The sequence below is a fragment of the Furipterus horrens genome, unplaced genomic scaffold (genome assembly GCF_987537825.1).
Source record: "Furipterus horrens unplaced genomic scaffold, mFurHor1.1.pri manual_scaffold_10, whole genome shotgun sequence".
In the NCBI taxonomy this organism is placed as follows: domain Eukaryota; kingdom Metazoa; phylum Chordata; class Mammalia; order Chiroptera; family Furipteridae; genus Furipterus; species Furipterus horrens.
The window spans coordinates 87,917,676-88,030,515 of record NW_028327180.1 but is presented as its reverse complement, the minus strand read 5'-3'; the positions used below and the strand labels follow the sequence as shown (position 1 = coordinate 88,030,515).

The following is a 112,840-nucleotide window of genomic DNA, read 5'->3' as shown; positions in this document are numbered from 1 at the left end:
AAACTGAGAGCCAGGGAGGCAAAGAATCTGCCCAAAGTTACACAGTGAATCAGTGTATTTGTAGGAAGTGAATGAGGGCTCAGAATTCTCAGAAATGTTCAGTAAAAAATGGGTCACTGCTTACGTACTTACTGGGCTGTGTTTGTTCTCCCTTTCTGTTTTCAAGATTAATCAAACTTCTTAAAAATTTTTTTTTTTCTTACATAAAAGCAATAGAAATACAAATGAATGAAACAAAAAAACCCACCTAAAAGCACTACCCATACATGAAACCATTGTGTTAAGGCAAGGTCTATAAACTATATTTAGATATCTATCTATCTATCTATATATATATATATATATATAGATACAGATATATAGACACACAGCTATTATATGTCTGTATTTTTATAATGGAGTAGTCAAGCTTGCTTTTCAGAGTTCCTGGTTACAAGAAGTTCTTAACAGAAACACTGCTTCAGGTCATACCCTCAAAATGGACCCATATTGTACATATTGCTTTGTGACGTGCTTTGTGTAAATGTTCATCAATTGTAATGTCTACATATGCATTTGACTTCTGTTGTTAGACATTTAGACGGTCACCAACTTTCTGCTACTCTAAGTATATCCTGGCTAACGCTTGGCTTACACGCCTCATTGTTTTCCTAAGGGCAAACACATTTTAAAGGCTTTTGACACACATTGACAAATTGCTCTCCAATCAGTCTCGAAGCAGGGGCCCAGCAGTGTCTGAAAACTAATGTTCGTGTTTTTTTTAGCAATTTTGCCAACACAAGATCTCCTCATTCATTACTGTTGTTCTTTTATTTTCCCGTCTGTATGCTTTATGTGTCACGATAGAGCATAGAATTCCCAAAGGCGAAACCAGACTTCTGTAGCCCCCACGGCGAGCACAAACTACCAATGAACTGACATTCACGGAAAGTTTACCAAGTGCCAGACATCAGGCATCAGTTCACAGGGCTCACAGTAACTATTTTGTAGGGGAAGCTCCGAAGGGCTGAGCAACTTGCCTGATGCTACACAAGGACCACACTCGGGGAAGCCTGACTACAGCCTGTGTGCCAACCCCTTTGCCATGCTTCCTTCACATAGTCCCAACAAATAAATATTTGTACGTAGGTTATTGATTGGTTCTTTTCCTCTGGTAAGATAGACCAGAGCAACTCAGAAGGGAGCAGCCGTACCAATGGGCTAAAAATGCGGTCTTAGTTTTCCCAGTCAGCCCTGACTCGACTAGCCCCGAAGGATTTCAGTAATGCTCTGCTGGGTTTGAGGGTATGACCTGAGGCAGTATTTTTATGAAGTATTTCTTATGACTGGGAACTCTACGAAGGAAGCTTGAATTATCCCATACAAAAATACAGCCATCTAAGATTATCAGTGGCATTTCCTTTTTATAGTGTTTGGTGCTAAAAATAGCCCCAAACTCCTCAACCCAACTTTTCAGCTTTTTAAAAGAACAGTAGTTATGAGAATGGGCTTTATTCCATCCTGTTTCCTGTGGCTTCCCTGAAGGAGAAGGCAGAAGGCTTGGGAGTCAGTAGCACAGTCTTTGTGCTGCCCAGGGACCTGATGAGGGGCCCCCGGTAGCTGAGCAGGAGCCAGAAAGAGAGACATTCTCCCAAGGAAGCGAGGAGCCACGTGAGGCAGGAGGAGGAGAGAGGCCATGAGGGAATTTATGAAGAACTCAGAACTAAGTCAGGTTACCTGTCCTAGATTCCAGGGAGCTGAATGGAAAAAACGGGCGCCTTTTTCCAGGTACTTGTCCTTTGGTCAATCCTGCTGCTGCTGGGCCAGCACGCTGTGCCTGACAGGGGACCCGAGCAGGGACTGCCACCTCTAAGAACGTGAAAGGAGTTGGCGAAGCAGAGAGTGATTTTATAAACTAATGTGCTTCCTGAAGGTTTCCTGCCCATGCCTCCTCCCCTGTTTTTCCCACTGCGTGTCTCCCTGCTGCTGGGCCTGGGGACAATTCACCATGTTTCACGACGTTTTTTTTTTTTTTAATCATTTTTTGGAGGCACAACACTCTGTACCCATTTTAAGTGTGCATACAAATGCACTGACAAGTGTGAGCACCATACGACCACCACAACAGTCCAGATCAAGTATACTTCCACCATTGTAAGAAATTCTTACCTGCCCCCTCCGGCCAATCCTCTTTCCCGCCCCTAGCCCAGGCCCCCACCCATCTACTCTCTGTCACTGCAGCTTAGTTTTGCGTTTTCCAGAGTGTCATAGAAATTGAATCATAACGTACGCAGTGTTTTGTTTTGGACCTCCTTTCCTCAGCAAAGATAGTTTTGAGATTCATCCATGTTGAACACATAAGAGTTCCTTTTTACTGCCGAGTAACATATCTTTGTATGGATGTGCCACAACCTCTCTAGCCCTTTGTGTTTGCCAGTCTTTGATTGTTATGAATGAAGCTGCTGCGCACATTCTTGTAAAAAATAATTTTGTGGGCAAACGCGTTCATTTCTCTTGAGCAAATGCCTAGGTGTGGAATTGTTGAGTCACAGGGTGAGGGCATGTTTAACTTAATAAGAAACTGCCAAAGTACCAAAGTGGACAATCTGAAAGTTCTCGTTCTTTCCCACCCTTACGGATACCTGATATTGTCAGTTACACTGAGTCATTCTTCGTGGTGTAAAGTGGTATCTCACAGTGGTTTTAATTTGTCTTTCCCCGATAACTAATCATGTTGAACATCTTTTCATGAGCTGGTTGATCATTTATATATACTGTATCTTTTTTGAAGGGTCTGTTCAAATCTTATGTCCATTTTTTAAAATTACCTTCTTTTTATAGAATTTTCAAAGTTCTGTATATATTCTGGTTACAAGTCCTTTATTGAATATTTGCATTGCAAATATTCTCCTCCAGATTGTGGTTTGCTATTTCAGTTTCTTAATAGTGTCTTTTAAAGTGCAGGAAAAAAAATTTTTGTTGTTATTTTGATGAAATCTAACTTACCGGTTTTTCTCTGTGGTTTATACTTTTATGTCATGTTTATGAAACCTTTGCCTACCTCAAGGTTGTGAATATTTTCTCCTATGGTTTCTTCTAGAAGTTTGTAGTTTTAGCTTTTACTTTTAGCTCCCTGATTTATTTCCAGGTAATTTTTTTATATGGATATCAGTTATTGAAAAGACTATCCTTTTTTCCATTGAATTACATTAGCACTTCTGTCAAAAATCTGCTAAACATAAATGTGGATTTATTTCTGGTTCTACTACTCACTAGCTTCATGACCTGAAACAAAGACATTGCCTCTCTAAGGCTCCATTTCTTTATCTGTAAAATGGGATAATAGTACCTGCTTCTAGGGTGCTCTTTCCCTTCAGGGAATAAATGTGTACAAAAGATTTGTCACTGTGCTTGGCAGAGTAGGTCTTACATAACTTTGGACTGTTATTATCCTTGGTCTGAACACTAATGTCAATTAAATTTACAAAGCTACTTTCCATTTACAAAGTACTTTTGAATATATTATTTGGTGTGATCTCAGGCTTTAAGATCCCTGGCAGAAGCAGCTGAGAGATAGTCATCCTTGCACTTAATCTATACTCACTAAGTATTATAATTTCCTAAAAGGAAAGAGGCTGTGCTTTCCCCTTCTTTGCATTCTCTCCCAGCACCTAAATAGTGTCCAGCCACACACACACACTGGGTGCTCAATGGGAGTGTGATTTCACATAGTGGGACAATAATTTATCTAAGTTTTTTGTGAGATTAGTCATGTTTGCAGCCTTTTCTCTTTCCTTCTGCAGAGATCTCATGGGTTCTGAACCAGTGTGGACAATCAGCCTTTGAATCTGACTCCGACTCCCACATTTCACCCTGTCTGGCTCATTTCCATCCTCCTTTGTGTTTCTAACACCTTCACACTCATGTTTAAAACCACATTCATGGGAGGTGTCCGAATGAAAGCTCTTTAGGTTTGTGAGAAGCAGAAACTCACTCCAATGAGCTCAGGTAGAAAGCAGTGTTTCTTGAAGCAGGGGGACTCTCACACAAATGGAGGGTGGGGACACAGGGGAGCTTGCAGGAGAGCTTGCTAGACTTGAGTGACCAAGGAGAGCCTCATAGAATAGCAGCACTTGGAATGAAGTTGGGCTGTATTTGAAAAGGCGAACATGGTGTAAAACGCCGTTCCCAGTAGATGGAACACCTTGGATAAAGGCAAGGAGATAGAAACGTGCTAGTCATTCTCAAACACTGCTTGGCACTGTGTTTGTTTGGGAATCTAACTTGTCTTCCCAACTGGATTCTGAGTATGAACCTGATCTTATATTTCTTCATATTGCTTTAGAACAAAATAATAACAAATATTATCACCACCACCACCACCAGCACCACCACATGTGAAATCCAGTTGAATCGTGTTGTAAAAAGATATCATGATCAAAAACGTGAAAACCCCCTGTGGAGGCAATTGTGAAAGATTCCTCAAACTATCCTCCTCACAGTCACAGTAAATATTACTACTACTCCTGCTTGTAATAGTATTCATCAGGTATTGTACCTTGCAAGGGAAGCAAAGGTGATTGAGCTCATCAATCTTTGCCTTTGAACCCTTTGGGGCTCCCCATTACCCTGAGGATGTAGGTTCAACACCTGAGCCTGATACAGAAGCCACTTGTGGATGGTCTGGTCTCTATCTCTTGGTCTCCCTCACTGCTGTTCATACCACTTCCTTCCTCCTCCTCAGATGCCTTTCTCACCTCACATCATAAAAAAAATCAACCCAGATAGTGTGTAGATCTAAATGTAAAATGAAAACAGTAAAGCTTTTGGAGAAACACATAGAACATTTTTCTGATCCTGGGGTAGGACACAATTTCTTGAATAGAACTCAAAAAGTAATAACCATTGGAAAACTGATAAATTGACTATATTAATGCGAAGAATTGCTTCTCAGCAAAGTCAGTGAAAAGGCACCTCATAAAGTGGAAGAAGATATTTGCATATGTATGTCTGACCAAGGACCTGTAGAACTCCTACAAACCAATAAGAACAAAATAGACCAATCAGTTAAAAAAATGGGAAAGAGACTTGAACAGACTACTTTGAAAAGAGGGTATCCAATGCCCAATAATCATTTGAAGAAGTTTGCAATGTCATTAATTATTAAGGAAATGAAAACTCAATTAGATATCAACATAGCCACCAGATGTCTGAAATTTTTTAAAAGGGAAAGGTACCCTGGCAAGGTGCTCAGTTAGTTAGTGTCATCTTGATATGCCAAGGTTGTGGGTTTGATCCCTCCAGTCACAGCACATATAAGAATCAACCAATGAATGTATAAATAAATGGAACAACCTTTCTCTCCCCCCCTTACCTTCTCTCTAAAATCAATATAAATAAATAAATAAAAATGGAAAATATCAAGTGAACACAGAACTCTCTTATAAAGCTGGTGGGGGTGTAATTTGGTGGAATCATTTTGTTACACCGTTTAGTCATATCTGCTAAAGTGGATAGAATACTATGACCCAGCATTCTGTGACCCAGCAATGTCACTCCTAGGTGTACACTCCTAAGAAATGCAGACATATGCTAACCAAAAGAATGTTTACACCAGCACTATTTATAACAGTCTCAGTCTGGAAACTACCCAAAGGTCTGTAATCAACAGAATAGAAAAATAACTTGTGGTACATGCCACTAATAGAACACCCTACAGAATAAGCAATCTATAACGACATAAACAATATAGTGGATTCTCACAAACATAACAGTGAGCAAAAGAAGCCAGGACATCCCAACTCCCTCAGCCCCACCCCCATGAATCATATACTATGTGATTTCATTTATACAAAATACAAAAAGAGGCAAAATTAATCTATACTGTTAGAAGCCAGGCTAACAGTCGCCCTTAGTGCGAGTGAGACTTATGACCAGAAGGGGGCAAAAGGGGATGGGTGGATTGCTGGTCATGTTCTCTTTCTTGATCTGGGTATCAATCATACGGGTGTGTTCAGGGTGTGAAAATGGTTGCGCTGTTTACTTATGATATGTGCACTCAATATATGTTGCATTTCAATACAAAGGTAAAAATATAAATAATGCTGCAGTGAACATCCTCGTAGCTATGTCTTTGTGGACATCCCTCTTTGTTTTTCTTTTGCCTAAATTCCTAAAAGTGGAATTGCCGAGTCAGATGCTGTGAATATTTTATGACTTTTGGTACATCTTGCCAAGTAGTCAGGACTGCTTTTATCTTTGTCTCCCTGTGCCTAGCACCACGCCACCACCTAATAGATGTTTGGTGCATAGATGAATGGATGAATAAATGAAGGGCTTCTTTCAGTTCCTTGAATGAATCAGGCCCTTTCAAGCCTAAGAGCAGTTCCTGTTTGCTCTGCCAGGAACTCTCTTCTCTCATTCTTTATACCACTGACTCTCAGCTTAAAAGACATTCAATGGAGAGCCTTTCCCCACCATACTGTCTAAAGTAGTCCTCCTCTCTGACTCCCTTTCTTAGATCCTCTTGTTTACAAATTCCAATGTGTAATTATTTTATTTTATTTGCATAGTTAGTTGCTTCCTTATTGCCATCCTCCCACTAGACTCTTAAGTGCCACGAATATAGGAGTGACATATGTCTTGTCTACTATTGTAATCCTTGCCCTGGCTGGTTTAGCTCAGTGGATTGAGCGTCGGCCTGCGAGCTAAGTGTCGCTGGTTCGATCTTCCAGTCAGGGTACATCAGAGAAGGAAAACTCTGACTCCAAAAAACCTCCGCTGCCTTGCGGCATACCTCTTCAGGGGAAAGGCTAAGGGAGTAAACCCCGACAGAAAATCCGGAGCCGGAGTCCCTAAGGCGGTTTGACGTTGTAGTCAACACCGGCAACTCCTGCGGCGCACCTGAACCCAAGCTGTATCGACTCCGTCTTTCCCTTGGACCCTTCAGCTGCGAAGAGAGGGGGGGTCTGCTGCATGGGCAACAGCAGACCCTCCATATTACCCTGCCCAGGCTCTGTAGCTTCAGCGTCATCGCAAGATGTCGATTCAACACGGGAGGAGACAGATACCATGTCACTCCCGAGTCGGACTGCACAGCCATTCTTGGCGGTGCAGATAGACTCTGAAGAAGCTACACCATCGTCTCTCGAGACGGACGGCTGCCGACGACTATTGTAATCCTAGCACCTAACACAGTGCCTAGGATGGAGAAGCCCTTTATATTAGTGAGGAATTTTCAGCAACAAGTTTCAATGAAAAAAAAAATGGGGGCTCATGTAAATGATAAGTTAAAGGGGTTGATTTACTTCAGACATGGCTAGATCGACAGGTTCAGATAACATCATTAGACCCCTGTCTCTCACTTTCTGTCTCTTGCCACAATTTGACTTCATTTTCAGACAGGCTCTGTCCTGCAATGGTACCAAAGGACAACTCACAGCCCCACATTAACACTGTTCACCATCTCGGCAGAAAAGGAAGCAACTTTTTGATAGGGCTGTCAGTCTTGGGGAAGATGTTCATTGGTCTATTTTAGGGCCACATACCTTTCACTGAGCCAAGCACAGTAGGTGTGGGGACGGAGTTCCATGCCCAGACCTAGGTTCCTTGACTATCTTTAAGAGGGTGGATGGGTGGGAGAGGAAGCTCCACCCCACCCAAACCACAAGCCCAGATGTGAACAGGTGCAAGGCCACCTGGAGTTGACTTATTTGTCTAGCTTCTAGTCCAATTTACCACTCAACCAGCTGCAGGGACTCCGCTCTCTCTCTGGGTGTATGCAGCCATTAGCCTAAAACCAGCAAGCAAGACCTAGGAGTAATTGAGCCATTTTCCAGCTAAGTGGGGCCAGCTGAAATTAAGTGCTTCCTTGAACCTTGATTACCATTTTTAAATCAGGCAGTATATTGGCATTCCCTGAATACCTTTGCCTTTTGCAATTTATTTGGGGTTTAGGTGGAGGTATGCCTTTAGATACAAACACAGGTGTGGATTTCATATATGACATTTTCCTCCTTCACAACCTTTATCCTAAACTGGGCCTTTTATACAGTTCTTTTTGACCTATTTAAAGGTCACCCTACCCTTCTGTTTTATTTATGTCCTTCTGCTTTAATCAGATCAACCAAAGTTTACTGAGCTAAGTGACAAATAGGAATTTTCTCATTGGTATGCTGAGGTACATCAGATATATAAATTCACCAACAGCCTTAGTATTCGCTGCCTTGCAGGCTCATCACTTTAGCCTTCCAATTTGGCTCCTTTTTCAGAATTTGGCCATGACCTTGAGGAAGTCAATTCTCTCTTTCTGGACCGTGGTAGCTCTAGCTGTAAAATGAAAGAATTACCTTGTTTGCTGAACAAGATGGTTTCTGAAGCACCCTCCAGATCCCTGATCCTGTTATTATCTTCCCCCTCCCCACCCCACCCTAGCAACTGGTGATGAGAAGGTTACCATTAAGTGTGGGGTGCCTGCAGGACCAGCCACATGATTTTGGGGTTTCTATACAAAAGGAGAATGTGGTTCTCTTGTTCAAAAATTATTAAGAATTTAAAGAAAGCAAGAACAAAGCACTGAGCTAAGTATGGGGTCTTTCTGAGAGTGGGGTCCTATGCAGCTGCCCAGGTTACACTTTTCTGAAGCCACCCTGGTGCCTGAATGAATCGGATGGGATAACCAGCTATGCTCATGCCCCTCCTCAAAATTCTGCATCATGTCTCCACACCTTTTGCAGGGACAACAAAGTCAAATGCCTAGAAAATAAATGAGCCCTGACCGGTGTGGCTCGGTTGGCTGGGCATTGTTCTGCAAACTGAAAAGCCACTGGTTAGATTCCCAGTCAGGGCACATGTCTGGGTTGCAGGTTTGGTCCCTGGTCAGGGCGCGTACAAGAGGCAACCAATTGCTGTTTCTCTCTCATATTGATGTTTCTCTTCCTTTCTTTCCCTCTCCCTCCCCCTCACTCTAAAAATAAATGAATAAAATATTTTTTTAAAAAGAAAAATGAATGATGTGGACTGTGAGTGGCTGGTGATTGTGACGAAATGGAGAACAAATGTTCTGCCTAAAAGGAGCAGCTAATACTGATCTCTAGCTAATTGTTATCATGGGAAAATTTAGGCTTACTATTTACTGAACTTCTAATTTTTCCAGAGAAGCCAGGATAAGGATTTCTTTAAAAATAATAAGTTAATAAGTTTCCTAATTTTTAAAAAATGTTGGTAAATGTTGAGAAAATTTTTCCAAGGTATGAATATGAGGCAAAGTATGACTACAATTCCTTTACATGACATCCAAGAACAGTAGTTCTCCAAAAGTGCTTCTTTATCATTAGCATATATGTAAAAGCATGTATATACATCTATGTACACAGATATACACATATGCTTATATGTGTGTACATATATGCTTATATACAAGGGATGGTAGGGAAGAATTAGGATTATTTTGTTATTATAAAGTAATCACACACCTGTGAAGTGGTATAGTGTTATTTAAAAGTGGACTTGAATTAGCTATAAATTTATATTGCAAACTCTAGGGCAACCACTAAAAAAGTCTTTAAAAAGTGCAACTAATATGCTAAGAGAGATAATGGAATTATATAAGATGTTCAAACAAAACCACAAAAGACAGAAAAAGAGTAGAAGACAAAAATAGGAATAAAGAACAAAGACAACAAATGGGAAAAAGTAATAAATATGATAGTTATTAATCCAACTATATCAATAATCACTTTGAATATCAATCATCTAAATATACCAATTAAAAAGAGATTATCAGAGTGGGAAAAAACTAAGATCCAATTATATTTTGTGCACAAGAAATCCACTTTAAATGTAAAGAATATGTAGATTAAAAGTGAAAGATGGAAAAAAATATACCATGCTAACACTATTCAAAAGAAAGCAGGAGCAGCTGTATTAATTTCAGACAGGGCAAACATCAAACCAAGAAAACTTAGCAGGCATAAAGAAGGGCATTACACAATGATAAAGGGGTCAACTTTCCAAAAAGACCTAACAGTCTTAATGTGTCTGCATCTAACAATAGAGCATCAAACGACATGAGGCACAAACTTAGAACTGCAGAGAACAAGATGACTTCACTAACATAGCTGGAGACGTCAACCCCTCTATCACAAATGGACAGATCCAGCAGGCAGAAAATCAGGAAAGACAGTTAAACTCAACAACACTATCATTCAGCTGGGTGTAATTGGTATCTATAGACTACTTCATCAACAACAGCAGAATAACCATTCTTCTCAAAATTACGTGGAACAATCACACTATAGACCACATTCAGGGCCATAAAAACTACTCCTTAACAAATGTAAAAGAATAGGAATCATACAATGTTGGCTCTCAGACCACAGTGGAATTAAATTAGAAATCAATAACAAAAAGATAACTAAAAAATTTCAAAATTCCTGGAGATAAGACAATATACTTCTAAATAACACACGAGACAAAGAATACATCTCAAGAGAAAAAATGTTTTGAAATAAATGAAAATGAAAACACAGCTTATCAAATATGTGAGCTATAGTGAAAGCAATGCTTACAGGGAAATTTATTCTACTAAATGCATATATTAGAAAAGAAGAAAGATCCAAAATCAATACTCTAAGCTTCCACCTTAGGAAACTAGGAAAAGAAGAGCTAATTAAAGCCAAAATAAGCATGGGGAAATAATTAGTAAAAATTAGAGCAGAAATCAATAAAATTTAAAACAAGAAATTAAAGAAAATCAATTAAACCAGAAGCTGTTTCTTTATTGAAAAGATCAATAAAAGGAATAAGTCTCTAGCTAGGCTAACTAAGAAAAGAAGAGAGAAAACACAAATTACTAATATCAGAACTGAAAGAGAGAACATTACTACAGGTAACACGAACACTAAAAGGATAATAAAGGAATACTATGAACAACTCTATGCCCACAGAATTGATAACCTAGATGAAATAGACTAATTGCTTTGAAAGACCCAATTTGCCTAAGTGACACAAGGAGAAATAGACAAACAGATGAGGCCTATATCCATAAAAGAAACTGAATAAATAATTAATAACCTTCCAAAACCAAAAACACCAGACCCAGATGGGTCCACTGGTGAATTCATTTAAGGAAGAAATTATGCCAAGTCTCTACAATCTGTTCCAGAGGATAGAAGCAGAAGAAATACTTCCTAACTCATTATATGAGGCCAGCATTACCCTGATACCAAACCAGCAAGGACATTACAAGAAAACTACAGACCAAAATCTCTCATGAATATAGATGTAAAATGTCTCAACAAAATGTTAGCAAGTATAACCCAACAATGTATAAAAAGAATTATGTACCATGACCAAGTGGGATTTGTCCCGGTATGCAAGACTGACTCAAAATTCAAAAACCAATTACAGTTACGCAATCTTCCACATTAAATAAGCTAAGAAAGAAAATCACTCATTAAGAAACTTGATCACCCTCTGTAATTGGCCATTTAATTCTCTTGTCAGTTCCTACCCCTGTCTCTCTTTTCTCTCACCTCCCCTTACCCTAATTGTTATACTGGTTGCCTTGTCTTAGTTATCTATGTATTTGTAGATTCTAGAAAATGCCAAGCACATAATATGTGCTCAATAAATGTTATTAGATGAATGATTTCAAGGGCTTTATGGGTTGTCCAGGGGTTGGGGGGAGGGATTTGCTTTTTCTCTGGATTTTTTATTTTATTTTTTTCCCTAGGGAAGAAACAGAACTAAAGACTAAAATCTTGACCATAATCAGGAGACTTAAGTAAAAGACCCTCTTTAGGCTCTAATTCCTTCTATCAAAATGAACTTGGTAATTTTAACCTGGCTCCTTCATGGAATATTTGAAGAGCAAGAGAGTTTCTGGGAAACTACACATCTTTTAGAATGACTAAAATCAAAAGAATCAACAATACCAAGTCTGGGCGAGGAGGCAGAGCAACTGGGACCCTCGTATATTGCTGGTGGGAATGCAAACCCATACAGCCACTTTGGAAAATACTGTTTACAGTTTCTTACAAAGTTACATATATATTTAACCATAAGATATAGCAAGTCCCGCTTTTAGGTTTTATCCTAGAAAAATGAAAACTTATATTCATATACAACCTGAGTATTTACAAGTATTGAGACTTTATTCGTAATCATCAAAAACTGGAAACACCCAAATATTCTTCAACTGGTGAATGGAAAAACGAACTCTTGTACGTCCACACAATAAAATAGTACTGAACAACAAAAAGGAACTATTGATACCTAGGCTACATACATTATGCTGAATAAAAGAAGCCAGACTCCAAAGGCTCCGTTTTGTATGGTTCCATATATATGACCTTTTGTTAAAGGCAATACTGGAAGAACATACAGCAGATCAGTGATTGCCAGGGTTGGGGAGTGGCAGGAGACAGGAGAAAAGTTTTGGGCGTGATGTTGATTGTGGAAGTGGTTATTTGATCATATGCATTTGCCAAAACTCAGTTGTGTATACTACAGAAAAATGGGGAATGTTAATGTATGTAAATTATACCTGAATAAACTGAACTTTAAAAAAAGTGCTAGTTGCCGGGAAGAGGTTGGCAACATGATTTTCATAGCAAAGGCCAATGACGACAACTCTCCCATGAGCAACTTGGAAGTTTGTGCAGAGCCAGAATGAGATAACTATTATTAATCATTTAATTAATAATGTATTATTTAATTAAACATTTACTGTGCTTTCCACATGCTGGGAGGATGAGACAAGAACAAGGTCCAGATCCTATTCAAAAGGGGCAACAATGTAGTGGGGAGGGGGTAAGAAAAAGATAATTATGATATAACATGATCATCATCTTTTATAATAATGAAAGAATCAGTATATAATTAGACTCTTTGCACATTATACAACTAAAAGCACAAGCTAAGCATTATAAATATGCTCCCCTTCCCCATACTTATTAGCATAGAATGAAGATAATAAAAGCTAGCATTCAATTGCTTACTATGTCAGAGGTACGATGCCAAGCACCTGCTGAAGCCTCACAAAGACTTTATGAGCTATGTTGCACAAATTCAAAGAGTCTGGAGGTTTTTCTAGAAGTAAATGATAAGGATTTATTCAAGGGTCTTGGAGTTTGCAAACTGGAACACAGGCAAAACCCCAGAAGCGTTCCAAAGAAGAAAGAAAAGTCAAAAGTTATTACAGTAAAAAGTACGTTCTTGAGAATTCTCAGCCCTGCCTGCTCGGCTCTAGGATTGCTCCAGCACCGTTAAGAGTCAGATGTCAGGCAGACAGGATGATGGGAGCCAGGAGCTCTGATCAGTCAGGGGTGTCTGGATAATGGATGTTAAAGGGATGTATCCGCTGAGTCATTCAGGGGGTAATCAGATGGCCTGGATGTGTAAGTCCTTCAGGGGGTAATCAGAGGGTTACTTGAAGTCAGATGTATATCCAGGCATTGACTCAGGACTGGAAAGTTTAAAAAATTTAAGTTCCTGGCACTAGTTAGAACAAGAATGGACTCTTCCCTTATACCTCAACCTTCATAATGTTAATAATTTTAGCAGCTTGATTAAAGTGACTTCATTTTATGTATTCCCTATCACCAATCACTCTTTCCTCAGCTAGAAACTACTATTATCGGCATCCTTTATAGATGAGGCAACCAAGTCACAGAGGTTTTTTTTTGGCTCCTGGTCCCACAGCTAGTTAAGGACAGCAAAGGGACTTAACCCCTGGCTGGATGGCCACTTCCGAACCATGATGTTGTACTGAAGAGGGGAACAGTGACCTGGGTCACCTGGACTCCGAAGTCTGGAACTAGTTACTGTAATTCTGCCTCAGTTTCCCTAACATCAGAGGAGAGAGGCCAAGTATGCAAAACTTTCTAGGACACCAGGATAAACCATTATTCCTTCTGAGTTCTTTTCCTGTGTTTAACTATTTAACCATCCACCCCATTACTAAAGTCATACCTAAGCATCGTAGAAAATGAAGGAGACAAAGCATAAATAAAAATAGAATAAAATAAAAAGACACCCCCCCCAAAAAAAACCCAACCAAACCAAACCAAAAAATTTTATTCATTCATAGTCTCATCACCCAGAAATAACCACTGCAAATATTTTGGCATATTTCCTTGTAGTCTTTTTTAAAATGTCTTTTATTTACATAGCTGAGGTCATACCTAAATGTAATTTTGGACCTTGCTTTTTTTTCATTTAACATCAGAGCATAAACATTTTTTAATGTTATTTTAAATGACTGCATAATAATCCATCATGTGGATATTTTGTAATTTATTAACTGTTCCTTCACAATTCGATATATAAGTTGTTTCCAGTATTTTCACTATTATAAATAACACCACTATGAACATTCTAGTTCATAAATCTTTGCATGCATTGCAGATTATTTTTTTAGGATAGTTTCCCAGAAATGTAATTAGCGGGTTAAATGTCATGAATATTTTAAAGATTGTGTAGAGAAATATAGTATTTTTTATAAACAAAAAACACATTCTTTACAAAGAAATGGGAAGGCTTCCAGGGGTCAGAAGTTGTATATACATTTGTGCCGGTGTATAAGTGTGAGAGGGACGGATGAGAAACGGAACAGGAAGTTTCTCACTCCGTGGTCAGAGTTCCATAACCACTGGGCTTTTTGTCTTGTGAGCTACTTCCCAATTTGGGGGGGAGGGTGCATGCTGATTAAATATTGATCAGCTGAGTGCCAGCAAATGGAAGCAAATTTCAAGTATGGAGTTTGTATGCCTTTTGCAAGGAGATGCTCCATAGAATCGGTTAGACTTGGCACTTCAGCATTTTTCACCAGGCATAGCACTTTCACCACTATTATGTCAACAGCTTCTCACAGCTCCTGGGTGAGACGGATTGGAGCAGCCATTGCCATTCCCAGGTTATTGGTCAGACACTCAGGCCCATAGAGCTGATTAGAGAGAGCTGAGACTAGAATCCTAGTCTCTTGGCTCTAGGGGTAAAATCCCCTGTCATGGATTGAATTATGTCCCCTACCCCCATCAATCTGGTGAAGCCTTAACTCCAAGTGTGACTGCACTTAGAGACAGAGCCAACAGGACACTAAGGTGTGGCTATAAGGTGACCCATGCAGGTAATCAGCCATTTTAACAGAAACCAGGAATAGAGATGCAATTACACCAGACTGGACCAAAGGAAACAGAATCAGGATGAAATAAAGAAAGCTTTCTAGACTTCTGGGATTCTACAGGACAGAACACAAGAGCTACTGAGTATGCTTTATCCTTCAAGGAAATGGAAGAAGGATCCTGAAGGTGATTCAGAGCTCTTCAGGGCTGCCATTCCCACTATATGCCTGGAACACACAGGTCTAGAGAGCAAGGTGCTTCTTTCTTGGTTTTAGAGAGTGGGTGCCCCTCCAGGTTTCTAAGAGCCAGGCTGCCCCTGCCTAGTGCCTCAGGAGATGGCTGTGACAAAAAGCCACAGGGATGGAGCTGCTGCAGAGCTGAGGGGGCAGGGCGACTGCCTAGGGTCATGGGGATGACATTACTGCCCCAGTGGACCTGGAAGGCAGAGCATCCTGCCAGAGGACTATTCTAGAGCTTTAATATTTAGTGGAATTTGCCTTGGTAGGTTTTGGACTTGCTCTGAACCTGTCGCCCCTTTCTTTCTGATTTCTTCCCTTTGGAATGGGGGTTCTATCCTATAGTCCCCATTTCCGAAGCAAGTCGGTTGGATGATTTCACCAGCCCACAGATGGAGAGGAATTTTGCCTCCGGATGAACCATACCTAGCCTCCCCCATATCTGAGTAGATTTTTAGATGAGACATTGGACTTGGAGTTCATGCTGGAATGGGTTAAGACTTTGGGGGCTATTAGGATGCGGTGAATGTATTTCACATGCAAGAAGAACATGCATTTTGGGGGCCAGAGGATGGACTGAATTGTGTTTCCCAACATTCATATGTTGAAGCCCTAACCCCCAGAATGACCGTATTTGGAGATAGAACCTTTAAATAGGTAATTGACCTTGGGCAAATTAGCCTCTCAAGTCTGGTTTTCTCATCTGTAAAACAGGATGCTATTAGTACCTGCCCTAGGAGATTGTGGGGCTAATTAAAAGCGATGATGTATGCAGAGTTCCTGGCACATAGTAAAGGACAAGAAGAAATAGTTCTTTTCCGAGATTAATTAAGTAAGTAAGTTAATGGATGTAAAGTGCTGAGGACAGTGTCTGGAACTTAGTCAGTGCTATGTCAGTCTCAGTTACCCTTACTTTCTTATTCCAGCACACAGGAAGCCCTCCAAAGCCTGAAATCGTAACCCTCCCAAATTCCGGTTTCCCCCCAATTGAGATCAGAGGCTCCCCGCCCTAGGACGTTTCTCTAGGCCATTTTCTCTGCCTGGGGCTCCAACCCTCCCCCTCCCTAGCTCAGACGTCTTCTTCTTGGGGAACCCTCTCTTCTTCACCCCACCTTCTCCCAGGCAGAAGGAATGGCTCCTTGACTTGCGTCCTGCTAAGGAAACAACTCTATATAGCACTTAGTTCTTTGTGTCTGGTGGTTGGTTCCGTTAACTCTTTCGAAGCCTCCCTCCAGAAGCGGCGGCCTCTGGGGACTGGCGCGGGTCGCTGAGTAGCCTCTGAGTGTCGCCCAAGGTGTCTAGCACAGTACGGGACAGGGGAAACGGGCCGCTGTGCAGACAGGGGTCTTGTTTAACTCCCGCGAGCCCAAACCCAGGACTCTCCCCAGGCCGCGCCCACCTTGAGTGAATCCCCGCGGCTCCGAGAGCCCGGACTCTATCTCCGCCGCTCCGGGTCACCTGAGCCAGCCGGGCTCCCAAGGGGTCCCGCCGGCTCCGCCCCTGGCGGTCCCTCCCACCCCCTGCGGGCGGGCCCTTCCCCTCCTCCACCCCGTGGCGGAGCCCAGCGGCTGAGGGCGGAGCGTCGAGGCCGATGGCTGGGAGCCGGGCTGGGAGGCGCTGGGCGGTCAGTGGGCTCCAGACGCGTCGCCGGCTGGCCGGAGTGCTGGCATGGCCGCGTGCCTGTGAGTGCGGAGCGCGCGACGGGCCGCTGCCACCATGCCCGGGGGTGTGGGCGCCGCCCGGCTGTGCCTGCTGGCGCTCGCCCTGCCGGTGTGGACCAGAAGTAAGTGCCGGGCAAGGGAGGGCTGGGGTGCGGATGGAGGCGGGTGGGCTAGGTGGTCCGGGGACCTCCGAGCTTCCCCCGGCAGCTCCGCGGGGCTGCGTCCCAGAGGTCCCCCAGCCCCGGAGCCCGGCTTTGTTCCCACGTTGTACGCCCCGGGAGGTGGTGGAGGTTCTGAGCTAGAAGAAAACAGCGGGTCCCCTCCCTGGCTTCCTTCCCTCTCTCTTTCCTCTGTTTTCTTTTTTTTCCTTTTCTTTCTTTCTGCTTTTGGCTTCTCTTTCCGCTGCTTTTCTAGCTTCTCCTCGTTTCCCCAGTCTTTGTGTGTGTGTTCTTATAAATATATACTGATAAAATTGGAACCATACCATATCTACCGTTTTGTCTTGCATTTTCTACTTAACATAACGAGCATTTCCCACATCATTAAATTCTCAAAAAACATGATTTTAATGACTATACATTTCATCAAGAAATCGTAGCCAGTACAATCTTCAAAAAGTTAAAAACATGACTCTCACCCAAATATAGGATGAATGGGTGGCAGAGATTTGTTCGGTTCAGTGATGAGGCAGTGAATGAAACGGTAAAGCTGCTTCAAAGCATTAGGGGAACAGAGGAGGTACAGGCATTGGAGGAAGAAGGTGAAATCTTGGGCTGGGGCAGAAGCAAACGTGGTCAGTACCCCATGAGGCCAACCAACCAGAATTCTTAGTTATCCTTCTACTATTCGGAAGTCATTTGCATCTCTACCATCAGAAGTCTGCAGTTGACACATAACTGAGTCTTTTAATGAATAGTAGATTAAAAAAGTTAGACAAAGGTACATTTCCCCTAGATAATTTAGTGTTGTATGGAAGGGCCTCTTAAACAACGCTACGATGTGCCATTGAAAGGGCATCCTGCTTTCTTTTTGCCTTATTTCCAAATTTTGAACAATTTTTCTTAAAATGTACTGTGGCCCTCCATTATGGAGCCTTTAGATTGCTTTCAGTATGTTTTGCATCATAAAGATCATTTCATTTTAAAATATTCCATTAAATATATAATTCCTTTTTTTTTTTTTTTGCAAAGAATCTAGAGAATCAGAGCCACTAGAGCAGGAACGAGGCCTCTCTGGTGCCCCTGTGAATATTAAGCACCTAGCGTGGTGCCCAGCACATAGTTAAGTACTCAGAAAACATATAATGAATAAATGAATGCATTGCTTCTATTTTTTACCAACATGATGGAACTAATGCACGTCTAATGAGATTATTTTTAGGATATGTTTTGATTGAGAATATATTATATCACTAATCTGAAGGGCAAGTTAATCACTCATAATCGCACCACTCTTAACAAAAGAACTGTGTCTATCTTTTCTATCACTACATTTTATGTAAACATTTTATGTTTAGACAGAATAGGTTTTGGAGTCCTCACCCTCACCCCCAGGAGTCCTATGGACTTGGCCTGTTCTTACGGAGACTAGGTCTTGGGAAATGACCACTTTATTAAGATTGTCTGACCCTAACTAGTGTGACTCCATGGGTTGGGCGTCGTCCCACAAACCAAAAAGTTGCTGGTTCAGTTTCCCACCAGGGCACACACCTGGTCAGCACCCCATGGGGCCAGGTTGGTGCTGTGTGAGGGGCAACCGATCCTTCTCTTTCACATTAATATTTCTCTCCCTAAAAATAAATAAGTAAAATCTTACAGAGAAAAGATTGTCTGCAACATGTATTAGAGGTTGCCACTGCCTTGACCAAGTCTTCAAACACGTTTCAATTCACCTTTCTTAAAAAAACAGGAACCCTGCAACCAATGCCCCAGGGTAGTCGTGAAGATGAAGGCGGGCTGGGTGGTGAGATCCATTTGGAAAGTAGGGAGCAATAGCCAAAGGCAGATTTCCCAGTAGGAAGCTCGGGTTCATGCTGTGATGTTTTGTGGATCCAGAAACAGTTTCATGGTGACTCTCCCCAGTAATGCAGGTACCATTGTGTTCATCTTCCAGATGAGAAAACTGAAGCTCAATTGAAATAATACCCATGGGCTTGACCTCCAGAATATGCCCAGAATCCAGCTACTTCATTCCTCTCCACTGATGTCATTCTAGTCTGAGGCACCATCGCCTCTCACCAGGCTGGGCTCCTGCAAGTCAGCCTGGCCTCCTGCTTCTACTCTCACTCTCGCCACCACCCACCCCCGCTTCCATCGCCACCCGGCAGCCCAGCAGGCTGAACAGTCTTTTAAAAACTGAATACAGATCATATTGCTCTGTATTTAAACCCTCCAGTGCCTTCCAAGTCTATTTATAATAAAATTCAGACTCTTTTAATGGCCTCTGTGATATCAGACCCATGGCTGTCTTGCTGACCACATCTCCTAACAGTGTCCCCCCTCATTTACTCAACCAGCCTTTACCTTCTGCTGCTTCCTTGAACAGGCCAAGTCTGCTTCTGCTCACGCAGGGCCACCGTGCCTACTGGCTCCTCCACCTGGGACACTCTTCTTCCAGATCTTTGCATGGCTGCCTTCTTCTGGTCCCTCAGGTCTCCTTTAAATGCCATCTTTGCTGACCATCCTGTCTAAAGTAGGGAACACCTCTTCCGTGTCTCTTTATTCCTATGACCCTGTTGTACCATTTGAGAATATTTGTGTCTTGTCCATCCTCCACCTCCAGAGGATAAACTTTGTGGGGAGTACACTCAAGACCTGGTTACCTGTTTGGCACTGTATTTATTGCCAACACCTAGCAGAGTGCCTGACCCATAGTAAGTGCCAAGAGCCTGGAATCCAACAGGTCTTCTAGTGACCCAATGTGGGGTTCTTCCCAGTTGGCAGTGCCTGCCTGGCTTAGCTAGGGTGCAGAGGTCTGGGATTCCAATGATTGTGCATCTTGTATTGGCAGGAGGGAGTGGGGAAGGCAGCCCCCAGCTACAGCATGAACTAATAATACCTCAGTGGAAGACTGCAGAAAGCCCCACGGGAGAAAAGGTAAGACCAAAAACTCTCGTTTTTGGAGGCAAGAGTTGACAGCCTCATTCTGTGAGGCTTGGGCCACCTCCTCGACTGTCATCCCTCTTAGTTCTATTTCTGACCCACTCTATCCTGTTGGTCATTTCTGGAATCCCAGATGGGACTTTCCTTCATTGTGTGACAAACTTCTAGAACACATTCAAATGCTATTAGTTGAGGAAATGAAAATCCACGTTAATGCCGACACAAACTAAGTGCAAATGTGTGTCACAAAAAATCACCGTCTCTCAGTTGGAATTGATTAAATATTGCCATTGTTATTTTTGCTCTGCATAATACATGCTTTACTTTATTGATGAGGTAATGTACTTGGAGAGAAAATGCTAATCCAAACTATTTTTTTAAATAAGAGGCCAGATAGGGACTTAGTACTGGGAAATATACTATCTTAAAATTCAATGGGCGTCTTGGACCACGGCACCAAGCTTGGGGAGAAGACAGAAAACACTACCCTGTTCTTGCGGAGAGGGCCTGTGCAGCTAGGATGGTCTTTGTGGCTCTGGTTTTTACACGGGAGAGCTACAAAGGAAGATGGGATTGTTTACCTTCCACTTTCTGAACTTCAGTTGTCTCATTTATAAAACAGGGCTTAGAGGGGATGAGAAGGAAGAGGGCTGGGGGAAGAGGGTAGAGAATAAGATCCCTTTGGGTTCAAAGGGTCAGTGATTTATTGGGCAACGTATAAGAGCAAGATTATAGTAGGAGAGAGAGGAGAGAGCTGTGTTGGGAAGGAGCTCAGACTTTGTGGCTTTTGAGTCTAGAAAGGTAAACAGAGAGGGAAAATTGCCTGGAATCCCTGAAGTTATGGTTAGAGTAATACAGACATGCCCCAGAATGCTCCAATTTGGATTGACTAAGAGAACTTACAGCAAAAATTTTAGGACAAATCAAAGCAAATAACATTTTACCCTAAAGACACTAAATGCATTGAGTTCATTTCATCAAAAAGTAGGAAAGACTGAAAATAGCTTCAGGAAAAGTCTAGACAAATTAATGGATGGCCATCCTCACGCAGGTTATTTTTAAAAATTAAGATCTTAGATAGTCCAGCCTATCCATTATTGCTGACGAATGTCTCTGATACTTTTTGTAGAGGCGTCTCTGTTCCGTCCAGATGTGAGATGCTGGGCATCCTCAGGAAGGGTTTCAGAAACAAAGTGGAGCCCCAGATCCTGTCTTTGTTCCCAGCCATTGTCTGCCCAGAATCATTGCGTTTTGTACGAATAGTCATCACAGTGCCTGGCACCATAAGTATTTGTTGAATGAACAAATGAAGGAATGACAGAGAGAGAGAGAGAATAGAAGGTGGGTCTCAACTCAGGCCTCCTATTCTCATTTACATAATTTATTCATCAAACATCAGTTGAACATTCACTGTGTAGTAAATTTAGTACTAGATCTTAACGGGGATGCAATACATAGGACAGATTTCCAATACCCTCTGGAGCTGAAGATCTATTTCATGCAGCCCTAAAGTGAAAGGGATTTTAACCCTTCTTTGGGGTAAGTACAGTAATAGTGGATCAGCTCCCCAGGAGAGGTGAAGTTGTCCATTCCTAGCACAGAGTGGCATTTCATTGCTGTTTCATTGCTTTGGATGAAATGTCCCCTGGAAACAAGGGCCATCATATTTTAAAAATACCAGTGTCTGAGCTTGTTCTCATGTTGCAGTTTGTGTTTCTTTGAGGGAAGAGGTGACGGTGCTTTGAGTTGTGTCAACTTCCCTTTTTTGTGTGGACTGCCCTATGGCCACCTACCTCTTGGATAAGAGAATTGCTCCCGCTCATTTGCCACATGCTTTTTCTCAAAGGACCACTTTGTACCATGTCCCTGAAGCCTAATGCGATTGCGCAGGGCCCTTGTTCCTGGACTCCCTGGAGTAAAGTGGCAAAGGACCAGCAACCAGAATAGGTGTTGGCAGAGCTGAAGCAGAGCATCAGAAAGAGAGAAGTGAATCCCTTAGTGAAAGTTATTGGGCAAACGTCCACCTAACTTCCTCTCCCCATGGTTTTGAAGTTTTGAAATGCTCTTCTTAAAAGAAGTTGATAAGGCAGATGAGCAAATAAGAAGCAAAGGACTGGGTTGCTCAAGCATCCTGGATCAGAAAGTGCAGATCTCATCCGAGCCTGAAAGTACTCAGGGTTGTCCAGGACTCTATGGGAAGTGGGGTGTGAGGCAAATAAGAGGAAGACATGTGCTTGGAAGACACAGGTCCCCAATCAGAGGTGGATGACAAAGCAAGTGACCTGCTTTCTCAGACACACCAAAACTAAGTGTTCAGGTCCACCTTAAAAGGTGCAGAAACTCTACCAAGAGCTTTTGTGGATTGAAAGACACTTCAGAAGTTAGTCAGTTCCTTCATATCAGGTTAGAGGTTAGAGAGCACGTATTTAAAATGCCCTGAAGAATAGATGCTGTTTTAAACAGGCTTAAATATGTAAATCAATCATTTCTTCCTTCCAAAAATAGTTTAACCACTCTAAGTTGAATTGTTGAAGCGTGGAAGTTTACTTTGACTTCGATTTTTAATTTCTTGGAAATTTTCCTCAATAATAAGTTGAAAAGAGATGAAAAGGCCTATTTCTTAAGCAATTATGAAAACAAGGAAAGTTGCACAAAAGAAAATAAAGTTAACCAGTGATCCCACTGCCTTTATGTAACCATGGTAACTTGTTGGTTTAGGATTTTTTCTTCCTCTCTACTTTTTCCTTTTATAAAAGTTTATTTAAATAAAACATAGCGTGTTATGTTTTGAGTTTTTGTGCTCAATAATGATCATTTAGATAATATAGAAATTATTTAAAGTCATTGTTTTTAATGACCATGTAGTGTTTTGTCACGTGAATGGATCATCACTCATTCTCCTGTTTTGGACATTTAGGTTATATTTCATTATTCAGGATTATAAGTAATGAACATCCTTGTATATAATAAACCTTTGTCCATTCTTCCATTTGTTCCTTTGAGATATAAATACTCTTTGCAGACACTTAAAAACTCTTAGTCCATACTGTCAAATTATTTTCCAGTGGGTTAGTGGTATCAATTTAAATTCTCCCTGGTAGGGTATGAGTATGCCCATTTTTCTGTGTGCTCTGTTGCACTGTGATACATTTTTTTTTTTTTAAGGTATCTTTAAAAAAAATTGGAGGGGAAAGTTAGTAGTGATGTTGAGCATGTTTTTCTTGCTTATAGGTCATTTGTATGGTATCCTAAATGATCTGTGCTGCATGTATAGTAACTTTGAGCATCAGCAAATTTTCTCTTGTATATAAAACGTGTCTTCCTTTGGATTTGTAAAAGCTTAGTTGTAAGTACTCCTAGTTGTCTCCTCTGAGATGACTGGGGGTATCCAAGTTGAGAGCCAGAACCAAATAATGTAAAATAAGAACCCACGAGGAAAGGCTTCCCTTGGTATTTTAGATAATAGCCACCATGCATTGGGGCTTCCTGTATACCAGATAAATTTTTAATATTCACTATGTCACTTAATCCTTGCAAGGACCCCACATTATCTTTGTTTGATAAATGAGGAAACTGAGCTGTAGGGGAGATTCAGTAACATGTTCAAGTTCACATCCCCTCAGGGTCAGAGAGTCAGCACTTGAATCCAGATCTGATTCCACACAAAATTTGCTGTAGAAGATGGTGTTTTCCAGCATTTGCCTTTACCAGGCCCGCATGCAAGCACTTACATCACATTTCAGCTTGGAGTTTCTTTCCTTTGTCTTTTAGGAGAAGGCCATTGGGGGGGAGGGGAATTGGTCCTTCTGGGATTGAAGCTATTTTATTTTGGGGCTGGAAATGCAATTGACCCTTTCTCTTTCACTTCCTGTGGATCAATGTCTGAGCACTGTGCTAGATCCTGTGTCTGTCCCTGGGAGCGTGCATCCTGCATTTAGGAACTGACATTCTTTTGTTGTTGCTTTTAGCATCCACTCAAAGCTGAGCTCAGGGTAATGGCCGAGGGGCGAGAGCTGATCCTGGACCTGGAGAAGAATGAGTAAGTGGACCACTCTTTTGTCTAACATGAAGCAATTCGGACGCAGGTGCCGCTGTTTTGTAAGGAAGCAGTTAGTGACGTGATGCAGGCTCTCTCTCTCAATCCTTGGTTTCTTTGTGGGGAGCCTCTTGCAAAGACAGCATTTCCACAACCTCTGGCCTTGCTGTGACATTGCTGGACTGTTTAACAGGCTGTATTTCCGGGGCTTCTTAGAGTTCATGTGTGTGTGTGTGTGAGTGTGTGAGAGTTTTCGCGCAAGCGCAGAGGGAGAGATGGACTGGAGGACTCCAGCTGCTGTCTCACTAGCAGCAGCACAGGGCAGAGCAGGAAGCAAAGATTAGAGGAAAACAGCGGAGAGGAGAGAGGCAAGGCGGGGCGTCCTGGGATTTGCGCCTCCAAGCCAGGCTGCTCCATCTGTTTTGACTTGGCTCAATCTGAGATTCTGCCAATAAGGGCATGGTCAGCAGTCTACCGGCTTCACCGGGCTGGTGCTTCCATCTTTCTACCCTCATTCATCTTGGGTGGCGGCCTGAGCCAGAAGTATTTCTGCATTGATTTGCCATCAAGCGCAGTTATATCTTGATTTATGTTATGGAGCAGGTGAATAGATAATGCATAGCTGTGTCTGTTACCTGTTCTTGGGTTATTCCCAATCTGCTTGGTCCCTGGAGAGCTCTCCTGCCTTGGCCGGGAGACCCTGAAGGCCTTGGTTATTTCCCCACTTTGGTTCTGCCGCACAGACCTTGTAGATAAGGCTGCGTGGCTCGGACAACTGCCCATCTCCTCTTGGCAGCCTCCCTGGAAGCAGATGAGTAATCAAACACATTACTGCCAAGAAAGGATGGCTGGGGACCTTCCCATATCCAGAGGGATGGGAATGGCTGATGAGCTTGGGTGGGAAGCGAGAATATAAATTATTCCAGATTTGGGCTTTTGGACCCTTGCGAAGGAGGGTGAGTGAGTCGAAGGAGGGTGAGTGGAGTTGGCAGTTTGGCAGAAGTATGACTTCAGTGTGTGTGTTAAGAGGGCTCCATTCATGTCTTCCTTCTGCCTCCGGAAAGAGAGGGCATCTCCATCATTTTTGCTACCTTTCTTCTGAGAGCCAAACCAACCCAAGAATGTGTTCTTTTTGCCTCATGTCCCTGGAACAGACCTGGCTGACTCTGGCCCCAGAGGAGTCATGCCTGGGATTTCTCCTCGCCGAGTCATCCTTCTGTTCTGCAGGAAAAGGCCATGCAAGGGTCTGTTCTTGCTAGTCTGTCTCAGGGGTCGCCTTTCGTTTCTCCTGGCCCCTGCCCTCTGGCTCTAATCTCAATGTTCCCTGTTGTCAACTCAATCTAATCCACCCTATTCTGCCCCGCAAGTGCAGTATTGGACCCTTCAGCTTCCTCTGGGCAGTCCAGGTGGTGGATTGCTGTTGTGGGCAAATTCTTAGGCGTTGGACTGGCCAAGTAGGAAGCCCAGCACTCATTCTTCCTGCCTGTTTTGGAGCCTTTGCAAGAAAAGGTCATTGGACGTTATAGAGGGAACACATTTTAAAAACTACTGAGTGCAGTGGTCTTATGTGTAGATGCAGAAACTTCAACTCAGAGGGATAGGCACTTGTCTAAGGCCACAGGGCAGGTGAATGAGAGGGGTGAGACTAGGATCGTTTGTTTGTGCTCTTGGCTTGGTCTCGAGTCAAGGAGAGCACGCCATTCTTTTGTGTGCGGCCCTGAGCAGCTCCCTGGCTGCCCTGTGAGGGCTGGGGGCTGGATGTGGTTCCTGACTTCCTTGAATTGGCAGGAGGCAGGAGATTTGACAAAAATGGAAACAGCACTGTTAAGCACTATGACCTCATCAGGTATCCCTAGGGGACAGCTTCCTGCCATGTTCGTCTAAATTGGGCTTTTTGTTTTTGGACATGTGTTAGCAAGCGGAACTCCAACTGCACACGACTTCCTAGTGTGTTTATTTCCCAAAGCCTCTCATTCATGGTGCGTGCGAGGCCGGATGCAAAACAGCTTAGGGGGCGGGGATGCTGCTTTTCTGATTTTCTAAATCTCTCTGTTAGTTTTTATAATCCTGTGATACTGGAGGAGAAACCAGGCCCTGTGCTGAGTGCCTCCTCAGGCTCTGGTTTCTAATTCCTCGGTTGATTCACTCCTTTGCCCATCTCCTGTGCACCTGTAGCATCCAGGCACCAGCGTCGGCGCCGGGGACATAGTTGTGACTGAAACAGCTCTGCCTTTATGGAGCTTATATTCTACTGGCAGGAACAGCAAACAGACAAACCAGTGGCTGTGCAGTATGGTGACAAGTGCTATGGAGACAAAGGAACGGAAGGGCTCAGAAGAGCAGGGACGGGGAGGGAGGTGCTGTTTAGGAATAGGGGTCAGAGGAGGCCATGGTGGTGAATTGGTATTTGAGTCAAGACCTGAAGGAGGTGAGATAATGAGCCATGGGGATGGCTAGGACATGGCAACTCCAAGGACATGGGACAGTCAAGTTCAAAGGCCCTGATAGATGATGAAGGATTCCGCTCCCCTCCCTAGCCCCCCTGTACGTTTCTCCATACACTGGATTCTCAGGGCCCCCGGGAGCTGTGGGCAAGAGCTTCTGGAACTCTGAGAGGGGAGACAGAGAGGACATTTCTAACTTCTTTTGCAGCATCCAGAGGTATCTGGCCTTCTCCCATCAAGTCAAAGCCCACATGCTAATGCATGGCCCAAAATAGCAGTGAGCACATGAAGAGATTGCTAAGAATGGTGAAGATGGAAGGGCATGGGGGATGGGCCAGGAAAGAGGGGCCATCAGCTCAGGCAGCAGATACCCCCAGGTGCCTTAGTTCAGTAGCATGGCAGCTGGCAGCCTTTTTCTGCTGTGACGCAACTCAGGATAAATGGATGACATTCCCATGGGAGACGTTCTGCTGGGTGTATATGCATCGTAGGGATAATTCGCATATGGCTTTCGTGTCAGAGAGTCCTGGTTTCAAATCCCAGCACCCCCACTTACTAGCTTGATGTCCTCTTTAAGCCTCAGTTTCCCTACCTGGGGCATAATGGTAGTCGCACACTGGGGAGCCATGGGAAGGATGAAATGAGATGGTGTGTGTCAAGGACCCAGCATAGTGCCTGACTTATATTCTATACTTAGTAAATGGCAGCTACTGTTATTTCTTGCTCTTGGTTTGTTTTTAATTGCAAAGGTAATACATGCTCATCGTAAAACATACAGCAATACCAAAGTATGATAAGTGAAAGAATGAAAGTCTCCCGCCCACAAGAAGAATCCAGCGTTAACAGTATGGTGGGCATACCCTGGACCTTTTCTATGTGTGTGAGAATGTGCTCATAGATACACTCAGACACAATCACCCAGAAGCATACACAAAGGCTGCTATTTTTGCTGGGAAGGGAGGTGCAGAAAGGAGATTACTAGACATATTGTTCCACACTTGTTTTCTTAGACTCAACCATATGCCTTGAAGATAGTACACTGCTCTAATAAAGTATACATTACATTTTTTTTAAGAGAGACGTTGATCTCAGTAAAGCTACTTTAAATAAAATAATTATTTTTTTATTTGTTTGTTTATTTATTTTTAGAGAGAGGGGAAAGGAGAAAGAGAGGGAGAGAAACATCACTGTGTGGTTGCCTCTCACTCGCGCCCCCAACTGGGGACCTGACGTGCAACCTAGTCATGTGCCCTGACTGGGAATTGAACCAGTGACACTTGGCTCACAGGCTGATGCTCAATCCACTGAGCAACAGCAGCCAGGGCCTATATTATTTTATATTTATTCACACATATACATATAATTTGCAAACGTTGGTACATAGATATTAGGAGAACCTTACTTTTGGTTAGGGCTGTGTGATACGGTAGAGAGTGTACTGAACTCAGAGACAGACAAGTGGAACCGGTCAAGGAGCCGTTTGACCCTCCTGGGCCTCATCTTTCTCATCTATAAAACGGGGGTTTGGTCCCAGTTGGGCTCAAGAGCTCCTCCAGCACCCCTTATTTAAAGGATACTATGCAAATGGAAGAATGGAAAAGAAGCATGGAGTTTGCTCTCCATTTGTAGAGATATTTCTGGAAATAAGGGGCAGTGGGATAAAGGCAAATAGCCTCTAAAACCATGGGCCTTGAAGTTGAGGATGAGCTGCTAGTTCAGGACCCACTGTTTAGGCAGCATAAACACGAGAAGAGAAATTACAGAGAAGAAATTGCAGTGCTATTTTTACAACCCACAATTTTGAGGCATCCATGCATAATGTTACTCTCCATGTAATTTCCCCCATGATCTGAGGCCTGCCTCATCAATCCAGAGACCATAATTAGACAGAAAACAAACAAACAAACTTGAAAACTTGTTTGCTGAAATGAAATAGAACCTTCCTGAGCTGTAGCATGGGGGGAGATGAGCACCTCCAGGGAGATGGAGGCCTTGACTCTTCCCTTCTCCTTTCTCCACACTGTGCCCTCTGTCCTAAGTGGAGGGCACACTGAACTGTTGAACCGCTTGCAGGGTGCTCATGGAGCTGCATTTACTAATTGGCAGGATCACTGCATGTCAAGGTTACCTTCAAAAGCAAATGAACAGCTCAACTAGTGGGCGCTGTGCCCAGAGGACCTTTGGTCATTTGCTTCTCTCTGCTCATCCCTTAAGCACATTTTGGAACTCTTATCTCTTCATTGAAATACTGCTCTTCCTTGAGTCTGAATGATGGTAAGATTTGGGTTTTGGCTTGGAAAAGGGACAGATGTCCTTTGGTCTGAGCCCATTGGTTGTGCTTCAGCCCTGGCTGAAGACAGATCCTGTTGGCACAAGTCTAGCTAATAAGAATAGATCTTTATTTTTTGTGTGTGTATCGACCTTCAGACTTCATGAGGAACAGCAATTGTCAAAGCAGAACTGGGGCATTTAGAGATTTGCTGATTATAATACTCACCATTACTTTGGACTTTAATCTCTCTTCATATCTCTGACTTTTTATCAGTTCTGTGGAGAGTCCATGGGGAAGGAGACTGCTTTTGTTGGCTTGGAAGTCAGGCTACAACCTGGAAAATTAAGTCATTCGTGCTAATGGAGCCATTTAGCTACCTAATTTTCTCTTCTTTTTTCCCTTCAACCCTATCTGAGTTGTGTAACAGTGGAAGACCTGAGAAGGAGAGAGCTAGCAGGCAGGAAAGGAGTTTCTCAGCACTAGACAGGAGGGATGAGTTATCACCTCTCACTGCTGCACTTCTCTTCCAAGGAAGCCTGGTAGAAGTGTGTAGCTGATCCAGAGCAAAACCCTTCCTACCGCCCAAGCCTGGAGCTCTCGCTCACCCCGCCTCCCTGCTTCCTCTAGCATTAAGAGTATTCACGTTAGCATCTTATCTACGACTAGGACAGAGGACAACTCTCTTAGTCCCTGTCTCGATTTGTTGTTGGCAAAATTCAACGTCCTGGATCTAGGAGAAGCTTAAGAAAGGCTTAAGATGATATCCCAATGCTTTTGGGAAACCATGCTTCAATGAGTTGCATTTAAATGAGTTGCACACATATGGATTACATTTCACTTGAAATACACATGGCTTAAGAAATTAGAGGACATCATTCTTTAACCAAGCACTTGGCAGATCTCAAGTATTCAAAATGTTTTTCCAAATGCGGTGCGCAGCTGGGCTCCCCATTCCCCGCAGCTGAGGTTGTCTAACCCAAGGAAACTGGTGCCGAGGAAACAGTGGGATGGACGGGTGGAGACACCAGGATTTGATGAGAGCTGCCTGTGAGTGTTGGAAATGTTTTCAAACATTTTTTTTTTAAGTATCAGCAACTGAATTAACCCTGCTGCCTTGGCTTTGAGGCAGTGGATGCATGAAGTGAATTTAAATTGGAGGTGCTGTGCTTGGTCGACACCTTGCCCCCGAAAGACCTCGTGGTCCTATTTGAAATTCCATTTCCAATGGTAGCTTTGCAGACAGAGATTGATTTCATTTCCAGTTTTCATGATGTCCAGAATCCCTGGAGACACAGACCAAATGGATTGCTGGCCAGTCTTGTACAAGCCAAATTCTCGACCCTACCCCATTAGGCAGGGTCCCCATTATTTCTAAATCATTTCTGTCATAGGGTCCTTTGCATAGACTCAGTCTCAGTCATTAGGGGTGGTAATCTGAAGGGATGCAGCTATACAGTTGCTGGAGGAGAGAATCAAGGAGCACCTGGAATTGAAATAACCTAGGTGTGTTGATTCTGAAGGCCATGAGCACATAAACCCAAAACACCATAACCCATAGAGCAAAACAGGCTTAGGCTTTGGTGCCAGAGAGACCCAGATTGCATTCTGGGCACTGCCATTTCCTGGTTAGATGGCCTTCAGCAAGTCACTTTCCTTTTGAAGGCAATATTATTGTTACTCACATTTTATAAATGAGGAAACTTAAGTGTGAGAAATTCACGTAATTTATCCTAAATGTCAGGCAGAGCCAAGAGTCCAGCTGAGATCTGCCTGCCGCTTACTGTATTCTACTGTCTGCATAGAAAATAGAAAGTAATACCTTCATTGCAGGGTGGGGAAGGCTAAAAAATGCCTCCCCACCCCACTGTTCCACGATACTGGTATTCTAAGCCCTGGAATGAGAGTCTATGCTGCTTTATATGGCGAAAAAGAGGATTTCTTTGTAAGGTTTTTGAGAAGGGGAGATTGTCCTGGATCATCTGGGTAGCCTCTACATGCAATTGCAAGTATATTTGTGAGAGGAAGGGAGAGGGAGATTTGCTCATAGATAGAAGAGAAGGAGGCAATGTTGACCTCGGAGGACGAGATTGGAGTGATAAAGCTACAAGCCAAGGAATGCAGGGAGTCACCAGACGCTGGAAGAGGCAAGGAATGGGATAGACCACAGGAAGATTTCGGCTCAGTAATACCGATTTCATTCTTCCGGTCTCCAGAACTGAGAGAGAATAACCCACTGTTGTTTTAAACCGCCAAGTGTGTGTTATGTGTTACACAGCAGCCACAGGAAACGAATACATAGGTGTTTGAGGTTTAGAGATAATGTATGGGTATTATGATGTGCTTAATACAATGCCTGGCTCCTAACGAGCAGGTTTTCAATACATGCCAGTGTTCATTAATGCAAAGTCAAGAACAGATGTTTTCTGAAGTGTCTTGGTGATGCAAAGGATTGCATGTAACTGTCTTCAGATATGACAGTGGCAAGCAAAAAAAATATATTGACAAATAAAATAGTATGTGTGGTTATCGTTCATCAGCATTTCCTAAAGTTCCGAGTCAGGAACTCTGATGCTTAGTCTGCCTTTGAATTCTGGCTGAGGAATATGGGTCAATTATGAATAATGATGTCAGCGTAAGAGCTGCCACTACAGCAGGCTCTGTAGTCTCTGTGTGGTTCATCTAACAGGCTTCACCGCAACTCTGTGTTAGCCCCATTTGGCAGATGGGGACCCTGAGGCATGGAGCTGTGTGACTTGCTCAGTGTCACCTGGGTGGGAAGGGCAGAGAGCCAGGCTCTTAGCCCTGGCCTCATAGTGCCTCTCGGATGCCCTGTCCTTGCTCAGTATGCTTTTCTTCCGTGAGCACTAGCATTCCTTCTCCATTATTCTCCCCTCCCTCTTTTCTTTCCCTCTGCCTTTCCTAGGCCCCGGTTAGAGACTTGGATTTCAGTGTTCTGTAGTGGGATAATCCAGGCAGGTTGGGTTCAGAGCCTGGCTCTTTGTGGCCACTGGTGACATATACTTTGGCAAGTCACTTCACCGTTGCGTGTCTGTTTCCTTATCCACCTGATGGCGCTAACAATGGTCGCCACTTTGTCCTATGTCATGTGAATTTGATAACATAATGCTCTTAAAGGACTTATACCATGCCCAGTGCACTGTGGAAGCCCAATAAATAGCCACTATTATTTGCATTGGGGGTTGGAAAAAACATTTAAGAATGAGGTAAGAGGGAATTCCCCTGAGTTGGTTCCCAAATGTAAGGAGACTTGACCTTAAAACCCACTCTCCCCCGGGAGGAAGCTCACTTCTGCTCTTCAGCCAGTGCCCAGTGTGACCTCACTGTATCTCAAGAATACAGCATTGCAAGGTTCTCCGGCCGGCCAAACTGTATCTCTTTTCTGGGTCTGCAGAATCAGTGCCTGGTCCCTCCCTTGGCAGGGCCCTGAACTGTCCGATAAGGAGGTCAGGATCTGTTCACAGGTTCCGGCTCTCTCTCCTTCCAGAGACCTGCAGCCAGCGCTGCCTGTGTAGCCAGGAAGGATGTCCACGGTTTTCTTTTGTCTCCAGCTTATTTCTCCTGGCGGCTCTTCAGCAGGAGCACAGGGTAAAATGAATGGGAGGAAGCTGTCAGCTGCCCTGCTGGCCTTAGATGGACCCTTGTAAGAGGGCAGGGAAGCTGTGCACTTGGAGGAAGTTTGGAGTTGATTCTTGACCATCAGGCGATTTACCTTAATATAATGATAGCTGGCATCCAGTGAGTAGCATTTACCATGCACATACTATTTTACATGAATTTTTTTTTTTACCCTGTGTATATTTACCCAGATAGGATCATACAATACCCTCAGTTTTATAACCTTATTTTTTTTTTTTTTTCACTTGGAAAGAAAGCCTGGGCAATCCCAAATCATTAAAGAACTTTACACAAGAACTTTTAGGAATGTTTGAAAACTTTGATAATAAAAATCTAGAAAAAAAATTATATGAATAATAGAGTTTTAAAATAAATTAGGTCCTCTTTTATATACTGTTCTGTAACTTGCTTCTTCATTACTTGGCTTCAATATCTTTTTTTGTACTATGTTTTTAGGCCTATTTTATTCTTTTTAATGGCAACATGGGATTCCCTTGAATGGATGGACCAGAATTTATTAATTCTCTTTAATGGACAGTTAAGCTTCCAATTTCTGGCTATGACAAGTGCTGCAGTATTAGGCTTATACATAATCTTTGAGCACCTTTGCAAGTATTTCTGTAGGATTGCTATCTAGACGTAGAGTTGCAAGAACCAATGGCATATATGTTTAAAATATGTTTTAAATTTTGACAAATTGTGCCTCCCACTCCACAGATGCCTCCCCAAAGGCTGTACTGTTTTACATACAGCAGATAATAAGAGAAGATTATAGGTGCATTTCCATGTAAATTTATTGGATCATTTTAATGGCTGTATGGTGTTGCATTATAAGTGTACATTTTAAAATTTCTTACAATGAAAAATTGTCAAATGCACATGGAAGCAGAGAGAATAATATAATGAATTCCCATATACCCATCATCCAGATACAGTAATAATCAAGATGCTGTGATTAATTTAATCACCCTGTATTCATGAGCATTCAGGCTGTTCCTTTTTTCCCTCTTCATTTTTACAAAGTGTTGGAGCAAACACGCTTGTGTTCTTTGGAAGGTGATCTAGGCGATCACCTTCTAGATTTAATCCCTGGTCAAAGGGAATTTACATGGAACACAAAGATACATAAAAGCCCATTGCCTTTGACTTCTCTCTAAGTTACATCTTGTCACCCTTGTTTAGATAACTCATTTTCACATTTTCTCATCAGTGGTTGCGGAGTTTGGTCAGCCTCTTTAATCCCAAACTCTCCTGCCTTTTCAACGAACAATTTTATGGAGATATAATCTACATACCATATAGCTCATCCACTTAAAGTGTACAATTCAATATTTTTTAGTATCTTTACAGAGTTGTGCAACTCCACTGCATCCTGCTTTCTGACCATTTCATCACTCCAGAGAGAAGCCTTCAGCAGTGTGGTGGGTCGCCTGTTGAAGTCCTGACCACTAGTACCTCACAGTGACCTTATTTGGAAATAGAGTCATTGTGGATATAATTAGTTAAGATGAGCTCATACTGTAGAAGGGTAGCCCCTAATTCAATATGATTGGTGTTCTTACAAAAAGGGGAATTTAGACATGGATGTGCACACAGCATAGAGTTCTGTCGCCACAAGCCAAGGAGCTACCAGAAGTAGGAGGGCGGCCCAGAACAGGACCTTCCCTAACACCTTTGGAGACAGCATGGCCCTGCCAAAACCCTGATCTCAGACATTATGCCTCCAGAACTGTGAGATAATAAATCTGTTTTTTAAACCACTCAGTTTGTGGTACTTTGTTAAGGCTGCCCCAGCAAACTAATAGAAGCAGCCATTCCTCCCCACCCCGTCAAGGGCTAACCCTAATCTGCTTTCTGTCTCCGTAGATTTGCCTATTCTGGACACTTCATATAAAAGTTGTATACAATATGTGGTCTTTCGTGACTGGCTTCTTTCACTTAGTGTAATGTTTGTGAGTTTTATTCACGTTGAATAGCATGTATCGGTACCTGAGTCCCTTTTTTTGTTGTTCCATTTCATGGATTTACCACGTTTTGCTTATCTGTTCATCCTCTCCTGCCTTTTCAGCCACAGCTAACTTGTCTCCATTGTACAAGGCTGATTTGAGCAAATATTGGCTGAGCACCTCTGGGTAAAGCCCTCTGCTACATGCTGTAGGGAGTAGGAGCAAACACACTTCGTTGCCCTCTGGCAGTGTACTCTCTGAGACCAAAAACATGAACAGCAAAATCCAAGGAAGATTACAGTTTTACATAATAGAGCTGGAAGTGCAGTGCTGAGAAGGAAGGAGAGAAGAGAGAACTTCTGAACTTCTGACTGGGCGACAGTGAACGCTTCCCTGGCGGGTTGCTTGGAGCTCTGTCTTGCACAAGCAAGGAGGGGAGTCTTTGGATGAAGGAGGGAGGGAAGAGAGGGAATGGATGGATGAAAAGGAATTCAGACTGAAAAATTAATATATAAATATTTGGTCTAGGTCAAGGGGAGTCAAAGCTGCAGTACTAATAATCTCCTAGGAATTCAGTATTCCAACCAGCCAAATCATTTTAATTCTGAAGAGCGGTATGTGGGGAATCGGGAAGGGGTTTATTTTTCTTCCACAGCTGGGCTACCCGAGGATTTGAGTGGCTTAGAACTCAATTTTTTATTTTCCTGTTTTTAACTTTGAGTTGGGCTCTCACTTGCCTGAGGTAAAACCATCTTGTGGTCAGGGTAGGTGGGGTACTTCTAGGTAAGATACTTGAGGTGCACTTTGAAGCTGGGTTGTGTTTTCTACGTCTTGAGTGAGAAGAAGCTCTTCCCCTATCCCTCCCCATTGATGGGAAATTTGGGCTGAGCCAAGGGAACAGAGAGGTGTACATGGTGGGTGGAGCAGTGGGTTGCTTGGGCGAAGCACAGGCAGACATGGCTTCTTCACATACACAGACCTTTGGCTGACACCTCAAATACTAAATGAGTAGACTTTTGGTACCCCGGGGCAGATCTTACTCAAACTGAACTCTGAGGCAGTTATTGGGCCAGAGAATCCCTAGCTTTACTGGTGAGAGTCTCTGCTGTACTGGGCTTGAGCTCTAGACCGCTCATTGGCAATTCTTAACTCCCCATCTTTCTTTTGTTCTGTCCTTTCATCCGACAAATATTGTGAGTACCAACCACGTGGCAGGCATTGAGCTAGGTCCTGGGTTTTCCTGGAAGAGCATTGGCAAGCCATCCTGAGGCTTAGAGCCCAATGGAGGAGACAGGACTAGACCATTCCCAAGCAATGTGGGCATGCTGTGATGAATCGAGGGACTGCGGGAGCATGGGGAAGGGGAGCCTACTCTGGTTTGGGGGGTGGTCAGCAAAGGCTTTTAGGAGGAAGTGAAGTTAGTAAAAAGTAGGGCTGTGGTAATGGGGGGTGGTTTATGCAAGGGGAGGTGGATTCAAAGCAGCAAGAACAAAGGCTCAAAGACAAGAGTAACATTTGAAGACGGAAAGAAGTTCTTTACGATTAGAGCAGAGAGCGAGAGGGAGGAAGGAACGGGTGAGAGAAGAGGTTGTTGGTATGGTAGGCAGGGGTGCGTCCTTGAAAGGCCTTATACATTTCTTAAAGGGTTTAGGTATTTATCTTCAGGGCAATGAGAAGCTGATGAATATTTTAAAAGGCAGATAGTGACAGCACCCAAAATGCATTTGAGCAGGACTGTCTCTACTGAAAGTGTAGGAAATGGATTGGAAGTGCAAGACCAGCAATGGTAATAAGACCCATTCAAAAGCTTTATTATAACCTAAGTGAGAAATTATGGTGATGTAATTTTGGGGAGGGATAGCTGATGCCGGGAGAAGGGGATGGATTCCAAAGATATTTATATGATGGAGTCATGGACACTGGTTATGGGTTGACTAAGGGCAGTGGGAGAGGATGGATTCGAGAACTAATGGGAGGTTCCTGTTAAGGAAGTAGTAAGATGGTGGAGCCAATCCCTGGGCTTGTCCTTAGCTCGTGGTGGGACTTCGGACAAGCCACTTCTTCCTCAGATCTTTAGTTTTTTTATTAGGTGAAGGTAGTAATCCCCAGCCACCAACTTTGCAGGATTGTGGTGTAGAGCCAGTGATGAAATCTATGTGAAAAGTAGCTTCTGGTATTCTTTTCATGACCCCCAAAGGAAGGTCAGCCCTAATTCTGGCTCGCTCTGCAATCTGTGCTCTGACATAGTCTTTCCACCTTATCTACAATTCTAAGCACTTGATCTTCTTAGGAAACGGTTAGACCTCTGCCCATTCTAGCAGCTGAGCCTCACTGGGGACCTCTCTGAGGGTTCTTAAACCAGCTGTTGTTGAAAACAATGATATCATTGAATGGGTGGACTGGGCCAGGCTTTCCCCTCAGCCAGTTTAAGGAGAAATAGGGTCTTTATGCCTTCTGTACTCATGGCTCTTTTCCAGTCCCTTCCATAGCTCCCATGTGGCCCACTGCCCCTTTTTCCTCCTTCTTCTCCCCCTGCGGTTACGGGTTTGCAGGAAACTGGCAGCCTCCTCGTTTTCTTCTCTTGCATCAGTCTCCCTGGAGAGAGGTCCAGATGGGCCAAAGGGCTATAATGGCTGCTTTATATCAGGCATGGTTTCTTTTTCCAAGCCCCCCTTTCTGGGGAAGGGGAAGGGCAAGTCACAGAAAGGGATTCCTTTGGGGGGAGCCTGGAGTGCTAGGGAAAGAGGTGATTCTAAGTGTTGGCAACGATGTCAGGATCCTAGTATTCTGGAAGTTCTTTATCTCTTGACTTATTTTTTTAACTTTATTCTTCAATTACAGTTTATATTCATATTATTTTTATTAGTTTCAAGTGTAGAGCATAGTGGTTAGGTAATCATATAATTTAAAAAATGTTCCCCCCAGTATTTTCAGTAGCCACCTAGCACCTTGTGTAGTTATTACAATATTACTGACTGTATTCCCTATGCTGTTCTTGACATCCCCATGACTATTTTGTAACTACTAGTTTGTGCTTCTTAGTCCCTACACTTCTTTCACCCAGCCCCCCAAATGCGTCCCCACTGACAGCCATCCGTCTATTCTCTTTGATCTCTAGACTTGTTGATGTTAGACTTGTGGTTTGGATAAGAAGGTAAAGATTAAACTGGCTTTCAGTTGTGTGGTGAAGGAGATCAGTGATGTTGAGTGAGCATCCTGGGTTCCTGATCTGTAGGCTGCCTTTCTTCTCTGACACACACACACACACACACACACACACACACACACACACACACACACGTGCGCACATGCACACACAGCGCTGTAGCTATGTGGGCAGCTTGTTAGGGCGATTTGGAAGTTGGTAGCAGTACTGGTTTGCAGCAATGCTAGGAAGGAAGGAAGGAAGATGGGACATGAAACAGTGACTTCGCTTCTGAGAACCAGACAGTGAGACTTACCTTCCGGGTGGCCTGTTAGTATTTGCAAAGGACTTTCACAGATGGCCTTGTAGGAGAGGGAAAAAAATCATTTTCCCTTTACCTGTGTAAGTTCTCAGCTGGGAACCCTGTAACAAAAGATAGATTAGCAAGAGAAAAACAAACAGAAGTTAACGAGTTTTCCTGGGAGATACCCAGGGAAAAATGGATAACTCTGTTAGAATTCAGGCTTCTATAGCATCTTCAGCAACGACAGATACCTTTGTAGAGGAATGAAGGGACAAAGGAAAGGACTATTAGGCCTCTAAAGGGGTAAGCTGTAGGTAAATATATGGTAAATAAATGGTAGATAAAGACTATTTAATCAAGTTTGTTGTGCAAATTCTTCTAGTGCGTTCTCCAAGCTGATAGGGTATCAGGTTGTCTCTGGTGGTTAACTTCTGTCTTTCTTGGTAGAGAGGGAAGGAGGGGGGCCTTTGAAAATTTATGTCCTGCTTTCCTTGTAGTATCCACCTTCAGCTCAAAGTAACCCTATGCCAAAGTGGTATATTTGGGGAGGCATATTCTGCTGCCCTTCAGCCTCCTCTAATCCTTGTGATGGGAGATTCAGGTGCCAGGTGGAAGGCAGGAAGACCGTGCATGCTTCACACAGTGCTTAGCATACAACTGGCCTCAATGTGTGTGGACTGAGACAGTGGGCTTGCAGATGCAGACCCCCAGGCTCAGAAGAAGTACAGCAGCTTGGCCAAAGACCCAGGCAAATACGTGATGAATTCAAGCCAGGAGGAACTTGGTCTTCCTGATGCCATGTGCCCCACAGTTTGGACAGCATTATGCTGCTTAATAAGTAATCATTGGTGAACTTGCATGAACATCCTTTCTCTCTGCCCTCTGGGAGTGTCTGGATGGCCTGCCTCTTGGATTATTTATCACTGACATTTAGCTTACTTTAGTTTATTTAGACTGATGGATTTAGAAGCCAAATCTAATTTTGTGATGTTGGATATGTCGCCTTTGCTCATTTTCAAGCCTCCCCCACCCCGCCCCCCCCAAAAAGAAAACTTCAGGGAAAGGATATGGGGAACACATGGATGAGGGAAAAGGGGAAGGACTGACTGGGCTTTTGGAAAGGACAGGGTCTAGAATTTCAGTCTCTTCAGGCGCCACCACTGGGGTGACTCAGCTCCACCCATTTTCACCAGGGGTCACTCATCTTGAAATTCGAGACCTGATTGTCCTGGCTGGTCCTGACTGACTTGGGGTACTCCCAGTCAGCATGTAGCGAAAGGGGAACACTTCTCTAAATACAGATCAGGGCACTGTTATCCCAAGAAAGTGGCAGGGACGCTGGGGGCCCGGACAACAGACGTTCATGATGAAGTAGGAGGGCTTTCCGAGTTCTAACCTTCCTGACTTGTGGTTCAGCTGTGACTTATGCTTTGGGGTGCAAGGCAACACTGGGCAAGATTTATCAGTTACTGGGATATTGAATCAGAGCCTAAAGAAGAACACACGGCCACATGTAGGGCAAGTTGCTTTTTCCATGGGATGGTCCACCTAGTCCCTTTTTCCTTTCTTTTCTTCTTCTTTTTTATTTATTTTTTTTAACCTTTTCATTGATTTTATTACCCAAAAAGCTTCGTTTTTGTATTTGGCTTCCTGATTCTGTGCTTCTGCCTTCAATACTTTCACAACGATTTTCTGCCGCTCACTAAGGAAAGCTCACTGGATCCTGTCGCGGACATAGGCCCTGCTGACATGCTTTCTGGTTTTAGACAACCTCATTAGGACTTCAGGTCTCACAGCACGGACTCCGCCAAGTCGGCCTGGGCACACGGCACATGCAGAGTTTGCTGCTTTCCCAACCTTCTTGGTATAGAGGTAAACAATCCTGTTACCGGGGGTTTGGGACAGCCTCGTTTTGTCAGAGGCCGTATTGCAGGACAGCCTTCTGACCATATGTCAAGCGCAGGACCGTTGTGAATGCCTAAAGACACCGTCCCCAGAAGAGCTCCGTTCTAAGCATTTTCTCAACAGTCCTGTGATCTTAGAGGTTCATTTTCTTCACTTCCTCTGTGTCTTATCCACAAAGTTTATCTCTACAATAGGGCCAGTTATCTCTTACCTGGGCGCTTCCCTTCTGGTTAATCTGATAAACAAGCGCTGTGGTTATTTGTCAAAAACTGTTTGCTAGGAGGCTACTGTCAAGCCATGTTTTTTAAATCTTTTTTATATTTCTCAGAAACAGTATACATAGCACCCCATTTCCCTTAACTGTTCTCATCCATTTCCAATAAATACCCATAATGCGCCGTTCAGGGCCCTGTAAAGCAAATCTGTAAACTCTACTTGGGTGAGCCATTTTTAGGGACCCACAGGTCCCTGCCAATTAAGCTCCCTGATCCCAAGAAGTCGACCCTATTTGCACAGAGAGCTTACTCCTCTTTGTGAAGGCATGAAGAGGATTAAATAAAGACCCTGCTGACCGAAGGAGTAAACAGTGCTTATCCAAACATCCTTTGGTATTTAACATAAAAGCAAAACACAAGACCAGGAGCTGGTCCAAGGGATACCAGGTCTTGTGGGGACTGGGAGAAGATGTAAAGGGAAGTGGTTGGAGAAAAGAAGTGTTGATTTAATGCATTGTTTGGAAACTTCCTTAATAGAAGGTTTAAAAACACACACACACATGCCGACCGTGGCACCATCTTGTTCTCAACGCTGCCTCTGGAACTGGTCCTCTGGCAGTGATGCACTTGTTCACACGAGCCCTTGGGGTAGGAGGGATCCCTGCTCCTTACATTTCCCCCTTCCATGGCCTTTCTGTTCCCTCAAAAAGGAATGTCTTTGCCTGTGGGCCCCTGGACATGTCAATCCCTTATTTGGCTGTAGGGCCGAGCCTTTGGCGTCTTGGTTTATTTCCATTCCTTTGGAGTCAGACATGGAATGAGCACTGGTTGGGAAATCTTAGTTCTGAAACAGCTCAAGCCATCTCTTCTTCCCTTTTCTTCCTTCTTTTTCAAAAACAAAAGAAAACAAAGCAATACTTACTGAATTTGTTATCTGACTGTCCCAAATATGGGCAAGCTTTGTCCATTACATTAGATGCTTGCCTGTGACCCTTCCCAGTGCCTGCCTGCCCTGGGCAGCACCATTTTCCTTTGCCAGGGACACAGGCTGAGTAGCTTGTGACTTGCATAGTGTCACCTCGCTAGTTAAAAAATGTTAATATTAAAATTTCCAAACATACCCAAAAGGAGAGAAACTAGATTATGAGCCCTCAAAAACATATCATCTCTATTTAACAATTACCAAGATTTCATAGTTAGTTCTGGAGAAAATGACACCGATGATGTTTATAAGACACAAAGACTTTATACTATACAAGGAGTTCTTTTACAGTTGTTCATTTTATTTAAACAAATATTCTTAATTCGGCATCTTTTAACATTTTACAACAACCGTATGAAGTCGAGTCTCTCATTTTCTCCATTTTATAGGTGAGAAAACTGAGGCCCAGAAAGATTAACCCATTTACCCAAACTCCCAGAACTAATAAGCGTCAGAGCTGGTATTTGCATGTATTTTCTCATTTGATCCCCTCCAGGAGGCTGGGAGATAGAATTTATTTACCCTGTTCACTTGCAATCTAAGAAACAAGGGACTCAAGTGAAACTCTTCTCATACAGACGCAGCTTTATCCACTGACAAATGGGGAAACCAGCAAGGTGATAAAACTAGTTTAAAAATTGGGAAAAAAAGGAATGATGAGATAGATTGCTAAATTAGATATAAAACTTGTTAATTATTATCCTAGGGGCAGTAAAGCCCTGCATAATTCTTGGCCTTATCTCTTTTACTGGAAGGAAATAATTTGCATCTCTATTCTATCTTATTACGTTTTTACAAATTATATTCTAGTTTTACAAGGTTGTACAAGAGCCACCCTAATTAATTGTAAATAGCCTTTTCCAAAGAAACTTAGACTGGCTTCTCAGGACCTCTGACTTGACAGTGCTCTTGTATGACATTTAAAGAGACCTCAGACCTCTTGGCTCATTTCCAGGGTTTGAAAGGACAGATTTCTAGAAAATAGTTGTGGCTGGTACTCAAAACAAAGCTTTCTGAACGATAGACTTTCCCTCTGTCTTGTGCTGGTATCATTTTTAGGTGTTACAAGAAAGAATTTAAAATGTTAAAATTGATCCAAGAGAGCAGGAGAATTTTCAGAGCCTGAAAGAAGTTATCACCTGGAAGAACTATGAAATATCTGAGTCCTTTTCTAGAGACTATAACTCTCAGTGGGTCTTTAGTAGGGCCTGGGATTTTATATTTTTTCACAGCATTTCCGGATGTCATGCCGTTCCTCAGCTAAGTCCCATAATGATGACATTAAGAGTATGAGCAAGAAATGAAAGAGGCTCACGGCATCCCCAACACAGGCAGGCAGGGCGAACGAAGATCCTCCGGGGACAATAAGAGGGACCAGCCAGGCTGCACCTTCCAGGTATCACCAGTGTCTAAGTGGCCGGATGCTCTTGAAAGGGCAAGATGGACCGAGAGCTGGGGGAAGGAGGTATCAATAAAAACAGCGCCTGGGATGAGCAGAGTAACGTTTGCTTCTGCGGAGCGTGTTTGCACGGGTTTGCTTATCTGAAGCAGCAGGAAGAAGGGTTGATCTGAGATGTTTTGCAGCTTTGCTTTGAGTTGAAGCTTAGAGAGGCGTTTCCGATTTATCGGACAGTAAGTTGTCCTCAAAGGGATGGTACTGGGTTGGAAGCCGCAGAGCCTTAGGGAAAGAAGGTGGGTCAGGGCCAGTGTGCCTTTGGGGTCTGGCCGCCTGTGCAAACAGGATCTAGGCTGTCATGGGGCAATTTGACTGTCCTTTCCTGGAAAGCAGCCTTATGTTTTATATCTGGTATTTGGGGGCTTATTTTCCCAGGTGGGATTTAGAAGATGCAGGTTTTGTTCAAGGACTTCAAATTCTGGCAACCTGGGTTTCGCCCAAGCGGGCATCCCAGTGCTGGCTGCTATGATATTAGCACGGGGTTGGGATACGGACACAGCCTGCCTGTAAGCTTGTGATCCTGGAGGGACAGGCGGAGGCTCTTACGGAGGGCAGGAGGGTACACAGAGACCGCTTTTCCATCAAAGCCAGAAAAAGGAGGGGGTGGGGTGGGAAATCTTGGATAGTCCTTCTCTCTTCCTGGACACACATCACTCACAAGTCGTTCCCTGAAAACCCTAACACACTCCAGTGGTGAGAGACGGCTTCCTGCCGATCTGCTGAGCCAGCTTCTTGTCAGGGAGGAGATGAGAACAAGATGTCAGAGAGGGGCGGGTGGGCCGAGCTGGGCAGCCCTGTGGCCCCTCTGTGAGGGGACAGCAGTGTCTCTGGTCCTGAGAACAATGCCAGGGCACCACATGGACATCGTGGATGGGCCTGGCTTGCAGCAGTGGGGAACATTTGAAAGCAGTGTTTCTCCTGTCAATAAAACAGCACAGATGGGGGTGATGAAACATGACTCTTCCTTTTTTTCAAAAAGGAAGGACCTGCCTGGCCAACATCTGCAACCCCATTTGAGGAAAGGGTTGTCATTTCAAAAAAAAAAACACACACAAAAAAACGAAAAAACAGCCCTGAAGCTCTCATGTGTCCATCCTCTTTTTCTTGCCCCGCACTTTGCTTATTTATACCTATTGCTCTTCTCTGTCCCTAGTCACATCTAAGGGCTGAGTCTTCTTTTGGTGACAGCACATATGTCCTCAAGGCTGCTATCATCACCAACGAATTGCGTTTTGGACTCCTGGTTCCTGGCAGTGCTCTGGGTTTATGCTTCCACTTTCTACGGGAGACACAACAGGGAACTGCTTTAAAAGGATGGTCAGGACCAGCAGCCCTGGTTGTGAAACCCGGCTGTGCTGTGAGAGCTGGGACAATCCCACGTCCGAGTTCCCAGTGTCTTCGGGTCGTCGTCGTCGGCAGCCGTCCGTCTCGAGAGACGATGGTGTAACTTCTTAAGAATCTATCTGCACCGCCGAGAATGGCTGTGCAGTCCAACTCGGGAGTGACACGGTATCTGTCTCCTCCCGTGTTGAATCGACATCTTGCGATGACGCTGGAGTGTCCTCTCCAGTGAAGCTGAAGCTACAGAGCCTGGGCAGGGTGATATGGAGGGTCTGCTGTTGCCCATGCAGCAGACCCCCCCTCTCTTCGCAGCTGAAGGGTCCAAGGGAAAGACGGAGTCAATACAGCTTGGCTTCAGGTGCGCCGCAGGAGTTGCCGGTGTTGACTACAACGTCAAACCGCCTTAGGGACTCCGGCTCCGGATTTTCTGTCGGGGTTTACTCCCTTAGCCTTTCCCCTGAAGAGGTATGCCGCAAGGCAGCGGAGGTTTTTTGGAGTCAGAGTTTTCCTTCTCTGATGTGCCCTGACTGGAAGATCGAACCAGCGACACTTAGCTCGCAGGCCGACGCTCAATCCACTGAGCCAAACCAGCCAGGGAATAGTGTCTTCGGGTACAAAATGGGGAAAGGATTAGTACCGTCCTCAGAGCTGGGTAGTGAAGGCGAACTAACTGAACACTTAAATACATGTGAACGATTCTGATTGCAACTTTTCTGGGTTTCTCAAGCCCAGAATGATCCAGGATGTGGTGGAGGCAGGAAGGTGATGGAGGTGAAACTGGAAAAGCCTGTGTTCATGCTGCCTGTCACCTACCAGACCCAATAAGCAGAGACAGGGATTGAATCTTTATGAGCACTTTATTCAGATGGTCAGCGATCTGAGAAGACAGTGGGTTTGTACCCTAACAGACTATCTTCAATTCCATTACAAACGGGTCCTTTTTATAAGAAGAAGAAAAGTGTAGGTAAGGGATTTGAAATTCAGGGAAGAAGTTAATCAGATAAAAGCTGCAGCATTCTGTCATCTGTGTCCTGGGCGGTGGTCTTTGTGCCCTGGGCGGTGGTCACCCTGCAGTACAATGGCTCAGATACCATCTTGATTGCTTGCAGTCCTCCTGAGGCACAAGGTGGAACTGATTATGGTTTTCTGGAGTCAAGATGGGTCATACCTCCAGTTCCTGTTACACACCTTGATTACTAAGTTGTTACCCGAAACTAAAATTTCCCAACATTTCAGTCCCCCATCAGGGACCTTGATATTTCTGAACTTTGCCTGCCTTAAAGTATGTTCAAATCTCATGGTCTAGGGTGGTGGTTCTGATCAGAATCACTCAGCGTTATCACAGTTGGTGGTTAAGCACCAACCCCAGAGTTTGTATCAGTGAAGCCCGACAATCAGCTAGTTCCTGGGCAATGCTGATGCTGCTGGTCCTGAAAGGACAGCGAGGCAGAAGAAGCAGATTCAGAAGACAGAATGTAGGCAGCGGGTGCTAGTTACAGAGAGGTAGTTTTTGGTTCGATGTAAGAACTTGCTTTAACTACTAGATATGGTCAAGTATGGAGTGACAGGAGTTCCGTGTCACTGGGTATGACCAGGGCTGAATGGCCATGTGGCAAATTTCTATAGAAGGGATAGAAGTTCATTCATTTATTTATTTGTCTAGTTGTTCACCAGATAAACACGTACTGCTGCCTGGTAGGCGCTGGAAGCTGGAGGGAAGCCTTGAACATGGCAGTCATGCCTCTTGCTCTTAGGGAGCCCATAGTCTAGTGAGTTTGGCTATCATTTCCTAAAGTCCCTTTTAATGTGGAGGCTCTAAGAGTCCCATGGTAATGGGGGCAGATTCCCAGAATAAGAAACTGTAGAAAGATGCTTGCCCTTCTGAGGATGAGTGGCTGAGGACTGACCAGAATGTGGACATCTGTGAGGCGCAGTGTGGATGGCTTTCTTTGGAGCGTCTTGATGTCACTGGATGAATAATTTCTCCCTCTGAGACTGAGAAGAGGCTGAGACTGTATTTCTCAGGAGTACATTTTCGGTGTGAAAATTTACATCCCATTGGCACCTGGATGGACCATTAAGCTCTGAACCCCTGCCTAGCTGCGCATTATGCAGCCTGTGAAATCAGACCCAGGAAATGGGGCTGCAGGAATGAGCTAATTGCTTTTCCTCCATTCCCAAGTGATATGCTGGAGAGTTCCTCGCTGGGGAGATTTAGATGGGAATAGGTAAATTCCATCAGTTGTGCTGGGTTCTTCCATCATACTTCCTGTTGAAAGCAATAATGATAATTGCTAACCTTTACAGAGCTCCACTCTGTATCAACTTTGGGTTAAGCCCTTTTCATGTGTTTTTGTCATTTTACTCTTATGAGAGCCCTGTCAAATAAGGGTATTGTCTTTGTTTTTGGAGAAGAGTAAACAAACATCCAGAGGAAAAAAGTAACTCACTCATGACCATAGAAACAGTAGATGTCAGAGCTGGCATTGAAATCTCAGTCTTTTAGGCTCCAGACCATGTTCTAAGCTCCTAGCATGTTGATCAACTCATTCATTTACTTATTCCTTCATTTATCCATTTCTTCATTCAGTAATTAGTTAAGTCATTCTTTCATTGAGTAAATGTTAAACACTGATATATACTGTTGAGCAAAGTAGCTTGGCCTCTGTCCTCATGGGGCCTACAGTGTTTCTCCTCAGACACATGGATGACTCCTTCTCGATCCTTGGCAGCTTAGATGCTCAGGAGAAAGAGTAAGGGCTGGGAGACAGGATCCGAGAAGTTAGCTCCTGACCCAAAGTTTCCATGTAATGAGAGTTTCTCTACACAAGTTGGGTTTTGGACCATGCTTTATTTTTACATTTCCCTGTTGAATTCTTTTCTTCTTGTCCAAGGCTGGATGTTGGAGCGCTTCACATAGTACAAGAGAGAATTCTTGTGTTATTTGCCTTCTGACTGCACTCCAGGGGTGGAGGGGCATCTGAGAGTCAGGAGTCCCAGCTCTTAGAGCTGGAAGTGACTCTTGTGTGACTCTAGAGACTCTTTTCAGTGACTCTGTCTTTCTGGGAAATATCACCTCTTCCAGAATTGGGGTGGTCCCTGCAGATTCCTTTGACTTTCCATGCTGGCCTCCGCCTGTATTTTCTTCTTAAAAGCAGTTTCAAATTAGCTTTTCAGTTTTCAAAATAAATGCGTGATCATTATTTTTAAAAATTAACCAATTTCCAGAAATATGCAACTGACACTGTGAATGTCTTCCTCAGGCCCCTGAGATAATTACTATCAACAATGGGCATTTGCTTCCCCAGTGGTTTTCATTGCATACACTGGGGTGTACTATTATTTTTTTTTTCATTAAAAGGGATTATTCAAATGCATACTTGCCTAAGATTTATTTTTTATCTAACCCAATTTTAGACATTCTTTTCAATTAGTACATATAGATCCACCTAAATCTCTCTCTCTCTCTCTTTTTTTTTTTTTTTTGTTAGACTCCAATTTCTCTTCCATGACAAACCCTTCTGCTCCCTGACCTTGACTTTCTGTAGATGCATTCTGCTTTCAGTGTGGCTGAGCTAGCTGAAGCATCCATTTGGCTCTTTTATTTTTTATTTTTACTTTATGATTTTTTTTAATAAGAGAAAGTTTATTTAGAAAGTCACAGAGGACAAAGTGAGCTGTAGAAGACATGGGCCCAGGAAGCAAGTTACAGAGGCCAAAGAAGGGCCTTTGGAGCTTAGGAGAGAGAACGAGACAAGAAGGCCCGCCTGGCGGGGAGGGGATGGGGAAAGGTGTGGGCGTGCTCACAAGAGAGCGCTGCTTTTTTTTTTTTTACCTTTTAGAGAAATTCTAGGAACCTTGTTTAGTGTTGCCTTTCCTTTGGTGAGGGATTGTCAACCCCAGCTTCAAGGGGTCTGTGGAAAAAGAAAAGCCAATGTCCAATTTTAGAAAAGAAAAGAGTTTACTGGAAGGGTAACACACAGAAGGACCAGGTCTCAGGAAATGTGAACCACTAGGTCTCAGAAAGGACAGGCCACAGCAGCTTCAGGAATCTGTGCTGCAGAAACAAATTGCTCCCATGTGTTCATCTCTTGTGACATTTTTCCATTGGCTTAGCTTGCATCATGGCCCCCCTTGGCCAGGGCCAGGGACGACACCTTGATTGACAATCTCATCCAAATGTACAACCGGGTAGAGATATTCTCTTCAATTAAAATTGGTGTGCTAATACTAAAAGTTGGTGGATTCGATAGTAGAAAAATCAATCCAGGTAAATTTGAATATGCGTTTGCCTGTGTGTGTTCCCAAGACCCAGAAGAATTTAAGGCCACTGCTTTCGTTCTGTTGACTCTCTGGTTGTCTGAACTGAATGATGATCCCACGAATACAAAACTCTAGCAGACTCCCTCCGGGTTTTCTTTTGTTTGTTGGGCCCTGATGGCCGCTCCATTTCTTCTGCACAGAGATGCTGGGGGTGGTTCTGCCTGCTTCAGTTAGAGTGACCGGCCATAGTTCCCAGGAGGGTGGAGTCCATCACCTCGGGTGACAAATGTCTGTTCTTATTCTTCGCAGGCACCTTTTCGCTCCAGCCTACACAGAAACCCAGTATACTCCCGGTGGCAAACCTCAAACCACCGAGTTGAAATCTGAGGTAAGTTCAGGTCAGCAAAGAGTTACAAAGCAGCTGCCCTCCTCAACCCCAGCCCTGGGAAGTCAGGCGATGGCAGGACACGTTTGAGGTGGTTTATCCTCCACAGGGATTCTTTCTGCTAAGTGAAGACCAAGGGAGACAGCAGGAGAGGCCAAGTGTAATTTTGTTGTTTCCTAAGTGTGCCCTCTCCTTTGCTGGGTAGAATGGTCAACCAAAAACTGTTTTTGAATAATTGCATTTGATTAAAATTGGTATAAATCACCATGAAGCATACATTTTGCTTTATGCTAATTACTCACATATTAACGGAAGTTTAAGCAAAAATAGTGGTTTACTGTTAATCCTGTCCTCTCACCCAATCAGATGTCTAATTGTTCCTTCTTCTTGTGTAACTGTAAGGTTTTGTAGTTTGCCTTTTTAATGTGATTTTAGGTTATGAAGATTTTCTTACTTTGCTTCTCTCTCCTTATTGGATACTTTTCCCCCCTCTCAAAATAGTCTTTGAGTACGGATGCTTGCACAGAGAATTGTCATTTAAAAAATGGTCTTTCAGATGGATACATTTTAGTGGGCTTCACCACACCCCACTGGTGGGCATTGAAAGTAGTGAAATATGCACATTTCATGGTTTGCTAGCTTTTCCTACCAGAAGACCCATTAGAATCACAGGCTCAGAGCTTTAGTTTGCAAGCAGGAATGATTTTATTTTAAATCATTCATTTACTTAAACTTTTGTCGATATGCAGGTAACTAACATGAATGAAAGAAAATATGCTTCATGATGATTTATACTAATTTTAATCCAATACAGTTCCCCTCAAGTATTCTATTTGTATGTTTGACCATTTTAACCAGCAAAGGAGGGGACACTTGGTAACGTCCGGAGACAGTTTTGATCATCATGACTGAGTGGTGGATGCTATTGGGGCCCAGAAGGTAGAGGCCAGGGATGCTGCTCACCTATAGTGCACAGGACAGTTACCACACAGAGAATTATCCAGCCCTGAATGTCACTGGTGCCCAAGTTGAGACATTGGATTGCAGTGACCCTTCTTAGATTCTGCGCTGGTGTGACAGGCTGAAGGAGAAGGGGAGCTGGACTCTGGCAAGAGCCTCTGGGGCAGGACTGGATGGACTTGAGTGGTGGGTAGATGTGGGGGTTGTGGTGTGAAGACAGCAGGACAGGCTCCTCTGCCTCAGGACTCCTCCAGTGGCTTCCCAGGAATCCATGTCTCCCCCATGACCTATTCTTTCCAATATCCCTGCCTGAGCCTGACTGCCTAGAAGACAATGACAGCCACTGTCCATCATTACCAACTCAGATTACTTTATCAGATGACCCTTGAAGGCCTTGTGGCCGTAGCAGGCACTTCAGCTGTGTTTTTTCATCTCTGGCAGATTGTCCAGCTGTAGTGTGTACACGCACCTTCTTCAGTGACCTTTGGTCAAAACCTCCTTCTTCCTTGAGATTTCTGTTCTCTGCCTCTGGGAAGGTCTGGAGGGGACAGGCCTGCCCCGAAAGCCTCAGCCATGACAGCCTCGCAAAGCACCCTCCTCTGAGTTTGGCTCCTGCATTGGTATGCCAGCAGCCCAAGAATGGGTCTCAGTGCACAAGTTTGCCATGAGCTCATGCTTCCTGCTGTGAAAGCCCCCTCAGGGTGGCCCCCTCAGCCAAGAAGCTGAGCAGGAATGCGATGACTTCATGACTGTTCATTTACTTGTTCTTTGTGCGCTGAGAATTAGGCAGAGATGTTGTAAAGGCTCTTCAGGAACAGAGGAGTGGGAGAGACCTTCCCCTCACTCCCAGAATGCCCCTCCTTCCTGAAGGTCTTCTTGACCGAAGTATGGTACAGGTCATTGTTTTCTTACATCCCTGCTATTTGACACCAAAGCCCCCATCCAGCCCCATGGAGCTCTTAGTTCTTTCTTCTTCGGGAGCTGAAGACTTAAAGAGAAATGGGAATGGAATAAACTATTGAGCTGCACTTGACCCATGTGTTGAGGACCATGCTCTACTACCAGACTTGGCCTGGGGCAGTGGGAGTTCTGGGAATCTTATCAAACGCATTGGAAGGGACTCTAGGCTACAGCCCTCATCTAGGTCAGATCGCTGGGGGAATGGGTCTGTGAATGTGTTCCAATAGAAAGCATTACAGAGTTTGGGGTCTGAAGCCAGGGTTTTAGACTTGGCTTCAGCTATTTGACCTTAAACAACCCTTTTGACTACACTAGTGTTGAATTTCTTCTTCTGAAAATTGGATATGCTGAGATCTGATTCTCAGGGCTATGGAAGAGTAAGATGAATCACTGATTTTATGGGAATTTATAAACATCTCCTGCAACGCCACATTTTACAGATGAGGAAATTGAGAGAAGAGAAAAACTAACATGGTTAAGTTCAGATAACCAGCAAATGACAAGGCTTAGAGAGTAGAACTCAGGTCTCTATTGGTGCAAGAAGAGAACAGTTTTGACAAATTAACTTGTATGTACTTTGCTGGGTCTGCTTTCCCTGGGAGAGGCTGAGCATGGGGACTGATGGGCTGCTGGGGTTTGTATCTCCACTGGTTAAAACCTCCCCAACCTTTAGTTTTCCCCTTTTTTAAAAATGGGAATAATAATACATTTCTCATAAGGCTTTGGTCAGAATTTTTTAAAAATCTGTGTAAGTTGTTTAGTAGTAAAAGTTGGATGGATGTTAGCACTTATTGTTACTAACACCGAATGGCAGGTATTATTATCCATGTGATGATGTGTGTAAAAGACCTTTGGAAATTTAAGGCATGTTACAAAAGTCCGTTGTGATGCTATTTCAGAGAGCACCCAGGCAGTGAGCACTGTTAGCATCAATCCAAAGATGGGAAAAGGTACAAGGACTTTTCACATCCATCCCTAGCTCTGAATTCTCTTTCTTTGTAGATACCAGGATTTTCAAAACTGACCCGTAATTCTGAACCTCTTGACTCTCTGTCATTCCAGTATCCAAGAGCCCCATTTACCCCATATGGGCCCTGCCCCTTCTTCCACCTATGAGTGATCCTGGGTTGTAGAGCTCATGGTCTTGTGGCTGAATTCTAAGGCTCAGGTTTAGAACATGAGCGCTTGACAATGTGCCTCCGGGTCCCAGAGCCTAGAGTAGGTGGAGAAATCATGCCACAGGCTGGCATTTGAAACAGATGGGATTCTGGTTGGAAGGAGGATTGTGCCCACCTCCTTTCTTTCACAAGTGCTACAGGAATACCTCTGGCACCGTGGCTTTCCTTTGTGCCCCACTAAAGGTCGGGATCTGACTTGTTGTTTCAAGTCCTGGAGAGTTTGATGCAAAAAGAGGGGCTGGTGCCTGTCCCTCCTCCTGACTCCTGAACGTGAATGAGTGGAGGAGCCACCGTGGAGGCAATAGATTATCAGCAGGTGAAAGGGTGCCGGACTGAGGTTGATCTTGAGTTGAGTGCAGCCTGGCCTGAGTGCTGCCATCTGCCTGCAGCCGAGACCAAAGATCCAGCCCTTTGGTGGGCTTCCCGCTCCCACAAGGCCACCTTCTGCGTTTGACAAAGGATCACTAATGTTTATTGCCAGCTGCTCTAGGCCAGGTATGCTGCACCGGTTCCTTGTTGTACAGTGTTCTTACAACCTGCCCCGAGGTAGAAACTGAAGATGCTGGAGGTCAGAGAGGGGTTGTGCAACTGTTTCCATAGCTGGTAGGTATGGAGCTTGCATTTAAACCTGGCCCAGGCATGCCAAAATGCTTACATTTAATTAGGCTGTACTTGGGCCTAGAGCCGGGCAGCAGATGGAACCAGAGAAGATAAACGAATGGGTTAGCTGTCTCCTAGGTCACTGTTGCTGCTTGCCGGGGACCAAGGAACATCTACAAGCAAGTATGGTCCTGCTGATGGGTCACTTGGACTGTTCCGTAGGCAAATGCCTCAGATTTCTGCTTGGTCCTGCTCAGGCTCAGGGTGTTGGGATGCGGTTGGGAGAAGCGTCTTCCGTGTCTGCAGCTACATAGTTTATATCCATCTTAACACCTGCACGGAATTGGGTCTGCCTGGGGGTTTTACCTTCTCTCTGTTCTGACCACCTTCTCTCTCTTAACCATTTGGGAAGGAGCTTGTAGGGATGTGTCCTTTGTATCACCCCTCCCTGTGCCCTGGCTGGTCCTGGTTCTTGTCTGGTGTCACACGTTAGCACTCTCAGCAGCGTCCTCGTTTGCCTCCTTAATGCTCTGGTTACCCTACTTATAAACCACTCTGCTGGCATCTCCAACCTTTATTTCAAGCCGCTCTTCGTGGTTGGTAACTATATCTTTGTATGGCTTTTTAATTAAGATTGGCTTGCACCAGGCCACGAGTCCCACGAAGGCTGGAGCTGTGTCTGTTTGTCCATTGTTGTGTCTCTGGGGCCTAGCCCAGGGGCTGGCACCCAGCGGTGCTCCACAGCTGTTTATAGTCATGGAGGAATCCAGCTGGGCTGGGGAGACCAGATGGCTCTGAGACACAGTGACTGGAGAGCAGCTTCAGACCTCTGGGCATCCATGGATGCATATAGGTGCCAAACTCAGTCTGATCCAGGCACACAGTGATTCAGGGCAGCTACAGAAAAGCTGGGATCTATCTGTTTCCTAGGGTTGCTGTAACAAAGTACCAGGAACTCGGAGGTTTAACACAACAGAAATGTATTCTCTCATAGTTCTGGAAGCTAGAGTTCAAAGTCAAGGTGTCAGCAGGGCCAAGCTCCCTCTGTAGTCTAGGAAAGAATTCTTCTTTGTCTCTTTTGAGCCTCTGATGGCCTCTGGCCATCCTTGGCCCTCCTTGTCCCTCCTTGGCTTGTAGCTTCAGCACGCTAATCTCTGCCTCTATTATCACATGGCCTTCTCTGTGTATGTGTGCCTGTCTGTGTCCTCTCCTCTTCTTAAAAGAACAGCAGTCCAGTATGACTTCATCTTAACTTAATTATATCTGCAAAGATCATACCCTAAATAAGATACCATTCTGAGGTTCTGGGTAGACATGAATTTTGTGGGGGGACACTATTCATAGGTGACTAGTGGGGAGGCAGGCTCTTCGGAAGCCAGTATTCCCTCTGGCCAACATCCTTTCATGGAAAGAGCTCTGAACTAGCTCTGAAATCCTGGGTCTCCAACTAGTGGAAGGGAGCTTCGGCAAACCTCTGCTCCTCTGAGCCTCAGCTTCTTCATCTGTTCAATGGCGATGAAGACACCTGCCTGTCCCACCTCCCAGGACTGTTATGAGGCTCAAATAAAGCGGAGGCTTGGAAGGCTCTTAGCCGGTTCTAAGGTTAGGCTAAGTGTACAGTCATCCATGACCTTCACGAGACATTAATGCTGCTGTGCTTCTCAGTGTTCTTCGGCCTGACCACCCCTTTCTCCTTACTTAGGATCATTGCTTTTACCATGGGACGGTGAGGAAGGCAGATCGGTCCAGTGTCACGCTCAGCACCTGCCATGGAATGAGGTAAGAGATCCTGACAGTGCTGGGGACACCTGGCACTCTCCCCACGCGTGGGATTTTCAGGACGAGCAGGGCTGGCCTTGGGCAGGGACCCCGAGAAGCTGTCCATTGAGAGTGTGTGCAAGCCAGTCTGGAGAAGGGCCGGACTTGGCAGGGGCTTGAGCAAGGTGATGCTGTCGTGTTACGCAGGTGTGGTGACGCCAGCAGAGCAGGAGACGGCCGCCGTGGAAGAGACAGTTTGCTGTGCTCAATCAGGATCCCAAAAGGAGGGTGCCTCCAGGGGTTGGGGCACCCCGGAAGCCCAGGGGTCAGTCTGGAGGCAGAGAGGGAGGAGAAATGTGGCAAGAGTCTTCATTGTGGTGCCTGCAGGAAGGGATGGGCGAGGCTTAGGACTGGTTAGATAATGTCATTATAGTGGGAGCTGAGGCTCAAGGGCTGCCCCTCGTCCCCTCGTCGCACCTGGCCTGGGGTAGACAGGGCAGGGGCTAGTGGCCCCGCAGGTGAAAGCCGCCTTTGAAAGGCACGCTCGCTGGCGAGTTGTTTACTCTCAGGAATTGGCTGACCCTGGGAGTAGATGTCCAAGCAACCAGATATAGAAAATAAAAGATGGGGTTCATACTCTCGAAACCGATGAGTTTGAGCATTTACTCCCGCTTCTGCTTTGCTCTTTCCTGAAAGAAGTACTTGTAGGCAGTGAAAAAGGAAATGGGCAGCTAGTGGAGAGAGAGAAAGGGGAAGCAAGGGTAATTTTCAAGACCAAAAGTTAACTGAAAAGTTGTAACCGGGTGGCATGTTGGAAAAAGAGTGACTTTATTTATTCTCTGAGCCAGTGGCAGTTTACCAGCTGGGTACGTCTTCGGCCTCGATGGTCTCATTTGTAAAATGTGGATGAGAGGAATATTCCTAGTGTTGTGAAGATTGGGTGTGTTAATAGATACCTAATGTGTACAACTGGCTGTCACATAGGAGCACTCAGTTACTTCCCAGGTCCTTGCTTCCTAGGTGTGGCCTACAAGGGGTGGCATCACCTGGGAGCTTGTTCAAAGTCAGTGTCTCTGGTCACACCCAGACCTACTGGGTTAGAATCTGCATTTACCAAGATCCCCGGGTGATCCGTGTGCACATTACAGCATGTGCCTGAGAATGTACATTCCTTGACAATATAAATTATATCTCAAATATCTGTTTCTCTCCTCCAGCCTACCCAAGTGCTTTGCATATAGTAGGATTTTATACCTGCATGTTGAAGTAATGAATATCATTTATTTAGACTCTCCCCACACTTCCCTCCTTTTAGAAAGGAGATGATCTGAAAACCCTGTATTTTAATTGCCTAAAATAATTACCTGGGTTTTAATTGCCTGGGTTTTAATATGATACCTATACACAATGTGTTGATAAATTGTCTCTATGAAAAGAAAAGAAAAAGCAAAAATATTCCTATTGTGACCAGTTTGAAGCTGTCAACCTGATGTTACTCAAAGCAGAATTGGGGGGTTACACACATGACTGCGTCTCATGAGCCAGCTGGTGTCTCCACTGTGTACCCTTCCTCTCTGTCAACTGGTTCATTCAATAATTATTTCTTTCACTCAACATATTAAGATTGGACACCCGCTCTGTGCCTATCCCCTACAGAGGTGGAGGGAAGCTAGGCATCGCAAGTACTTTTCTGAGCCCTCAGTTTCCTCATCTGTAAAATGGGCATCAGTGACAGGCATGTTAGAGAATGAGATGTACTATGTTACCTCTGCAGCACTCCACAGGCAAGCAAGATTATTATCATCTTACACCATCTTATAACCATGAAATTATGCTCACATCCACCCAGGCTCAAATGCAGATGCAAGGCTGCAGATGCCACGTGTTTGTTTATAAATTGGGCCATGTCTCCTCTGTAAGGCTTTGCAGTGAGTGGGCCGGAGGGAATTAGGCAGGAAACAAGCTTTGGATGGGAGGCCATAACAGTGGCCTCCAGTCCCCCTCTCAAATGACTTGGTTGAGCCAAGCCAACTGGCCTCCCGGTGGTGTTTACAAGCCCAGCCAGGGCCACCTGCAGTCTGCAAGTAAACAACCCTCTTTCCCAAGAAGGAGGAAAGGGAACATGCAGGTGTGACTTGCATCTCTCCGCCTCTTCCTCTGTCCCCTTAGTCTGGAGCGGTGGGAACTTGGCTTGGCCTCTTGTGAATCATTCCCACAGCCGTGCTGACAGGGGGAAACCGGGTGAGCCGTCCATGTGTTTCTGTTTTGCCTGCTTCCCTCTGGTGCGGTCCACCGCCTCACTTTCCCAGCCATCTCACTACACACCTTAAGAAACCAAGGGTGTCTCTAAGCTCGACTGATTTAAGAGCTGGAGACTCAGGCCAGATGACTCCGTCTGGACTCTGGAGAAGGAGCAGCTGTGGCAGCTACAGCCTTCAAACCCATGTAATGCTCAGGTCTCCCCGCAAGGCTCATAAAGTGATGCCGCAATGGAAAATCTTTTTAGCAATTGTGCTTCTCCCGGAAACATGCTCCTTGTGATTGGAGAAAATAGGTAGGACTTACACCAAGTGGAATCTTCGGGCTGGTGGTGCAGATGGTTGCTAGGCCCCCTCTTCTCTCCAAACCAGTACTTTAAGCTGCTTTGAGGAAGTAATACATGATCATAGTAAAAAAAATTCAAGTAATAAAGTGTAAGTGAAAGATAGGTCTCTTGCTCCGAATTTACAAAATTTCCCCTCCCCAGAGGTGGCTGTTGTTTTCAGTGCCTTGTATATCCCGTGAGAAATATTCCTTGCAAATACACATATGTCATACAGTGCTTTGTCATTGTATTTGGGCCTCGGGCCCCCTTGAGAACTGAGTGGCAGCTCTGGATACTTGTAAACGACACCAGTAAAAAGATGTGGCACAGCACACCAGTGCACGAGGGATGTCAGGTGTCCACATCCCTCACGTCTGTCTCCAGGAAGGGCTCATCCTCTAAATGTCTGTGGGACTTCTCACCTGCCCAAGTGCTTGGCAAACTAACACTAAGTAGGAATGCAAAGAGCAGTGATTATTTGTGAAGATGTCTAGACAGTGCTGGGCTGAAGTGTTCTTGACTGAACCTGTGGGATGTGGGAGACACTGTGCGTGTGTGTGCGCGCACGCGTGTGTCCCCCTAGCTCTCTGTCCATCACCAGGAGAGGTACTGGTTGCAGTAAAAACATTTTTAAAAATATGACTTGTCAGTTTATTTTTAAAGAAACTTTATTAAAATCACTATTGCATAGCTAATTAATGTGTTACATGTTCAAACAATACAGAACTATAAAACTAAAAGAGTGAAAATTCTTTGTCCTTCCCACCCTTTCAGCCAATGTTTTGGGATATACATAATTGAATTACATGTGGTGTGTATATATGATTTTTTTAATCCAAATGCAATGACCCCATACATTCCATTCTGTAAATTTGTTTTTATTTAATGTACCTCCTGGCTGTGTGATCTCTGAGCTTTCCTCTTTTATTTCATTTTCTCCTTACCTTTGTCTTAGCGGGGCTGGTGCCTCCCACAGTCCTTACTCAGTTCTGTAGATGGTGCCCACCAGGCAGGGGGCTGCTGAGTCCTGGGAGGGAGCTTGGGGGTTATGTCATTACTCCAAGTAATGAGCCTGGTCAGGAAACCTGGGATCTGCCCTCCGCCCTAACAGTAACTCACTAGGTGACCTGGGCAAGTTTCTTCTCCCCTGGGCTTTGGCTCCTCTCATCGGATAAAGGAGGGTAGACCGCATCACTAAAAGGACCCCTTCGTGTTGGAAGTTCTGTGCTGCAGAGGGAGTGGACAGACTCTCAGGGAGGTGGGTGCCTGGGACAGAAGAGGTGGCCCATATGTAGGCAGCCCGTGCATACCTGCCTGCCCCTTGGCCACAGAGTGGCAATGCCCTTTCCGCCTTGAATCCTGGCCTTCCTTATGCAGAATGGGTGATAAGTGCTACCTCTGTGTCAGGCACAGAGTAAGCCCATATAGGAGAGTACCATTAACGTGTGACAGGTGTAGACTCTCGAGTTGGACCATTCCTGGTGCAGAACCTGATGGTTTGCTTCACTTCTCCAGCATCACTTTCTCTCACCTGCAAGATGAGAACAATGTGACATCATCAGGTGAGGGGTGCAGCCTCCTTAAGAGCAGGGACTTTTTTCCCATCATGCTGCATCCCCCATGTGGAGAACAGTCCGGCACATAGTAGGTTCTCAATGCATCGCTGTTGAATGGCTATCAAATAAAATGCTTTGTACCTTCCCTGACATATAATCTGTGCTGTTCTTTTTATATTACTTTGATTGTTAGTACACATTGCTTATTACTTCCATCAGTTAGCGTAGGGACCCCGTGAGAAGGGCGGCATCGTTGAGTGACCTCTCTCAAAGCTCTTAGACCTCAGTGTGCCTCAGCCCCAGGCCCTGCTCCACACGTGCCCCCCCCCCCCAGGGGACGCACATCACCTGTCTGCCTCCTTTCTCCCCTTCTGTGCTGTCTTTGAAGTTTACTGTAACTCCTTCTCACTCGGATGCAAGTTGGGGTGAAGGGGGGAGAAGGAAGGGTAACAGGGTGATTAACTCTTAGGGCTGCTGTGGATGTAGGGAGGTAGGGGGCGTCCCTCTGGGTTTGGCTCTGAATCGACAAATTCCCAGGAAGCGGTCTTGCCTAGTTCCTTGAAGGATGTACGTGGACCAGCCCTGCAGTCATTCCGGGGTTAAACCCGAATCGCCTGCTGCCTTTCTGGTCTGCCCTGCCAGGGTTCCTCTGTACAATTTCATTTGTATCAAAGCTCTTAACGATGAGGGGTAGGATGGAGAGCGGAGTGGAGAATATCTTGTGAGGTCCTGGCCACCCAGCCTCCTGCCCCCCGCCCCCTCCCATGCCCTGATGAAGTTCTGCCAGTGCTTATATTTAGCAAATTAGATCAACTGAGGCTGCTAGAAGGATAAACAACTGGTGAGTGTTCACAGGAGGGCAGCTAGTAGGACTTGGGGGTGGAGACAGGGGAGGGCCCCAGGAATTAGATTCTCAGAAGCTCCCTACTGTCAAAGCTGGGGTTCACTGTAAAGTGCTGGCGGTTGTGCCAGGCTCTCCCCCACCCCCAGGCAGTCTGGGACGATTGCAACTGTGACATGCGGTGAGTTACCAGGGGCAACAGTGGGGAGATGGGGGGGCCACAGAGTCCTACTGCGGGGAGGACTTCCAGTGCCTGTGTTTGTCAGCTTGTCACCTGCCCACCTCCTGAAACAGAATTGCTAGGGTTTTGTGAAGAGGGGGCTCCTGCCGCACAGCCTGGGCTCCAGGCCACAGCTTCTGTGTGCGGCTGTGCCTGGAATTGCTGTGGGACTTGTTAAGAGTGTCGATACCCAGGCCTGTAGAATCTGAGTCTCCCCCTTCTGTCTGTTTGATGCACTCTGTAGAATATTCTGTCACGTAGCTCTGGGAGCTCTGATCCTAGCGATCTCTGACCCATAGGTTTAGAACTCACTGATGGAGACAGATAGCATAGAGGTTAAAGGCTCGGTGTCCAGAGTCTACCAGACCTTAATTCTTTGGTCCCAGGACTCATGAGAGCTTGGTATTTAATCTTTCTGTGGTTCAGTTTCCTCATCTATAAAATGGGACCCATGATGGTGCTTGATTGCGTTGATGTGGGAATGAAATGTCTTACTTCTGATTGGCCAGTTGCGTGATGGACAGTCACAGAGGAGGGTTGCTGGTGCCCGTCATTTCTACCCATCTGTAAACTGGGATAGCTTTCTAACCCACTGTACAAGGGTATGTGACAGGGGCATGTGAGGCCATGGTTAAGGTCATGGGACCCGGTACCACACTGCTTAGGTCCTTATTACCTGTGTGAATTTGGGTCAGTTGGTTAACCTCGCTGAGCCTTAGTTTTCTCATTTGTACAACAGGGATAATATCTGTAAGGATCATGGAAGCTGGTGTGAATAGTGAAATAGCCAGCACAGTGCCTGGTCCGTGGCAAAGGCTCGATCGTTTATAACCACTACGGTGATTGTTACTCACCCTGCACTAGAATTTGGCATGGTCTTTGTCTAAGTGGCCCAGAGGCTTATTAAGGTGATGCCCAGTCAGCTGCCCTGGAACTTTCCCCAGTCCCTACATGGAACTTTCCATTCACTGACTGTTATCTGCACAGCCACAACCTGGTGCACACAAAAGCATGAGCTGGTCTGTGGTCCAGCCCTCTGTGTTTGCTAAATTTGTAGTCAATGGGGGAAACTGAGGTGACGGGAAGGGCCTTGGTCAGCCAAAATGAGAAGGTAGTTTGGAAACAGGATGCCTATGGCAGCTCTGCCCTGTGCCCTTTCCTGTCTGGATTCAGGAGCGGATGTGACCCTTGCTCTTTGCCCTACTTCCCCCTCCAGCTGTCCAGGGAGCACCTTGGGTGTCCTGCCAGTGGGCTGCTCCAGGATTGCTCTGGGATTGCTGCGTCAGCCTGGGCGAGGCAGCTGGGAAGCCGTTAGGTTCACCGGCCTCGGCACCAGAATGAGGTCAGCCAGGGATGGATTCCAGGAAGGGCTGCTGCTGACCAAAGCCTGGCGCTGTCTCTCCTCAGAGCATCACAGGCTCTTTCCAAAGGGCAGATTCTAGTTGGGGTTTCTGAGGAGCAAGAGATGGGGCTGGAAGCCAAGAGAGATGGCGAGAGAGGTCCTTTCAATTTGGAGTGGCAAAGGCTGACGTGGAGGTAATGTAACTTGAGGTTTCTGGATGGATGGAGCCTGCGGTTTTGGAGCACATGAAATGCTGCTGGGGTTCTTCCTCCCTCAGAGACTGGAACATTCCCTTGTGTTCATCTCACTGCATCAGGGGTGGCAAATACCTGCCACTTGGGCCTCTACTCACCCATCTATTGATTATTTGCAATAGTGATTGATAACGAATTGTAGCTCTTTTTCTCACCACATCCAGATAAAGCTCTCAAGACGCCTCCCTGATGCAACCCCTCAGGCAGTTGTATCTAGTCCATTAGTGTCGGGGGTGATAAAACCTTTCTGTGGTCTGTTACATACTATAGCGATATAAGCCCTTGTTCAGTCAGACTCCAGGCTCCGTGAGGGCAGGCACTTTGTCTTGTTCCCTGTTCCCTCTTCAGCAACCAGCACGATGCCCGGACCATAGCAGGAACTCAGGAAGTATTTGCGGAGTGAATGTGTGTCCTCCAGTGGGCTGTGAATTACTCGAGGACAGAGATTCTGTCTAGGTCACATCTAGTACGGAGTAAGAGCTCAGTGAGTGAGCAAATGCCTTTATTCTGCATTCAGCGCTAGTGTCTATAACCAAGAGAAAGAGTAGTCACACATGCTTTTTGTGGATGTCACTTTACCAAAGAGTTGCCTTGCTGACAGGGCGTCACTGGGGCTGGTAGGAATGTCATCGGTGATGCCTCCAGCTTTGGTTTCAAAGGACAGTGATACTTGTGATCTGATTTAATCATCCCAAGAGTCCTCATGAGTTAGGGAATTATCATTTGCATTTACACACGGGGACACTGAGGTTCAGAATGACTGAAGACATTTGTTAAAGAGCCTTTGATAGTGTCATGTTGCAGCTAAGACCAGGACTTGGGTCTAGACCAGTGTTCTTCCTCTGGTCACCATAGATCCTTTTCTGCATCTATAAAGTTTCAGCCGATGATTTGTCATATGCCATGTTTGGATTTGGGAGGCGTTTTAGTATCCTGGTCCGACCATCACTTGTAATTATTAACTGCCCCTGGTCCAGTCTTTTTAGAACCTTTTGAGCTTCTCTGTGATCAGCTTGAATTGTGAACCACATTTCACATACTCGTGCATTTCTCTGGAGAGGAAGTCTGAGTTTGCACCAGCTTCTTACCAAAGGGTGCATGGCCTCATAATGAGGATCAGTACCAATAACCACAACCAACTGTGTCATTTTGCACAGGGGAAACTGAGGCCCGAGCAAGGGACTTCTCCAGGGCTATAATCTTTGACCAGGGATTCTGTTTGTCCTGTTGACAGAGGACTGATTGTGGTGCACAGTAACCTCAGCTACATCATCGAGCCCCTCCCTGGCGGTGAGGGCCACCACCTTATTTACAGATCTGAACATCTCAAGCTGCCTCCTGGGAACTGTGGGTTCGAGTACTCCGGAACCAGCACCAGGGACTGGGGCCTTCCGTTTACAAACCAGATCAAGAAAGGACCTCGCCGGGTGAGTTCTCAGTGTAGGAGTCAATCTCGGCATGGCCTTGTCCCCTCTGAGGGTCTGTACTTTGGATCTAGAAGTAATTCTGAATTAAACCGAGACGGCTAAGAAAGAGGAAATAGCTTTTTCCTTTATTCTAAAAGTTATTGTTGAGTGTTGGATACCCTTGTAGTTGATAGAATAATGCTTTGGGGAAAACATGACTACATTTAAAATACTCTGAGGTGCTCATTTCAGAAACTTCAAAATGTGAGAAAAAAGACATGCTTCCCTTTTTGGAACAGCCCCCTAACCGTATGCACAAAGTGCTTGTGTATATTCATATCAACTAGAGGTATGTGGATTCAGGGCGTGTGGGGAACTTGATGGTCAGCATGTTCCCTCCCAGTCATTGGCCTCTGCTCTTCCTGTCCTGGCCAGCCCACCCAGCTCACTGTTTTCTGAGACTAAGGATGCGACCCAGTGTCCCAAAGCAGCTTCCAGCAATAACCAAGATGGTGGGCGCAGGGCGTAGGGAGGGTGGTAGCGACCTCCGCGGGGCTGCCTCTAGTGCCCAAGTTCAAAATTAAACGAGCACCACTGGGTAGCTGTTTTCTGAAATGAGGCCCTGTCCACCATTTCTACCTCTCTGATCTGCTCCTGTCTCTTTCTTAGATGAAAAGGGACGATTTAAACTCCATGAAGTATGTGGAGCTATACATCGTGGCCGATTTTGCGGAGGTAAGGGGGAGGCGATGGGTTTCCACAGAAAGACTGCTCTCTTGGTTGCTTCCGCTCCAGGTTACGGACTGCTTTGGAGGAATGATGAAGCGGTCATCTTTCTCCGGTTTGTCACGTGATTTTGAGCTTAAATCCAACCAAGAGCTCTTTTTACTATTTTAGACATAGTTGGGGGAAAAAAACAACAAGGAAAAATGTTTTCTAGTATCAGATTAAAGAAAAAAAAAAGAAAAGAAACAGCACAATTCACATTATTCAGATTAACATTTCTTAGACTGCGTCTGAAGACCTCTAGGTTTTGGTGCTTATTCACGGCGAGTCTATGAATTCGCTATAGAAATTTTAAAAACAATTATTTTTTGCACCGATAATGTATATTCTGACTCATCTGGTTGAATACATTTTTCTTGTCCATGTATGGATCCATTTTTGTAATCAGGTTGGTGCTAAAGGAAAACCTGAAGCTGTGGGTCCCAAAATGTGGTCCCTGGCCCAGTCGTATCAGTAGCACCGGAGAACTTGTGAAAATACAAATTCTTGGGCTGCACCCCAGAGCTACTGAATCCTCAACAGTAGGGCTGGGATCCCACAATCCATGTTTTAATAACTTTGAGAACTGCTGACCTGAAGGAATAGCTATTTGGCTTTTAATCCCATATTCCTCAAGTTAGACCAGTTCTCACAGGCCTTGACTGCTAAGACTCAAAGAACATGCCTCTCTCTCTCTCTCTCTCTCTCTCTCTCCCCCCCCCACCCTCCCTCTATTTGACTTCACTTATTCATCAATGATTTCTTGATTCTTTATTACGTGCCATGCACAGTACTTGGCCCCAGGAGATATGGACGGACCCGCCCCTGGTATCACAGAATTTACAGTAGCAGCACAGAACTATACCCTAGTTCGGAGTGTGACAACTGCTAAGATGTATCAGTAAGGAGGATTGGAGTGCGGATAATGAGGGATCCAACATGCTGGCTTTGGAAATTGGGCAAAGCTTCTCCAAGGCGGTGATCTTGAAGTTGACACCTGAAGAATGGGTTCAAGCCCCAGAGCCCACCTTTGCCTAAATTAGCCATGTTTTACCTCCAATCCTCACGTTATGTAGCGACTCAACCGCACAACTAAGCACATCTTCTGGGCCTGGGACGTCACGATGAGCCGACTGTGCTCGAACACCAGAGGCTCGCCGAGTGCTTCCCTTAGGACAGAACCTGTCCAGGCTCCGGTCTGTCTCATGCCCCAACCACGTGGCTTAGCTGCCAGCTTCCCTAGAGGCCTCCTTCTAAGGCCCTCTGTCTAGTCCACAGCCCCAAAGCGCAGGGTGGAGTGCTGGAAAGAACACTAGACTTGAGGCCTGAAGATCTGCCTTGGTGTGTAATGGCAGGAGGAGGTGGCCCTTGGGTGGAGGCGAAGGGCATTCCAGGCCAGGAAACATTGTGTTCTGCTTTGAGGAGTTTTGCTTTTTAATTGATGTCAGTATTGATTTTTAACAGCCCTTTATTTTTTCTTTTGTTTTCCTTTCCAAAGACTGGGGTGTGTGTGTGTGTGTGTGTGTAGGATGGGAGAGCAGTGTGGGGAGCAAGATCCAAAGCTGATTTAAAAGCCAGGGCTCCAAGGTCATGGGAGGAGGTGACCATGCTGGCCCCCAGTGGGAGGATTGCTGGAAGAAAGCTGAGCTCTTCTGACTCCAGGACATGCTTTTCATTTAAGCTTTGCATCTAAGATCGTTTCGTACAGTGTTCCTGAACGGTTCTTTTTAGCCACGGAATCCTTTGTTCAGATGACAGCTCCTGGGACCCCAGTAGCTAAGCATGTAGAAGCACAACCACTCTGTTATAAAGGTGGGGTGACCCCTCCCTTCAGCCCTTCACTCTTCCCAGTGGGATCCTGGTGCAGGGTTTTAAAACCCACTGGATGTCAGTCTCTGGAAGCTGGAGGAGTGGGGGCAGGGTAGGGATTGGGCATCTTTAGTCTCCTGATGTCCAGGGTCTCAGAAAAGCCCCCAAAAGGAAAACAGTCTGCTCAAGGTGCCCGGGGACTACAGTGTTGCCTAGAGCCACGGTCCTAGGAGGGGAGAGCAGCCTGTCAGGCGTTCCTGGCAGATGGGATTCATGCTGCCTGGGGACAGGGAACTTGCTTATTTCTCAGGGTCCTGGACTTTGAATGAGTCATGGGAGGGGTGGGGGTGAGGGGATACAGAAGGCCAGGCCAGCTCTCAGACTCACAAATCTCAGCCCCCTTCCCACCTCTCCCCCACTCCCTCTTCAAGCAGCCGCTCATCCTCTGCTGGCAGAAATGATGCCTGACAATTAATCTGAAAGGGTGGGAATACACGGAGGGGGTGGGCTGCCTTATCTGTGATTTACAACCTGGTGCTGAGACAGGCCAGGCTCCTCCTCTGGGCTCTGCACAGGGAGCAGAGGTGGGGATAGTGTTGCTGCTGAGAGAGAGAGAAAGAACATTGTCCACAGTACAAATGATCAAGTAGCTGTTCACAGCCTGGTCCTAGGCAGGGGCACCTGGGGTAGGCTCAGCTTACTCCCGCAGATGAAAGGGGAAATCCAGGAGAGGCGGGGAGCTAGGTGGTGTGTTGCAGAAGGAGACAGAACAGCTGTAAAAATGGGAATACAAAGAACTTTCATGATGCAGGTGGAAGGTGAGGTAGTTGGAAAAGGCCAGGTGAGGCACCATGTTTTACTTTGTCATCATAGAAAGTTTAAGGTTGAGATAGTCCCTTCTTTAGATCAGGGGTCTGCAAGCTATAGCCCACGGTCCAACCCAGCCCACTGTGTTTTTATGAATAAGGTTTTCCTGGACCACTTCAAGGCCTGCTGCTGTGGGTGTGGTCTGTGACTGCTTTTGAGCTCTAACTGCAGAGTTGAGTAGTTGTGACAGATAGTATGGCTGCCAAGCCTGAAATATTTACCATCTATCCATGTAAGAAGAAGTTTGCTGACTCCTGCCTGAGACTCTTCCGGACAACACAATGTATTCCTGAAACTGTGGTGGTATTATCAGACAGTTACTTGAAGATAGGAATAATATGTTTGAAAGGCAATGAAATATGACTTTGATTTTATAATAAGTATTCACTAAAGACTGCAGCACTTTCTGTGCAGGAGACCAGTCTAGAAGTGGAATGAATTCTGTAATGAGAATCTTCAGGATTAACACCTGTAAAGGTCTCAGTCACAATGCTTGACATTGAATTGAGATGACTGACAGTTCTGATGAGTGACAGCTCCAAGGAAGTTCGGGAAAGTCCAGATGCAGTGGAAGAATAGGAAAGGGTTGTTTTCTCCCCCGTGTCATGGTGGGGACACATCCCATCACAGCCGGTATTCCAGGGACTTTTATTTGGCTGTTCTTTTGTTTCTTGTTTGGATATTCTTGCTGGATGGGGTGGCGGAAGGACGTGAAGGTTTGGACTTGATGTAACGTATAGTCGTGTATCCAGGGTAAATCAGATGGGTACCCAGATTCTATGTAACAATGACAGTAGGTAGGACGTGCCCATCACTTGCAAATTTAGGTCACTTGTGGCAAATTTTTCTTTGCACTGCGAAGCTTTCCTTCATCACTGTCACCGAAAGAGAGCTCTCCTTTGGAAGCAGGAAGGATAAGTGTGGGCCTACATACTGAAGTGTCCTGGTACCCATGGCAGACATTTCTAATGGAGCACAGCACTCTTCCCTGCTGAGCTCCACGCGGCCTCAGAATTCTTCCCGCTGTGGAAGGCACTGCCAGTTGATCTGAGTGGCATGCCAGGCCAAAGCCAAGGTCTTATGATCCTCGACACCAGCACCCATTCTGTATCACTCATGTGGCCTCCTTTTGCAGTTATTTCTGTCCATGTTTTCTCAGTCCATTTCAATTACATACTCCCTAAATACAGAACCTGCCATTGTTATTTCCGGCCGTCTCTCTGGTTTCACTGACGTTCCTCTAGTCTAGTCCCAGGCTCTCCCACCTGGTGCCAAACACAGTGCCTTGCCCACAGCAGGCGTTCAGTAACAGTTGACCACTGTTGACCACATGTAGGGGGACCTCTTGAAATCCTTGTGATGGTGGCTTTATGTTGGGGTGATGGCCAAGGCAGGGATCGAATTGGTCCCTTTTCTAAGGCCCAGTAGGAGTTTGCAGGAGGCCTTCTCATTTGGGGGACAGGAGAACAAGGTTGACTTCAAGATCTGGAGAAAGAATTCAATTCACTGCACAGCTACTGCATGCCACTCTGGGCTTGGCACTGAGCTGGTAGTTGGGGATACCAAATGGACCTGATCTGGGCTGATGTCCCCAAGCTGGCACTCTGTGTGTGTGGTGGGGAGACAACTGCATAAACTTGACGTTCGTAGAAGATGGTAGAAAGTAAAAACGAATCCAAGGACAAGTAATGGGCACAGGAGGGGTCCTCAGAGGGGTCCTGGGGTCTTACCTAGTTCTGCTTGTCCCATTTAGTTTCAGAAGAATGGACGAGACCAGGATGCCACCAAACACAAGCTCATGGAGATCGCCAATTACGTTGATAAGGTGAGACCAGGTGTGTACTTTGTGGGAACGGTGCCAGCACCTCAGAGGACCAGAGACCTGTAGCACCTAAGCTGCCTCTTGGTGGCCCGGCCAGCCCAGCCAGTTTCTGGGAGGGAACAGCTCCAGAGCTTGGAGCCATCAGACAAGGCTCAACCATGTGACCTTAGCCAAGTAACTCCTCTTGTTTGGCTTGAAGTTTTGTATTGTTTTGTTTTGAATTTACATAATAGAAGGGTTGGCCTAAATCAATGGCTTTGGATTATTTTTATTTTTCGGATGGAATCCTTTTTTCAAGTGAAATCTCATGTCACTCTCTATGTAATGTAATCTCTCACATTGTTTATTTCTTTCTTTTTATAATGCAAGTGCCTGGCTTGAGCTTTGATTGCCCAGGCCTTCATTACAAAGGAGCATCCACTTAAAAGAGGGCTATCTCAATACTTTGCTGCCATAGGACTAGGGAGAGAGTCAGGCCACCTCCCTCCACTGAGGCTCCTTTGTTTTAGAGATCTTGTTTGATTTCAGTTAAGTGACTATTTGGACTACTTGTTTTTTTTCCTTTTCTGGTGCTTTAAATTCCTACTCTATGCTTTAAATTCAGCAATGAAGTGTGACCCCCTCAAAAACCTGGGCCGTCACCCTTCACCCCAATAAAAGCAGAACCCAGGCCCATTCTCTCTCTCCCCGCCCTCACCTCCCCCTGACCTCGCTGTGTGGCCGCAGATGTGCCATGTAATTTCCAGGCCTTCTAAGCAGTAAACCTGTATCTTTTCAGTTTCCTGATTGTTATTGCTCAAGGGAGTCTTGCATGCATAATAAGAACCACAGAGCTGGTCCAGCTATATAACACTGGTTATTAATAGGCCGAGACCAGTACAAAGCAGTGTAACATAACAGTCAGATGAAGCAGACTGCTCTAAGCTGAAGCAGGGGTGAGGACTCAGAGCATTGTCCTCAGACCCCTTCCCTTCTTCCCTGCAGTGGCTCCCAGAGAACTGAGGACATAGAGGAGCTCAGTTGAAGAACACTAAGATTCTGTAAGGTTCTTTCTAGGAACAAAGCCCAGGGATGCTCTGACTTAGGAGAGATTTGAGGTAGATCAGCAAGGGAAAGAGACAGAATCATAAAAGTTGAGGAGTGGGTTGTTTGGGGACCAGTCTGTATAGTTTCTGCCTGTAAAAATGGTTCTAAAATTATTTCCTCTCTCAGAAAGACCATGCAATGGTTAACTTTCCGAAGGCAGGCCTTTTAAACATGCTCTTAGGAAACACCCAAATTCTTGATAGAACAGGCTGGTCTGGGACATGAAAATAGTTTGAGATATCTATATCTATATCTATATCTATCTATCTATCTATATATGTGTATGTGTATGTATATGTACACACGTTTGCCCTGGCTGGTTTAGCTCAGTGGATTGAGCGTCGGCCTGCGAGCTAAGTGTCGCTGGTTCGATCTTCCAGTCAGGGTACATCAGAGAAGGAAAACTCTGACTCCAAAAAACCTCCGCTGCCTTGCGGCATACCTCTTCTGGGGAAAGGCTAAGGGAGTAAACCCTGACAGAAAATCCGGAGCCGGAGTCCCTAAGGCGGTTTGACGTTGTAGTCAACACCGGCAACTCCTGCGGCGCACCTGAAGCCAAGCTGTATCGACTCCGTCTTTCCCTTGGACCCTTCAGCTGCGAAGAGAGGGGGGGTCTGCTGCATGGGCAACAGCAGACCCTCCATATCACCCTGCCCAGGCTCTGTAGCTTCAGCTCCACTGGAGAGGACACTCCAGCGTCATCGCAAGATGTCAATTCAACACGGGAGGAGACAGATGCCGTGTCACTCCTGAGTCGGACTGCACAGCCATTCTCGGCGGTGCAGATAGACACTTAAGAAGCTACACCATCGTCTCTCGAGACGGACGGCTGCCGACGACGACGACGATGTACACACGTATATACACACACATATACATACCAAAGCACTCATTTTTTTTTATATATATAGTATTTGTTATAATGCAGAATGCAATAGAATGGGTAACCTAGTATCTTGATAGGCCAATAGTAGTTTTAATATGTGGATTTTAATATGTTCGGGGTCACAGGTCTCTTTGAGACTCTAATAACATTTATTGTACAATTTCAGGGCACTCATAGAACTTCTGAAGCTTTAACTCTGGGCCTGCTAGGGGTTCACGGAGCCCAGGATAAAAGGAGAAATCATTCCTTCCTAAGCACTAAAATATAAAGAAGAAAACAGATTTTTTTAGGGATTTACAAGCAAATTTCGTAGTATTTGGAAGTCGTCAATCGGGTGGGAAAGTCTGTGCCATGTGTTTTCATTCTGTCCAACATGGTTCTGGAAATTCCGGTCAGTGGTCAGTGACTGGTGAAAGTCAGACACTGGCATTTCCTGGAAGGAAGGACTCCAGGGACACAGTCCAGTCCTCTCTAGCTCTTAGCTCACTCCACACACAATAACATCTAAATGATCCTACATCCCAAACACTCACCATCTGGGAAAACAAGAACAGCTTGGCCCCATGTCACATCCATTGTTCTGGAGACCCGGCAGGTGGGAGACTTGGCTGGGTCTCCCCTTTGTGAACTCTCCTGCCAGTCTGGGTGATAGAATTATGGGTGCTGATGAAAAATAGAAGGAGAAGAGAGCCATGAGCAAAGCCCAGTCCATCCCTGAGGCCCCTGGCCTGGCTGGCTGGGCCATTCTCTCTCTGTGAAGCGCTCTTAGTTCTCCCCTCAGCAGCTGATGTCCGTCATTCCTTGCAGGAAGGCTGACCCATTTCTCTGAGGCTTGCTGACCCAGCTACTTGAACTGAACTATCATTGAACTAAACCTGGAATGAACTGCACTCAATTTGCTGAATCATGAACCTCGTCCAAAATATTTTTTCCTTAACCGTGAAAAAGCCACGTTGAAGTCCTTAAAATGTAAGCTTCCCTAATGAAGCAAGTTCAGATTGGAACCCAAACGTTTTATTTTCTGTAATGATTGACCCGGCAGAAAACAGGAAAATCCAAGTTTCCATTGGGGTCAGCTGAATCTGGAGCCCATCCTACTCCACAGTTTCTTGGAGGCAAGGGCATCATCTGGGTATAGGAATGCCCGCCCTTAAGTAGAGTCGGGTCATGAGTAGGCTGAGAGCCGACCATTTGGGCTTTAATCCTGGCCCCATCATTTTTCTGCCGAGACTCTGGGCAAGGTGCTTGACTCAAAGTCTCAGTGCTTATTGCCTAGAGAGTGCTCCGATTTTTATTTTCAGCGGGGGCAGTACCTGCCCAAAGCCATCCAATTTTGAATTAAATGGCATCTCCTTGCTCATGTCACCTAGGTTTACATGCAACTTTTTTTTTTAAGTCACATGCCTCAGTAGTCTCTAGGCTATGCCAGTCAAAGAATTTCTTATACCCACACCTTTCAATAGTTAGCTTTAAAGAAAGCTCTCATCCTGCTTATGTGTATATGACATAAAAGATACTATGGCATAAAGGCTAGATACAGTTGTACCCTTAAAGATCCCGAGAGTCAAGTCTCATTTATAGAATTTCCAAATCTTTGGGTTGGACAGAACCCTGGAGATTTATCTGGCACCGTGCAGTCTAATGCTTGCAGTTTGTGGTACCCTTGATGAGAGCCAGACACCTCCAATGATGGGGAGGGAAACTGATGAGAGTAAGCATATCTACCTACTTGTAGATCATTCATAACCCATTAACCTCCAAAATGAGCAGAGACATCTTACGATAAAATATCCATATCGTCGGCAGCCGTCCGTCTCGAGAGACGATGGTGTAGCTTCTTAAAGAGTCTATCTGCACGCCGAGAATGGCTGTGCAGTCCAACTCGGGAGTGACACGGTATCTGTCTCCTCCCGTGTTGAATAGACATCTTGTGATGACGCTGGAGTGTCCTCTCCAGTGAAGCTGAAGCTACAGAGCCTGGGCAGGGTGATATGGAGGGTCTGCTGTTGCCCATGCAGCAGACCCCCCCTCTCTTCGCAGCTGAAGGATCCAAGGGAAAGACGGAGTCAATACAGCTTGGCTTCAGGTGCGCCGCAGGAGTTGCCGGTGTTGACTACAACGTCAAACCGCCTTAGGGACTCCGGCTCCGGATTTTCTGTCGGGGTCTACTCCCTTAGCCTTTCCCCTGAAGAGGTATGCCGCAAGGCAGCGGAGGTTTTTTGGAATCAGAGTTTTCCTTCTCTGATGTGCCCTGACTGGAAGATCGAACCAGTGACACTTAGCTCACAGGCCGACGCTCAATCCACTGAGCCAAACCAGCCAGGGTTAAAATATCCATATACAATTGGCTATATCCATACAATGGCATACTATTTAGCCACCTGAAATTTATCAGCTCCTCCCTCACATTGACAGACAAAGATGATGCTCTGGCTTTTCTGTTTCACTGATCAGTTTTACCGATCCTTGAACATCCGGATTGCTCTCGTGGGCTTGGAAGTGTGGACTCATGGAGATATGTGTGAAGTTTCGGAGAACCCGTACTCTACCCTCTGGTCATTTCTTCGTTGGAGGCGCAAGCTGCTCACTCAGAAGAAACACGACAATGCACAGTTAATCACGTAAATAGCCTTTTTCCATTTGCTTTGCCTTGGCGTTGGCTGTGTAGCGCCTGCCCACCAAGCCTGTGCTGCCTGCCCCTTCCCTTCCTGATGCTGCATGTTGGTTTCACTAGGCCACCCTGACTCTCTGGTCCATGTGATCAAGTATTTCTCAGGTATGTGCTCTGTACCTAGCACATGCTGGAAAATATTAAAAAGCCTGAGAGGCATAACAATCCCCCAAAAGGGTATACAATCTAGATGAGAAAATTAGAGCTACGCATATTCAGCTGAGCGTCTGAAACAATTGGGTGTGTGTTTGGGAAGTGACTGCTGGTCATGGGCAGCTTTGAAACAGACTTTCTAAGGGGCTCGTCTTCATCTTGGCGCTTTGTTCTGGTCCAGAGCTAATCTCCTGAGGCAGGTACAGGAGGGGGCGGGGGTGGGGGACAGGGGGCTTCCCTGGGTTGTCCCTCACTTCTTTCCTAGGGGCTCAGAGCTGCCTGCCCAAGGTAGTCAAAGTGGCAGATAATACAGGGACTGTGTGTTTGGTGGGAGGGAAGCATTGAAGGGGACTGTGTCTCTTCTATCCTGGAGAGAAGACACTGATGAGGGTCATGGTGGCATGTGACGGTCCCCTGGGCTTGATTATCTAGTTTTTATTAGGTTTGACTTTCAAAGGTATCCTGAAGCAGTTACAACAGAAGGCGCACACATAAATCATATTTTTCCTTTGTTGCCTAAATACTTCTCTGAGTGAACCATCATTTCAACCTTTGTTTACTCTTTTAAACAAAAGGCCTGACGCATCCCATTCATTTCCTTTTTAAACCATGAGTATTTAGAAGTTACTTAGAAGTTTTTAAACAAAAGCTTATTGAATTTTATTTTTTTAATTTAAAAAATAATTTTAAAAGACCTAGGAAATAACTTCCAAAAACCTGGGCAATGAGTACATTCACCTTGGAAGAAGCTTGGGTTACCAAGACTTTGGCCTGAACTTGGGAAGCGTAGTGTCCTGCTCTGGGCAAGAGCTTGAATCCAGGTTTCCAGTGGGGCTTCCTCAGAGCCGTTGTCTAAATTATAAAATAACCAGTAGGACTTCATGTACATCTGCACATATTTTGTGTATTCCTTTGCATATTGTTTCTCCGAAGAAGAGTCTGCCTTGACTTCATCGGACATTTATTAAGCACCCACTATGTTTCAGATTCCAGGGTCTGGTGGACCCAAAATATATAAGATAATCTCAGCTGTCAAAGACATCAGGCTCTTGATAAGAAGACAAACATGGAGATATCAAAGTACCACAAAATGACTTTCCATATAGACTTTCAATATATTACGTGTTTGTGGCGTGCCTGAAAGTGCTGGGTTTTAGTTAGTTCCTGGCCCCTGTGCTGGATGTATATAGCTAGAGACGGATGAATTAAACTGAGGGAATGGAGCTTGGCCATTGGCAGATTAGGATCACGATTACAAGTCAAAGGCAGAAACAGGTCATTCTTGCACCCAGCTAGCTGCACTTCTTGAGGCTTCTGATGGGACACATCTGTTTCCTTGGCACCAGAGTGATGTAGGAATGAAGCACCAGCCCCAACAGCCGCTGCCCTGAATTTCCCGCACCCATCCCATGCACGTACCCCAGAGCCAGGGATGTGGCAGGGGACCCCAGCAGCTGGCGGAAGTGGGCATGATTCACTCCAGCATCAGAGCCTGCGCCATTCTCCCCTCCCCCTCCCTCTGACCTTTTCCTGTGCAGCAGGAATGGGATACAGCTTTGCAAGCCCTGCCCATTTCCTTCCAGGGAGCAGGGCTAGGGGCGTATTATGGGGAAAAGTGACCTTTCACTCTCTCTTTCTGTTTTTCTAGAGCACCGAGGGAGTGGGTGAGAGGAAGTCAGAGGTTTGGCCACCTGGAATCTGCCCATGTGACCTGTAGTACCAGGGCTTCGCCCCTTGGGAATGATCTAGGAGTGTCAGAGGGGCCAAGGGACACCATGATGGCCATGTACTTCTGGGCCCATTGAAACAGCCCTTCCAGCTCCCTCCCTAGTAACCCTCTCCTCTTCCCTTCTGCAGGGGCAGGTCTTTCCAGGGCATCACCATCGGCCTGGCCCCGCTGATGGCCATGTGCTCCGTGTACCAGTCTGGAGGTGTCAACATGGTGAGTCTCAGCCGGCATGTTGATGTTGCAGAAGGCAGAAAACTGCCTCGCAAGACAGGAGGTCATCTTGTCAAAAATAATGTTATATTTATTACTGCAGAAAAAAGAAAGGATTTGATGTCACAAAGAGCAGTTGTTTAAAATGAAGTCAGTAAGTGATAAGAGATGGAGGTACTGGGGTGAATTTTCATTGATTGTAGTTTATCCCCAATTCTCAAGTTCAGGAAAACCCAGAAGCAATCACATTAATACATCACTAGGTCTTTCATGTCTTTCAAACCATGAGCTGAGGAATAGTAAGATAACAGAGATGAAAAATATTTTTTATTCTAGGTTTTATGTTATCTATATCATTCTGAAACAAGAGCCTATCTCAAAGTCATGGTTAGGAAATTACTGTTTTCTTTTGAACTCTGACTTTGTGACTATTTATTAAATGACTTGGAGTATTCATTTCTGATGTGTGAAGTGGATATCAAGGAGCTGCTATCATCTATTTGTTCCCATATGATTGGCAGATGCAGCATGTAGTTAAAAGCATGGGCTTTTATCAGCTGTGAGGCTTGGCTGAAGTAAAGGCAGGCTTGGGGGATGCGGCCAGCTGTCTTCTTGACCTTAATCTCTCCCCGTGCAGGACCACTCTGAGAATTCCATTGGCGTTGCTGCCACCATGGCCCATGAGATGGGCCACAACTTTGGCATGAGCCATGATTCTGCCAATTGCTGCCCAGCCAGCGAGGCTGATGGTGGGTGCATCATGGCAGCTGCCACCGGGTGAGTCAGGCAGGAAGGGGAGGACGGGGTGGAGGGCAGAGCATGCAAAAAGCAAGTGCAACCTCTAGTGCTGCTCCCAGCCGGCCCCAGGGAGCCTCTGTTAGAACTTGGAGAGAACTGTGCTTTTGATGACACAGACATGGGAGGAGGGCAAAGAAAGCAAATGCATGCAAGGAGCACTAGGTTTCTAGTGAGAGGTTTGGTACTGGGGGAACCCTAGATAGACTTAATTTTTGTCTTAGGTCTTCAGCTGTGAAATTGACCTGACTGCATGTGTCTTTTTCTCTTCCTGAATTTTTGATGAGGAAGGATTTTGATAACAGTCACAATTCTTAGTCCCTCCATGCCAAGGGAGTTTGATGAGTTCTGTTACCTCCCAGGCTTGATTGAAAGTGCTAATGTAGCCTTCAGAACAAGAAAAAGAAAGAGGAGCATCTGTACACCCCACAGTGACCCCCAACAGTGACCCCCTCAGGGAATTTACGGGCTGCATTTACCAGAAGGAACAAGCACAAGGCAGCTAGTTGCATTTCACTGTAGTTGTGAGGGTTTTTAAACCAGAGCCCTTAAGAGAGAATTCTGGGGTTTATTCAAAGGACTTATATTTAGTGTCTGAACTCACTCAGCAGAGAGCATTGGGTTCTCCCAGGACCTGAATGCCTCCCTGGAAGGCATCATGATGGGAGGTTATGTTCCTTCCACCCCAAACCATAACAAACCATAAGACTTGCTTATGCTTCTTAAGAAATGGTGTTTGTATCTCCAAGAGAAAATGCAGCTTTTTTGGAACTCCAGTGGCCAGTGTTTGTCCCATCCCTTCTCAGCTGTGACTCACAAAGGATGCCCTTGGCATGCATGATACAACTCTGTGGGTCATGCTCAGATCCCTGTGAGTTCCTGGTGAAGCCCACCTCGTTCTTTTCCAATCTAGAAAGCATATTTGTAGAGAAACATTTGAGAGTTATATTAATTACTACTCCAATTTGTTTTTAAACTATTTGTAAATTTTAGTAGTTTATATATGATATAAACTTGTGATGTATATGCCTCGTAACTGAAGAAAACCCTCTCGTGTTTAGCCTTTTATACCCTTTGTGATAAAGACTATGCCATTTGTGAGTTGGCTGGTTGAATTTGGAGTACAGAGATCAGATCACTGGCCAAACAGAAAGATTAAACCCATGATCTTGGCTCTTTTGGGCCTGGTCTTCTGTCCCAAGAAAATATCTAATATCAGCTTCAGAACAAGTTTGGCTTGCTGGCTGGTGTTTTATTCAGCTATAAGGCTCAAGAGACCTCTTGTAATAGTCATAACCCTTTATTTATCACAGCCCCTTCATGCAAAGGGCAGAGATTGCTGCTTCTGATTCTTAGATACTTCCTCTGTACAGAAGGAGGGGAAAACCATTATGGGGTGGTTAATACTTCTTAATTCTTAGAATGAATTGTAAGTTAATATATTGATGATGTTCTAAGGGGGAAGAATGTATGTGCGTGGCACACCTGGGGGTCTGAGTCCGTTCAGCTGGAATCAGCCCAGTGGGCAGCAGGACTGGCAGCTCTTCCGGCTGCCTAATGCTCAGACTTATAGCTGACTGCAGCCTTATTCCCTGCCAGGCATCCTTTTCCCAAAGTGTTCAACGGATGCAACAAAAGGGAGCTGGACAGGTATTTGCAATCGGGCGGCGGGATGTGTCTCTCGAACATGCCGGACACCCGGACACTGTATGGAGGCCGAAGATGTGGAAACGGGTACCTGGAAGATGGGGAAGAGTGTGACTGTGGGGAGGAAGAGGTACAGTGTCATGGCAACGGAGGGATACTTTGCATTCATTTCAATTCTCACGTTCAGAGAAAATGAGAAGTTTCTTAGCTGTGTGCATGTCCTGTATCATCACAAATAAGACATGGAGAGTAAGCCTTAGCTCTGGACCATTTCTGCAGACCCTCCCACTCTGACGTTGTCACTGTTTATGTCCAGGCTGGGGTGGAGTTTTCCTTGTGAGTGTCTGACTAACCAGGAACCACAGTCTTCACCAGTGGAGTGGCACATTGCCTTTTTAGTCCGGCTGCACTGAATTTATTCTGGAGGCCACGCAGCTTGGATATATGAACTTGAACCTGGGCCTTATGAGGATGCTTAAAATAATAAGCTCGTACTGTTTAGCCTGGAGAAGAGATGATTGAAAGGGGAAGTACAAAGTATGGTCAAGTCTAAAAAGAGCTGCTAGGAGGAAGGAGCAGAGATGTTTTCATCTTCAAAATGAGTGTGCCAGTCATATAGCATAACTCTGTCACTTTTAATGGGTGCATGTTATTTTGCAAAAAGCAGAACCGGATAGTTTTATCTCTATTTTTGGAAGGATGAAAATATGTACATTAACATGAAAACAATTTGGAGAATACGTCAGTAACAGTTAGCAATGGGGGTGATATTTAGAGTCTGTGTATGTGGGAAAAGACTGATTTTATAACCTTCTCTGTGGTTTGGGTTTTTTTGTTCTTGTTGTTGAAATGTCAGCCAATAACTTTTATAATGAAACAAGACCTAGTTAAAGGCTCTGCTACCCCCATCACCATGAGTTCACAGCAATCAGCCCAGACCCTTCAGAAAGGAGGGTGTTGTATTATCATGGGGTCCCCGTGGGGGGGAGGAGCAGCCCACAGGTGGGCTCAGCCAGTTGGCTTATATTGGGAGCAGTTGCTGATTCTACAAATACTTACTGAGTTGGGTGCCAGGGCTAGGATAAATACAGCAAAAAGAGATGTGGCCCCTGTCCTTGTGGTGCATTTAGTGTATTAGGGGAAGCACACATTGACCAAATAGTTGCAAAAGTATCTAAATACCAGGAGGGCCAATGACAAGGTGCTATGAGTATATGAGGAGCCACGCCTTGAGGTGGGAAGAGACATGTATGTTAGAAGGGAGGGGACACAGGTCTGCCCGGAGCCCCGGATGGTGAAAGGTTAGTGGAAGGGAAGTATTCTTATTCCTTCTCGTAGGGAAGACGCGTGGATGGGTGTCTCTAGTTGGGCAGTGGTATGTGTCACTCCAATATGCTAGACCTGGACGGTGATGTTTATAGTGTGGCTAATAAGCATGGAGTGGGCCCCAGGCACACGTGACTTGACTCCCGCTCCAGCACTGGCCAGGCGTGTGCCTCCACCAGCCATGGGACGTGTCTGAGCCACAGCTCTGCCATCTGTGGAACGGGAATAATCTCACCTCATAGGCTGTGCTGGTCCTGCGCATGCCGACCGGCATGTAACCCAGAACTGTTCACGATGGGCCTGTGAGCGTAGTAGAAGTGTTAGGAGGACACTCGGAGGTACTGCCCATTCCGTCATTTGCTGTGTGTCAACAAATGAGGACCAGTGGGCAGGAAGGAAGAGAGGAGAGCGTGGAGACCCCAGAGACCTGTCCCAGAGGCCCAGGCCGGCGCGGGTGGAGGAAGAGCAGCAGATGGTGGGGAGGCCTGGGGAAGCCGGCCCCAGGAGCTGACAGGAGCTGTGGTCAGCTTGTTGCCGGATGTCCTTGCTCCCGATGGCCTCTTTTCATGGGATAGTAAGGCTGGCGGTGGGGGTGGATGGGGGGTTGGGGGGGCAGGGAGAAGAGAAGGCAGTGTAGAAGACAGAATCTCAGGGTTTTCTATTGGGGCGAGAAAAACAAATCACAGAATTTCCATATAGTGTCATGCTATACTGAAAATCATGTTTTGGAAGGATTCAAGGAGAAGTGCGCATATTACATGACATTACAGAGCAGTTTAGATACTATGGTTTTGTAAAATAGTTGTGTGTTTCTATTTATGAATAGGGAAATGTCTGGAAAAAGTTCCACACTCAAACTGGAGTTGTGTCTAAGTTGTGGTGTTACTGATAATTGTGCATATGTGTATATATAGGTAAAGATTTTTCTGCAGAAAATACACATTACCTTAGCAATTAAGCTATAAGGTGACTTTTTGGTAAAGGCTTCTAGGGAGCCTGGGCTCTGGGGACATGTGGGGCAGGGGCGGGGAGACGCGGGAGGCGGGTGAAGGCTCTGACCCGACCCAGACTGCCGTCTGTGGTCCTGCTGCCCTGGAGGCTCACGCCCATTCCCACTGCCTCCCCAGGAATGTAAAAACCCTTGCTGCAATGCCTCTAATTGTACCCTGAGAAATGGGGCTGAGTGTGCCCATGGCGCCTGCTGTCACCAGTGTAAGGTAAGTGGCCCTTGCCCCTGCCCTGGGTTCTGACCTATCAGCCCAATGCTCTGCTGTGGGGGTGATGAATGGGACGCAGCCTCCATCTAGGGGACGAGGGGGCCTCAAAATTTCAGAAACATGGAGCCAGGACCCTCTTAATACATAATGAGCACACGTGGATATACATGTAGATGTTTGGGGGAAATGTGTATATAGATAATTTGGGTGTATATGTATGTGTGAATGGGTCTGTGTATTTGTACATGTGAGTTTATGTGTGCACGTGTCTGTGTCTTTGTGTATCCATTAATGGGCCTGGTTCTTTGCTATTTATTCACCATGAGACTTTGGATACATTGCTTAACCTCTTCTGCCTCAGGTTTTATAATCTATAAAATAGAGATAATTATATTTCATAAAACTGTCATGAAAATTAAATGAAGTAATATTTGTACTGGGCACTTAAGTGGGAGTGCCATAAAAGTAGGTGTTATTACCGAAGTCAAGTGTAAATTGTTGCATAAATATTATTTCTTCCCTAGTTCTTGTGAAGAGGAAGTGAGTTAGCGTTTGTGAAAACACCTGGGAAACTCTAGGTCACTATTCCTATTAGAAGGTTAATGGTGGTTTGAACTAATGAGGTCATGTAAAATGGTAGTAATGGGAAATTCTGTTCCACAAGATTGATGCTCACAAGCTCTTCGCTGGCAGAGCTGAGGGCGGGCAGAAGAATGATGTTTCTCCTTCTTTTCCTCGGCTCAGCTGCTGGCCCCTGGCACGTTGTGCCGTGAGCAGGCCCGGCAGTGCGACCTCCCAGAGTTCTGCACAGGCAAGTCTCCCCATTGTCCCACCAACTTCTACCAGATGGACGGCACCCCCTGCGAGGGCGGCCAGGCCTACTGCTACAATGGCATGTGCCTCACCTACCAGAAGCAGTGCCAGCAGCTGTGGGGTGCTGGTAAGTGAGCTGGGTGGGCAACCCTCCTCTGGCCCCACCTCTGCTGAGCATAGAATCTTGGCTTCAGAGCAGCATCTCCAGATACTCCCCTTGGAGTATATGTGTGACTGGGCACAGTTTCAGGGAGAGGCAGTGGACTGTGCTCCTCCAGTTCCTCGGTGCTTTGAGTTCTCAGAGCAGGGAAATGCATAAGAAGAATCCAAAAGAAAAGTGGGCAGAGGATGAAGACAGAAAAGGAAATGCAAACAGCTCTTACCAAGAGAAGATGTTTACCCTCATTCATGTTAAGTGAAATCAAATTATAACTACTGTACGATAGGGTATTTTATATATCAGGTGGGCAAAGACTGAAGAGTTAATATAATAATGTAGTAGTAGTAATAATAATAATAATACTATACCAACACAAGAACAATAATAATACAGTGATGTGGAGAGTGTGGGGATACAGATAGGTACAACCCCTCTGGAGAGCAATTTGGAGATATGCAAATTTTCAGTGCATTAATCATTAGACCCATTCTACTTAGGAATGTATCTTCCACTGTACTTGAACATGTATGTGAAGATAAATTCATGAGGATGAATATTGCAGTGTTGTTAGTTATAACAATAGCTATATACATCCATTATAGGGACCAATTAAATTAATTCTGGTACATCCACGAAGGGGAGCGTGATGCAGCAGAATAAAAGGAGGCAGCTCTGTGTGTACTGAAGAAAACCATCTCCCACAATGAATTACGTGAACAGTGCAAGAGGCAGAACAGTGAATAGACTATGCTGTCATTCTTCATCAGAGAAATTATCTCTGAAAGATGCACAAGAATTATATCTAGAAGATACATAGAAATCTGTAGAAGATACATTGTTAATTGCGATGACTTCTCCAGGATGTAGGGAAGTAAGAACTGTAATGGCTAGTTAGAAAAATTCCCAAGGCATAACTTTATTTCTTTTAAATTTTGCATATGTATTACCTATTTTTAAAAATCCTGGGAAAGGACAAAGCTTCTTTATTAGAGAGAAGGCTTAACATACAAATTCACAGATATAAAACCTCAAGAAGGTATAAAGAACTGATATAAAACCTTTTCCTGTGAGTAAAAATGGAATAAGCTGATGGTGGGGGTACAGGAAGCAAAGGCTGAATATTCTCTCCCAAAAGGCTTTCTTAACCTTGACACTAGCTTTGCCCTTGAAGGGGCTTCTGACTTCTACTCATGTTGGCTAGTGTACTGATAAATGTTTCTCGCCCACTCAGGAGCCCGGCCTGCTCCTGATCTCTGCTTCGAGAAGGTGAATGTGGCAGGGGACACCTTTGGAAACTGTGGGAAGGACATGAATGGGGAACACAAGAAGTGCAACTTGAGGTGATGACCGTAGGGCAGACCCCCATGAGTTGAGGGGTAACGAAGCGATTCCTGCTCCGTCCTCGCTTTCGCCAGCTCGGCAGCTTGGCTGGCCCCAGAGCTGGACCTCTAAATAAATTGTTCGCAATCAGTCATCTCTTCCAGGCCCGCTTTTGGACAATACCCCATTCAGCCCTAAGGAAGTCAGAGGCAGGGTGTGGGTGGCAATGCTTCCTAGAAAGCTGGTCAGACTTCCTTTGGGGACCTTTCTAGTAGGGCAGGGTATCAGCCTTCTTGGGTCACTTCTTCTGGAGGGTGCTAATTATACCCTCATCTGAATAGCCCATCATTCATTAACTCATTCATTCACTCATTTATTCATTCATTCACTCACTCATTCATTCATTCACTCATTCATTCATTCCAGCCAACCAGCCTCCCATCCATCTATTCATCCATCTGTTCACCTACCCCTTATCTATTGAGGTGTACCATGTGCCAGATACCATGGTGAGTACATGGAACTTTTAATTAACAATGCAGTGCAATAATGGACATGTAGAGAAAGCGACCCAACCCGATCTTAGTGAGTAGGGGTGGTTTCCCAAAGGAAGTGATGCTTAAGCTGAGAGCTGGGCAAACTATCCAGCTGAATAGGGTGGAGAGTGGAGCTGGTACATGGGAGAGGGTCCCCGGCAGGGAGATATGAAGAGTGAAAAAACAATGGTCTAAGAACTGATAACAATTTGTTGGAGCGCAGTGTAGAGGGGGCTGCTTAGAAATGAGACTAGATAATTAAACAGGGACCAGATCATAAAAAAATCTTGAACACATGGCTGAGAGAGTTTGAATTTGACTTGAGAGCAACTTGGAAATTAGATTCCCAAGGTGCCAAACTGGAGGCGGAGAGATCAGTTTCCTGGTGTCCAGATAAGAGAGGATGATGGTGTGAATTCGAGTCAATATATAGGAGGGAGGATTGACAGGGCCTAAAAATTGCTTGAACCCAAGAGTAAGGGAGAATAGGGATTCTGGGATGACACCAGGCTTATGGTTGCAACACCTGGGTGCATGGGTCCAAGGGCCATAAGGGGACAGGTTACTCCATCAGGCTGTTGTCCTTGCAGTAAAGAGGACTTCCTAAGGCCAGTTCTTGGCCTGGATCTGCTCAGGGACAAGGATCCTGTTTCCTTCCCTTGGTCTAAGTCCACCTGGTGGGTCTCTAGAGCATGCGCATTGCCCCTTTGACCCTTCCCCAGGCTTGGAAGCCTGCTGTCTTGGTCAAGAAATACTAAGCTCTCCTATGCCCCAGCTCTTCCCCAGCCTCTGGTGTGACCTCCTTCTCTCTCTCTCTCTCTCTCTCTCTCTCTCTCTCTCCTCTCTCGGACCCAGAGATGCCAAGTGTGGGAAGATCCAGTGTCAGAGTTCTGAGGCCCGGCCTCTGGAGTCCAATGCAGTCCCCATCGATACCACCATCATCATGAATGGGAGGCAGGTCCGATGCCGGGGCACCCATGTCTACCGAAGTCCCGGGGAGGAGGGTGACATTCTGGACCCAGGCCTGGTGATGACCGGAACCAAGTGTGGCCACAACCATGTGAGTCCCTTCCTGCAGCTTCACTCAGGGACTGGGCTGCAGAGGGCAGTGGCTGAGGAGCGTGAGCTCTGGAGGGAGGACGCCCAGGCTCAGATCCCAGCTAGCCCAGCATCTCCGAGCCTCGCTGGGCCAGCCATTGTCATTAGCACTTTTGTCCTCATCATTATCGTATGAATTAAGCGATGGACTAGACTAGGAGTTAGGGAAACCTGGGGAAAATCGTGGTACCCATCTCAGAGTTAACTATGAGAATGAAATTATTAAAAAAAAAAAAAATATATATATATATATATATATATAGCAATTGGTATAGCGCTGGCTTGTTTGGCTCAGTGGATTGAGCGTCGGCCTGCGAGCTAAGTGTCGCTGGTTCGATCTTCCAGTCAGGGCACATCAGAGAAGGAAAACTCTGACTCCAAAAAACCTCCGCTGCCTTGCGGCATACCTCTTCAGGGGAAAGGCTAAGGGAGTAAACCCTGACAGAAAATCCGGAGCCGGAGTCCCTAAGGCGGTTTGACATTGTAGTCAACACCGGCAACTCCTGCAGCGCACCTGAAGCCAAGCTGTATTGACTCCGTCTTTCCCTTGGACCCTTCAGCTGCGAAGAGAGGGGGGGTCTGCTGCTTGGGCAACAGCAGACCCTCCATATCACCCTGCCCAGGCTCTGTAGCTTCAGCTTCACTGGAGAGGACACTCCAGCGTCATCACAAGATGTCGATTCAACACGGGAGGAGGCAGATACCGTGTCACTCCCGAGTCGGACTGCACAACCATTCTCGGCGGTGCAGATAGACTCTTGGGAAGCTACACCATCGTCTCTCGAGACGGACGGCTGCCGATACGATACGGTATAGCGCTAGGCACAGAGTAGACTGCTGCCCCCATCATCATTATTTTTAAGTTTAATATTTAAATTAGTACATATTAATAACCCTGGCTGGTTTGGCTCAGTGGATTGAGCGTCGGCCTGCGAGCTAAGTGTCGCTGGTTCGATCTTCCAGTCAGGGCACATCAGAGAAGGAAAACTCTGACTCCAAAAAACCTCCGCTGCCTTGCGGCATACCTCTTCAGGGGAAAGGCTAAGGGAGTAAACCCTGACAGAAAATCCGGAGCCGGAGTCCCTAAGGCGGTTTGACGTTGTAGTCAACACCGGCAACTCCTGCAGCGCACCTGAAGCCAAGCTGTATTGACTCCGTCTTTCCCTTGGACCCTTCAGCTGCGAAGAGAGGGGGGTCTGCTGCATGGGCAACAGCAGACCCTCCATATCATCCTGCCCAGGCTCTGTAGCTTCACTGGAGAGGACACTCCAGCGTCATCGCAAGATGTCGATTCAACACGGGAGGAGACAGATACCATGTCACTCCCGAGTCGGACTGCACAGCCATTCTCGGCGGTGCAGATAGACTCTTAAGAAGCTACACCATCGTCTCTCGAGACGGACGGCTGCCGCCGCTGACGACGACATATTAATATACAATTAAGTAACTAACATATAACCAACATATAATAACACAAATTTGTCATTAGATATAATGATTTAACAATATACTATTTGTTGTTTTCTCACCAATCACCAAGTAGTAGTGGAATCTGGTTAACTACGGTCCAGTCCTTGGCTGTTCCGGTTTTCAGATTGTCACTGTAGTAACCTGAGGCGGGCGGCCTTCCTGAGCCCCGCGTGTTCCAGATTGAGCTGAACCTCCGCCTCGGTTTCCTCCTCACTGCAGATTTGCTTCGAGGGACAGTGCAGGAACACCTCCTTCTTTGAAACGGCAGGCTGCGGGAAGAAGTGCAATGGCCATGGGGTATGTGTACCCAGGATTCTGGGCGCCGCAGCGAGGGTGTCCCGGGTGCAGGCCCTGTGGGAGGCTGGAGCTCTCCAGGGTGCTGATGCCTCTGCCCGGCCCTCCCTCCAGGTCTGCAACAATAACCAGAACTGCCACTGCTTCCCGGGCTGGGCGCCCCCCTTCTGCGACACCCCCGGCCAGGGGGGCAGCATCGACAGCGGGCCCATGCCCCCCGAGGGTGAGTGCTGGGCCTGCTCGGGGCCTCTGCCCCGAGGAGGGGTTGGCGCCACGGGGACAGGCGGCCTGTTACAGAGGGCTAATGGGTCAGCTTCATTGTCCAGATTTTGTAAATGAGGGAACAAAAGCAAGGGGCCAAGTGGGAACAAAGGAAGAGGAGCAGCTGCAGCTGGCAGCCCGGTGTGGGGTTCAGTTCAGTTGCTCGTCCTCTGTCGTTCCTACTGAGGAGAGCGAATCCGAGAGAGACAGAGACAGAGACAGAGACAGAGATTAAGGCAGACTGCAGGTTACTGAGTGATCTCATCCTTTTGGGGCTGGGGTGGAGGGGCAGCAAGTCCTCCTCAGCCACTTAAAGGTAATCGCGACCTTGCAGCACATTATGATGGTTTAGATTCCCTGAGATGAACAAAGCTTAAACTTGTGAACCACTCAGAAAAATTTAGTTTTTCACTGGAAATCTCAAGGATTCTAACCCATTGGTTTCCAAGCCTCTGAAAAAATTATTTTTATTATAACTTTCATGTTGAAGTAGGTAATACACATGAAATGCGAATCAGTATTCTGAAGAAGAATCAGAATATGTGGTTTGGAGTCCACCGCTGGGGCCCAGCCAGCGTCTCAGTCTCTCGGGTTCTGCTCCTGGCAGGTGTGGGTCCCGTGCTCGCCGGAGTATTCTCCGCCATCTTCGCGCTGGCGGTCCTGGCGCTGCTGTACCACTGCTGCAAACAGAACAGCAAGCTGAGCCACCTCAAGCCCTTCGCCCTTCCCTCCAAGTTAAGGCAACAGTTCAGGTACGATGGGGTGCTGTGAAGGACTCGGGGTCCATTGTGGGGCACAGAGCTTTCGGGTGAAAAAGTTGGTGGCAGTGGGTCTAATTCAGGGAAGGCCAGTGCAAGGTGCACGCCCCGCCCTCCCCTCGGCCGCGCTCCGAGGCCGTGGCAGCCTTGCTCGTTGGCCTTGCTGTACGCATTCTCTTCTGAGCCTGGTCATCACTTCAGAATCCTCAGCAGAATGCCCCCAACCAATTCAAGTGGAAGAAATCTGTTTTCAACCCTTTATCTAATCAATTTGCTCCCCATTTTAAAGAGCAGGAAACTGAGGAGACAGAGAAGGGATGAGTATCCCGATACACTCACAGGGGTGGCTGGACATCCGCTCAAGACAAAGACTGTTCTAGGTTCTTTTTAAAGCTATTTGTTCCTTGACACAGTGAAGATGTCTAGCCTCTGAGTCCTGTATTAAATCACAGTTGTCTTGGAGGGGATTTTAAAAACAGGTCCTTGTGAATCGATGCCTAAAGGGGATCAGTTGGTCGCTGATGACATCCTGTCTCCTTGTGGGAGACAGGTCTTAGGAGGAAAACTCTGCTTTGTATAAAGCCAACTCTTTGCCCTGGAGGTTCTCCATTGGCCACACATATCTTCACACTTAGAGAGCTGGGGCTCAAGGGGACTGATCCTACTTCCTCTACCAGATTAGGGGGAAGATTCAGCTGTTTACTAGCCGCGGTTGGGTAAGAGGGGACTCAGGCACTGACCCTCAGTGGTCACCCTCCTTCCCTTCTTCCCCCATTCCTTGTTATTAGTTGTCCATTCCGGGTGTCTCAGAACAGTGGAACTGGCCATGCCAACCCAACGTTCAAGCTGCAGACCCCGCAGGGCAAACGAAAGGTAAGGGCTTTGCACCTTGAACTTGGCTTTGCTTCCTTTATCCTCAGGACCCTACTAGATTTTCCTAAGAGCCTCTGTGGCCTGGTGAGATTGATAACAAAGCCACTTACTTGGCATTAGAGACATTCAGTTGGTTCTGGCATCCCCTAGTGACTTTAAAGGTTGCATCTGACCTCTGGGATCCCAGGCATTGAACAAGTCACCCTGCTCTACCTTGGCCTCTGGTCATCTTGCAAGGGCAGCCCTGGATTTTTAAGTGCATTGAGGGTTCCTTTGTCTTAAACATTCCTGTCTTATGCATACAGGTGACCAACACCCCTGAAGCCCCACGGAAGCCCCTCCATCCTCCTCCCCGGCCCCCTCCGGACTATCTGCATGGTGGGTCCCCTCCCGTGCCGTTGCCTGCCCACCTCATCAGGGCTCCTAGAAACCCCCCAGGGGCTGGGCCCCAAGTAGAGAGGAAGGAGTCATCCAGGAGGCCTCCCCCAAGCCGGCCAATGCCCCCTCCACCAAACTGCATCCTCTCCCAGGTAGGTGGATTCTCGGCAACCTTGGGCTGGGGGCAGTCATTGCTTTGAAGGCTGCCGGCAGTGGGGAGTGACCAGGGCTGGGGAGGTGGAACTGGCCAAGCCTGAGCTGACTGCCATTTCTGCCTTCTGCTAGCTGCAGGGTAAGAGCAAAGGCTATGGGGGAATATACTCCCCAGGCAGCACCTGAACTGCAGAGGCTCTCCTCCCTGGTTGGCCTATTTTATGACAAGCCATTGCCCACCTTCCACCCAAAATTAGCTTCTTTCAGTTCCCTGTGGTCTTTCTTTCTTCTCAAGGTCTTTACAAGGGCTGCTTCTTCTGCCTAAAGCACTTTCTTCCTTCCAAACACCCAGCTACCCTTCATGCTCAGATCTCTTAGATGCTCTGTCTCCCAGGAAGCCTTCTCTGACCCCCGAAGCCTGAGTTTGGTGGCCTCACACTTCTGTCATCTTAGTAATGTCCCCCTGAAGTGCACCTATTGGAGTCCTCCACCAGGCAGGAAGCCTGATGAGGGGTGTCCCGTGGGGCAGGTCAGGGGCAGGCGGCTCTGGGCGGTGGGCGTGGGGTCTGGGCTGCTCCCCACCCCTGGTGCTCCGCTGCCTGTTGAACCGGCGTGTCTGGACTTGGGTGGCTACAGCTGTCCCTTCTGGCAGAGTTCCCACAGCGCACACACAGATGTTTCCAGGGCGGTGGCTGGACCTGCCGCCTTCCTGAGGCGAGCTGTGTATTTTGGGTGTGACCCCACCACCGTGGAGCAGGGGATTTGCTTATTTTCCTCCAGGGACTGCTTTTCTTGGGCAGTGTCCAGAGGGCTCCACAGAGCCCAGCCTGTCTCTGAACCTAGGGACTGTGCTGTTGGCAGCAGGTCTCAGAGGGCCCCTGGGACGTGGCAGTGTCACGGTTTGGCAGAGCCGAGGGCATCAGGTTTGGTTCTCTGATAAGGTGAAGCTTCTGCTTTCCCATTTTCCCATCTGGGGCAGGGTGGGACGGGAAAAGCCGTGCAGAAAGGGAGGGGAGAGGGAGGGAGAAAGGGGAAAGAGCTAGAAGATAAGAAGGCATTAGTCTGCCCAGGCAGCCTCAGCAAACACCACAGACTGGCTTAAACAACAGAAATTTATTTTCTCTCAATCTGGAGGCTGAATGTCCAAGGTCAAGGTGTCCGTAGATGTGGTCCCGTCCGAGGCTGTTCTCCTTGGCTTCTCCCGTGCCCTCATCCAGTCGTTTCCTACACACGTGTGCCCCCGGCTCACCCTGTGTGTCCAAATTTTTCCTCTTCTAAGGACACCAGTCAGATTGGATCAGGGCCTCATTTTAACTTAACCACTTTTCTTTAAAGGCTCTGTCTCCAAAGCCAGTCCCATTCTGAGGTGCCAAGGGTTCGGGCTACAACATATGAATTTTAGGGGGCACTGCTCAGCGCATAACAGGGAGAGGTGGGGAGGAGGGGGGAAAGCAACGCATGGAGACATGGGTATGACAGGAGAACAGAGAGCAAGAGGAGAGGCGGAGGGAGCCGTCCACTCAGACCATTGTTCCTAAAAAACCCACACAGAGGCTTATTGAATGAGGATGGTGTCAGCCATACCCCAAGGCACTGAGTAGGTCGGGGTTGAGGGGACACCGGCAGTGGGGTGTTGTTATTTTAAGTAAGATCGTCAGGGAAGGCCTTAGTGAGAGGGGATATACAAGCAGAGGGGAAAGAATTCTTGTTCATTGTGACCCCATAGCCAATCAGTCATTTTTCAATTTTATTTTATTTTTTTCAGTTTCTTTTTTAAAAATATATTGTATTCATTATGTTGTTACAGTAGTTCCAATTTTTTCCCCTTTGCTCCCCTCTGCCCAGTACCCCTCATCCCTCCAGCAATCCCACTCCCCTTAGTTCATGTCCATGGGTCCTGCATATAAGTTCTTTGGCTTCACCCCTTCCTATATTATTCTTAACATCCTCCTGTCTATTTTGTACCAACCTATTATGCTTCTTAATCCCTGCACCATTTCCCCATTTCTCCCCCTCCCCCCTCCCAGCTGATAACCCTCCAAATTATCCCCATGCCTATGATTCTGTTCCTATTCTGGTTTTCTTAGTTGGATTTTGTTTTTATTTTTTAGATTCAGTTGTTGATAGTTGTGAGTTTGTTGTCATTTTAGGGTTCATAGTTTTGATCTTCTTTTTCTTAAGTAAAGTCCCTTTGACATTTCATATAATAATGGCTTGGTGATGATGAACTCCTTTAGCTTCACCTTGTCTGGGAAGCACATGTCAGCTGCTTCATTCTTTTTAAATGCTGCATCATATGTCCCTGTAAAAATTCAGTAACTTGTCTATTGATAGAAATTATGGTCATTGACCGTTTCCTTTGCTGTCACAAACAGTGCTGCAAGGAATGTCCTCGTCATTTCACTTTTGTGTTCCTGTGCAGGTAGTTCTCTAACATGGGTGATAGGGAGTGGAATTATTAGATCAGGAAATGATTATCTCTAATTTAATTAGATACTGCCAACTTGCTCTCCAAAAGGCTTTTTCCTGAACATCAAAACACATAGGCACACAATTCCTTTTTAAACGGGACCGTAGAGTATAGTACATCCCTTTACATCTGATTTTGGTCTGTAAGCATACTGGGAACATTTTCTTTTGAACAGGCCCCTCTGGGCTTTGAGTGAGGCTTGTGGCTTTCTCCGCAGGATTTCTGCAGGCCTCGGCCGCCCCAGAAGGCCCTCCCAGCTAACCCGGTGCCAGGCCGCAAGAACCTCCCCCGGCCGGGCGGCACCTCCGTACTGCTGCCCCCTGCCACGACGACTCAGCACTCCCGGCCTCTGATGGCACCTGCCCCAAAGGTGAGTCTGTGGCAACCCTCAAGGTAAAAGCTGGAGCCAGAGGGCTCCAGAGGACAAGGCTGTGGTTGAGAAAGACCGAGTTCATGCTTCTTATTGTAGGGCTGAACCTCCCGAACAGAGGCCATGGACAGAAGCTTAGTGTTTCTTGGTGTCTGCATGACTGTCCCTTAAATGGGTGATACGGGTTTTTTGTTCCGTGTGAGAGGTGATGCATAGGAAACTGAGCTATGGCTTCACACCTGGACCTGCGTCTAGCTGGGTGGCCCTGAGCAAGTCACCCCCCTGGGTCTGTTTCCTTTCCTGGAAAGAGGCAAAGAGAAGCAGTGAAGCCAGCCTTCCTGGGTTGCTGTGAAGGTCAAGGCAGTTAATTTATGTAAACTGCCAGCCTGTGGTAGGAGGTGCATAAATGGCTCCTCTGATGACCTCTTCCCTGGGCTGACATGTTCTCCGGCCACCAGTCCTAGGAGCCAGGCGCAGGGGCTGAGGAATCTGGCTGATTCCCTGTGTTCCCAGGAGGCCCTGGGCAGTCTGTGGACTGAGCTGCAGCTTTGCGGGGACAGGGGTGGTGGCCTGTCAGTCAGCTTGGCGTGGGGGCACCAACATGCAGGGTTGATGTCTCACAGACATGTCACAGACATCTCCACAGGAAAGTCTTGCTGACCGGCTGTCCCCTGTCCGACCTGTCAAAACCCAGAGGGCAGTCCCCCCTGATGCCACTGGTCAGCAGGCAGCTGACGTCTCTCTCCCTCTCCTCTCCTTCTCTCCACAGTTTCCTGACTACAGGTCACACAGGGCCGGGGGGATGACTAGCTCAAGAATCTAGACCTGTCTAAGGGGCTGCTCCCTCTCCTTGAGGACTCTGAACACCACAATCTGGAAGACTGTCTGGCCGCCTCTGAGCCCTCCTCCCCGCCTCCCCACCTTCCGGAGCCGCAGCATCTCTGAAAATCTCCTTGACTCAGGGCCTCCCCAGGCTCCTGGGAGGCCCACAGGGACCACTCTCCACTAGCATCCAAGGGTTGTTTTGTGCAATATGCAGGCCCCGGGGGTGGGGGGCGGGGTGTGCAGGAGAGGGTGAGTGGCAGCTCCTCCAGCCTCTTCACCTGGCCCCTCACCTCAAAGGTGCCCACGGCCTGGCTGTCTGAGCCAAGGAGCCCAGCTGGGAAAAGCCCCCTTCAGCCCCTCAGGTCAGGACTCAGCTTGAGAAGCCATCCCTCCTCGTCCTATGGTGGGGCGTATACACGAGAGCTTTCCATTGCTCCTGTGTCCCTCGAAGGACCAGGCTAGACAGAGGCGGGCACTTACCTACCCTTTGTAGCTCTGAGATTACAAGGGGTCCAGCCAGCCACTGCTGTGTCCCTGCCCAGAGTTTGACTGGGGTCACAGCTTTTGGCTCTGTGGCCACGTGAACAAGTCCAGTGCCCTCCTCACCCCCCTCCCAAACACCCACACCCCCATATTTACACGGGTCGCTCTGACTCGGAAAGGTACTATCTGCAAGCAGTGTAGACAGCAGGGGGGCACTGGGCCTCCTCTGAGCCCTGATGCCAAAGGTTTAGACTCTTGACTCTTCATCATCCCTGGTTGCCCGTGTGTTCTCCTCTACACTTTCCCACGTGCCCTGCGCTTTGGATTTTTCCTTCCCTGCTTGGATCCTCCTGCCCTTCACCCCACCCACCCCCTCCCCTCCAGGACGGGGTGCTGCAGAGAGCCGGACCCTCAGCAGTCCTGACGTCCTGGGGTTCCGGTGCTTGGGACCTACACGTCAGGGTCCTGCCTCCAGGGCTGTCTCCATTAGTTATTTTTCATTGTGTTTTGTGACCTCAGCAGGGGGAGGGTCTCCCCACTACTCCCTGACCTAAATCTAAGTTAAGGTCCCCATGGACATCAGTGGGTGCACTGACCTAGGAACCCCAGCCTGTCCCTAGGTCTGGCTACTGAGCAGAGAGCGCACCTGTCTCTGCAGGTCCCTAGAGAAGCAGCAATCAGTGGTCCTGACAGAACAGAGTCTGACTGGGCCCAGCGAGGCTGTTTATGGTCTGCTTCCTTGTGCTCTCTCTGCTCACTGCCCTTACCTGCCCCCACAGAAAGAGTGCTTGGAGCAGCCTGAGGGGTGACGCCGCTCCAGAGGGACTCGCCCTCCCCGGAGCAGGGAAGGCCGGCTGTGTGGTGCTCTGCTAAATCAGACGACTTGTCTCTGGAATGTTCTCCGGCACTGTCTCCCACGCCAAGAAAGGTGCTGTGCGGCTCTTGAAAACCTCAGTGCAAGGAAGAGACTTGAGCTTTCCCCCTCTACCCCGACCCCCTTACAGTTCTCCGCACACAACAGGTGCTCAGTGGGTGTTCTTGGGTTTGTAGACAAGTGGGAGATTGGAGACCTGCACCCGGGGACACACGTGGGGCGGCTTTAGAAAGATCTCAGGAAAACAAGGTTCTCTTCCCTCAGGGAGTCTTGACGTTCATGCCCCTGTCTCCCTGACATGGGCCCTGGTCGCCCCCCATGACAAATCTCTACTTTCCTTGCTGCCGACCGAGTCAGGGGACAACCTGCCGTTGAAGTGTGCTACTGCAACTGTCCCGGGCCTCAGTGCTGGGTCCCCGAAAAGTGAAGGTGAAAACCCCTGCCAAAAAGAAATCATCACCCTTAAAGGCACCCCCGTGGTTCACAGATGTTCCTGTGGCTCGTCCAGCTTTCCTCCCTCTCGACTCAGAAGGGAAAATGCCACTGTCATGGTGGCTGCTTGAGCCTTTTGGACCTGAAGTTCACTCTTACCTGGAACCATAACTGAAGAGATCTGGGTTGTTGCTTTCTTGTTTTGTTTCTGTTTTCCATTATTTTAATGTCAGCTCCATCCCATAAACCTGTACTGTGAACTGGAAGACAGTTGAAGTTTTACATTTTGATAGACTTTGGCAGCCGGTTCTAACGTTCCACTCCTGGCTCTGTCCAGGGGGCCGGGCACCGCCATCCCAGCAGGCCGAGGTGGCTGCCCAGGAACAAGACAAAGGTAAATCTGGACCTAAGGAAGGAGGGACTTTATTTGAAATGATGACTGCAGGGAATATTGCGGTAGGGAGAATGCCCAGGCAAGCTGCTGCGAGGTCTGCCTGCATCCGAAAACTCAGAAGAGGCCTTTACGTTTCTAGGGAGGAGTGACCTTGGCTAGAAGTGTAGTCAGGGACATCTGAGTGCTCGGCCCTGTGGGGCAGGGGCTGTACGTTGGCTCAGGCTGAGTGTGAGGGGAAGGAGAGGAGCTTAACAGAGGCTTGGCGGAGTGAGTTAACCAGTCCGGTGTGCACATGGAGATGTACACAAATCTTTCTAAAAGCTAACTAAGCCTCCTGCCAGTTTTACAACCCTGGAAATGTTTTTCTTAAGAGTCTGGGAGCCATCTCTGAAATGTAAACCTCAGGGGACCTTGAGGGAGACAGCGCCTGGCTCCCTGCCTGGCTCAGCGGGAATGTTAGCCCAGGCACCTGGCTGGCTCCGGGTCGGAGCGACCTGCTTGCTCTCGGTTCCTTTGGCCTTGTTTACCTCTCCCTCTAGGAGAAAAGCCCCCTTCTGCCCCGGCTCTGAGACGTTTGCAGATCTCATGGGTCCCTTGCCATCTCTTGCAAAAATCGTTTTGAATAAAGCCTCCCCTTACTTAGGTCCTAATTTGCTATTCGGCAGAGGGGGTGGAAAACTTGCATATTTAAATTGGGGACCAGTTCTAAAGCCAGGGATTGTGTGAAATGCGTGTATAACAGCTCTGTTGGGCACCAAGGAAGCCGAGGGGACGCCAACTGGAAAGGTGCTAAGAGGGGTTCTGCAGATTCCAAGCTGAGCGCCCCCAAAGTCACCCTCCCCCACATCCTCTCACACCATCCACACTGTGTGTGTAAGTGTCTGGGATCCAGGGCAATGTGAATTTTCTTTTATTTGGGAGATTATTCGTGGAAAACAGATCCTCTTCTCTCTCGTCCACCTATTAATTGTTTACAATATTTGTACATCTATGCAAAATACTTGAATGGGCCATGGTGCCTTTTTGCCTTGTTTGTATTTAATTAAAATAAATTGACATTTGAAATGTTGTCTGGCTTGGCAACTCTTTCTTGTTTGCATGTTTTGAGGTCCTGCTCAGCCTGGGGAGAATGTCCCCCATCAGGACTCCACAGAAGAAGAGTGCCACAGAGACCTCAGTCCAGCCCAGGAGGCCGTGGTGGTACTCCCTGAGCTCTACAGAAGCCTCGGGTCTCCTGGGGACCTATGGAAGGGGCTGCATCTCTTTGCACTTGGACATGGGCTGGTCCAGTTTAATTGGGTCTTGGGTCACTAAAGGCATGAATGATCCTGGGATTCCCTAATATGCTTTTAGGAGGCAGCGGAGACCCTCTTTTTCTCACCTTAATTGCTAGGGACCATGCATTTCAAAGAGTGGGGGACTTGCCAAGGTCTGTTGGGCTGGGTGGGTGGGCGTGGAGCGGGGGCTAAGAGTGGGTGTGCTTTCTGACTCCAGAGCCCTGCGTGCTAACAACTCACCCATTAGTTCTTGGAGCCAGTCTGCAAAAGAATCCCACCCTCATTCTCTCATTTGATCTGCCCTTCAGTTTTGAGGTTCTCTAAGAGACAGGATCCTAAAAACCATGACAGCAGGTAACATTTGCTGAGTCCTTAACACATGCCAGGCTCTGAGCACTCCTTGATCTCACGGACTCGTCACAAGAGCCCTGGGAGGCGTCCTTGATATCTGATTATATCTTCTGACTTTTCATAGCCATGAGTTTGCCTACTGACATCAAAGGCATCAAAACACAAACGCCCTGACTCCTAAAGTGCCTGCTCATGGAATTAGCTCCCACCCAAACACCCCCTCTGCACCGACCACTGTGTCCAGCTGCTGATCCTCACAGACTGGGCAGCAGCGTAAGACACAGAGCCTGGCTGCACAGACCTGGGTTCAAATCCTGCCTCTGCTGGGAACCAGATGTGATAGCAGGTGAGCTCGAGAACTCGGGTGGAGTAACCGCTCCCTCAGAAGAGCTGCGGTCACCGGTTAAGTCCCTCTGTGAACATGTGACAGCACCTGGCTGTCAGGACGTCCGTTTCTGAGTTGCTCTGCTTAACATGTTGGGATTCTATCAGGATCTGCTCTGGGTTGAGCGCTGGCCCCAAGAGAGTTTGGGCAAAGAAGGACCATGGTATTGTCCCTTCACTCAATGTTTTCAGGAGTGCCAAGTATGTGCTTAGGACACCCATGGGGCCTTTGTGGTCACCGTGTCCTCCAAGGAGCGGAACCACAGACAGCTGTCATTGGGCGATAGCACAGATCACAAGAAATGAACAGAGTCATATCAGATGGCAATCGGGGGCAAACTGAACCTTTGGAGACACACTCACTACTGGCTGATGGTTAAGACAGAGGGCTTGGAGCCAGATATCAACATTGACTCTCCCGGCTGTGTAGCCTTGGGGAATTACTTAACTTCCCTGAGACCCTTTCCTCATATATAAAATGAGGATAAAAAATAAATCTGCCTTGAGGGTTTTTGAAGACTTAAAGGGAGAATTTGTGTGAAGCTCTTAGCACTATGCCAGGCTTCAAGTAAGGGCTCAGACATTAACAAGGCGTATGTCTCTTCTACTGACTTTCTAAAAGAGCCTTTCCTACTCTAGTGAGGGCTGTTGAAAACCACTGTAGGGAGTTCCTTGGAAGCCACAACCCTCCAGAGATTGGGGACCAGCTTCCCAGCACTAAAGGGACCATGGTAATTGTTCCGTTTCCCAGGAAGGCTAAGGCACAAGTATAAAGTAAACACACTCAAAGGTCTTTATTCTGGACCCTGCAGACCACACTCTTAGGGCCCTCAGATGACTGCTGGTCTCAAAATCCAATGTGTTGCATTGATTTTAGTTACAGGCAGAAATCCACATTCATTAAAAAACGGGGGACTTAAGGCTGGAGGTGCAGGGAGCCAGCCCGTTGGTCAGCTGAACCTTGGAGCTCCAAGGCCAGCAAGAGTTTGGCCTGGGCTTGGCCGCGTGGTATGTAAACACAGGGTGCAGGTATAGAGCTATAGTAGGGAGCGCTGCCCCAACCTGGGGGGCTGAGGATCAAGTCTTCCTTCTTTCCAGACATACTTGGTTCCTTTTCTTCTCTTTCAGTTGTCCTTGTACCAACTCCCACACCCCTGCAGCTCGAAAGAAGGCACGAGGGGAAGAGTATCAATTATCTCTCTCTCCAGATGCTCTTGTGTTGTGAATGCCTCTGGCCAAGTGTGAGGGGACCAAAGGCAGTCCCCAAAGCAGGTGGTGTTGGAGCATGATGCCACGCTGCTTCCCAGGGTGGACGGCTCATCAGTGGAGCTGAGGGCTTGGTGGCAGTTGGGCCAAGAGCCAGAATGCACCCACCTGTGCCAAACTTACACCCCACTTGGTCACTGAAGTTCAAAGCTGGTCCCACTGGCCAAGCCTCTAAGGCTGGAGCCCAGACATTACCCAGAGTCCTCTCCACCTGGGGTCTTGGTTGGGCACCAGAGTAAACACAAAAGTTGGCTGGGTTTCCAATAGACCTGGCAGCTGCTTCCTGCCAAGTCCTGGCTTTGCTCTTCACTCTCCCCCTCTCCCCAAATATTTTGGTTTATTCCTCGAGGAAAAGAAAAGTGCATTATGTCAACAGCTCCACAGGGCACTTTGAAGAGCAGTGCAATTGCTGTTTTCTGAGGCAAAATGAAACACTGGGTTTGGCCAGCAGAGCTTGGCTATGAAACATCTTTTGTTGCGCCTGTTGTCCCTTTGTTTTGAGTTCTGAGACAATTGCCTGGGTGTCTCAGTGACAGACCCCTTAGGATGTATAGCTAGGGGTGGGCATGGGGCGGAGTCCATGGGAACAAAGATGCTGACCTCCTGGCCGGAGTGCTTGGGGCCTGGGGCTGGTGGAAGCGTTTCCCTGAGACATCGGGTGACTTTCACAGTAAGCAGGTCAGCTGAGGTCTTGCTTCTGTCTCCAAAAAGGAAGTGGCAAAAGCAGCAAGACATTTTTCATTAGCTGGCTCTCCGTCGGCTCTGGATGGGGAGGCCCGTCAGGGAGCCAGCCTCACACCATCCTTGGGCTAAGAAATGGTGAGTCCGTCTCCAGAGAATGAGAGGTGCGGCTGTCCTTACGACCCGCAACTCAGGGAAGTTCTTAGACTGTGTGCTACATTCAACAGGTCACATTCTGTCTTCTTCCCAACAACATACAGATGGCACCAAGGAAATACGTGGGACGGGAGGTCCAGGGACCTGCTGGCAACAATGTAAGGAGGGTGTTTGGTCACTGAGGCTGTGTTTCCAGGAAGTTCTACCCCCACCACTCACGGGTAAGGATTTTTCTCCTGGAGGCTGTGATGAGGTATAAATGAACATCTCAGAAAAGAGAGCCCAATGGGGCACAGCGGTGCTGAAAATAACCTGGTGGCTCCGAAACTGAGAAGCAGGCTGCACCATAGGGCTCGTCCTCTCCCTCACTGATTCTGAGCTTTAAGAATGGACAATAAATACTTTGGGCTTTTCTTCCGGCGACGGGGCACTGGAGAGTTCTACACTGTCTGCAAGGACATCCTTGTCTTCTAGTCTAATGACAGTGGGCTCTGGGGCAGGAGGAGGCGTTCGGTCTTTGTGCATGTGGGGCAAGCTCGTCTGGCTCATGTCCAGGTCTTTGAAAGCGTGAAGCATGAACACGCCCAGGATGATGGTGACAAAGCCGGAGAGGGTGCCCACGATGTCCACGGCGGACATGCTGTGCCACTCCTTGAAGAGGATGGTGGAGGAGGTGACCACGACTGTGGTGAAGAACACGTAGTAGATGGGGAACACCAGGGAGGTGTTGAAGATGTCCAGCGCCCTGTTGAGGAAGTTGACCTGCGTGCTGAGCGACAGTGCAAGGATGAGGGACAGGATGTAGGGCAAGGGGTGCCGCACCACGGGCAGCCCCTGGAAGAAGTTCCTGATGGTGATACCCAGACCCTTGACGGCAGATACCGAGAAGGCCCCGATCACAGAGCAGATGACGATGTAGACAAGGATGTTCCTCTGTCCATAACGTGGGGCGACGACAAAGATGAGGAGCAGGCAGAACACCAACAGAAGCACAGCAAACACGATGTACCCTTCGGAAGCAGAGGGAGACAGGTTACCCCTGGACCAGTTTCCTCATTTGTGAAACAGGCTAATAATAAGACCTTCCATGGGGCTTTTTCTTGTAGGATTAAATGATATCACGTATGCTGTAAGACTAAATCTGTCCCCCCAAATTCATATGTTGAAACCTAATCCCCCATGTGAGGGTATTAGCAGGTGGGGCCTGTGGGGGACTGATTGGGTCATGAGGGTGAGGCCCTCATGAATGGGATTAGTGCCCTTATAAGAGGGACCCCAGAGAGCTCCCTCACCAGGTGGGCCACAGTGACAAGGTGGTGATCTAAGAATCAGGAAGCAAGCCCTCTCCAGACATGCAGGCTGCTGGCACCTTGATCATGGACTTCCAGCCTCCAGAATTGTGAGAAATAAATTTCTGTTGTTTCTAAGCCGTCCCGTCTCTATGGTATTCTGTTACAGCAGCCTGAACTAACTGAGCCAAGGCAGACAAAGTCTTCAGAACCATGCCTGGCACATCCTAAACACAATAAATGGCATCGATATATATCAGGCTGGGAAACCTATAAGCTGGTCTTGCCTTCCCCATGTGAGATGCTTGGAGCCCAGTCAGCCCTTCCCAGTGGCTTAGCCCCAGTGCTTTCCTGCTCACTAGGGCTTAACGCCTACCTGTGTCTTTCATCTTGGCAGCCATCTCAACGACAGTGGTGATCTTCTCCTCCTCGGGGGCGTGAATCACCATCACCGTGCTGCCGGCCACACAGATGGCACAGCCCAGCTTTCCCAGCAGATTCAGACTCTCTCCCAGGAAATACGAGGACAGGATGGCACTGCAGGTGGGGACAGGAGGAGGAGTTTAGGCAGCCAGGCCTGGGCCAGCGCTCCGAAGAGAAACGGGGTCTGAGTAAATGCTTGTGGATATCAACAGATCAGTACACACTCCTTTCTCATGGGGAAGCTTTTCTAGAACCTCCCCAAACCGTTTGAAGTAGGAACTCACTTATGGGAGGGTTACAGTATGGGCTGGAAGAACCGAGGATGTACATGTAAATTTCTTTCATTTTAGAGACTGAAAGTATTCCTGGGCAGAAGAGTTGGAAGAGTTCTTCAAAGCACTCTTGTCTAACTTCCTACCAATGAGCAGTTCTTAACACTGCAAACAGGTGGCTTTCAGCTTTGGCTTGTATACCTCTGGTGGCAAGCAGCTCACCCCTTCAGAAGGCAAATGAATCCATTGTAGATACATTTTAATTATATACCAAAATTATGGTACTTTTTTTTAAAGTATATTTTATCGATTATGCTGTTACAGTTGTCCCAATTTCTTTTCCTTTGCCCCCTTCTGCCTAATACCCCTCTTCCCTCCAGCAATCTGCTCCCCGCCCCCACCTTAGTTCATGCCCATGGGTCGTGCATGTAAGTTCTTTGGCTTCTCCCTTTCCTGTACTATTCTTAACACCCCCCTGTCTATTTTGTACCTACCAATTACGCTTCTTAATTCCTGCACCATTTCCCCCATTTCTCCCCCTTCCCCATCCCAGCTGATAACCCTCCAAATGATCCTCATACCTATGATCCTGTTCCTGTTCTAATTGTTTGCTTAGTTTGTTTTTGTTTTTTAGATTCAGTTGCCGATAGTTGTGAGTTTGTTGTCATTTTAATGTTCATAGTTTCTGTCTTTTTATTCTTAAATAAGTCCTTTTAATATTTTATGTAATAATGGCTTGGTGATGATAAACTCTTTTAGCTTTACCTTATCTGCCCTTCCATTCTAAATGATAGCTTTGCTGGATAGAGTAATCGTGGTTGTAGGTCCTTACTTTTCATCATTTTGAATACCTCTTGCCAGCCCCTTCCTGCCTGCAAAGTTTCTTTTGAGAAATCAGCTGACAGTCTTACAGGAACTCCCGTGTAGGTAACTCTCTTCTTTTCTCTTGCTGCTTTTAAGATTATCTCTTTCTCTTTAACCTTTGGAATTTTAATTATGATGTGTCTTGGTATGGTCCTCTTTGGGTCCAACTTGTTTGGGACTCTCTCTGCTTCCTGGACTTGTATGTCTGTTTCCTTTGCCAAATTAGGGACGTTTTCTTTCATTATTTTTTCAAATAAGTTTTCAATTTCTTCCTCTTCCTCTTCTCTTTCTGGCACCCCTATGATTCAGATGTTGGTATATTTAAAGTTGTCCCAGAGAGTCCTAATCCTCTCATTTTTTTCAGTTCTTGTTTCTTCTTTCTGTTCCAGGTGAATGTTTATTTCTTCCTTTTGTTCCACATCGTTGATTTGAATCCCAGCTTTCTTCCTATCACTGTTGGTTTCCTGTATATTTTTCTTCATTTCACTTTGTATAATCTTCACTTCTTCCTTTATTTTGCAGTCATACTCAGTCATTTCTATAAGCATCCTGATTAGCAGTGTTTTGAACTGCAGAGATAGCTTGGCTCTCTCTGTTTCATTTAGTTCTTTTTCTGGGGTTTTGTTCTGTTCTTCCATTTGGGTTATATTTCTTTGCCTCCTCAATTTGGCAGCCTCCCCATGTTTGTTGCTGTGTATTAGGTAGAGCTGCTTTGACTCCGTGTCTTGGTAGTATGGCCTAATGTAGTAGGTGTCCTGTAGAGTCCAGTAGCACAGACTCCCCTATCACCCAAGCTGGGTACTCAAGGTGTGCCCTTCGTGCGGGCTGAGTATACCCTCCCTTCTCTTTTAGTTGAGCCTTGGTTGCTGTTGGCAGATCAATGGGAGGGATTTACCCAGGCCAGTCAGCTGCAAGGACTGACTGTGACCACTGACCACCAACCTCTGCCCTCCGTGGAGGATCAGCTGTGCAGGGACAGGGTGGTGGTGCTCTGACATGGTCTGTAGCTGTCCACTGGGTGCATTGGCCCTGGGGTTTCCTGGGTGGTGCAGGCCAAGGTCAGCCCCCACCTGCATTTTGCTCGGGGCCACCCTGCCTGAGCTATAAAGCAATCCGAGATGGCTGCTACTTGTGCTGGGCTTAGAGATTCCCAGGTGAAGCCAAGCTGTGAATCTAAGCAGGCTGCTTGTAGTGCCGGGCCTTGAGCTCGCTAAGGCCAGCTGTTGCTTGTTGGTGGGCCCATAAATTGGGTGGGTGGGGCGGAGTTTCTAGGGATCTCCAAGGCGGGTCAAACAGTGTTAGCCAGGTTGATGGAGTCTCAGATATGGCACCAGCTTGCTGGCTCTGCTCACCTTGATGCCAGACACTTCAGTTTCTCCCTGTATACGACTGGCGCCTTTCAAGCTGCTACCCTGGTGCTGGAGCTCAGAAGGAGTGCGTCTGAGTAGGTGAGTCCGTGTGTGGGTTCTTTAAGAGGAACTGCTTGGGGCTCCAGCAGTTTCTTCTACTGACTCAATCCCCGCTGGTCTTTGCAGCCAGAAGTTCTGGGGAACTTATCTTCCTGACACTGGAATCCTGGGTTGGGGGGTCTGGAGTGGGGCAGGGACTCCTTGCTTCTGAGATAGCTATCCCTCTTGAATTTTTATCCACCACACGTGGGGAAGAGACCAGCCTGTTCCGCTTCTGCACCCCTCCTACCCACCTCGATGGATGCAGTTTATTTGATTCTGTAGTTGTCAGAGTTCTATTCAACTCAATTTCTGATGGTTTTAGCTGATGGTTGTTCTATATTTGCTGTAATTTTGATGTTGTTGTGCGAAGAAGGGAGCCATGTCTGCCTATGCTGCCATCTTGACTGGGCCTCTCCAAAATTATGGTACTTTCCACTCATTATTCCATTTCTATTCCTTGAGTCATACAGAACAAATCCATTCCTTCTTCCTTTTGTATATACCAATATAAACAAACACAATGACAAGTATAGGCACTGTGTCTATGGCCTATATTACGTACTAGGTATTATCCCCATTTTATAGATGAGAAAACAGAGTCTCACAGAGGTTAAAACAACTTGGCAAGGTCATACAGGTGGTTAGTTGCCAAGCCAGGCTTTAAGCTCCAATTCTCTCTCATTATAAAGCCTATGGTTTTCCCTCTACACATCACTACAGAAAATTCTTGTGACTTCCCTGAGTCCTCTCTTTCTTTTCTGGGCAGAATACCTCTACTTCCTTGCTGTTCCTAGATGATGCAATTTTCATTCCCCCCATATCTTCCAGAGAAGCCAGCTGAGGTGGGAGAAGAAGGGAGGGAAATCAGGCAAGACAGATATGATCGCTAGGGCATGCTTTTGTTTCTTTACAAAGTTAGCATTAGTGTAAGGTACAAATCTGTTATCTGATCTAGGACCCAATGAGAGAGGATTAATGTCCAGGTTCTTCTAGATGTCTCCCATCTCTCCTCTAAAACTACCAAAAACGTTTCACCCACACGCCTGTCCAAGAGAGCCTGCCAGCATTGGCCTACGCAGGGCTCACACACTGGAGGACTCCTGACTCCCAGCTTCCCACGGGTGGGAATTTGTAAACGAGTCAGATATGCAATCGTGGTAACACTGCTACATCAGCCAACTGTGCAATGTGAGTCACGGCTCCATTTGTTTTGTTTTGTTTTGTTTTTGACTGCATAAATATGGCAAACTTGTTGTCAAGAAAGTAAATTAAAACAGGAAAGTATGGATACCGGGTGTGGTTGGCCAGGATTTACCAGGGCTCCAAGGTTAAGCCAATGCGAGCCAGCTTCAGGGGGCTTCAGGACCCCCACAGAGGAGCTATGTTTGTGGCTTGGGAGGAATGGGGCAATGGGAAGCATGCATATTTGGTATCAGTTATTTTTAAAACTAGCAAATGTTTGCAAGGCAACACAGCATAGTGGTTAAGCACCTGGATTCTGACATTGAACTGCCGGGGTGGGAGTACCAGCCGAGCCCCTTAGGATCTGGGTGACCTTGTCCAAGTTGCCTATCCTCTCTCGGCTCAGATCTCTCCTACTTTCTCATTAGCAGAGATGATGTCAGGATTAACTGAGTTAATACACAGAATACCCTTAGAGCATTTAGCACACAGTAAGCCCTTCATATATGCTAGCCATGGGTATTCTTCAATGCCAGTCTAACTAGGCACTTTCTGTGCATGATGTCACTTAGTCCTTGTAGCAATACCTTCAGGTAGGTGTTTTTAGGGCCTGCATTTAGCAGATGGGGAAACTGAAGCCTAGAGTGGTTAAGTGACTTGCACATGGTCATGTAACTAAGTGGTAGATCCAAGGTGAGAACTCGGAATGTTCATCTAGGCTTCACTTGTAAGCTTCTCCTATTTGCGCCTCAAAACATTGACATGAAACATTCAGACTGGTGGCATTGGAAGCCCTTCCCACTGGTTTGGGGTTGGCCTGCCCCTCCATTGCCCGGTAAGTCAGGGGATGCTAGAGCAACTGACAGCAAATAATTAAAAATGCCAGAGCTCTGAACAAACAGCACACATCCCTGATTGCAAGTGGGAGCTGGCCCCACTGGCAGTTCCGGACCTCAACAAACTGAAAATAGGAAGCACTGGCCGGATAGTTTAGTTGGTTAGAGCATCATCCAGATACGCCAAGGTCGAGGGTTCAATCCCCAGACAGGGCACATACAAGACTCAACTAATGAAGGCATAAATAAATGGAATAACAAATTGATCTCTCTCTCTCTCTCAAATCAATAAATAAAATTTTTAAAAAGAAAAGAAAATAGGAAGGAGCCAGAGAAAGCAAGAAAGGTGACAATAACCTTATGAGGACACTCATGGCTCCCAGAGGTGTGATGACTGTCGCAGGAGCAAATGCATAGGCCCCGAAGTTGGCAACTTCTCCAGCAGCCACTAGGAAATTAAGGGAGAAAAGAGGTGAGTGTAGCACCAATGCCGCGTCTCCAGCCCAGATGAGTCAGGGTGGAGACGGCTTCATGCAGTGTTTGACCAGTCATAGAATCCCAGACTAGCATTCCTTAAAATCCTAATCCATATGTTCTCTCCCTGGAGAATCTGACCAGAAGGTCAGGCCCAAATCATCCTGATCAAAGTCTTCCATTTTAAAGGTGGGGAAGCTAGACCCAGAGTTCAAGGTCACATGACATGGCTGTGGGTAGACACCATCTTGTTTTTGAGGTCTCTTGGCTTCTTCTAGTCCAGGCACAGTTAAGTGTATCTCAGGGACTGCCAGTATTTGGTCTGTATCTTTAAGGTAAATTCTAGAAAGTGTTAATTATCAAATAAATAAATGGTTAACAGTTATCAATTCTCCAGGTACCAACAGGTCCATAGAGTCATCTTTCCCAGAGGAACTGTGGTAGTCCACAACAGACAAGCAGGTGGGTTAGAAAGTATAACATTATCAAGGGTCCCAATTCTCCCCGTTTGAGTTTCCAGTTTGCAGACCCTTGCAAGTGCCTTTTCTTTCTCTTTGCTGGTAGAGAATGGCCTGCGTCTGCCCCGTGAAAGCAGATGGTAAATGCAATAGCTCTGGCTAAAACTGGAATCAAAACCTGGTGCAGGGAATTATGAATGGAGAGCTGGCTGGTTTTCCATCTGAAAGAATTAGAGTTTGAAAGCCAGAGAGGGTGGGTGGAAAGTGGGGGAAATGTGTGAACATGCAAATTTGGGCAAACCTTAAGTGGCAGATCAGCCATATTCTGAGTGAGTCCACAAACTGCCTGTGGAATGGGGAAATTGGTGTACGAGTCCCAGCTTCTGCCATGTAGAAGTCCAAGAGATGCCAACAGGCAGTGTGATATCTCCCTATGTTTGAGGGGAAGCTGAGAAATTACACCTCTGTCATTACCAGCTCAGTGGATAGATGCTTCACGGACGAAAAAACCGGCTTTTGGTTGAGAAAGTGATCTAAGATTCAGGTAACATGTTCTGCCTGCAAAGCCTGTCAGGTTTTCCCCCTAAAAATATGGGCCTTGCATTTATACTCTGTACACTAGAGACAGAAATGTCCCAGCCACCCTTCCTTTCTCTGCCTCTGCCATCAAGAGGTCACTGTCATTAGTAGCAAAGTCCCCACTTACTCGTGATAAATCCAGCCCACCACATTGCATCCTTCAGGTAGCCATAGCCTCCGTCCACTGTAGAAAGACGGACACAAAATTAGAGCATGGCCACACTTTCTCAGGCACCTTTCCTATCATTACCTTTGCTCCATAGTCTCTAAGAGTTCAATATATGTTAGCTGTGGTTAGTCCTCTGGGCTTGCTTCCGGGCCCTCTCTTAGGTGAGTGCATCCATGGCCCAAGTGTTAAATACAATCTATGTGCTAGGGTCTCTGTTTCATATATGTATCCTGATCCTTTCTTCTGAGCCCAGATGCATATCTGACATCTCTTGGATCTCTTGCAGGCATCTTGAGCTCAGTCCTAAATGGAACTCTTGATTTCCAATGCTCCCCATCCACCCACCAAATGAAACTCAGGAACTGGCACCTCCGTGCGCCTAGTTGCTTAAGCCAGAAACCAAGGAATCACCCCTGGCTCCTCCCACTCCTCCTCCTTCCTCCATCCAGTCCATCCTGCTGATTCTGTCTCCAAAGAGCATCTCATGTGTGTCCACTCCATGGCCACCGCCCAACTCCGAGGTTACTATCATCACCTTCAGCCTGAGTTTGCAATAGCCTCCTCTGGTTCTTCTTTCATCCCTTTATAATCTATTCCTTTCAGAGCAGCCAGTGGTCTTTTAAAAACGTAAAACAGAGTATGTCATTCCTCTGCGTATAGCTGGCCAATGGCTTCCAAGTACTCTTAGGATAAAGGCTAGAATCCTTACGAAGCCCATTCACAGTTTTGACCCTGCTCACCTCTCTAAAGGTACCTCCTGCCACTCTCCTTATACAACCTCACCGCACAGGCTTTCTTTTAGTTCTTCAAAAATGATGAGGTCATTTTGGCCTTAAGAACTTTGCCCATGTTTTTCTGTGTTCTAAAGAGTCTCCTTGGTGGTATTTGCCTGAATCTGCATTCAGTATACCGGTCTCTGCTTGAGGGATGCTGCCCCTGAGACCTTCCTCCCTGACTCCTTTCCTCTGTTATTTCCCTTTGGGGTTTTCCTTCATTGCTCCCAGCTCTTCTTCTTCCTGATGCTTATCATTTATATTGTGGATTGACCTATTTGCTGGCACTTCTCCCACTAAAATGGAAGCTCCATGAAGCCAGGCATTGTGTCTGTTTTGTTCACATAATGGTCTCAGAGCCTGGCCCATAGTCAATGCTCAATAATATTAGCCATGATGACGATAATGGCTAGATGAAAGGCAGTTCTCTTAAAAGGCCAACATTGCATGTCACTTGTTGCAAAGTCTCATTTTTCTAAGGTCTTTAGGTTCCTAAAGGAGTTAAAATCTCCCACAAAAGCTTCAGAGCTCTGAGAGCATTTCCCTTTAAGATCTGAAATTGCAGAAGCGATTAAAATAGCAGAAAATGAAATAGAACACGTCCAAACTTGAACACATCATCGTCCCACAAACCTGTCCCTCCTGCATTATTCACCTCACAAAATAGCTCCCTTATCTCTCCAGTTGCTCAAGTCACGAAGCTGCATCATCCTTGACGTGTGTCTTCACCCTCCCCTTGGAGCCGGTCAACGCCAAACCCAGTAAGCTCGACCTCCCGAACCGGACTCCACTGCACGTCTCCATGCCTGCTGCTCTTTCCCAGGCCCCGACAAAGTGCTGTGGTCTCTCTCCCCTCATGGTCTTCCACCTTCTCCCTGATGCATTCTCTCCCCAGCCACCAGGGACCTTCTCTCATCATAAATCAGACTGTGTCACTCGTCTGCCAAAAGCCCAAAGTCACTGACAATCACACTCAAATTCTGAAGTCCAGTTTACATGACCATCGTGATTTGTTCCCGCCACCATCTCTTACCCCACCATGCTCCAGCCGCCTTGAACTAGACTCACTTTCCAGTATCACACACACTCTCTCACTTCTGAGCCTTTGCACATGCTGTTCTTTCTGCCTGGAACACTATGTCCTCCTCTTCTCCCTTTCATCTTGCTACCTCCTCATTATTTAGGTCTCAGCTATTGGATTGCTTCTATAGAAAACCTCCCCTGACCCCCAAAGCCCAGGCTTTATGTGCCCCTACAAAATATTGGCATTGCCTCCTATTTTCCCCATGCTAGCACTTCACACACTGTGGAACAATTGCCTACTGACGTGCCTGGCTCTCCCACTTGATTCAATGCCCCACAAGGCCCCTGCAGCCCGTGTCTAACGTGGTGCCTGGCACACAGCAGGTACACAAGAAATGATGATTAAATGAATAAATTCCTTTATGCATGATTCCATTTCTCAAGAATTGTTTCAGGGATACACATCTGATTTTCTAAGCAAGCAAATCCCTGTGGACAAGAGACTCAGCAATTCTTTTGTAGCCCATAAGGGAGTTCAATATGACAGTAAGTGCCCGGCATTGTTCCAGGCAGAGGTATTTGTATTCCCATTTTGTAGGCAAGTTGCAACTTGTTTATGATGACACAGCTGATAAGAAATAAAATCAGGACTAGACCTGGGGGTTCTGACTCTCGGCCCTGAGACTATCCTCCTCTTCACCCCAATTAGCTGATCGTGAGGTTGTCAGGAAATATTGGATTATAAAGGAACGTCTCCTATTGGTGGATTGGATTTTTGATGGGGGTGACAGTGAGCCTCTTGGACCCTTTGAGACCAGGTTCTCAAACTGCTGCACTAAAGAGAGGTTCACAGGGCAGGATGAGGGTTCAGTTGCTCAGCACCCCATCTCCATACCCCCCCCCCCAAGAAGCCTACCAGCCCGTGTGGCCCCTGAGGCCACCAGGCGCAGGAGGCCTTTCTTCTTGAGGATGACACTGCTGCCGATGAGGAAGCTGGACAGGAAGGCCAGACCCAGGCCGACGTAGAAGCTGTAGTTCTTCCTGAACCTCTCCTGCCAGCTCTGAGAGGTGACATTGCTGGGTATCTGGGGGGTGAGGTCACCGATGATCTGGCACAGGACTTGCTGGGAGGAGCAGTATAGGGTGATCAGGGAACCTAGGCGGGAAGATCATGGTGAGCGAGGCATGCAGGGGACATTAGCATGCTTTAAAAATATTAGATTGACCACTGTTTCAGACCCCATGCTTCAGCCACTGCAGGGCTCCTTCCGCACACTGGGCCCGCCACCTGAAAACGCCGGTTAGCATTCACTAGTGCTGACACCGGGCTTGCATGAACTCATCAAATGCCTATAACCACCTGTCAGGTAAGGGCCATCTTTAAGTCCCATTTCATGGATGTGAATTGGGGAGCCATTGAGAGGTCAGGCACCTTGCCTAAGAACAAATTAACTCCAGAACTCCAGCCTGAAACCACTCAGCTCTTCTGATGCCCCAAACAAGCAGCCCCCACCCCAAGCTCTCATTGAATCCAACCTCCCGCCCCCCATAAGAATCCCCTCCCAGCTGCTGGGCCTGCAACAGCTCAGAATCACGCAGAGAGTCTCCCGCCCAGAGACCTCTTTACTTATGTCTCCCTCCCTCCAGCCACCATGGAGACCCCTGACAGGTAACACAAGGTAGTGCGGTTAGAGAGTCCAGAGCCCTAATGGGCCTGACGATGATTTAATATGAGCGTTCAGTCTGTGGTAACTGACCACTCCCAGACCTTACTTCTCAGACCATGGGTGCTGTGGTCAGTGGCTAGGGCCTGTCTTCAGGCCTCAGAGGAACTAGGGTCACTCTCAGAATCTGTCTTAAGTTTGCTTTCCAAGTCCTAGAGGCCGTGACAGTCTGAAGCAGTCCTCGTGCCCCAGAGTCAGCACACCCTTGCTTGCCCTTCTGGTACAAACACCAAAGACAACAGGACAGACTTGGGCCTGAGGGGCAGACCCTCAGTCAAACACCTAAGCTGTCCAAGTTTCAGGACACCGTACATAGCAGAGCCGATAGCCCTCCACTGCTAGGACTCACACGGCCCTCTGCTCTGGGGCTTTCCATGAGCCTTCCTATCGTGGGAATGGCACCGTGATCATGTCCAGGGTTTTAGCTGAAGAACTCGGGATCCTGATAAGTTCAGAAACCTGTCGAAGGGTACATTCCGGGGAACTGGTGAAGCCAGACATGGACCCCAAGCCTACCTGACGCCAAAGCCCATGCTCTTAACCACGACACCCCTCCCACACACATACACACAAACTAGGCAGCAAGGAGGCTGGTGTTTCAACTGGCCTCTTGAGGGTTGTTTTAAAACATGAATTTGTGACGAACATTTAAAAATAAGGAGATGTCTCATAAAAAATGCAGCTTTTGATTGCCTTACAGGGCATACCTTCCCACTGCAGCAGTTGGCTGCTGTGAGCAGCGTTGTCCCCCCAGATAGAATATGCTCTTTGCAAGGCCCCAGAGTCCCTCACTGGCTCCCTTCTGTCACCTTTGTTATGTGCTGGGCCCTGGTAGGCACTGGAATTTGTGATCTCTGGTGGCAGAAGGTCTTTTTCTAACGTGTCATAGAGACCTGGCTCCTGTGTAAGGACGTAAGCCTGGGCCAGGCACTTCTCCTAGGACCATGCTTGCACTAGAAGGGCCGCAAAGTCCAAGGTCAGGCAGCTCTGGCTTTGAAATACCCAGAGCACAGAGTGGCATCTCGATGGAAGTAAATAAGTGCAATGTTGAGCTTTCTTCCATGGCATAGAAGCATGGAACAGCAGAGCTGGAACAGCCCTCTTTCAGCTGGGGAAACTGAGGCCCTGAGAAGGGGAAGTACTAACTTGTGTCACACAAAACCCACTGGCAGCTGGGTGTGGAACCCACCAGGGAACACCTATGTGTCTTTTACAGGGGGAGACCCCTCTTTTTGACATCTGTGTCACAATTGAGAGATGAGACAAGTGGCCATCTTGGCCCCTAATCAAATGCGATCTGATTGCTCACTCCTGTTCCTCATCTGAGACAAGAATCCAATCTAGGGAGTTCCCTGAGCTCAGGAAATGAGCCAGATCCTGGAAGGACGTGGGCCACAGAAGGCGACTCCCAAGAGTAAGGCCAACCCCATCCCATGCCCACCTCTTGCCCTCCTGAAGATGCATCTCCAGCAGGTGGAACCAAAAGGCCCACTTTGGCTGTCTTGGGGAGGCCTGAAGCCCCCAAGGTACAGAGCACCCTCCACTACCTCAAGTTCTCCCACAGGGATACAAAGGAAAAGAGAGAAGGCGGAGGGCCCAAGGAAATCCAGTTCTGGGAAGGATGTCATCTGACAAGCCAGGCTGGGCCAGATAATTCCTGCTTCTCTTCCAGAATATGCCAGGGCTGGGAACATCTTCTTCCCCCGGGGGGAAGGTGAGGCTGCAAATGAACTACCTTGTTGGCCAGGAAACCAAAGCCAGCCAACACCCAGTGGGCTGGCTTTGAGAGAGAATTAGAACAGCAGAAGTACTGCACAGGCCACAATTCCAAGACGAAGTAGGAACGTGGAGACGCAACAAGAAAGGAGTTGAGCATAGTGCTGTCAGTACAGGTTTTAGCATCCAAGAGCCCTAGTTCTATATCCCATTCCCCCTCTGTGACCTTGAGCAAGTTATCAGACTCCTCAGAGCCTCAGATTCCCCGTCTCCAGAATGGAGACAGGAAGGTAATGTATCTACCTGTCTTCTAGAGTTGTGTTAAAGATTAAATGAGATAACGCGTGTAAAGGGCCTAGCCCACTACTCAGTTCAGGGTCTTTCCTTATCCTTTCCTGGGTTGTTCTTTCCTGCCTCTGTCCTTGGTGGGTCCTAGGGAGACAGCAGACCTGAGCAGGTACTAGAATCTGAAGCAACTATGCATAAAATGAAGCCCGGGACCCCACACCTCTAGGTCGACCTGTTGCAACCAATAATGCCTGCTTCTGCTTCCTCCCCACCCCGTTTGCCCCCCTTTCCTCCTATTGTCCCCTCAGCTACGCAGGTCCCAAGATGGGGGAAATGAGCCAGACCCCTGCTCCTTCCCAAGACAGGCCTGAGAAGGGGGTGGGGGGTGGGGGCGGACAACCCGTGCCGGACCCTACCCCACCTCATCCCCTCAGTTTTGGGCCGCCTGCTAGGACAGGACGTGAAGGAAAGGAGCGGTGGGGGAGGAAAGGCGCTCAGTCCCCGGGGTTCCCTGCCCCCGTCTGTACCCACCGTTCTCGCAGCTGGCATTGCTGGCTGGTAGCTCCATGGGGCCCCGGGCGCACCCACCGACGCGCGCGGATGGCGCCCCTGGCTCCCGGGCTCCGGAGCAGGTGGCCAAGACTTGTCCCTGGCGTGGCCCAGGCTTGCAAGAAGCCGCAGGGGTCGGCACCCAGGGGTGGGGAGAATGACGCGCTCCAGAGGGGGAGGGTCCCCGGGGAGGAGTCACACCGAGTCTTGGGCAACTCCATGGCCGGCCCCCGCCCCAGCGCCCCGCCCAGCAGCCCCGCAAAGGAGCGCACGCCTTCTCCGGGTGGAGGCTGCTGGGCTCCCTGCTTCGGAGTCACCGCCCCTCACCCAGGGCAGGCGGCGAGGGGGCGGTACCCCGGGCGCCACCCCTTCCCTAAGTCCGGACTGGCACCCAGTTCCCTCTGCAGCGACCAGAGGTGATGAGCCCTAGGATGGCGTGAGAGGGGACAATTTTCTGGACGCGCTGGAAGTGGGAACGTGGGGTTTGGAAGGGGACACTGCTGCCAGTTGGGGCCCTCGCCCGCCTGGGGGGGTCCAGGACCCTGGGGGTTTTCCTTCCTGCCTGCCTTCCTGGCTTCCTACCTCCCTGCCCTGTTCATTCATTCGGGCCTGACAGTGCTGGACGCCAGTACACAGCAGCACACGGCAGGTGCCCAGCAAACAGTCCGTGTGCTTGTGGAATGAATGGATGCTAGAAGCTTGGTCAACTGAATGAAAGAAGTGAAGTGACTGGAGACTAAAATGAGTCATACACAGTCCCTGTCCCCGGAGAACCTTATATATTTCTGGGGGGTGGGGGTACAAAATGGGACCAACTATCTAGAGATCGGTGTTTTCCAAGTCACCATTAAAAAAACAGGGTGATGGAAGTATGCCTTACTGTTGTGTTAGAGAAAACAGAAGACGAGAGGTGGGGTGTGTCCCTCAAGCCTGGCCTTCGTAAATCACGAGAGAGCACGTTCAGTTACAGTGCACTGTGCCAGCGCCGAGCCCGGATGCCGAGATGCAGATGCCCACCTGTGTTGTTAATACATTTATTTTTAGGGTACGGGGATGGGCCCCTTTGCCCAGAGTTAAAGGCAGTATTGAGTCCATCCTTCACTTTGAGATAGGGCTTTTCAGAGTTGGGTGGATCTCATGTTTTAGGGCAGCAGCTGAGGTGAAGGGAGCCAGGGTCTACTGGAAGACCTTCCACACCCCTTCTGGGCCCCCAGGTCCTCATCTGTTCTAGGACCGGGTGGGGCCCCCACTGGGCTGCCTCCCGGTGCATCCTGGGAGTGAGCCATAAAGGGCCCCATTGAACCGAGGGCTCCTCACTGCTGTCCTGACAAAGCCCTTTGTCCCTCAGCCACAATAGCCCTGTCAGGCAGGTAGCAGGGCCTCCAGCATTGTCTCCCCAGAAGAGAACAATAGGGTTCACTGTCTGTCCCAGGCGCAGTCTCCCAGGGAGGGCGGGTGGCTTTGGAAGAGTCTGTCCAAGCTGGGACAGATGGGCTCTGTCCTTAGCCAGCCGGGCGCTGGTGAACCAGCCCCATCTTACCGGCCAGTTCTTTTGGGATGAGCAGAAAAACAAGTTTACCAAAACCCCAATTCCTAAAACCTTGGCTTCTCTAAGTGCA

The 112,840-nt window shown here is 46.8% G+C and overlaps 2 protein-coding genes across 3 annotated transcripts; one reads left to right on the top strand and one right to left on the bottom strand.

The window, feature by feature from the left end:
- Positions 1–16,924: 16,924 nt before the first annotated feature.
- On the top strand, positions 16,925–91,114 carry ADAM19 (ADAM metallopeptidase domain 19). Its single transcript, XM_090288495.1, has 23 exons — positions 16,925–17,123; positions 20,011–20,096; positions 24,071–24,141; positions 48,357–48,435; positions 53,833–53,909; positions 61,920–62,112; positions 62,761–62,826; positions 67,286–67,357; positions 71,781–71,947; positions 74,008–74,092; positions 74,727–74,866; positions 76,484–76,661; positions 78,985–79,074; positions 79,819–80,014; positions 81,279–81,387; positions 82,759–82,963; positions 84,691–84,768; positions 84,880–84,988; positions 85,634–85,778; positions 86,573–86,657; positions 86,963–87,187; positions 89,876–90,028; positions 90,798–91,114. The coding sequence occupies exons 1-23, from the start codon at positions 17,057–17,059 to the stop codon at positions 90,849–90,851; spliced, it is 2,730 nt and encodes a 909-aa protein (XP_090144621.1). The 5' UTR covers positions 16,925–17,056; the 3' UTR covers positions 90,852–91,114.
- Positions 91,115–95,818: 4,704 nt separating this feature from the next.
- Positions 95,819–111,362, bottom strand: NIPAL4 (NIPA like domain containing 4). Of its 2 annotated transcripts, XM_090288492.1 has the most exons (6): positions 111,204–111,362; positions 107,861–108,100; positions 105,107–105,163; positions 103,826–103,916; positions 98,817–98,977; positions 95,819–98,161 (listed from the first exon to the last, which is right to left on the bottom strand). In XM_090288492.1, the coding sequence occupies exons 1-6, from the start codon at positions 111,238–111,240 to the stop codon at positions 97,533–97,535; spliced, it is 1,215 nt and encodes a 404-aa protein (XP_090144618.1). In that variant the 5' UTR covers positions 111,241–111,362; the 3' UTR covers positions 95,819–97,532. The 2 variants fall into 2 exon arrangements, with proteins under 2 accessions (XP_090144618.1, XP_090144619.1); XM_090288493.1 differs by lacking the exon at positions 107,861–108,100 and having other exon boundaries at positions 111,204–111,317.
- Between the last annotated feature and the right edge of the window lie 1,478 nt (positions 111,363–112,840).

What these genes read in the sequence shown, in the direction of transcription:
- NIPAL4 (XM_090288492.1), bottom strand. Translation starts at nt 111,240, where the DNA reads ATGGAGCTACCAGCCAGCAATGCCAGCTGCGAGAACG. An exon ending in CAATGCCAGCTGCGAGAACG is followed by an intron (nt 108,101 to 111,203) that starts GTGGGTACAGAC and finishes CTTCCCGCCTAG; the next exon opens with GTTCCCTGATCACCCTATAC. An exon ending in CTCAGGGGCCACACGGGCTG is followed by an intron (nt 105,164 to 107,860) that starts GTAGGCTTCTTG and finishes GTCTTTCTACAG; the next exon opens with TGGACGGAGGCTATGGCTAC.
- ADAM19 (XM_090288495.1), top strand. Translation starts at nt 17,057, where the DNA reads ATGCCCGGGGGTGTGGGCGCCGCCCGGCTGTGCCTGCTGGCGCTCGCC. An exon ending in TCGTGGCCGATTTTGCGGAG is followed by an intron (nt 62,827 to 67,285) that starts GTAAGGGGGAGG and finishes TGTCCCATTTAG; the next exon opens with TTTCAGAAGAATGGACGAGA. An exon ending in TCGCCAATTACGTTGATAAG is followed by an intron (nt 67,358 to 71,780) that starts GTGAGACCAGGT and finishes TTCACTGATCAG; the next exon opens with TTTTACCGATCCTTGAACAT.